The sequence below is a fragment of the Dama dama genome, chromosome 4 (assembly GCF_033118175.1).
Source record: "Dama dama isolate Ldn47 chromosome 4, ASM3311817v1, whole genome shotgun sequence".
NCBI lineage: Eukaryota > Metazoa > Chordata > Mammalia > Artiodactyla > Cervidae > Dama > Dama dama.
In genome coordinates this window covers 31,741,925-31,853,718 of record NC_083684.1, presented here as the reverse complement: position 1 = coordinate 31,853,718, position 111,794 = coordinate 31,741,925, and the positions used below count along the sequence as shown (strand labels likewise).

Genomic DNA, 111,794 nt, shown 5'->3' with positions numbered 1-111,794 from the left:
CTTTTATACCCTGAGTTAGTACATTTCTAACAGGAAGACAGTTTAACATTACATCAGCTTGTTCTTCATGAAACCAGGGTGTTTTCTGCGTACTTCTTTGTTTATGAGGGTCTTGTACATTATCTTCTGGCCTTGGGGCCTATTAACATTTTATGCAAGTCAGGTGAATATAAACCTATTTTCTGTTTCTATGGTGACCTTAACTGAAAGGCAGCAGTCTCATAGGGCAACAGTACAGAGTAGAAGTATAACTTTGTTTATACAAAAATTAATCCTTCTGCAGAAGTTGTCAGTTGAGTTTATCTAAGAAGTTTATCCCACATTGACTCTGCGACTTTAGCGAGGCAGCTTTTACCTAGCACTCCTGGCTGACAATTAACAACCATCTCATTGTTATCACACTAGGGCTAAGTTCTTATTTCTCTAGATCTTTAACTATATTAACAATGGTTTCTATAACACAACCTTAGCACATTAAAAGCAAAAACACAGCAAGCAAAACACAGCAAGCAAACGTCAACCCAATAACCACCTTTAGAATAATTTTTCTTATGTTTTCTAATAGGACTCCTTCACCCCTCAAAAATGCTCTATGTCTATTAGGGCTTTTATATAATCAGGTTCTTTATGCTATTTTATGATTAGGATATTATAAGCAATCACGCATATTAGTACCAAGGGCATAAATGTGTTTGGCTAACAAACTACCAGCAAAGGAGTTTAAATTAAAACACTCCTTTCACCCTGAATAATCTCATAAAATACCACCACCTGGGAAACTTATTGATTAAAGATCTAAATTGATTCTTATTTGGAAAGAGATCGGGGAAGGCCTTCTGCCTGTGTCACAGAAATTAGGGAGTAGTCTATTGAAGCAAGCATCAGAAAGACAGATATCATCTTTAAGGTGAGCGCCGGGGGCAGCTTTTCGGAATCTCTGAAAACCTGATCGACCTTGCCTGTCAGGTTTTCTCCCTCATGACCTTGTCATGGATGGGATCTCGTGTGCCGGCTCCCGGCAGAAGGCTAATATACAAAGGCTAATTGCTTTCCTATACACAAGCTATGAAAAAGCAGAATTAAAAATACAGTATCATTTACACTAGTACCTCTAAAAATTAAATACTTAGGTGTAAATGTAACAAAATATGTATAAGATCTATATGAGAAAAACTACAAAATTCTGATGAAAGGATTCAAGGAGATCTAAATAAGTAGATATTTCATGTTCATGGATAGGGAGTTCAATATTATCAAGATGTCAAGTTATTCCCAACCTGATCTATAGATTTAAGACAATATCAGTCAAAATGCCAGCAAGTTATTTTGTAGATATTAACTGATTCTAAAGTTTGTATAGAGAGACAAAAGACCCGTAATAGCAGACGAAATATTGAAGGAGAAGAATAAAGTAGAGGACTGACACTATCTGATTTCAAGACTTAATATAAAGTTACAGTAATTAAGACAGTATGGTATTGGCAAAAGAAGAGACAGAACAATGGAACAGAATAGCAAGTCCAGATATAAATCTACATAAAGACAATCAACTGGTCTTTGACAAAGGAACAAAGACAAGACAATGGCACAAAGACAGTCTTTTTAACAAGTGGTGCTGGAGTAACTGGACATCCACATTAGAAAAACCTGATGCTAGACACAGACCAGAGAAGGACTGGGAAGCCTGGCATGCTGCAGTCCACGGGGTCGCAAAAATCAGACACGACATAGAGACTGAACAACAACAGACAGAAATCTGACACCTTTCATAAAAATTAGTCCCCCCAAAAAAGATCACAGACCTAAATGCAAAATATGAAACTACCAAATTCTCAGAAGAGTGATCTGAGCAAGAGAATCAAGAGGGAGGAGTAAGTGATGCTGAGAGGAAGGAACACCCACAGCAGAGGGGAGGCAAAATCATCTGGTCCCCAGAGTTGGGCTGCATTCTGCCTACCATGAACTCCTTCAGTCTCCATCAGGCCGCCTGGTGATGGTTTCTGTGAGGCACGGCAGGGGGGCACTGCCTGATGAGAGTCTGACCTTCCCCACTGCCGATGCCTTCATGACATGCCCCAGTTACCAGCCCGAAACTGTGTTCTTGGATGGCATCACCGACTCAATGGACATGAATTTGAGTAAATGCCGGGAGTTGGCGATGGACAAGGAGACCTGGCGTGCTGCAGTCCATGGGGTTGCAGAGTCAGACACGACTGAGTGACTGAACTGAACTGAACTGATCTGTATTCTTCCAAAGCCTGACTGATATGGATACTCTACGTGGCTGCCTGATTTAATTTTCACAAGGACATGGAGGCTCCCATAGGTGAAGCAACTTCTATCCCTTTCAAGTGGTGAACTAAATTATAAACTCAGGTTTGGGTGGCTCAGATGGTAAAGAATCTGCCTGCAATACAGGAGACCCAGGTTCCATCCCTGGGTTGGGAAGATCCCCTGGAGAAATTAATGGCTATTCACTCTAGTGTTCTTGCCTGGGAAATCCCACGGACAGAAGAACCTGGCAGGCTATGGTCCATGGTGTTGCAAAGAGTCAGACATGACTGAGTGACCAACAGTTTCCCAGAGGGGGAAAATCTACATACAATGTGGACTTAAAGCTCCTGATGGTGCAGCTCTGTCCCAGGCATCTGTGTCTTCATGGATAAGGCAATGAGGAAAGCCAATTGTGTCAACCCCAGACTCTTCCTGGGCTACGCAATGCAGGCTTTTACTCAGCATAGGCGTAGTTTTTATCATGTTTCGCACTGCAGAAGTCTGAGGCTCTTCATTAATCTTTGTAATGACTGTACCAGATGGTATCCCAAGCCCTATGTGTATGTAACCAAGTTGGTGACAAGGATAATAGGAGGGACAGAAAGTACTAGATCATAATTATGGTGGCTGAATACTAGTATATTCAGTTATTGCTTTGTCTGCCTTGAACTTCCTTCCCCACCCTTTTCTGGAATTGCTTCTCTGCCCACTTAGCCATACAGTTTGGATAAAAGATTCCACACCCTGGCTAGAGCTAATTGGATCATAGATGCTCATAGACCATTCCTGCTCTTCTGCAGTCTGGGATAACATGGTACCCCCATCTTCTCATCCTTTGATTGGTCCACAAATGGGCATTTCCAAAGTCAGGCCAATCAAAGCCTTTCTGTGGGTTTATTAACCTGGGAAAACTAAGAGGGAAATTTAAAGTGTGGAGAATGTCCACTCTCTCTCCACTACAAATGTGGTGAACTCTGTAATTTTTTTAAAATTTATTTATTTTATTTTTTGTCTGCTCCAGGTCTTTGTTGCTGCATGCAGGCTTTCTCTAGTTGTGGCCAATGGGAAATGCTCTCCATTGCAGCTCATGGGCTTCTCATTGAGGTGGCTTCTCTTGTTGTAGAGCCTGAGCTCTAGGGTGCATGGGCTCAGTAGTTGTGGCACACATGCTTGGTTGCTCTGGGATATGCAGGATCTTCCCAGACTGTGGATTGAAGCTGTGTCCCCCGCATTGGCAGGTGGATTCTTAACCACTGGACTACCAGGGGAGTCCCTGTAATTTTTTTTTATTATGGTAAAATACACATAATAAACTTTACCACCTTAGCCTTTTTAAGTGCACAGTTCAGTAATGTTAAGTTCATTCACATGACTGTAAAACTCATCTCTAAAAATCTTTTCATCTTGAAAAATGGAAGCTCTTATACTCATTAAACAGTTACTCCCCGTTTCCCACTTCCCTCCACCCCTGACAACCACTCTTCTGCCTTCTGTCTCTATGAATTTGACTATTCTAGGTACCTCATATCGGTGTCATCACACAAACTCTGCAGTTCTGTAGTGGTTCAGTTCAGTTCAGTCGCTCATGCCCATGGGCTGCAGCATGCCAGGCTTCCCTGTCCATCACCAACCACCGGAGTTTACTCAAACTCATGTCCATTGAGTCAGTGATTCCATCCAACCATCTCATCCTCTATCACCCCCTTCTCCTCCCACCTTCAGTCTTTCCCAGCATCAGGGTCTTTTCCAGTGAGTCAGTTCTTCACATCAGGTGGCCAAAGTATTAGAGTTTCAGCTTTAGCATCAGTCCTTCCAATGAATATTCAGGACTGATTTCCTTTAGGATTAACTGGTTTGATCTTGCAACCCAAGAGACTCTCAAGAGTCTTCTCCAATACCACAGTTCAAAAGCATCGATTCTTCAGTACTCAGCTTTCTTTATGGTCCAACTCACATCCATACATGACTACTAAAAAAACTAGTGGTGGTTTATCCTCCAATAATGATTTAAAGGAATTTCGCTAGACTAAAATTGCTTACAGTTTATAAACACTCAAAGCATATTATATTCTGATTATTTAACCACTGTCAGACCATCAGCCCACATTTCACTTTTTGGAATTTCCCAAATGGGCCACAGTAGACAATGTCTTCGTTAATCTTCATAATGACTGTACCAGACGGTATCCCAAGCTTGAGTGTTTGTAACCAGCTCAGTTCCAACCTGGTGACAGTTCTGCTTCAGAGGCTGAATCTGTCCACCAGGGGCCTACACGGGGATAGTTTGCCCTCCCCTGAGAACATTTGGCCATGTCTGGAGACATTTCTGGTTGTCACACTGGGGCAGGGAAACCCTTGGTGGTGGTGAGTAGAGGCTAGGGGCACTGCTCACAGCCTGCAATGCAGGATGTGCACGTGTGTGAAGTCACTGCAGTCATGTCCGACTCTGTGCGACCCTATGGACTGTAGCCCGCCAGGCTTCTCTGTCCGTGGGGTTCTCCAGGCAAGATACTGGAGTGGGTTGCCATGCCCTCCTCCAGGGGGATCTTCCCAACCCAGGGACTGAACCTACATCTCTGACATCTCCTGCATTGACAGGCAGGTTCTTTACCACCTAGGAGGCCCAATGCATAGGACAGTCTTCCACATGTGCCCACAATTATCAGCCCCAAATGTCTATAGCCTTGGAATTGAGAAATCCTATTCTATACAGTGTTGGCATTTCCCTGCTCCACACTGACCACAATTTTCCAATCAAGGAATCATAGTAGACATTATGGGATTGATAAATGCCTCCTTTCCCTGAAAGGAATCCTAGGGAGGTCCCAACAGCTTCAGTGTATTACCAGCAAAATTATTTCTGAAAAGTTACATTAAAAAAGCTTCCCCTGGGGAAGAGGGGTGGGATGAATTGGGAGATTGAGATTAACATATATACACTACCATGTGTAAAATAGATGGCTAGTGGAAAGCCGCTGTATAGCACAGGGAACTCGGCTCTGTGCTCGGTGGAGACCTGGATGGGTGGGATTGGGAGGTGGGGTGGGAGGGAGAACCGAGAGGGAGGAGATATATGTATACATATAGCTGATTCACTTCATTATACGGCAGAGACTAACACAACGTCATAGAGCAACTACACCCTGTAAAAGATAACAATTGGAAAACTAAAAAAAGAAAAAGCTTACCCTGTCTAGTAATTCCTAAACTTACCTTATGTGATGCTTTTATGACCTCTCCCTATCTCTTACTTTACATTTTTGGCATTTTAAAGTGGAAACCAAAAATCGTACCAATATTCCAGCTTTTTGGAGAGGCGGTGGTCAGGACCCCTTTTAGTTATTGTGCAAGAGCAATTTCAAATGATCTCCACACTAATTCTATCATGCATTGATTAATCTGAAATATTTAGGATTTATGAAGCAGCCTCTCCATGAAGCAGCCAACAGCCTATGATAAGAAATTCTCAAAATCCCAGGTAATGGTATTGCTCTGATTTCTTGAGAGCATAAGTGGAAGTGAAACGAGGCACTTTAGACATTATTTATGAATTCTAATTTGGAAGTAATCAAGACTAGCCCCAGAATCCACAGGCTAGTCAACAACTAATGGAAGCTCTCTGTTTAAGTTTGTGACATAGTTCAGGAGTCCCCAACCTCTGGGATCTAATGCCTGATGACCCGAGGTGGAGCTGATGTAAAAATAACAGAAATAAAATGCACAATAAATGTACTGTGTTTGAATCATCCCAAAGTCAGCCTTCCCTGACCCCCCATGGAAAAATTGTCTTCAAAACACCAGTCCGTAGTACGAAAACGGCTGGGGACCGCTGATGTAGTTAACCTTCTCATGTGATGCAGTGAGGTACCAAGCTGTGTGTAAGTGTGTTGCTGTGTATTTCATCAATTAGGATTCTTGTTATTGTTTCAGAAGACCCAGCCCCATCTGGCTTAAACAAAGTAAATGCACAGCAACTCCCGGGGTAACTGGCTTTGGGACCTTAAAGTGAGACATTCGGGCCTCCATCACTTGGTCGATTGGCTCGGTTCTGCTCTGGGGTTGACTTCATTCTCGGGCTTCATGTCGCGGTGTGGTGGTCACAGCTCCCTACCCTGCCCCACCCTTCCTGCTTCAAGTCCAGCGAGAAAAGAGAAGAAAGGACACTCATCTCTGCCCTAGAGCCCACCCGCAGCCATCAGTGGGGGCACATGCCACCCCTGATGGGAGGGCAGGGCCTAGTACCCTCAAGCACAGGGCTAAGAGTCAGGAGGGGATGGCCCTTGGGCAAATTGCTGGTAAGAGCAGAAGGGGAAGTTGATGCTGGGCCACCAAAATAGGAAATGATCACCATTAGGGGAAAAAACACATAAGCAATAATGAAGTAAAGTAAAAGAAACCACTAGGCAAGTTAATCTTTTAGCATTTGTGCACTTAGCTGCTCAGTCATGTCCAATTCCTTGCGGGTCACAAAAATGGACTGTAGCCCACCAGGCTTTTCTGGGATTTTTCAGGCAAGAATACTGGAGTGTGTTACCATTTCCTTCTTCAGGGGATCTTCCCAACCCAGGGATCAAAACTGCCTCTCCTGTGTCTCCTGCATTGCAGGCAGATTGTTTACCCACTGAGCCATCAGGGAAGCCTTTGAACAATTTCCAAGTGTGTTTGTGATTGTTTCCTCAGTCATCCCTGGCAATATTCCTGTGACTTAGTTGAAGCAAGTACAGCCGTCCTTTCTCTTCTTAGGGGAGGAAATCAAAATTCCATGTGGTTTGCTTGATGTCCTTGGTCACCCTGGGACAACAGCCTGCCTATACACCTGGTCTTAGGCTCCTGAAATGACTTTCTGTTTATCCTGAGGACAGACATGCTTGGTTTAAGGTTATCATGTGAGGTTTTTAAATACGTTATTTACTTTTGACAGTGCTGGGTCTTTGTTGCTGGACTTGGCTTTCTCTAGTCATGGCAGGCGCAGAGGAGTACTCTCTAGTTGCGGTGTGAGGTCTACTCACTGCCGTGGCTTCTCTTGTTGCAGAGCACGTGTTCTAGTGCATAGGCTCAGTAGTTGTGATGTGCAGACTAAGTTTCCCTGTGGCATGAGGAATCCTCTCGGACTAGGAATTAAACCTGGGTCCCCTGCATTGGCAGGTGGGTTCCTATCCACTGTACCACCAGGGAAGTCCTATGAGATTTCTTTTAATTAAAAAAAATTTTAAAGCAGCATTGACTACGTTTCTACTTCAGGTAGGTGAAAGAATCGACCACTCAGAAACCTAGACGGATTCCTAGACGGGTTCATGGTCCTTGTGATGCAACTAGAGTGCTTCAGGGAATCATTTTATTCCCTGAGTCTGGGCTGGAAGAGCCCAAAGTGTTTGATGAAGATGTAAGTAACAGGGACTGGACTTTCAGGTTGTCTGTGAAATCATAAAAGTCTCAGCAAATCATAGAGAATAGAAAAGTCTGTAAAAAGATGGGCACTCTCTGCCCTTGGTTTTAATGTGAGCTGTTGTCCAAGGGCAGCCCTCTGCAAACAAATGGCCTTGGGCCACAGCATCGAGGTTTTGGGAAGTGACTAGCCACCAAGTCATCACCCTGGAAGTAGTTATTTTCCTCATATTCTCTAAGGGGTTAAAACCTTTCTGAAAGGTTCTGGATGGAGTGAGCCTTTGTGCTCCGAAAATTTCTTGTCTCTGTTCCTAATTTTAGAGCTAGCAGCTGTCACTGCTTTGTTCTAACAAGTCGGTAATTTTCCATGCCCCTTGCTTATTTGTATTCTCTTTATATATCTAATCACTCTCCCTGAAAAAACTTCTAACTTGGTCTTGTCACTTTTTTCACCCTCAGGGAAGATGAGTGTGTCATAGAATCTATCATTTAGCGTTTTGTCATTTCTGTAACTCAGTAACCACTTTTCAAAAACTTAAAGCTTTTTTCCTTCAGACAAGTGTCACCTTTTACTCCACCTGCATACATCCTATGCATAATAAAATAGAAATGGTCTTACATTGTTTGATAGAGTTTTCACACGCCATGTTTTATAGGATATGACATTCAATGCTTTTCATCTTCTTAACAAGAAGATTGCTTTTTGTTTGTTTCTTATCTGTCCACTTATTTTTTACGATTCCATGGGTGCTACTACAATTTCTTGGAAGTGTTTGACAGGGGATATTGTTATTTTATGTTTTTATTTTAATTTCATATGATCCAAGATTTGCTTCAAAATAACCCAGACAGTTAAGAAACGAATACGGGCTCATGAAACCAGACTGGCCATGGTAATGGTTGAAGGGGTTGATGGGAACATAATGGTCCATTATGCTACTCTCTCTGTCTTTATGTATGATTGAAATTTTCCATAATAAAAAGTTTAAAATTTTTTTGCACAACTATTTCTAGTAATTTCCCTTTAATAAAGATGACGCCAATAGCACAAATACTGCCACCCATAGGTGGAAAATATATTACACTTATTTTTCTCTGATGGACCAGTTGCAACACCACAAAGAAACATCTATTATAATCTTCATCTCCAACCTATTGAGCAGTAACTCTAAAATGTTATTGTCAATATTGTTTTCTAAGAACTTTCTATAAATGTGAATTGCCAGGTACAACACTCATAGATTTTGTTTTTTTACAATCTGTCTTAGTAAAACTAGTGTTTGAAAGAAGTCCAAAAAAAAGAAAAAAAAGAGAAAGAGGTCAACTTACACTTCAATATAAAGACACATGATTTTTTAAAATTTAACAATACCAAACCGGAATAAATAAAAATGTGTTTTTGATATTTCAAATGCTTTTGGTGGCTTGAGAAGTGTTTATATTTTAAGTTCTCATGCTCATGTGAACTCTATATTCTCAGGTGAGTCCACAAAAAAAAAAAAAGTGCTTGCTTTCAAATTTGAGGGAAATGGAAGAGAAACTTCTTTGAGTCTTTATTGAATTTGTTACAATATTGCTTTTGTTATGTTTTATTTTTTTGACCAGGAGGCATGTGGGAGCTTATCTCCCCAACCAGGGATCAATCTTGCACCCCTTGCATCGGAAGGTGAGGTTTTCACCCCTGGACCACCAGAGAAGTCCTGAGAAACTTCTTTAAATCATATATAGTTGACATAAGTAACTTTATGGATACTACAAATAAGAGACAAAAATAAACCCTTTTGGGATTAGGCAGGATGTTTTGTAAATTGTCCTTGAAGCGGTCCATAGTTCTGATACTGGGATAAGCACAAAGTTGCCATCAGTACTTATTTCAAGCCTCCCTCCCTCCCTTCTCTTGTGGTTAGAGTTACAAGTTCACTAATCCTCCTTTGTTTTCTGAGGCATAATTTTATTCTTGGTTGTCTTATGTATGCCTTTCAGATAATATTTATGACACCTTTTGGCCTATAAAAATTCCAAGAGTAACAATCTCTCCTGAGATGATCATGCCTAACATTTTCTTTTCATTAATTGTTTCTGTCAAACCATGTCTACATCCTTCCATTCTTTACAAGGTATTCTGAGAAGGACGGAATTTCACCCACTAATGAAAATATGTTTCACTGATCTTGTAGGCCAACATTTCCCTCAAGATTTCTATTTCTTATATAGTGCTGTATGTCAATTATATCTCAATGAAACTGGAAGGGAAAAATGAGGAAGGATTAAAAAATAAAAAATAAAGAACTTATACAATGCAACAATAAAAACAAATAACGCATTTTTTTTAAGGAGGGGGGGAGTCAAAGGATTTCAATAAACGTTTCTCCAAAGAAGATATAGAAGTGACTGGTTGATACACAAAAAGATGCTCAACATCACTATTCAGTAGGGAAATAAAAATCAAAAGCACAGTGAGATACAACTTCACACCCATTAAGATTGCCAACACACAAAGCAAATAACAATAGAAAATAACAAGCGTTGGTGAGGATGTGAACTAGATAGAAACTTGTGTGCTGCTGGTGGGAATGTAAAATGGTGCAGCTGCTATGGAATACAGTACAATGATTCTTCACAAAATCAAACATAGAATTACCATATTGTTCAGCAATTGCACTTCTGGGTATATAATCAAAATAATTAAAAGCAGGGGCTGGAACAGATATTTGTATACCCATGTTCACGGTAGCATTAATCACAATAGCCAAGAGGTAGAAGCAACCCAAGAGTCCGTCAACAGACAAATGGATAAACAAAATATGGTCTATACAGACAACAGAATATTATTCAGCTTTAAAAAGGAAGAAAATTCTGACATGTGTTACAACATGGATTAAACTTGAAGACATATGTTAAACAAAATATACCAGTCCCCAAAAGAAAACATCCTCTATGTTAACTCATATATGTGGAATCTAGAAAAATAGTACAGATGAACCTATTTGCAAAGCAGAAATAGACACAGATGTAGAGAAAAAATGTATAGATACAAAGTGGGGAAGGAGGATGAGATGAACTGGGAGATTGGGATTGATATATATACACTACTATGTGTAAAATAAATAACTAATGAGAGCCTGCTGTATAGCACGGGGTGGGGGCGGAAAGAAGTTGCAATCTGTTTGTAGGACATATTTTAAGTTGACCTTAAAAATGCATCCCAATATACAGTAGATGCAGACAAATACTGTTTGATCTCACTTATATGAAGTACCTAGAGTAGTCAAATTCATAGAGTCAGAAAGTACATTGGTAGATACCAGAGGCGGAGGTTGTTGGGAGGCAGAGAATGGGGACTTAGTGTTTAATGGGGACAGGGTTTCAGCTTTGCAAGATGAGAAAATTTCTGGAGATGGAAGGTGGTGATGGTTGTACAGCAGTGTGAACGTACTTCATGCCATTATACACTTAAAAGCGGTTTAAATGATAAATTTTATGTTATTTAAACTTTTACCACAATGAAAAATAAAAGCTAAAAAACTTAATTTGAACATAAGTTGCAAATTTTAAAAATTGTTAGGTTGTTGAAAAAGGAAGAATTTTTGAAAGAAAGAATGGGAAAAAATGCTATATTAAAGCATAAGGCTAATTCTTACCATTTCTGAAATTTTCCTTCAATCATATTTTCAGGATTTCTCTCTGAACCTGGCATTGTACAAGATACTGACTGGATATTGTAGGCACACAAAACATTAGCCTCACATTTGAGGAGAAAACACTGATGAGAAAATAAGACATGTGTGGGAAACAAGTAACAAGAAAAGGCTGTATGAGATTAAACTTACATGAGTGATATATGGAACAAGTTAAGGGGAGAAGAAAAAAATTTCAGGAAGTCTGGGTCTAGAGGGGGAAAAAGGCCTAAAAATGAGAGGTTTGAAAAATCTTGACGTTGCAGTGAATTTATGAAGTCAGTTCTTCAGTTTGGAGCCATCTCTACTTATTCAATCAAACAACAAATACTTATTAAACACCAACTTTGAGTACAACAGGGGATTGCAGAATTTATTTTTTAAAAGCTCTTTTCATAAACAATTTATGATCATTAAAAAAAAACACAACAACAAAAAAACGTATCTTCTGAAAACTCGCCATTCCTTTGTTTTTCACACTGAAGGAGCTAAGTTCTATCAATGACCAAAAGAGAACTCTCTTAAGGACTTGGTCAGGAGCCATTCCAAGGCAATTTCTGATGTGCGCAGTCCCACTGAGTTCATCTGAGTCATTGGGATGCAATGGAACAAACCTAATGCAATGTCCTAAACCAGACATAAAATCTGCCACCTCTAGCCCAGCTGTGCTACCCAAGGTGACCCAGGCAGTCACTGACGCCCACTTAGGTAAACTGAGGGAGTCGGCAATCAGATCTGCCCCTTCCAAATCCAACATTACCCATCATGGTCCTTTACCATTGTCCTCAGGGCTAGAACAAAGAATTTGACTGTTTCTGATTGATTGATTTAGCTGGGTCTTAGTTGCAGCACATGGGGTCTACTTTCCTGACCAGGGATCAAACCTGGCCCCCCTGAATTGGGAGCACAGAATCTTAGCCACTGGCCCACCAGGGAAGTCCCAACTGTGGTTTTTCTTGTGGTAACAACATGGAGCTCAATCAATGACTGAGGAAGACAGGATAGGAGAGAAGGAACCCCAGCAGAGGACAGTTTCCCACCCCCCCCCCACACTGCCAGGTAAGACAAACTCCCCCGAGACAGATCTGAGACAAGCAGATGCTCTATCCAAGTGTCTCCTCTTGTCCAATACTTCCCCCTAACCTAATGCATGGTATGCAAACCTATTCTCAGCTGTGCTCCTGGAAAATCTCCTCTGTGCTCTAAGCAAGGAGGCCTACCCCGTCTTCCCAAACAAAAGAGTTTGAAACACTTCTAACTTGTGCAAATCCAAAAGACTTATATATCCATCATCTTAAAAAAAATAAGTTTGATTATAGCTTTCTGAAGCTTGAGTTGGCATTTTTATGGACAATTCAAGCTTACAAACACTCGCTTTTGTGTGTGTGTGTTTTTTTAAACTTTTTATCTTGTACTGGGGTATAGCCGACTAACAACGTGATAGTTTCAGATGAACAGTGAAGGGACTCAGCCATACATATATATGTATCCATTCTCTCTCAAAGCTCCCTCCCATCCAGGCTGGCACATAACATTAAGCAGAGTTCATTTTAAATACCGCAGTGACAAACACTTCATTTTTGAGAATCTGTTCAAACTGACCTTCACACGGTTTCAACACCATTTCTGTTTGCTAACCGCATTCATTCACTGAGTCAAGAGACTCAAAATATAACCCCAGCTGCCTCCCCCATGGCACTTGACACCCCTGGGCCTTTGGGAAGCGGTGGGTTTTGAGGGTGTTCTGTTGGTTGGTTTGTTTTGACAGCAAGAGAACTCCCATCAAATGGAGCCTTATCTTTTATCTCCAACATGGGAACAGGTTCTCGGATAAAGAGGTCCCTTCTCAGCCTCCCAGTTCCATCCCTAAGATTCTGCAAGGGAAACTGAGGAGCAACTGGAACCCCAAGTTTCTATGAGGCAGAAATAACGTTCTAACAACTGCTGCCACCAAGGGCAGCATTTCCCTGCAGTCCCAGCCAGCCTGCTCAGCCTCTGCTTTAAGTTCATTCAAAAGAAAGTCCAGGTGCTAAACGGCCTTGGGAAATGAGGCAAATGAAAAAGCCACTTGACACAAACGAAGAAAAGGAAAACGCCAAAAGTTTACGTTTTTAACACTTTCAATAAGTTGACGAAAGTAGGCCCCTACCTTCCATCCTCCTTTTCCTCCTTCCCTCCCTCCCTCCCTTCCTCCTCTCCCACCTTTCCTATCCTTTCTGTTTAGAGCACTTCCTTCTAAAAACAGTGATTAGAAACCAGGGTTCCTTGATTTGCTTTTGAACACTTCTATCTTGCTATTTGCAAACAGCAGCTTCGCTGCCAAGGAACCCTCAGCAAAGACACCTTTTCACTCGTTAATTTTCTCGAGTGCCACGTCTGGCTGCCCTTTTGAGAAAGGTGACTGTAGAATGTTGCGAGCAAGACCGCCCCCTAACGATCATTGCCCGCAACTGCCGGTGTGGCATCTGGTTGGCGGCACGACTTGGGAGATGAACACGAGGTGGCTGGCAGGACTTTCTTAGACGTAGGATGGGTGATAATGTTCATCTGGAAAAAACGTGAGTCCCAAACTTACCCAGCTGAGGAAAAAAATGTTCCCATTTCTGTTGCAACTCTGCTGGAATCCTCTAAGTCTCTGGAACAACACTTACTGTCCAGAATGAGTGTTTTACAAACTCATCTTGTGAAATGGAAGCTCTAAAAATATGAAATTTTGTAGAATCAGGAATGATTATATTTTCAAGATCAGTCTAACCCATAAGTTCTTCTTTGGGGTCCACAGGAATAACTAACCCCTCAGTTTGGGAAGTGGGGCATCGGCAGTGACCAGTTTTTACCCAGCACTGCTTACACCCAGGTCCCGGCAAAGTGTTGTGAACAAGAATGCTCCCCAGGCCCCTTGCCTCAGACTGCTCAAAGACAGTCATTCCTTTCCTGAAATACACATTTCAAGCAAATATTTGTCATTTAGGGCACACACTTTGACGTCAAACAAGTCTGGGCTTACATCCCAGCTCCATTACTTACGCTGGCTGTGTGACCTTGGGTAAGTTGTGTAGCCTCTCTGGGCCTTGGTTTGCCTCATCTTGGAAATATGGACAAGAAATTCTACCTCCTATAGTTGTTGTGAGAATTCAGTGAGATAATATGTGCTAACATCTCGAGTAAACTGTTTGGCCTGTAGTAAAAAATTAATGTTATAAGTATTCCTATATGTAGATTTAATGTATTTATTGACTTTTCACCTTGACTTATAGGGATGAGTTATTTCCAAAAGTTTTGCTTTTTACTGATCAAGGTTTTTAGAGCCACTTCAACCCAGTGTATGGAGACAGACAAGCCTTATGCTTCCCTGGTTTTCCAATTTCAGATGAGCCCCACATCTGCAGCCCCACAAGAGGTCACACTACACTGTCCTTGAAATTGACACTGACACCAGAATCTATCCAACTTTGGTTTATCTAAATAATTAGTGCTAGGACTTCCCTGGTGGTCCAGTGGCTAAGACTCCAAGCTCCCAATACAGGGGGCCCAATTTCAATCCCTGGTCAGGGATCTAGATCCTGCCTGCCTGGTACAACTAAGAGTTCGAGTGCTGTAACTGAAGCATGCTGCAATGATCAACCAAGCAACAAAGACTGAAGATCCTGAGTGCTGCAACTAAGACCTGGCACAGCCAAATAAGTAATTAAATAAAATATTTCTAAAAATAACTAGTGTTCATTGAACTTTGTTTTGAAGCTGAAGAAGTGCTGTGTGAAAATTGTGGGTGGTTTTCTATCTCTGGGAATTGAGTGACCATTTTTAGAGCACTTGCCTTTGCTTGGGGAGAATCACCAGGATGACTTTTAGTCACACAGATATAAAAAGTTTGTGGTGGCAACTGCGTGGTTGATTGTAACTGAGATACCAGTGCTTCAGCAGACTGTCCTGTGGAGTCATGTGAATGGTGAAGGCAGCTACAGCTTGACTATGTCCTTACAGAGCAGGGTTAGATGGTGTTGGGCCTTAAAAATGGACTCAGCCTGCACCATCTCTCAACATGACGACTTGTTTTGGGGGAACGTGAGTGCCCCCAAGTTGCCCACAGGTTGGCCCAGGCAGGAAGGATCAGGAGCAGCTTGGCCTCAGCTGAGGGATATGAGGGCACTGGGGGACCCTGAGCTGGGATTCAGGGACCTCTCTCAGGAGAAAGGGATTGTTCCTGCATTTGATGAGGGGCCCATTGTCAGGCGCTCCTGAGGCTGACAGATAGGCTGGCTGGCCAACATGGAGGAAGAATGTACCAAGATGGAGAGAGGGACATAAAGAGAGAAAGATTCCTTGAGCCCCTGAATTAGACTGTCCAGAGCCAAGGTTTGGGAACTTATTAAACCAGAACCACAATTTGGGGACCACTGTTTCAATTCAGTGGTTGGCAACCTCGGCTGCATGTTAGAATCATTGGGAGAGCTTATGTATATATACACACATGTATGTATATCCAGGGTGTGTGTGTATACTTACTTGCTCAGTTGTGTCCGACTCTTTGTGACCCCATGGACTGTAACCCGCCAGGCTCCTCTGTCCATGGGGATTCTCGAGGCAAGAATATTGGAGTGGGTTGCCATGTCTTCCTCCAGGGAATCTTCCCAACCCAGGGATCAAACCCAGGTCTCCCACATTGCAGGCAGATTCTTTATCACCTGTGCCACTAGGGAAGCCCATGAATGCTGGAGTGGGTAGCCTATTCCTTCTCCAGGGGATCTTTCTGACCCAGGAATTGAACTGGGGTCTCTTGCAAAGCAGGCAGATTCTTTACCAGCTGAGCTACCAGGGAAACCCAGATATCCCGTCCATACCCAAAATGATTGAAAGCAGATGCTAAACAAAGACTTGTATACAAATGTTCATAGCAGCAACAACCAAGTTACTAGTGATTAGTTATTATTTGTGATAATAACCAAAGGTGGAAACTACCCACATGTTTATTAATGGATGATGAGTAAACAAATTGAGGTATATCCATGTCATGGAATATCATTCAGCCTTAAAAAGAAATGAAGTACTGATGCATGCTGGTGCAGTGGTTAAAAAGAAAAAAAAAAAAAACAACCTACCTTCCAAAGCAGCAGATGCACAGGAGACACAGACTTGACCCCTGGGTAGGGAGGAGCCCCTGGAGGAGGAAATGGCAACCCACTCCAGTATTCTTGCCTGGAAAATTCTGTGGACACAGGAGCCTCGGAGGCTACAGGCCATGGAGTCACAAAGAGTCGGACACGACTGAGCAGTTGAACACGCCCGCAGGTTCTTGCTAGAGCATGGATGAACCTTGAAGACATTAAGTGAAAGAAGGCTACAGAAAGTCTCATCTTGTGAGATTCCTTTTTATATAAAATATTCTTTTATGTGAAATACCAAGTTAAAACTATAGAGATAGAAAGCAAATTTGTGGTTGCCAGGGGGCTGGGTAAGTGGAGGATGAAGAATGTCTGTATCATGCATACCAGGTTTTGTTTTGAGGCAATGAAGGTGTTTTAGAACCAGAGATGGTGGCTGCACAAAATCGTGAATGTACCAAGTGCCACTTAATTGTTCTCTTTTGTTGTTGTTCAGTTGCTTGGTCGTGTCTGACTCTTTCTGACCCCATGGACTACAGCACGCCAGGCTGCCCTGTTCTTCACTATTTCCCGGAGTTTACTCAAACTCATGTTCTCTTTAGCATGGTTAATTTTTTGTGATGTGAATGCCACCACGATAAAAAATTATAATGATATTTTAAAAAGCATATAAATGCCCGAGGCCCCATTGCAGACCAATTAAACCTGAGCCTCTGGGGTGCGACCAGACACAGGTGCGCTGAGAAGCTCCCAGCTGACTCCAGGGTGCAGGTCCGTCTGAGAACCACATCCACAGGGGACTCGCTGCCCATTTCCCAACAGCATTTACCCCACACCTGACCTGCTCCAGATCTCAACCCGGTATCCTCTCCTTAGGAAGATGTCTTCAGGGGTGCTTCCTCCTCCTGCCCCTTCCCCCTCCTGCTCCTGGGGGCAGGACACACGGGACTCACTTCTTCCTGGAGCACTTCCTGCCCTCGCTGCCTGACTGTGAACTTCCTGGGGGTGGGCACCAGGCCTTCCTTTGACTCAGTTTCCCCAGGGCCCAGCACAAGGTCTGGCGCAGCAGGGAGCTGCAGAAATATAGAGTGAACATGTGTGAGGGAGTGAGCAAAGGGGTGTGAGTTCTGCAGGTGGGTGGGCGAGTGAATGAATGAACCACCTGGCCCTTGTGTGTCTTCCATCTGCTCAGCTTCCCCAGAGCTTTCGGAACAGAGTTTCTGAAAGTTCCTTTAGGAGCGGCACTTTCATTCCTCCTGCAGGTGCATCCCTGCAAAGTTGAGTAGCTTCATAACTAGCAGCTGAAAGGCAACTAAGTTTCAAACTTCTTAATTGTCAAACTTCTCACATCATTACATCTAGAGCCTCCTCTGTGTGCATGTTGGAATCAACTGGACTGCATGAACGCACTGGTCCCGCCCGAGTCCCACACCCAGCATCTGATTCAGTTGGTCTGGGGTGGGACCAAGGTATGGTGCAGTGGGGGCAGCTTTTAAAAGCCCCCAGGTGATTCTAATGTGCCAATATCACAAACTACTGTATGCCTGCTTGGTTGCAGTTTTCTTTTTTTAATTGTAGGAAAGTTACTTTACAATGTTGTGCTAATGCAGTAGTTCTAGTTTGGTGTTTAATCACGCTCAGAAATTCTGTTGCCATAGATACAGAGAGCCAGGATGATGTCACTGTTGCCATTTGCCTCATGAACTGGTTAAAACTGGCCTTTAAAACTTAAACTTAGTTATCTTTACTGCCAGAATAGGCCCCTAGGGAATATGCCTTAATAAAGTCGTATTTTGACAATCATTTCCTTCTTTCCTCATCATTAAAGCTTTCTGGGTCTGCCACTGAATCCACATGGGACCTCTTTGAATCACATGTTTTCTGAATCCACATTAAGATAAAAATCCTATGTATGCCCTGCCTTCTCCCTGGAGAGGAAGGAGTGAAAGGAGATCCTGGGAGGAAGGTGACCTAATTCCTTCTCTTGGTCCCTCCATTCTCTCTCCATCAATGGGATCACCCTTCAGGAGCAAAATCAGAGGGTGGGGTGGAGATTGCGATGGTCCAAGGCACACCCGCCCTTCTTCCTGTCTCTCTCACTCAACACAACACTATCTTGTTTTATAAATGCTCCGGAAAATAAATTCTCTAATGAAACTCACTGTGGTTTGATTTAAATAAAAATATCCTCACAAATCATGCAAAGTATCATCTATGCTTCCACGACACAGACCCATGTACACGGCTGCAAAGCCCACAGCCCATAGCTTCTGCTGGTCCCACACTGCTGAACACACATCTTCACTCATTCCTTCTTTGAACAAATGTCCTAGAAGCTGAGGAGCCAGCAGTGAATGAAAGCGACAAGGAAATAGCTTCGTGGAGCTACTTTAGGTGTTGAAGACTAAAGACAAAGTGAATACTCTCAGAGGTCACACTACACCCCCTCTGGTGTCAGGTGCTGGGAGCCTGCTGTGAGTACCTATTTCTGATCCGTGGCTTGGGGCAGGGAGGGAAGTTTTGACAAAATGTTCCCAGCTTTTGAATGGATCTCTTACCAATGAATGGATTTAAAAAAAAAAAAAAAATGGTTCATCGAGTTGTGTAGATTTTCCAAATGTTTTCATTATGTAAAATTTTAAAATCATGCTTTTTAATATCACCACCAATCCTACCAGAAAAGTGTTGGAAAGCTGCCAAGTTCACAGTGGTCAATGCAATTTTTCCAAATGGTAATTTTCACTTGCAAGCTCAAATTTCATCATTGCCAATAAATATTTCAGTTATTTTCATTGAAATGACAGTTTCACTTCATTTATTTTCAAGAAAATGTCTGTCAAACACTCAAGTTTGAATGACCATAGTTTGTAAGTCATACTTTCAAGTAAAAACAATGTTCCATAATGAAGGGGGCATGTTTGACTGGCAACTCAATCGCAAAGTGCTTTTCCTTAAGGTAACCACCATTCTTCAGTCTGGAAAAGAAGCATTTTATGCTTACTTCCTGTTTCATTACGCAGAGTATTTAAAAAGCATATACTCTAAAGTCATGGTTTAATATAATTACTGACTTGAATGACTTCTTCAAAGATGTTAAGTGAAAATGTTTTTCCCCCGTGAATGTATGATAGTGAGAAACCAGTCCAAGCTCATACCTAGGACTGTAGAGGCAAATGACACATACTTTGGAGATCTCATGTTTCCACATAGACGACACACATGTCCACAAACAATTCTCATGCCTCAGTGGATAAGAGCCAGGACTTGGAGTGACAGAGACCTGGGTTCAGAGCCTCAGTCTTAAGCTTTCTGAGTCTGTTTCCTCCCTGTAAGATGGCAATAATATTACTACCTACCCTCAAGTTTGTTATGAGCATTAAATAAGCAAATAATATAGTAAACACATCTCACATATTATTAATAGCAGCTGTTTTAAGTGGGGAAGGTGGACTTTGAGTCTTAAGGACTACATATATGTATGATGCAGAGTTTATCAGAGTCAGGGAGAGAGGCTGGGGGCAGGGGTAGGGAGATTTCCAGGAAGAGGGTAAAAAGTTGAAAGTCACTCAGTTATGTGTGACTCTTTGTGACCCCATGGACTGTAGCCCACCAGGCTCCTCTTCCATGGAATTCTCCAGGCAGGAATACTGGAGTGGGTTGCCATTTCTTTCTCCAGGGGATCTTCCCGACCCAGGGATTGGACCCAGATCTCCCTCATTGCAGGCAGACTCTTTACCAACTGAGCCACCAGGGAACCAGGGAGTCTTCCAGGAAGAGGGTAGGTGGGACCGTGCCTGGGCACTGCTAACTGATGTGGTGGGTTTGGTGAGCTGGGTGATCGAGAAGAGGTGGTGAAGGGATAAGGCTCAGGGGTTGGCAGGAATCAGGTGTGTCTGTGGCCGTGCTGGGGCTTCTTTTCTGTGGGAGAAGAGATCTAGGCAAGGCTGCCTGGAGGAAGGTGACTGGCAGCAGGGTGGAGGAGGCAGGGAGAGCAGTGAGGGGGCAGGACCCACAGGAGGTAGTGGAAGGGCTGGGGCAGCAGTGAGGAGCAGACAGGGACGCTGGGGAAAAGCCTATATTGGGGAGAACATCAAGAGCCATGGTGAGGACCTGGGGCACCATCATGACACTCTTCTTCCTTTTTCCCCCATCTCACGCAATGGTCAGTCGAGGTATTTTTTGCCCCAAATGTCTCCGTCTCGGTAAGCTGATGTGGATGAATCTAGGATGTCTATTTCTGCAGTGAGTCTAAGTTTCTTAACTTCCAGATAGATGGGTCACCAGTCTCTTCAAGTGTCCTGTTTTATAGTGAGGGACACCTGGAGTCCTTCCTTAATTAGCCGGCTGGTTTAGACACATCACATTTTATTCCAAAAAAAGATCTTCTCATTCTATCTCTTGCTCAGCAACTGTTTCTCGACTGATAAATGTTACAGATATGATGTATTTTTTGAAGTACGATAATCTTTGCTAATTATTTGTGAAAGTGAAAGTGTGAGTCACTCAGTGGTATCTGACTCTTTGCAACCTCATGGACAGTAGCCCACCAGGCTCCTCTGTCCATAGAATTCTCCAGGCAAGAAGACTGGAGTGGGTAGCCATTCCCTTCTCCAGGGGGTCTTCCTGACCAAACCCAGATCTCCTGCATTGCAGACAGATCCTTTACTGTCAGAGCCACCAGGGAAGCCCCAATAATGCTTAAAAAAAAAATCTTTTGGCCCAGCCACATAGCATGTGGGATCTTAGTTCCTTGACCAGGGATTGAACCCAAGCCCCCTGCATTGGAAGCATGGAGTCTTAACCATAGGGAAGTCCCTATAATGGAATATTCTTAAAATTAACTCTGTTCCTTTGATCTCCATAGAAGTAGCAGGATTTCAGCCTGCATCTGGTAAATATTCTTTCCTATGAAATAGTAGTGGGTACTTAATCAAGAGGAGGTACACGGAGACATGAAGGCCAAAAGATCCCTACCTCCCCCCACCAACCCCCACCACCCCCGCCACAGTCTTAATCGATTTCTCAGGGGTATGAATGTGGTCTGTCAGATGTTTTCAATGTCTATCTTTTCATTATACTCGAAAAAAAAAAAAAGCCAGAGATGAACTCACAGTCCATATCCTGTTTTACAGCTTGCTTTTCTCTTTCAATAACAGATGACCTAGGCCTTCTGGAGGTCCTAGCTTGGAGCGGCACCTCCTATGTACTCAAGAGCCCTGTCCGCGCAGGCTTTGTTCTTAAAGGCACTGGTAACCTCAAGCAAGGCCATCTTAACGAGGAAAAGATCTCAAGGACTCCGATGCAATCTGCAAGAGGATCCTTGGGAAATGAGCAGCTTTTGTCCTTTGAATAGTGGCAGCCTGTGGCTGGATGTCATGGCCTCAGAAACTCCAAACCTTCAGGACAGCAAGAAGCTCCCAGATGGAACCGGGCAATCATAAGCCCTACAGTGAGCAGAAGGAGGAGGCAAGATGCATGGGGTTTGCTGCTAGATCAGATTCTTGCCATAGGGGATCCAGAGCCCCAGCAAAACATACATAGGTCACATTTTCCATTTCCTTCAGGGCATTGGTCATTGACATTGAGAAATACAGTGACAAGTTGATGCATTTTATAATATGTCCAGGGAAAGTTCCTTCCAGGAAAACTAAATTTTACATTGACTCAGCACAGTCAAGCAATGATGTTTCTTTAGTGTAACAGGGTTACATACAAAATCCTGTATGCTTCCATATGGAGACCTGTACAAAAAAAATTTCTGCAGAATTGTTAATATTTTAAAAATTGGAAATGCCCGTCAGCATGAGAATGAATATATACACTGAACTATATTTATAGTTGGAATACTTGACAGACATTAAAATGAGTGGAGTAGATCTTAAAATAACGTGGAGTGAAACAGCGAGCGGCAGGGTATGTGGTGTGAGACTGTTTAAAACACACATAGAAGTTGCATTGTGTTTATAGATACCTGTGTGATTGGTAGTAATATGACAGTGATGACCTTGGAAAGGGAGTCATCCCAAGGTCAGTGATGGCCTTGGGAAGGAGGGGAGGAGACTACCCACTTGGGCCACATCCCTGGTCCCCGTAATGTTAATGTCTTCCTTTTTTATTGTAGAAAAAAAAAATGAAGTTTACCATCTTCACCATATCTAACTATACAGCTCAGTAGAGTTAGGTATATGCCCAACGGTGTAACACAGACCTCCAGAACTTTTTCCTTTTGCAAGACTGAGACTCCCCATCTGCAGCTCTTGGCAGTCACGACTCTACTTTCTGCTTAGAATAATGTGATTACTCTAGGTATCTCATATGAGTAGAATCACACAGTAATTTTGTGTTTGTGTGACTGGCTTATTTCACTTAATATGATGTACTCAAGTTTTATCCATGTGGTAGCATGTGACAGGATTTCTTTTTATGTCTGAAGAATATTCCATTGTGGATTCTGGATACATATCCTGGATATACACTGTATTTTCTTTTTCCATTTGTCTGTTAATGGGCATTTGGGTTGTTTCTACCTCTTGGATATTGTGAATCATGCTTCTGTGAACCTGGGTATGCAAATATCTCTCTGAGGCCTTGCTTTCAATTCTTTGGGATATTTACTCAGAAAAGGAACTGCTAGATCATAGTTCCTTTTTTTTTTTTTTTTTTTTTTTTGAGGAACATCCATACTGTTTTCCAAAACAGCTGTATCATTTTACCTTCCCAGCAAGAGTGCACAAGGGTTCCAATTTTTCCACATCTTCGCCAACATTTAGTTTCTGTTTTTTATAGTGACCATGACATGATACCTCATTGTGATTTTCATTTGCCTTTCCCTAATTATTAGTAATATTTAGCATCTTTTCATGTGCTTGTTGGTAATTTGTATATCATTTCTGCAGAAGTGTCTATGCAGTTTTTGTCCATTTTAAAATAAGGTTATTTGATTTTTTTGTTGTTGAGTTGTAGGAGCTCTTTGTATGCTTTGGACATTAACTCCTTATAAGGTATATGATTCGCTAACATTTTCTCCCCTTCCATAAGTTGCTTTTTCACTGTTGATTGTACATTAATTTTTTAAAAAGAAATATGAAAAAAAATGAACTTTTGCTCATGAGTGTTTGCTGTATTATCCTTTGTGCTTTTATTTTCAATATTTTTTTAAGTGAAAAAAGGTGGTGGGAAGTCTTGAAGGTCTGGGTTAAAGTTTGGGCTCAACATACTTATCTCCTGAGTCTGTTTCCTCATGTATCAAATGAAGATCATAAAATTCACCTGGCAGGAGTACTGCAAGAAGTAAAATAATATAGGTAACTCTCAGAAAATATGTATAGCCCTGCTGTCCAATAAATGGGGATCATGATTTCATCAGTCACGATGACGGCTGGCAGATGGAAGGAGTTTTAAGTCACTTTGTACCCTCCTGTAAGACTGAAGTATGCATCCTGTTTCACTCTTCTTCTCTCCTATTCCTCTCCTGCTTCCAGCCTCTGCCCCCCTCTTCTCTTCCTGTTCTCCGATTACTCCAAGCTCCAAGCTTGGCCCACAGGCGGGCTGGTGTAAGCTGATAGGGAATGGTGGGGTCTGTGGCAGTCTGAGAACACTGCTGGTATGCAGCTACCTCTGAGCTCCAAGTTGCCACACTGGAATGTGGGCCCAATGTTATCAGGTATTTTGGGTTGGTTTTCTTTCTTCCTTTTGAGAGAAGTCGGAAACCCATTATTTTATGGAAAATACTTAGATTTTTACAAAATAACTTTATTTTTGGCTGTGCCGGGTCTTTGTTGCTGCATGGGCTTTTCTCTCTCTAGTTGTGGCGAGAGGGGGGCTATTCTCTAGTTACAGTGTGTGGGCTTCTCATTGCGGTGGCTTTTCTTGTTGAGGAGCACCAGCTCTAGGGTGCTCAGGCTTCATAGCTGTGGCTCCCCAGCTCTAGAGCACAGACTCAGTAGGTGTGGTGCCCGGGCTTAATCCCTCCACGGCATGTGGGGTCTTTCCAGATCAGGGATGGAACCTGTGTCTCCTGCATTGGCAGGCAGATTCTTTACCACTGAGCCATCCGGGAAGCCCTGGATTTTTTTAATTGTTGGAAATCCAGTTTTATTCACTACTATGAGGTCCAAACTGAATTTTCAAATGGGCCAGTTCCAACCTACAGAATACCAGCTGGTCATCTCTGAGTGACAAAGGGGCCATGTGCATGTTGGGGTTGGGTGCACAGAAGGAATGGGAGCTCTTCATGTGTGTACAGATGTGCAGGCCTGCATGTGTACATGGACATGTGCACACATCTGTATGCATGTACATGTGCACTTTACAGGCATCTCCAGTCCTAAGCAATGAGAGAAGAGCTGGTTGCCCTGGAACATTCAGTTTTCATCCCTCCAGTCCTCAGCGGCTGCCAATGCATTCGCTGTATGGGACCTGGGTCAATACCTCTGCTCTTGGACCCTCAAAGCTGCATCTGAGACCCTGGTTTGGGAAGTCCATAGGTCCAAAATTCAAAGATGAAGTTCAAACCTCCTAGTTCCCTCTGCTCTACAAATCTGTAATGCCTCTGTGCACACAAACCCATGCCTGACTTGGACTTTTCTGTCCTTCTGTATAGAAGCTTGTTGGTGGGATCTGAGCTTGTTTATGGCAGATCCAAGTGTCAGAGAGAACCCCCAGCGAGGCAGCGGAGCTAGCAGGGTCTGCTGTTGGTCTGGCCCAGTGGCTCCAGCTATTTCGGTCTTTCTGCCCTTTGGCTCAAGACTCGAATTCCAGGGAGGGGAGGATCTAATGGGCCTGCCTCGGGTCACAGGTCCACTCCAGGGCCTGTGGGAATATCAGGCCTATGCCGTGTTATAGGCCCACTTCACAAAAATGAGGGGATGGCCAAAAGAGTTTCCGTGAAGTTTAAAAATAGTGATAAAAATAGAAGCATGGAAAAAAAAAAAAATAGAAGTGTGAATACTGTAATTCAGAAAAGGAGTGGCTGGAACCCAAGCTTGGACCCTCAAAGCTTCTGGGGTAAATGAATCTGAGAGCATGATGACTTTGAGAAAGCAGCCAAAAATCTAGGTGAGGGGAACCAAACAACAGCAACAAAGAAACCAAAAAGTGAAATAGGAAGTACCACAATGACTACCTGGAAATTACATTTTGCTCTACTGGGAGCCCGTGAGTCCAGGGTCTAACCTGTAGTCTGCAGAAAAGCTTAAGCCTTTTCAGTTTTGAGCATCACTGCAGACTGGGTGGTTTAAGGAGCCCTCTTGTTGCAAAACAGTGCAGAGGACACACCCTGGGATGATCTTTGTTCCCACAAGCTTTAGGAAAAGGTTTTAAGAAAAATGAGCTGAGACCTGAGCTGTTAACACAATGGCTTTAGAGGTAAGTGCTCTAATGGGCACAAATGTTAAAATACTTAAGACTCAGGGAGGATGGAAAGCCAAGCCCCTGGTAGTGATGCTCTCTGGTGACCAGGGTGTTAGTCGTTCAGTTGTCTCCGACTCGTTACGACCACATGGACTGTAGCCCACCAGACTCCTCTGTCCATGAAATTCTCCAGGCAAGAATACTGGAGTCGGTTGCCATTTCCTTCTCTAGGGGACCTTCCCAACCCAGGGATCGAACCCCGGTCTCCTGCATTGCGGGCAGGTACTTTACCATCTGAGTTACTAGGGAAGCCTAGTGACCAGAGGCAGAAGCAAACTCTCTGGAAAAACATGTTCCCAGTTTAGATCCAGAGGACTTCCTAGTTGAAGAAGAAACTCACTTGCAATCATTATTAGGAAGGGACTTGGGAAGGCAAGCCATTTTGTCTGAGAGTTAACAGATAATATAAAAACATATTTAAAGTTCCTCCACTTCTCAACTAGCAGATCTTGGAACTGTCAGATACCAAATACAAAACAGATATATATAAAATGTATATATATATATATATACCATTAAAGAAATAAGGGATGTTAAATGAATAAGTAAATAAAGGGTTAAAGAAATAAAGGAGGTAGTGACAAAGGTGAGGACCAAAAAGATACAATCAGACACAGAGAGACCTTGCAAATAGATATTCGGGAAATAAAAATGTTTCTTTGTTGAGTTGAAAACACTTCCAGAGGATGGTTGGATAGTAAATTAGTCAGAGACAGAGTTAAGTAAGAAAGAGAGAATTAAGTAAACTAAGATGTATATCCATAGTGATCACCTAGAATGCAGCCCAGTGACCAAAAGATACAAATATGAAAAGTATATGAAGAATAGAAAGCCTGAAGAGGAGGCAATATTTGAAAAGAGCTGAGATCATTCCAGAATCTATTAAAAAAAAACATAAAAACACAAATCCAGAAAGTACAGCATACCCCAAAAAACACGAATAAAAAGAAATTCATGCTTCAACTCCCCTTAATGAAAGCGTAGTACACCCAAAACAAGAAGATCGTAAAAAGGGCCAGAGAGAAAGGACAGATAATTTATACAGAAACAACAGTTAGGTTGACAGGATCCTTCTCAAAGCAATGGAATCCAGAAAACAAGGGGGAAAAACACCTTCTGAGGATTGAATGAAATATCTCTTAACCTAGAACTATGTACCACCAAAACTGTTTTTCAAGAGAAGGAGTACACAGAGACATTTAAAGACTAGCAAATCATGATACATTTTTATCGTTAAGAAATCTGCACTAAAAAAATAAAAATAAAAGAAACCTGTACTAAAGAAACTTCTAAAAGAGTTTCATTGGGGAAGAGATACAGATGTAGATATAAAGTCTAAGATACAAAATATAGTGAGCAAAAAACGTAGTAAGTACTGTTTATATGCAGACAATCACTGAATAAAATCACAATTGTAATCATAGTAATTTAAAAACTATAATGTATGGAGTTAAAGAAAGAGCTAAAATATAGAATGAGAATAGTGTATAAATCATGAGGGGAGATTAAAATGGAAGACTTCTAAGGTGGTAGTATTATCATGGGGGAGTTAATATAAAAATTAATATTAGAGGTGATGAAGTTAAATGTGCATGGGGAGATAAATTGAGTGGTACCCTCTACAAGGATAGAAATAGACTGTAAAAATTTTAAACCAGTAGCAAGAAAATGTGGACTAGGCAAAACAAAACATAAGCCAAAAAGGCAAGAAAGGAGAGAAGTTCAGAAAAAGCAGAACAAACAGAATTTTTTTAAAAAGGAAGATAGTAAAACAATTCCAAATATACCAATAATCCCAGTCAATATAAAAAGAGTATACATGCTAGTTAAAAAGACAGAAATTGCCAGACTGGAGTTCCTTTTTAAAAAAAATCCAACAACATACTATTCATAAGGGATACATCTGAAGCACAAAATTACAGAAAGGTTGACAGTAAAAAAGTAAAAGCATGGATGGACTTCCCTGGTGGTCCAGTGGTTAAAAATTCACCTGCCAATGCAGGGGACTCAGGTTCGATCTCTGGTCCAGGAAGGTCCCACATGCTGCAAGGCAACAAAGTCTGTGTGCCACAAATAATGAGGCCGGCTCTAAAGCCCATGAGCTGCAGCTACTGAGCCTGAGTGCTGCAACTACTGAAGCCTGTGCGTCCTAGGGCCAGTGCTCCACAACAAGAGAAGCCACTGCAAAAAGCCCACACGCTGCAACCAGATAGTAGCCCTGCTCCCACAACTAGAGAAAGCCTGTGTGCAGCGGCAAAGACCCAGTGCAGCCGAAAATAAATAAATAATACATAAAATTAAAAAAAAAAAAAAAGAGGCGGCATCTGCCTGAGCTGAAAAAAATAAAAGCATGGGAAAAGAAACATCAACAAATACAAAGTAGGCATAGTTATACTCATGTCAGACAAAGTAAACTTTTAAGATTAAGGATATTATTAGGGATAGAAATCATAAGTATAGTAAATGCACGTTATTCATTAATTCTCTATTTGCAAGTTTGCCTACTCATTGAACTTTAACCCTAAAATAAACACTTGCACTGCTTTGCAGTCATTCTCAAGCAGACACAGGGTGACGAAAGTTTGAGTCACTCAACAAGCATGCTCCCAGCTGAGGTTGAACAGCTTCCTGTTTTCGCTCATACTAGAAACAACCATCCTTTTGGCTGTCTATTTAGTGCTGTAGATTTTGTATTTCTGTGCTTTCCATTGGTGATTTTGCTGTATGGTCCCCAAGCGTAGCGCTGGTGTCTAGTGTCCCTATTCACAAGAAGGCTTACTGTTCATTCAGGCATGAGTTACAGTGCTGTTGGCCACATATTCAATGTTAACGAATAAACAGTATGTACTAAATAAGGTGCCTTGAGACAGAAACACACATAAAACAAGATTACATATTGATTAGTTGATGAAAACTTTATAATGAGAGGCTTGTGCGAACCTGGCCTAATATTTCCCCAAGGAGCAATGGTTCAGTATTTATTAATTCAGTGTTTATCACAACTTCACAGAATACAGCTGTAGAGACTAATGACAGAGAACTATAGTTCAATTCATCAGGAAAATACGACAATTTGAAATTTGTGTAACTAATAAAATAGCTTCAAAACACAAAGCAAAACTGGCTATGACATTAGGAAGAAATTGATAAAGTCACCATAATAGGAAGCACCTTTCTTAATTATTGATAGGCCAAACAGACAGAAAATCAGAGATGCAGAAGATTTGAAGAGAACAGTTGACAAACGGAAGGTGAACTGATGGGTAGAGACAGTGTAATAGAACTAGTCATACAGTTGGAAATTTAAAAACACACTTCTAAGTAGTTCAAGAGTCAAAAATAATCATAATGAAAACATTAAAATATTACAAATGAATGATAAGGAAAGCACAGTGTATCAAACCTAAAAGATGCCAGGAAAGTAGGACTTAAAGGGAAAGACAAAGTCTTAAATGCTTATTTTAGAAAAGGGCAAGAAAATCCATGAGCTGAATGTCCAACCTAAAATTTTAGGAAAAGAACACAAAATAAACCCAATGAAGGTAGAAGAAAACAGATAATACATCTAAATGCAGAGAATAATAAACCAGAAATAATAAGCCAGTACTATTACGTGAACCGTGAACTTCCAAATGTTCAAGCTGGTTTTAGAAAAGGCAGAGGAACCAGAGATCAAATTGCCAACATCTGCTGGATCATCGAAAAAGCAAGAGAGTTCCAGAAAAACATCTATTTATGCTTTATTGACTACGCCAAAGCCTTTGACTGTGTGAATCACAGTAAACTGTGGAAAATTCTGAAAGAGGTGGGAATACCAGACCACCTGACCTGCCTCTTGAGAAACCTATATGCAGGTCAGGAAGCAATAGCTAGAACTGGACATGGAACAACAGACTGGTTCCAAATAGGAAAAGGAGTACGTCAAGGCTATATGTTGTCACCCTGCTTATTTAACTTATATGCAGAGTACATCATGAGAAACGCTGGGCTGGAAGAAGCACAAGCTGGAATCAAGATTGCTGGGAGAAATATCAATAACCTCAGATATGCAGATGACACCACCCTTGTGGCAGAAAGTGAAGAGGAACTAAAAAACCTCTTGATGAAAGTGAAAGAGGAGAGTGAAAAAGTTGGCTTAAAACTCAACATTCAAAAAACTAAGATCATGGCATCTCGTGTCATCACTTTATGGGAAATAGATGGGGAAACAGTGGCAGACTTTATTTTTGGGGGCTCCAAAATCACTGCAGATGGTGACTGCAGCCATGAAATTAAATGACGCTTACTCCTTGGAAGGAAAGTTATGACCAACCTAGACAGCATATTAAAAAGCAGAGACATTACTTTGCCAACAAAGGTCCGTCTGGTCAAGGCTATGGTTTTTCCAGTGGTCATGTATAGATGTGAGAGTTGGACTGTGAAGAAAGCTGAGCACCGAAAAATTGATGCTTTTGAACTGTGGTGTTGGAGAAGACTCTTGAGAGTCCCTTGGACTGCAAGGAGATCCAACCAGTCCATCCTAAAGGAGATCAGTCCTGGCTGTTCATTGGAAGGACTGATGCTGAAGCTGAAACTCCAGTACTTTGGCCACCTCATGCAAAGAGTTGACTCATTGGAAAAGACCCTGATGCTGGGAGGGATTGGGGGCAGGAGAAGGAGACGACAGAGAATGAGATGGCTGGATGGCATCACCGACTCGATGGAGATGGGTTTGAGTAAACCCTGGGAGTTGGTGATGGACAGGGAGGCCTGGCGTGCTGCGATTCATGGGGTTGCAAAGAGTCGGACACAACTGAGCAACTGAACTGAACTGAGCTGACCTGACCTGAACTAGTACTTTTAAAAACAGATACTAGTAATAAGATAGAAAACAAATGTGCAAAGATACCCAAAAAATCCTTAAAAAAACAAACAAACCCCAAACCAAAAACATAAAGACCAACAAAGACAAAATTTTATTCTGAAAGCACAGGTAAACTGAAACTCTGGAGAAACTGGTAAAGAGTAGACAGAGGCATTAATAAACAATACTAGGAATGAAAAAGGATGTTAACTTTCATAATACAGATTTTAAATGATAGTGAGTGATAGTCTGTAACACCTTTAATTTAAAAGCAAACAAAATGAAAAAGTTCCTAGAAAAACATAACTAACCGAAGTGCCTCAAGATAAAGTCAGCGTAGTCCTAGAGGCACTAAAAAAATTAAACAGCCTTTAGAAATTTACCCACAAACAGCAGACCTAGACAGTTTTCAAGTGAATTCTGCAAAATTTCAGAGAACATATCATTTCTATCTCCCAACTAATTCCACAGGACCTTAAAACTGATAAAACAAGAGAGGAAAATTACAAGCCAATCTAACTCACAGATGCCAAAAATGCTATATAAAGCATTGGCAAATAGTGTATAAAAAGATAAAATATTAATCCCTGAAATTCGAGTGGCTTGAGAAATTCTGTACATTTTATTAATCACACTAACAATTTCAAGAATAACCATATGATTATCTTGTGTAGTTGTTCAGCCGTGTCTGACTCTTTGTGACCCTATGGACTGTACCCTGCCAGGCTCCTCTCTCCATGTTTCCTGGACAAGAATACTGGAGTGGGTTGCCATTTCCTCTTCCAATGATTATCTTCACTGATACAAAAAAAATTATTTGACAAAATTCAATCCTGTCTAATCAAACACCATAAAGAAATCAAAAGTGAAAACATAGGCCACAACTAGTTGAAGATATTCACAATATGTACAGTGGACCATATTCAGAATGTATCAAGAATTCTCACATAGCAATAAGAACTCAACTGGAAAAAAAGGGCAAAAGACCCAAGCATTAACTCTGGAGGGAATAAACATGTGGGGAAATAACCTTGACCTTATTAATAATTAAGAGAAATGAAAACTAGCAATGAGATATCATTTATCACTGTTGGATTGGCCAAAAATTAAGGCTGACAGTAGCAAGGGTTAGAAAGAGCATGGATCAGCAGGACCCATATATGCTGCTGGTATGAGTTCAAATTGTTACAACCTCCTTGGAAAACAATATAGCCTTATCTCCTAAAGAAAGATATATCCTGACAGATCGGGAAAGGAGTACATCAAGGCTGTATATTGTCATCTTACTTATTTAACTTATATGCAGGGTACATCATGTGAAATGCCGGACTGGATGAAGCACAAGCTGGAATCAAGACTGCTGGGAGAAGTATCAATAACCTCAGATATGCAGATGACACCACCCTTATGGCAGAAAGCGAAGAGGAACCAAAAGCCTCTTGATGAAAGTGAAAGAGGAGAGTGAAAAAGCTGGCTTAAAACTCAACATTCAAAAAACTAAGATCATGGCATCCAGTCCTATCACTTGATGGCCAATAAATGGTTCGGAAACAATGGAAACAGTGAGAGACTATTTTCTTGGACTCCAAAATCACTGCAGATGGTGACTGCAGCCATGAAATTAAAAGATGCTTGCTCCTTGGAAGAAAAACCATGACAAACCTAGGCAGCATATTAAAAAGCAGAGACATTACTTTGCCGACAAAGGTCCGTCTAGTCAAGGCTATGGTTTTCCACAGAGTGGGTGATGGACAGGGAAGCCTGGCGAGGTGTAGTCCATGGGGCCGCAAAGAGTCGGACACGACTGAGCGACTGAACTGAACTGATCGTTTTTCCAGTAGTCATGTATGGATGTGAGAGCTGGATCATAAAGAAAGCTGAAAGCCAAAAAACTGATCTTTTGAACTGTGGTGTTGGAGAAGACTCTTGAGAGTCCCTGGACTGCAAGGAGATCAAACCAGTCAATCCTAAAGGAAATTAGTCCTGAATATTCATTGGAAGGACTGATGCAAAGAACTGACTCATTGGAAAAAACCCTGATGCTGGAAAAGATTGAAGGCAGGAGAAGGGGACAGAGGATGAGATAGTTGGATGGCATCACTGACACGATGGACAGGAGTTTGAGCAAGCTCCGGGAGCTGGTAATGGACAGGGAAGCCTGGCGTGCTACAGTTCATGGGGTTGCAAAGAGTCAGACGCAACTGAACTGAACTGAACTGAGCTGAACAGATCCTCTGACCTAGGAACCCTACTTCTAGTATATACACCCTAGAGAAACGCTTGCCCATGTACTCAATATGTAGTTTGTAGTTAAAGCATGCATAATATGGATGCTTAATATTAAACAAATAGTAAGAGATTAAACATTAAATTATTAAACATATTAAAAATGTTAAACAAAGAGTAAGAGAAAAGATAGAGGGTGGAATACATAGACAGATACAAGATAATAGTGATGTCCTAGCTCTTGCATGGTAGGTCTGACTTAAATATATTTGTGAAATGTTCCTTTTTAATTAACTTAAAATTGAACATTTTCATTAGGGAAATTTACATTGACACAGCTACATGTGGTACAAATATTCACTATCAGCCAGCCTCAAAGATTGATTGGGTACTTTGACTTTCAGGTTTGTGTGTGTGTGTGTCTGTGTGTCTGTGAGCTCTCAGTCACTCAGTCGTGGCTGAGTCTTGGTGACCCCATGAACTGTAGCCCCCCAGGGTCCCCTGTCCATGGGATTTTCCAGGCAAGAGTACTGGAGTGGGCTGCCATTTCCTTCTCCAGGGGATCTTCTTGACCCAAGGATTCAACCCTCGTCTCCTGCATTGGCAGGTGGATTCTTTACCACTAAGCCCACTGGGAAGCTGGCTAGTGGTTAATAAAACCCACTTTATTTTGATAAAAATTGAAAAACTCTTGCATACAAGTTCCTTCTTTAAGGGTTAGGAACATAGGAATATTCTATGTTATGAACCTGATAGTCTACATTAAACCCTTCTAGGAAGATTTAAAACATTCTATGGATAATCTCGTTCATGAAAAACCTGCAAATCCAACATAGATATCTGAAAATAAAGTTTCCACATTATGGCATGACATCATTAAAACATTTTGTCATTTTCAAACAAGCACGATGACCTCTTTGATACATAAGTTTTTTTTCCAGAATGTGGGCATTATAATGCTTTCTTGAATTTAAAACTCTTGCTTTTTTTTTCCTAAGCAGGGAAACAGGTGGTACATAAATAAGGAGTCATGTACGGATGTGAGAGCTGGACCATAAAGAAGGCTGAACACTGAAGAATTGATGCTTTTGAATTGTGGTGCTGGAGAAGACTCTTGAGAGTCCTTTAGACTGCAAGGAGATCAAAGCAGTCAATCCTAAAGGAAATCAACCCTGAATATTCAGTAGAAGGACTGATGCTGAAGCTGAAGCACCTATACTTTGGCCACCAGATGGAAAGAGTTGACTCATTGGGGAAGACCCTTATGCTGGGAAAGAATGAGTGCAAAAGGAGAAGGGGACCACAGAGTTTGAGAATGGTTAGATAGCATCACGGACTCAATGAACAGGAATTTCAGCAAACTCCTGGAAATGGTGGAGGACAGAGGAGCCTGGCTTGCTGCAGTCGATGGGTCACAAAGAGTCGGACATGACTTAGCAACTGAACAACAACAAGACGAAGAAGTGCTTGATTTTTTAATTCTGTTAATTCCACAAGAGATTTTTGAAGTATAGTAAAGCTCTTATTGGCATGTTTAAAAAACATTTTTAACAAAGCGTCAATGGGACATGAAGAAATATTTTCCAGAGGGAAAAGCAACCAAGTGGACTAGTAATCCAACCATCACTATCTCCCAGGATGAAACTTGCAGTTTCCCAGAAGAAAATTTCAGCCCAGGTTTTGAGCTTGATGGGCTGACCCCTGAGCATGCGAGAACAGCCATCACTGAAAAAACTCTCTGTAGTTTTGGAGTCCATGTTTAATCTGAATACACTGAACTGAATATCTGATGGAAACTCTAGAACACACTGTGATTTCGGATGTCCTTTAGTTGAGAGGTAAGATTTTCTAACTTAATGAAAATAAAGAAAACAAGTAAAAAATGACAGGTTGAAAAATTGAATGTTTCATGCTGTCACTGTCCTGAACATGAAGCCCTTGGTATAAGATTGCAAATGAATTTCCTCTCAAAAATATAAAATAAAAATTTTATTATTAACCTTATGGAATCAAGTAATTATTTTAAATGTTGTGATGAATTTTTTTAAAATGTATCTAAAGTTGACAGTCTGTATTAAGTGGCCCAGAGAGGATGGAAATTTGAGGCCCACTGTCTATAAGGTTGGGCTTCCCTGGAGGCTCAGTGGTAAAGAATCCACCTGCCAATGCAGGAGACGTAGGTTTGATCCCTGAGTCAGGAAGGTCCCCTGGAGAAGGAAATGGCAACCTGCTCCAGTATTCTTGCCTGAGAAATCCCATGGACAGAGGAGCCTGGCAGGCTACAGTCCGTGGGGTTGCAAAAGAGTAGGGCACGACTTAGGGCATGCATGTACACATGTCTCTGAGGCCTGCTGGACACCTGTAGGTTTCTAAGTCTTTCTTACTGTGGGTTATGCTAGCTCCCTCCTGTGAGGAGACAGAGTGTTTCTGGCAGCTTGCACATGGCTTCTTTTCTGCAGAAATTTAAGAAGGAATCTGGAGAGAGTCAACATCTTGGGTACTAACGTCAGCATCCCCATTCAAGAGCAGCCTCCGACTTTGCCCCAATCACTGATTCTACTTCCATCCCCTATCAAGCATGTGGTCCAGGCTGAGAAATGCCGACTTGGAGCTGGTTGACCACCCTGGAGTTGAAAGGTTGGAATCCTGCCCCTGTTTCCCAGGTGTTCGGCTCTAGGAAGTGACTTTCCCACCCTGAGGCATGGTGTTTCCACCTGGAAAGCTTGGGTAATTCCCTCATCCTGGCAAGGGTGATTGTGAGTCCTGAATGAGAAATTGTGAAAACTCTTTGAGACCTGCAATATGCAGAGCATATTGAAGGATCAGCAACTCCGGTTTCTCCCACTGCCAAAAATCTTTCCCATTCCATTCTCCCTCCTTGGGGTTGGAGGTGATGCAGGCTGGCGAGGCACACAGCATGGATGTTAAGGAAACCAAGAAGGGAAGGAGGCCTTGGTTTCTCTCTCGTCAGGCTTTGCTTTCTATCCAGCCATCCTTTACCTATCAGTCATTCATCTGTCCAGTCAATGCCAGCAGCCCTCTGGGTCTGGGGAATTACATCTGACCACAACGTTGTCAACACTTTTCTGAAGTCCTGGCCCTTGTGCTGAAGCCTGGGCTGCTTGTAGCTGCTGGATGCAGATCCACCTAGCAATTGTGGTCTGGCAAGGCACTTCTGGTAGCTCCACGTGGACCCACAAGCTGGGGGGCTAAAGAAAACTGGGCTGAGCCTCCAGGAAACCACACTGGGAGTATAAGAATGCTGTCGGGGTTGGAAAAACCAAACCCTTCCAAGTCGTGGGCTTCCTCCCTCCAGTCGGACAGACTCATGTAGACACAGGGCGGGTGCCGAGCAGGCAGACAGACCACGGCCGTGACTGGACAGGGTGCTGTGACCTGGCGAAAGGGAAGTTGTCTCAGCCAGACTTGGGGAGAGGCAGGCTTCCAGAATAGCCCTGCCAAGTTTATGAAACAGGCCAGCTTTTCATCCCCGCTCCTCCCGTGTCCCCATGTCCAGACGTTTGCTTTGTGGCTCCATGGTAACCATGATGCCACAATGGAATATTCTTCCCAAGGTGCTAGAAGGAATCCCTAGGTTGAGCTCTGTGGTATAAGGTCAGAGTGAGTTCACTTCTCCTTTTGCAGGAGCAGTTCACGGAAGAACTCTGAGAACCATCCTGACGGCAAGAAACGTCTGGCATCATGAGCGGAACATGGTGACTGAGAACAGCCCGCGCGGGTTCCCAGGGCCCTTGTGCATTGTCTGAGGCGAGGGTAGGCCTGGTGATGCAGAGGATGGAGGAGCACGCCTGGGCTTTGAACTCCAGCTCCATGACCGGGCAGCCTTGGCTGACCTTGGGTGGGATTCTTATGGTCTCTGAGTATCAGTTTCTGAATCTGTAAAATGGGGATGAGGGCTTCAATCCCTGGGTCGGGAAGATCCCCCGGAGAAAGAAATGGCAACCCATTGAAGTATTCTTGCCTGGAAAAAATCCCACAGACAGAGGAAACTGGCGGGCCACAGTCCATGGGATTGCAAAGAGTCAGACACAACTCAGCGACTTTACACACACACACATACACACACACACACAATGGGGATGATGACGGTGTCCACTTCACAGGGTTACTGTGTGAATGAACTGAGCAAAATGCTGGGGCGGTTACCGTGTAAAAATCTGAGCTGTCATCAGTGAAAAGAAACCCAGCATTACTTAAGCCAGCAGAGTTTAGTGTGTTCAGTTGCTCAGTTGTGTCCGACTCTTTGAGGCCCCATGGTCTGTAACCCACCAGGCTCCTCTGTCCATGGAATTCTCCAGGCAGGAATACTGGAGTGGGTAGCCTTTCCCTTCTTCAGGGGATCTTCCCAACCCAGGGATCGAACTCAGGTCTCCTGCGTTGCAGGCGGATTCTTTACCATCTGAGCCACCAGGGAAACCCATAAGAGGGGCAAAACCAGGGTGGGCTTTTACAGATCCCCCGCATTGTGCTTTTCAGCGGCATCCTATGGCTACAGAGTTAAGGCAAGAGTTGAATTCCACGAGTCAAAAAATAACCTTTCTCTGAGACCTGACGCTGTGGGGAAACCCAGGGACCCTGGCGGGGTTGTGCAGAAGACCAACCAGCGTGGCTACCTCCTCTCCTTGGGCCGTCTTACGAGTCACTGGCTGAACATCAGGGCTGGGCAGCTGGTCCTGGCCTCCTTACTGCTCAGAACCAAAGAACAGGGACCTAACAGGTCTGATTCCCGTGTCGTGGAAGTTTTGTGGGTGGAAAGGCAAGGGACAGGGATTCTGATACGGGGGTGGGGGTGAGGGATGTCACCAGCTCGGGGAGGAGAGGAGAAGGCCAGGTGCCCGGCACTTCTGTGTTCACAGCTGCCCATGGTGTCTGCTGCGGCCGTCTCTGGGGATGGCAGCGATGAGAGGGGCACTCCTGCTGCTGCTCTGCGTCTCCCACACGTCTGCCAGTGAGTGAGCTTCCTTCTTTGCTCTCCCGTCACGACTTCAGCTGACCGTGTGACGTGGCAGGGGGAATCATCCCAGAAAAGGAAACTGTCCTTTTAATGTCCAGAGATGGACTCGGGGGCGGGTGACTCACGACGCCTTGCTCCGGGCAGCATGAGTTGGTGGAGGGAACCAGGGGAAGAAGTGGAACGTCGGGGGTGGATGTAGGACACTGGGCTTGAGCAGTCTGGTGTCAGGACTAGTCCTCGGAGAGAGTCTGGTTAGGAAAATAAAGCTTAGGCTACAGAGAGGGCCCCCCTGGGGCGAGGGGGGCAGGGGGGGTTGGCATGAGCCCCTGCCATGCTCTCCACTCCCAGCCCCCGCCCCTGCTCTCCCCAGGACATATCCTCCAGGCTCCATCCTTCCTGAGCTGGAGTGCAGGGGTGAGGAAGCGGAGGGCAAGATGTGTCTTATGCATTTGGGAACCAGGCCTTCCAAGTATTTCTATTTCAGCTTCGGATGAAGGCCTTTATCCTTAAACTTTTAACATTACCTCTGAACTGATCCCCAGCTGCAGGGCTGGGCCCAGGGGCAGGGAGAGGTGCCTTAGAGGCTGCCTGGCCTCAGTCGGCAGAAGTGGCAGCTGCAGTCACCTCCCCGATCCCCAGGTTATAGATTCCAGCCTGGAACGGGGCAGATGGTGGGGCACCTGATGAAAGCAGCCTCTGTGCCAGCTCCTGCCACCCCAACTGGCTCCCTCCTGTCTTCCTGGAGTTAAACAGGAGACACAAGAGAGCTCCCCACACATGCGCACACACACCAAGGGGACCAACCCACCTTCCTGGCCTCCTCCACCTCCTTGCAGGCCAAGGAGACAAAACACAGGAAAGGCCTCTCCTCCCCTCTTAAAAAGCCTCAGGCAAGTGACCGGGGGCCAACATTTCATCTCTGGGACAGATTTCCTCATTATATCCTGGCCTTTCAAGGATTTTGAAAGGTCATGAATGAATGAATCAGCCAACGAGAACTTTGAAAAGGTAAAAGTCATCACACACTTATAGATTCTTGCTGCATGAGGAAGGGTTGGTTAGTGCCTTGTTCACCACAGATGGCCAATATCCTGTGGAAAAAAACAAACAAATCAGAATTCCCATCTCTGGTGACCCTGAAGCACTTGACGGCCTTGCAGCCATCATCCTGCTAACAACCAGCTCTGTCACTGTTCCAGCAAAGTCTCCAAGTGTCAATTCACAGAGATGTGAATCTGATCACATGGTACCCTGGCACGGAGTGGTCCTTTGATGACTGCACTGAATATTCAGTCAACTCCAGCATCACGGTTTGGAAACGCTCTGCCACTGGTGCTCACCTCAGAGGTCACCTCCTGGGGGAAGCCCTCCCAGACTTCATGTTCTGGGCAAAACCCATGTCCCCTCTTCTGGGTACTCTGGGGACATTCTCTTGTGTCACAGGTCTCTCTGTACACTGTCACTCTTCAGCGTGTCTGTCTCCCCCATGCACTGGGACCTCCCCTGGGGTGGGGACAGGACCCTGAAATGTGTCCCGTTAGCCCAGCCCCTAACTCGGCAGGGCTGTGTGTGTAGTTAGATGAATGGATGAAAAAGAAGCCACCGATGACCTGACCTTGTCAGCCGGGGCTACCCACCACGTGACACACAGCACCCAGGAACACACACGCTGGGTACTCAGGCAGTGGCTGCCAGAGCAGCGGGGGTGGGTAATGCCATCATCCACTGGGCTCAGCATTATCAGTCATGGGGACACACCTCTCCTCCTGTGAGAGGTGTGCATTACCCCACCTCTCATAAAAGGAAACCGAAGCCCAGAAAGGTGAGTGGCTCTCCCCAAGTCCCAACGCATAAGGGGCCAACTGGACTTGGGACCCGGTGTCCAGATAATAGTTTTAATCTGGCAGACCCAGAAAGGGTCTTGAGGACTCCCGAAGGTCCCGGACTACACTTTAAGAACTGCTGATATATATGAAAGATTTCAGATAAACAGCTTAGTATAAGCTAAGTGGGACTTCCCTGGTCTCCTTCATTGGCAGGGAATTCTTTTTCACTGAGCCACCTGGAAGCCCCTAGCGGTAAAGAATCCGCCTGCTAATGCAGGAGATGTGGGTTCAATCCGTGGGTCAGGAAGATCCTTTGGAGAAGGACATGGCAACCCATTCTAGTATTCTTGCCTGGAAAAATCCCCTGGATAGAGGAGCCTGGCAGGCTACAGTCCATGCGGTCACAAAGAGTTGGACCCGACTTAGTGACTAAACAAACAACAAATCTGCTAAGAGTTAAGCGTGCAATAGACGAGAGTGATCATCGCTAGCCTAACATTTTCAGATTCAAAGATGTCACCAAGGGTCTTTGATGGGGAAGAAGACCTCCTAGGAAAATAAACAAGGGTGGTTTGGTTATGGAGAGCCAGAAGAAGTGGGGGAAACGGCAGGAGAGCGAGCGGGTCCTGAGGTCTGATGTGGCGGTGGTGGTTGCGGCCACAGGCCTCCAGCTGCTTGCCCGGCAGTCAGGCGCCTGCACACCCCCTCCAGGTTGCGGCATCCAGAAAAGCAACATTGCGGTCACTTCCGAGGAGGGTTTGGTGGAAGAGAAGGAGTTCCCGTGGGTGGTGTCGCTGCAGGATTCTCAGTACACCCACCTGACTTTCGGCACCATCCTCAGTGACTTCTGGATCCTCAGCATCGCGTCCACCTTTCAGAACAGGCCAGTACCCCCGCTTTGGAGCCGACACAGCCCACTGAGGCGGGTGGGCTCCGGGGGACTCTGCTTCCTGCTCGGCTTGGGGAAGCCTGGAAGGTGGATTCGTGGTGTCAGGGCAACACGGCTTTTTTTTTTTTTTTTTTTTTACCAGCTCAGGGCTTGCCGTGAGCTTGAGGGTCCTAAAATCACCAGCTGCCAAGGTCGGCACAGTCTGTGTCTTCTCTGCAGTAAAGACTAAGAGCTGCACCACTGTGGAGTGAAAGGATGCGCTCGCCATCCTCTGTAGGAAGGATATTGGCTCCCATTTTATGTACTACAATCACAAAGGCACGGACTCTTGACACTTAGAGGTCCTTACTGTTTATCTTGTTAAGGGAACTGATAAGACTCCTAACAAGGAGTCTTGTTAAGGGAATTGAGAACAGCATGTATACTATCTATGGTGAAACAGATCACCAGCCCAGGTGGGATGCATGAGACAAGTGCTCCGGCCTGGTGCACTGGGAAGACCCAGAGGAATCGGGTGGAGAGGGAGGTGGGAGGGGGGATCGGGATGGGGAATACGTGTAAATCCATGGCTGATTCATATCAATGTATGACAAAACCCACTGAAATGTTGTGAAGTAATAAGCCTCCAACTAATAAAATAAATAAATAAATAAAACACTTAAACCTCAGACCTTAACCATGAGACTGCCACAAATATACGCACATAGAGAAAAGGGTTGAAGGAAATACACGAACACTTGAAGAGAGCCCATTTCTGGATGCTCAGAGCACCCATGATTCCTGTTTTCTTCTTTGAACTTCTCTGTATTCTCCAAATGGTTTACAGTAAAGGGACATTCTTTTAAACCAGATTTAAGAAAAAAAAACACCATATGTGCTACATATATTGCCCACCAGCCCGCCAGAGAGGTTGTTTTCTTCTTAGCGATTTCATTTCTGCTATTTTCTATCTGATCTGCTGGTTTGGTTGATTTCCTTTTTGACTCCGGGTTTTATTAAAGACCATTTAAAAATATCCAGGCGATAGGATGCTTTGTTTCCTAGCATGATTTAATTTTGAGTTAGACGGCAAGGTGATCTATTAAGGAATTCGTTCATGTTGTCTACATGGTCCGTGTGACTATTTTCATAGGTAAATTAAAAAGTTCACCTCTGTCCTTGGAATATAATTTAATATATAAAATTGGAGCATGGAGTCTACTTGATCTTTCCTGGGCTGACCAAGGCAAATTACAAACTCCTGGCTTTTCTTTCATTTCCTGGAATTTAATTCATGAACATTGTGTCACTTGTTGCAATGAATTCTTCATTGTAGATCAAATTCCTTATCACCATGAGAAGCCTTTCTTTGTCTTGTTGCATGCTTTTCTGCTCTGATATTCAGAATAAAACTCCTGCTTTTTGTTTTTAGATTATGTCTTCTGTTTTTCTTGCTTCCAGTTTTCCTTTTCATTATATGGCTTTGTTTCATAGGTCTCTTCTAACAGATATGGGAAGCTTGAATTTGTTTTCTTACAAATGTGTTCATCTTAGAGTTATAATTTCATGGAAAATACCCAAGTCTTCTGTTTCTCTCTGGATCATCCTCTCAAGACTCTCCCATGGCTGATGCCAGAATTCCTATCGTTTCACTCTTTCCTTCTCTCCTCATGACCACTCAGTGTTAATAGGTTACTTATGTACTTTAATGTCTGCACACTCTTGTTATTTCATATATTAGCTGTAAATAAATAACAGTTTAGACTCCCATGAAAGATGAGAAAATTGGTGTATGCAACCTACCTCTGCTTTCTTTTCAGTTTTTGTTACACCATTTGATTATTGCCAGGGTTTACATTATTACTCCAATCTATGGCTTTAAAAGTTTTTCTTTCATTTTAACTTTAGACCCACAAATAAATAAGCATAGAAGAAAGATAATCAGCCATAACATACCAGATTATCTTTAGGTGGTAGGCTATATGCTTGTAAGATAGAAGAATCTTTAAAGGATGATGACACAAGTGTAGGGGTTCAGAAAAGATTTCCTGACAAAGTACTATAAAATCTAAAAATGACAAAGTCTTACTATAGCATAGGGAACTATATTCAATATCTTGTGATAAGTCATAATGGAAAAGAATGTGAAAAATAAAATATATTATTGTAATATAGTGTATATAATATATGGAATACATTTATATGTATGAAATATATTTCATATACAATATATGAATGTTTCATGTATTTCATATATAATATATATGAACTGAATATATAAACTGAATCACTTTTCTGTATACCAGAAACTAATACAACATTGTAAATCAACTACACTTCAATAAAATGAAAAAAAAAAAAAATTTCCTGGGGACAGGGTTCAAAAAGGTGAGTAAAAAGTAGCCCCAGGAAGATGAGTTGGATAGAGCAGAAAAATCAATACACACGAAAACAGGGACGTGTGAAGCTTCCTCGGTGCCTCGGCTTCTCGAGACCTCCCTCTTCTCTCTCTCCAGGAAGGATGCTGTGGCTATAATTGGTATAGCTAAGATGGATGCAAAACTGATCGCTCATGAAGAGTATCCTATCAACACCATCATCATCCATGAGGACTTCGACAATAAGACGATGAGAAATAACATAGCCCTCCTGAAGACAGACACGGCGATGCAGTTCAACAGCCTGGTCCAGCCCATCTGCTTCCTCGGCCGAAAGCTGAACAGGCCGCCACTCCTGCTGAATTGCTGGGTGGCAGGATGGAACCCCACATCTGCAGTTAATGGCTTCCTTCTCCTAGAGGAGGCTGTGTGTGTGCCAGTGGTGGGGGTGACCAGGGTGAACCATTCCAGGGCTTAGCTCAATAATTCAGGTGGCCTGAGGTTCTGGAGTTGGGCTGGAACCCCCACTGAACCGGTCAGGATTCCCAGCACTTGCCCTCTTTGAGGTCACTTTTACATTTGGTCCTTTTTCTTTTAACCTTACACCAAAATTGGACATACATGGGTAGCGAATGCCTGAAATGACTGCAAGGTTACTGAGGGGCGAGGGGACATCATTCCCTGAACCAGAGCTTTCAGTCCTCTTCTCTGACCCATCCTTATTTTCTCTGATTCTTGGGAAGCAAACAAGAAAAAGAAAAGAAAGGGTAAACATTCTCTGCCTGCTTTCACATTCAGCTTCTTGGCTTTCACAAAGGTAGTCTTCAGTAAAAAAGCCAGACACAAGTTGTGATTTCTATGAGGAAAAGGGGGTTTATTAAACATTTCTTACTGACTCCCATCTGATATATGAGTTGTAGTTGAGTTGACTTGGGGGAATGTCTTCCTGTTAATAATTCTTGGGCTCTCTGTTGCATGGTCCAGACAGGAAATCACATGACAATGAGTATCCTGAGGAAAATCTCCGTGAAAGACATTGACTCGTGTCCCTTAGACAGAGTGCAGAAAACAGGATGTGGCAACCACCTAGAGATGGAGACCAACGCTGTCTGCTTGGTAAGAACACGGTGGAACAGAAGCTGAGAGTAAGCAGAGGTTACTTCACGGGGGGCTTGGGGACTCCCCCTGGCTGGATGGTGAGCTGCGTGTGGTCAGGGACTGTCACTTGGGACTCATAGATATCTCTAGGATGAGCAGCACTTGGCAAATAAGCTCAATAACTCAATAATAATAATAAAAAATAAAATAATAATAATAAAAAGCTCAATAACCATCTGCTGAATGGACTAACCAGTCACCGTTGTCAGTGTGACATAACTAAGCATGGCTAAGTAACATGTTTTTTCATGAGCTAAAAGTCTGAAAGAATGAGTCCCAGCCCCACATGGGGATATCTGTTGAGTGTGCTTACAGCACAGACTCACTATAATTGGCTTCTTTGGAACCTAGACTGATGCTATTGCTCATCAGTTACTGGGTTTCTTTTTTCCGATAAGAAACCCTGCCCTCTACCTGGATGTGGGCTGTCCTACTGCCTCAGGAAGATACACAGAATTCACAAACACCTGTCCATGGCCCTTGTATTTATACCTGGAAAAAGCGTGGCTTACCAGGGCCACACAGTTAATAAACATTAAAGACGAGAACCCAGGTCTGCCAGACTTCCAAAGTTTCCCTCCTCTACTCCATCAACCACTTTTCTCAGAATAGTCTTCAGGATTCCCCAGTGGGAAAATTTTTTCAGAGGGCTAAGGGAAAGTTTTTTTAAGAGAAAGGGAAAAAATACTTAGATGTGGACAATTCTTTCTCAAAGTCATTTCACTGCAAAAGCATGAAGGATTGCCTTTCATCAGACAATAAGTTTGCTCTCCCAGAGCCGGTTTAACATTTACTGAGTGTTCTACATTGTACTGCAATGTAGTCCATGGGGTCACAAAGAGTTGGACCCGACTGAGCGACTGAACCGACATTGTACTGAGCTCTGTCAGATGCGGGATTGTAGCAACTTCTTAGAGAATGTGTTAAAATACAGAAGAAGATGTAGCTACTTAGCAAAATCCTGTCATCAGCCACTACGTCAATCTAGAGCACGCTTCATCAGATCCAGATACTATCAGCTGTAGAGCACACCATTATTTTATGTAATATTGAGAAGGAAAAAATGCTGGAAGAAAAGTGCATGGAAATTCTGGAATCAACTGATTAAAAGACACATCCCATTTCAAAGATAGAAAGTTTTAAGAGAATCTTAGATGCATAGGAATATGGTAAACTCCTTGCAGGCTTCCCCAGTGGTTCAGGGGTAAAGAATCTGCTGTAATGCAGGAAACTCCAGTTTGATCCCTGGGTTGAGAAGACCCCCTAGAGGAGGACATGGCAACCCACTCCAGTATTCTTGCCTGGAGAATCCCCAAGGGCAGAGAAACCTGGCGGGCTACAGTCCATGGGGTCGCAAAGAGTCAGACACAACTGAAACGACTTGGCACACAGCACACACAAACTGCTTACAGTCTAAATGATCACTTCTTTAAACCACCCACAAAATTCAGATGGGTTTTTAACTGCAGCACACCTGTAGACAGTCCTTTGCTTTTTAAGAGAATTATGCTTTCAAACTGTCTCAGACCATTAAAAGAAACAGTGCCTTGTCTAGCTAGAGTCCCAGGAATTGTGTTCTAGTGTCCAGGAGTCCTCAAAGCCACACTTCTCACATGTAGAATAATTCACCTGGGTTCAGTGTATGCTCTGGGTTTCCCAGATAGCTCAGTTGGTAAAGAATCCACCTGCAATGCAGGAGACCCTGCTTCGATTCCTGGGTCGGGAAGATCTGCTGGAGAAGGGAAAAGCTACCCACTCCAGTTATTCTGGCCTGGAGAACTCCATGGACTGTACAGTCCATGGGGTCTCAAAGAGTCGGACACGACTGAGCGACTTTCACTTTCACGTGTCTGCTCTAATGAGTCCCCAGAGACCCAACAGAAGCCGAATCACTCTGAATTCACTCCTCCTTCTTCCCAAACTGTTAAGGCTTTTGCTGAATGTTGAGGTTGAGGATTGCCCAATGAAAGGGTCGCTCCCCCGGGAGATGAACTGAGACTGCTCCAGAGGAGCAGCTGGTACTTTTTGCCTCCATTGCTTGTGCTGTAGAGGTCTCAGCCTTACAGGTTATGGAGAAGAGAAAAAGCAGCGTATTCTACATCTGAGTGGAACAGCAGCTTGCAAAACCACCCGAGAGCCAGGGATGGCAACCACACAATCATTTGTCAAACCATTTATCCTGAACTGCATTCCTTTTCTCCCTCAAGCTGTAAAAACACAGTTAAAACAAACTGGGAGTGGGTCTGGTGAACACAGTGGAGATTACTCCATGCATGGCCAGAAACCCTCTGTGCCCCAGGCAGACACAACAGGGTGCAGAAGAAAGAGCCTGTTCACCAGTCCCAGGAGGACTGGCCAGGGCTCTGGGATGAAGTTTCTACCTTCTGCTGTTTGGCAGAAAGGGATGAAAACAGTAGAGTGTGAAAAGCTGAAAAATTAAGAGTTCCATACTCAAGCATCCCCTTCCATCTGATGAGAGGCACAGAACGAAATCCAGAATGTTATCCTCATGTGTGTGTGTGGCCGTGAGACAACCAGGGAATTACGGCAGCCTTGCCGAGCACGCCTCCCCTGGCCCTGCTTGCGGAGTGGCTCTTGTCTTCTCCTGTTCATTTCTGTTCTGGCACGGCTTCCTCAGAAAAAGGAGGGTTCAGTGAAAGAGGCTGCAAGTGCATAGACACCCAAGAAGGCTCGGGCACCGAGGCCTGGCAACCGGCAGGGACTGATGTGACCACTTTTGCGCCTCTCTGATTCTCATGGTTGAATCTGTTCAGACTGTTTGCTATTGTCAACTGTTAGCCCCCTCCCCCATGCCTCAGTCCAGACAGTGAGAGTGAAGTGTAATCGCCCAGCCTTTGATGATAAACCCACCCCCACATGGACCAAGAGGACCATGGGCCAGGGCTGGGGAGCAGGTATTCCTTTAAGACGAGGCCTGGGGGATGGGGGCGGGAGAGGACAGTTAAGATAAATTATTCCTAGTTGCTGCCTTATTTCTTCTTCCAGATTTCTCAGTTTTTCATGTAAAAACGATGGCCTTTTCTCAACACCAGGGCAATAGCAGCTAATTGTTTACTGAGTGTATCCTGTAGGTCAGGCACTGTGCTAGGACCTCGGCCGGTGTCACAGAGGTGAACTGAGTCCCAGTTTAGCTCAGAGAATTAGGTAACCCGCCAGGTACATGTCCAGCCAGTTGTGTCAGGCTCCTGCCCACTCACCTGAAGGGAGATCAAGTCTGTATGGCAGAGCTCCAGAGGCCCGGAGGACAGCTCTCTAGTCTTGGACGGGGATTGCGGGGGCAGGGTGCCTGGCTGACAGCTGCCAGGCTGATTCATCTGTGAGTCCAGCCTGGTGGCATATGCTCCCCCAGGAGCCCGACTCTGACCCTAGCTGGACTGTGGGTGGGTGTGAGCAGCTTAAATCGAAACAAAACAGAGAAGAGAAGGGAAAAACCGGCCCATTCCAGGCCAGAAAGGAACAAAATAACATTTGAGAAGTGAGAAACCAGAAGAGAGGTAGGGTTTATTCAAAGGCCTGGAAAGGGGCAAGAAAATGAAATGGGAACCAGGAAGCTACAGGCAAACTGCAGGAGCCTTCAAATAATTTGTATGATAAAAGAAAAGGGCATCTTGTTGGAATTTGTGGGGACAGTGGCCTAGATTAGAAACAGTATCTTATAATTTACCTCATTTCTAGTGAGAACCAGCGAGAACAGGCCAGAATAGTGTAAAACTTTTCTAGAACAGAGAGTAAATAGCACTAGGACATATTTTTTAAAAAGAGAGAGCGCGTTTTTTTCCTAAGACCTGAAGCCTTCTGTCCTTTATCACAGGGGGACCCGGGAAACCCAATGATGTGCCAGCTGAAGGAAATGAGTCTGTGGGTGCTGAGAGGAATCCTGTCCCAAGGAGGGGAGAAATGCCCGGGCCTGTTTCTGTACATCAGGGTGGAAGACTACAGCGACTGGATCACGTCCAAAACCAGGAGGACCAGCTCCCCCCTGTCTTCCTTCCATCACTGGGAGAACCCCAGTCCTTTACCCAGCTACTCATCACGGGATCTCATCACACACAGAAAACAGGCTGGGCTGAGCCAGCTTGCGTGGCCCCGACTATCCTTGCAAGGACAAGAAAGGTCCACAGTGCATTCCACGCGTTCACTGCCAGACAATGGCACTCAAATGAGTCTAGACTTCCGGGGAAAGGGGCGGAGGGAGCCAGGCGGGTCTGAGATGGCCATCCAGCCCACGTACTATGACTACTACGGTGGGGAGTCCATGGCGCCTGCGCCCCCTTCAGGCCAGACCAGGTTACATCAGCCCCAAGAAATTACCTTATTTTTCCTTTGCGCTCGTTTTCTTTGGTAATGGGATCTTCGTCTAGGAGCTAGCCCTCCAAACCGAGGAGGAAGCTCAGAACGCTGAGTGCCAGGCATTCACCATGCTGTGTTTCGGTGTCTCTTTCTCAGAGTCGCGCAGCTGGGCTGCCGCGGATAGGCCCGTGGCTCAGACTTGGGCCGGCTCCCTCTCCTCTAGCCCCACTCCCGCGAGCAGGAAGGTCGCTTTCGTGTGTGCTTGTGAACTAAACGTGGGCTAACAAGTGTCAAACCATTAGAGTGCCCTGTGTTTCTTTCAGTGTTCCCGGGTTCCCGGGGCCAGGCTGTGAAAACACTTCCCCAGGGGGCTGAGGTGGCCTGGGAGGTGACCGGCATCCTGGCTGGAGAGTTGGGGACCCTAGCCAGCACAGAGAACTGTGAGCAAACTCCATGACTTAGACAGGAGCTGATGACTTTAATGGATCACTTTTTGGTTGGCAGCCGTAGCTTCCTTCTGGCTATTTCCCAGGGCCGGAAGTTGCCTGCAACTGCTCATTGGTGGTTTTCATCTTATTCCAAGCTTTGCGGTAGCCTTTCAAGGACATCTACAAAAGGAGAAAGGGGGTGGGGGGAGATAGTCATTTGAGACAAACGGATTGTGCTAATCGCACCCGCATCCAGCCCTGTGATGGCGCGGATGACCTTGTGTTAGGCGCAGTGTCTGCGTGCAGGCGGTGGCCCCCGGCCACCTTGGGGCATCGGAAGATTCTCCTAAAGAGCTTGTTTCTGTTCTGTGAAATGAGAAGTTGCAGGCTCCTGGTGTGATTCTCTGCTACTTCTTGGCCCCAAATATGATGGGCCCATGTTTGGACCCTAGTTTATTATCCTGCTGCCAAGTGACCACGGGAAAGGCAGAAGAAAGCACCCTGGAAAATGGACCTGGGGTTTACATGCCAGAACGCTAAGCTTCCCAAGTGACCTGACTGGGTTTTTGCGCTGCTCTAAGGCTGTCTCTAGTGTCCTGTGTGTGCAACCTGGCCTTGGCAGTCTCAGTGCTTCCCTTTTATCTTTTTTTAGACCGCAGCGTTTCATTTGCACTTTTCCTTTTTCTTCTCCACAGCTCACAATGGGCAAGGGGGCTTCCGGGCACACTGTACCGTATGAAAAGGCTGCGGACTTAGCGGAAAGACCCATGTCAACTGTGTAAATGCATGGAATCAGGCTCTGAGTGGTATTAAAATCCATTATTATCTCATTTTTTAAAAACCTGGCTTATCCATGTATTAAATAGCAATCACTTAATTATCCACGGTGGGGAGAGGGGCTCAGAAGCTTCCAGAATTCAGTAAGAAAATAAGCAACTAAAAACACACAATTGCTACAGAGTGTCTTCCTGATAACCTGAAAAGGCCCTGTCTCTAACAAGAAAAAGGAGCTTTAAGGGAAAAACTTTTTCAAAAAGCCATCTTTTATTTTGGTGTAAGCCTTGAAGCAATGACTGAGACTTCTCATAGACATTACACATCCAAACGCCTGCATTCTTAGCTCAGAAAACAAAATCCTAAACAAAAGATGGGGATGGGGGCAGTGCATAAGACACTGGGGGTCTTGGGACTCACCTCTGCGATCTCCACTTTCCTCTCCCACATCCTGATGGTCTTCTCCAGGTCCCCGTTGCGGATCTTCTCCCAGATATACATCATCACCTGTGGAGCTCGGAACTCAGACAGCTGCTTCCGGAGCTGCCTGTTCAGAGCCAGGGCCTTGGCCCGGTCCTGGGTGGGGGAAGGGGCCAATTAGACCGTGGGGCTCCCAAGGCAGTTCCAGCCTCCTGGGACTTACTGGCCCTGGTAACTTTCAATGTCGTTCTAAAAACAACATTTACATTTTCAAAGGAGTGGGTGAAATCACAAGATTCTGACTCTTTACAGATCCTGACATGTTTGTCCAGTTCAGAAACACTAAGGGCAGTCTACAGTCTTTCTTCCTCCCTTCCTTTTTTCCTTCTTCCTTTCCTTCCTTTATTAAGGAATGTGCTTTACTTTTGATTGCTTAGGGTTTTTGTGTGTGTGTGTGTATGCAAAATATACATAACATGAAATTGCCCATTTTAACCGTTTTTAAATGTACAGCTCTGTGGCATTCAGTATACTTGAATTGTTTTGCAGCCTTCATCACCATCTGTCTGCAGAAATTTTTCATTTTCCCCAACTGAATCTCGGTATCTATTAAACACTTAACTTCCCATACCCTTCCCCAACAGGCCCTGCAACTACCATTCTATTTTATGTCTCTATGAATTAAAAAAAAATTTTTTTTGGTCTCACTGTGTGGCTTAAATGAGCTTAGTTCCTTGGACTGCTAGGCGATTCATTCCTCCACTCTCTATGAATCTGACTACTCTAGATATGAGTGGAATCATATAATAGTTGCTCTTGCATGACTAATATTCACTTAGTAAATGTCTTCAGAGTTCATCCATTTAGTAGCATGTCAAAATTTTTTCCTTTCTAAGGATGAATAAAATTCTGTTACATGTATGTACAGCTCATTTTGGTTATTCATCCATCTGTCAATGGACACTTGAATTGCTTCTACATTTCAGCTATTGTAAATAATGCTACTACAAACCTGGGTGTACAAATATCTGTTGTTCAAGTTCCTGCTTCCAAATTATTTGGGGTATATACCTGGAAGACAACTTGCTGGATCATATGGTTATTCAGTTTTTTTGAGGAATCTGTCTTTTAAATTTTTATTTTTTAAAATTATTATACAGTAAAATTAACTAGTCTTTTTCTTGAGTGGATTTGGAATTAGCATTGTCCTTTTAACAATTGTTTTGAATAGGTAACACATTCCATCCAAACGGTATAAAAGTGCACATGACAAGCTCCCATCCCACCCCCATCTCCAGGCACACGGGTCCCCTTCCGAGAAGCGTATACTGCTCTTAGGTTTCCTGCATCCTTCTAGAAATCTCTCAGTTCTGTTCAGTCGCTCAGTCGTGCCCGAATCTCTGTGACCCCGTGGACTGCAGTACACCAGGCTTCCCCGTCCATCACCAACTCCCAGAGCTTGCTCAAACTCATGCCCATTGAGTCAATGATGCCATCCAACCATCTCATTCTCTGTCATCCCCTTCTCCTCCCGCCTTCAATCTTTCCCAGCATCAGGGTCTTTTCCAATGAATCAGTTCTTTGCATTGGATGGCCAAGGTATTGGAGTTTCAGCTTCAAAATCAGTCCTTCCAATGAACACCCAGGACTGATCTCCTTTAGGATGGACTGGTTGGATCTCCTTGCAGTCCAAGGGACTTTCAAGAGCCTTCTCCAACACCACAGTTCAAAAGCATCAATTCTTCGGCGCTCAGCTTTCTTTTTAGTCCAACTCTCACATCCATACATGACCACTGGAAAAACCATAGCCTTGACTAGACAGATCTTTATCGGCAAAGTAATGTCTCTGGTTTTTAATATGCTGTCTAGGTTGGTCATAACTTTTCTTCCAAGGAGCGTCTTTTAATTTCATGGCTACAGTCACCATCTACTGTGATTTTGGAGCCCCCCCCCAAAAAGAGTCTGTCACTGTTTCCATTGTTTCCCCATCTATTTGCCATGAAGTGATGGGACCAGATGCCATGATCTTAGTTTTCTGAACGTTGAGTTTTAAGCCAACTTTTTCACTCTCCTCTTTCACTTTCATCAAGAGGCTCTCTAGTTTTTCTTCGCTTTCTGCCATAAGGGTGGTGTCACCTGCATATCTGAGGTTGTTGATATTTCTCCCGACAATCTTGATATGTTTGAATGGATAGAAATCTCTATATTTACCTTTTTTGACCCAAAGAGTAGCCAATTTTATTCACTTTTTTAAACTACAATAACAGGAAGATCATTAATGAAGGGATATAAATCATTGTTTAGAACTATAATAAAGCCTACAGTTTATCAAGCACCTTACATACACAACTCCTTTCAGCTCTCAATGATCCCAGGAGGTAGGAAGGAATCACTATCTGAGACTCAGAAACATTAAGTGATTTGCACAGAAATTTCACAAATTTTATCACTCTCAAACACCTGCTACCAAATTCCAGACTTTCTCAATGTTAAAGTAGATGGTTGTGAATATCTGCTTTGAGCCTCAGTTTCCTCATCTAGAAAGCAAGACTAATCAGATAGCCTACATAGTGGTTATGCAAATCCAATGAAACTCTTAAGTGGCTGTCAGCTCTTAGCACAAGGTAGGGTACACAGTAGCACTCAGTAAATTTTAAGAATGATCATACAAAGTTGTATCAATTTGATACACCTTTAGCAATATAAACATGTCTGCAAGCTGATGAGGACCAGAAAGAGGAAGGAATAATGAAAATGTATGCTGCATGGGTAAGGCAAGAGCCAAAGAACCCCTTCCCTTTGTGGAATTAATTTGGCTTTAGTACAATAAGTAGAAATCTGGGGGAAAACAAAATTAGAATATACAAAATTCTCCTAAAAGGAATTGGCATCTCTGGGCGAGCCTCATATTAAATCTGGGATCACTGCCTCTGGGATACTTTGAAATAATAAACTCAGCAAATGTGCCCACTGGAGACATCTCGTGGTGTGGGGAAGCGGCCAGTGGATGGCGCGGTTTCACCTGCCCTAGGGACCAAGGAGGCATTTATTGGCCTCAATAATATACTGGGCTTCCCCAGTAGTTCAACTGGTAAAAGAACCCACCTGCAATGCAGGAGATTCTGGTTCGATTCCTGTGTCGGGAAGTTCTCCGGGAGAAGGGATAGGCTACGCACTCCAGTATCCATGGGCTTCCCTGATGGCTCAGATGGTAAAGAATCCGCCTGCAATGAGGGAGACCTGGGTTCGACCCCTGGGATGGAAAAATCCCCTGGAGGAGGGCATGACAACCCACTCCAGTATTCTTGCCTGGAGAATCACATGGACAGAGGAGGCTTGCAAAGAGTCAGACACAACTGAGCGACTAAGCACAGCACAGCAATGATATACTAGGGCTTGTTGATCAGACTCCCTTAAAGATCGCTCCTTTTCTTTTCCCCTCCATCTTAAAACTGAGACTCAGAAGCTTCTCAAGCAAATGTCCAGGTAGTTGGTAAATAGATTCAAGTTTGCTCCCCATGAACAGCAACATTCCAGGGGAGACACTCTGCAGTGAAGAAGTTCATCTAGCATGAAGATGGTCTCCAGCTGGGTATACAGTCTCAACTCTGCCGGCTTCTATCTCTGAGAGTTTTCTCCAGAAGCATCAGCTTAGTTCTGTTCTAGATTCTAGAAGAGGCACTTCTGCTGCTCCATTTCCACACCTGTTTCTCTCCAAGTAGGGAAGCTGGGAGGTACAATCTCTGTACAACATTGTCTCTGACACCGACACACTTGAGAAGCTGCAAGAAGCTGCGAAGTCACCATCACCCATTCCAAAATCCCAAACCTTTGTGGTGGTTTTGTAAGACAGGAAGAAAGAGGACTGAATCTTCCAGTTCTGAGAGCTCCTTATCTTAGACACCTTTGCTGAGCTTTTCGAGTGGGGCAGGGCCCCAAGGGTCCTCCTGCCTGGGGTTGTTGGAGCCAATAGAACGAGAACGCATTCACTTCAAAAGCAAAGGAAGGTTTTCTTCTTTGATTAAACAAGTGAGATCTAGGAGTACCTACTCCAGAGCACACTGCTCCCGACAGGCTGCTTTATGGGGATCTCTATTCACTTTTATTTATCCAACGTTTTTCTCCCCCTCAATACATCTTGAAGAATCTTCTGTATCAGCACATGAAGAATTTACTCTTTTTAAACAGCTGCATAATTTTCCATTGTATGGATATACCATAATTTAACAAGTCCCTACCCACAGTCACTTAGCTTCTCCATCTCTTGTTACAACAAACAGTGCTGTGATTACAAATCTTCTGGGTATACATCATTTTGTAAAAATGCAAATATATCAGTAGAATAAGCTACTGAAAGTGAAATTGCTTATTGTAAGGCAGTGGTTCTCAACCAGAAGCTATTTGCCTGCAGGAGACATTTGGCAATGCCGGGAGACATTTTTGTTTGTCACAGTTAGGGGAGTGCTACTGACATCTAATAAGTAGGCTGAGGTCAGGGATGCTACTGAATACCCTACCAGGCACAGGACAGACCCCACAACAAAGCATGATCTGATCCAAAACTTCAGTAGTGTCTAGGTTGAGAAACTCTGCCCTAAGCATGTGAGTGTACACAATTTATGGTGCTAACTTGCCTTCTATTATAATGATCAAGCCAATATACTTCTGCAGCAATGTTTGAGACTGCCTGTTTTCCCTATTCTCTCAACACAATCGTACTATTTCATCTTTGTTAGTTTAATGGAGGAAAACGGTACCTCATTATAGTTTTACTTTTTTCTGACCTTTATGGGTGAAGAGGAACATTTTTCATGTTTGAGATTTTTTAGCTTTTTTATAAACTGTTTAAGTCTTTGGCCTACTTTTCTGACTTTTTGTTAGATTTTTCCTATTAATTTCTAAAATGCATTTATGTTATAAGAAAATTAACTCCTTGTGATGTTAGGTACAACATTTTCCCAGTAACTTATCTGTTGGCCTTACTTATGATGGTTTTTGTCATGCAGAAAAATTTTTATTTTTATATAGTTGACTTCATTGATTTCATGGTTTATGGGCTTTCCATTTTAAATGTCTTCCCCCTTCCAAGATCATAATAAAAATGTTCCCACTATATAAATTTAGGACTTTAATGGCTTTATTATTTACATTTAAATTTATGATGCGACTGGATTAATTTCACCATTACATATAAGTTCCAAGTTAATTGTTACTAACTGAATAATCTGTTGTCTTTTATTACAATGTCACTTTTATCATAAACTAAGTGTATCAATATTAATGGATACTTATATCAATTGGCTTATAGTTTTTCTTTGATCTTCTAGTCTATTCATGGTCTTTTTTTTTATGGTCCTGTTTTAAATACTGTAACCTCATGACATGTTTCAGTTTCTAGTAGGGCTAGTCTCCTCCTTATTAAAAATTTTAATTTTCTTATTTTTCCAAAAAAATTTTGAGTCAGTTTATTTAAGCCTTTTAAAAACTTTTGCTATTTTAATTGGAATACTGTTATTTCACAGATCAACTTAAATAGAACTAACATTCTTAAGATGTTGACTCTTCCTAACCTAGTATGTTATTTTGATTCCTTGCTTCACAAAAGAATCACCATCTTGTGACACTGGCATCACCTGGGAACTGGGTGAAAATGCAGAGTCTCAGGCCATCTATCCAATCAGAAGCTGCTTGTAACAAGATCCCCAGTCATTGATTGTCTCCTTCTGGTTTGAAAAGTGCTATTTTAATTCAGTTTGAGGCAACCTAATAAAATTAATTTTCTATGAACTTGTTTTCAGAATACAGAAAAAATTTGTTGGGAGGTGTACAGTGCATACCTACTATCTGTCCAGCATGTCACACAACTGTAGGGAGACCTAAAAATATATTCAGAACCATCAGTGGACACTCCTGTGAGAATGATGATTAGAGAACACCTGAGATGAAATATAATGAAGTAAGAACTAAAGCATTAAGTACTAGCTATGAGGGAAATGTTCAGAAGAGCAGGGACTGCAATCTCACCCAGCACCCCGCTTGAAGAGCAGAGTAAAAATGAAGAGCAGAGTAAAACCACAGGAAAGGCAGGCCACCGTTCCCACGCCCAGCTCCAGAGCAATGGTGCAGGGGCGAGGCTGTGAAACAAAAAGCTCGGGAACGCGGCCTAAGAAATGAACTTGACTTGGAACAGTGGGGACATCATGCCTAAGGACTTGGTGGGAAACAGTGGAGATCTTTGGGGTGAGCGGTTAAGATCAATCTGATAGTTTCATAGTAGTAGCAACAAGCAAAAAGTAGATCAGTTAGATCTTTAATTTACCAGAGAAAGAGACAATTAAGAAGAGCCTTCCTGAGAGTCTCTTGGACTCAAGGAGATCAAGTCTGTCATTCCTAGAGGAATTAACCCTGAATATTCATTGGAAGGACTGATGCTGAAGCTCCAATAGTTTGGCCACCTGATACAAAGAGCTGACTCATTGGAAAAGACCCTGATGCTGGGAAAGATTGAGAGCAGGAGGAGAAGGGGGTGACAGAGGATGAGATGGTTGGATGGCATCACTGACTCAATGAACATGAGTTTGAGCAAACTCCAGGAGATAGTAAAGGACAGGGAAGCTTGGCGTGCTGCAGCCCATGCGGTTGCAAAGAGTCGAAACAACAAATATGGGGTTAGAACAAGCCTTAGTGACTGACAATGCTTTGCCCCTGTGATCCAGTCTGATTTTAATTAGATCAAGAATGTGGAGCAATTAATGTCTCAGGGTGTTAAGGCAGTAGCGCCATCAGCTAGTAATGAATGGAGACTAACAGCTAGGTGTGGTACCAATAGAGGCAGACAGGCGAGAGGTTTAGCTGGAAGATGGAGGAGTCAAAGAGAACTCAGCTGAAACCGACCTGGTTGTCAGGGAGATAGAATCCATGAGCAAGGCTGTACCCTCTGAGGAGCCACATCAGAGGCGACTAACAGCAGGAGAGGGAGACTTTACTGAATAGTGCAGCCAAATCAGTAAACAACAAGCAAAACCAATAACAAGACCAAGATACTGTTGCTAAAATATATTATCTAAAATGTCCAGTTTGCAAGAAAAATTATGAGATAGGAAAGAAACAAGGAAGTGTGATCCACACGGGGATAAAAAGAGGCAACATAAACTGCTTTTCAGAGAATCCAGAAGAAGGGCTTGGCAAAGTCTTCAAAGCAGCTATCATGAAGATGATAAAGAAACTCAAGGAGGGAACTTCTCTGGTGGTACAGTGGATAAGAATCCGCCTGACAATGCAGCAGACAGGGGGTTGATCCCTGGTCTGGGAAGATTCCATCTGCTAAGGGACACCTAAGCTCATGCACCACAACTACTGAGCCTGTGCTCTAGAGTCTGTAAGCAGCAACTGCTGAGCCCACACGCTGAAGCAGCTGAAGCCCGTGCACCTAGAGCCTGTGATCTGTAACAAGAGAAGCCATTGCAATTAGAAATCCTTGAAGAGTAACCCACGCTCACCACAACCAGAGAAAGCCCATGCAGCAACAAAGATCCAGTGCAGCCAAAAACAAATTAAATAAATAAATCTAAAAAAAAAAAAAAAAAAAAAAAACTGGGCAAAGGGCTTGAATAGACATTTTTCCAAGACAGACAGACATGTAGCCAGAAAGCGTATGAAAAGATGCTCAATGTCGTTAGTCATAAAGAAATTCAAATCAATACCACTTACCACCTATTGCAAAGCATTGAAGAAAGCACCTGAAAATAACAAGTGTTGGTGAAGATGTACAGAAATTGGAACCTTCACACATACCTTTTTGATGGGAATGTAAAATGGTGCAGCCAGTTTGCAAAACAGCTTGGCAGCTTCTGTAAATGTTAAACAGAGGTACTATATATACAGGGCTTCCCTGGTGGCTCAGGGGTAAAGAACATGTCTGCAATGCAGCATGCGGGTATGCTGCTGCTGCTGAGTCACTTCAGTCGTGTCCGACTCTGTGCGACCCCAGAGACTGCGTGCTAAGTCTCTTCAATTGTGACATAGCCCACCAGGCTCCTCTGTCCATGTCCAGGCAAGAAGACTGGAGTGCGTTGCCATGCCCTCCACCAAGGGACCTTCCCAACCCAAGGACCAAATCCACGTCTCTTCCGTCTCCTGTATTGGCAAGCAGGTTGTTTACCACTAGAGCTGCCTGGGAAGACCCTATGAGAAAAGGCCGATTCACAGAGACACGAAGCTGATTAGTAGTCACCTGTGGTTACCTAACAGAGGCAGAAGATATTGAGAAGAGGTGGCAAGAATACACAGAACTGAACAAAAAAGATCTTCACAACCCAGATAATCATGATGGTGTGATCACTCACCTAGAGCAAGACATCCTGGAATGTGAAGTCAAGTGGGCCTTAGGAAGCATCACTACAAAAAAAGCTAGTGGAGGTGATGGAATTCCAGTTGAGCTATTTCAAACCCTAAAAGATGAAGCTGTGAAAGTGCTGCACTCAATATGCCAGGAAATCTGAAAACTCAACAGTGGCCATGGGACTGGAAAAGGTCAGTTTTCATTCCAATCCCAAAGAAAGGCAATGACAAAGAATGCTCAAACTATCACACAATTGCAATCATCTCACACGCTAGCTGGAGAAGGAAATGGCAACCCACTCCAGTATTCTCACCTGGAGAATCCCGGGGATGGACGAGCCTGGTGGGCTGCCGTCTATGGGGTCGCACAGAGTCGGACACGACTGAAGCGACTTAGCAGCAGCAGCAGCAGCACCCACTAGCAAAGTAATGCTCAAAATTCTCCAAGCCAGGCTTCAGCAATACATGAACCGTGAACTTCCAGATGTTCAAGCTGGTTTTAGAAAAGGCAGAGGAACCAGAGATCAAATTGCCAACATCCGCTGGATCATCGAAAAAGCAAGAGAGTTCCAGAAAAACATCTATTTCTGCTTTATTGACTATGCCAAAGCCTTTGACTGTGTGGATCAGAATAAACTGTGGAAAATTCTGAAAGAGATGGGAATACCAGACCAGTTGACCCACCTCTTGAGAAATCTATATGCAGGTCAGGAAGCAACAGTTAGAACTGGACATGGAACAACAGACTAGTTCCAAATCAAGAAAGGAGTATGTCAGGCTGTATATTGTCACCCTGATTATTTAACTTATATGCAGAGTACATCATGAGAAATGTTGGACTGGATGAAGCACAAGCTGGAATCAAGATTGCCAGGGGAAATATCAATAACCTCAGATGTGCAGATGACACCACCCTTATGGCAGAAAGTGAAGAGGAACTAAAAAGCCTCTTGATGAAAGTGACAGAGGAGAGTGAAAAAGTTGACTTAAAGCTCAACATTCAGAAAACTAAGATCATGGCATCCAGTCCCATCAATTCATGGCAAATAGATGGGGAAACAGTGGCTGACTTTATTTTGGGGGCCTCCAAAATCATTGCAGATGGTGACTGCAGCCATGAAATTAAAAGACGCTTACTCCTTGGAAGGAAAGTTATGACCAACCTAGACAGCATATTAAAAAGCAGAGACATTACTTTGCCAACAGAGGTCCGTCTAGTCAAGGCTATGGTTTTTCCAATAGTCATGTATGGATGTGAGAGTTGGACTGTAAATAAAGCTGAGCATCAAAGAATTGATGCTTCTGAACTGTGGTGTTGGAGAAGACTCTTGAGATTCCCTTGGACTGCAAGGAGATCCAACCAGTCCATCCTAAAGGAGATCAGTCCTGGGTGTTCATTGGAAGGACTGATGTTGAAGCTGAAGCTCTATTCAAATACTTTGGCCACCTGATGCAAAGAGCTGACTCATTTGAAAAAACCCCGATGCTGGGAAAGATTGAGGGCAGGAAGAGAAGGGGATGACAGAAGATGAGATGGTTGGATGGTACCACTGACTCAATGGACATGAGTTTGGATAGACTCTGGGAGTTGGTGATGGACAGGGAGGCCTAGCGTGCTGCAGTCCATGGAGTCACAAAGAGTCGGACATGACTGGCGACTAAAGTGAGTGAGTGAGCACTTGGCGGGTGGGAATGAGGTGAGGCAAAATGAAGGACTTCTAGTGGATCCAGGGTTTCTTTCTGAGGTGATGAAAATGTTCTAAAATACTCAAGCTGATGGTTACACAACTCTGGAAGTATACTATAAACCACTTGAAGCTATACTTTAAATTGATACATTATTTGATAAATGAATTATATCCCAATTGAGCTGTTTTTTTAAAAGTTAAGAAAATGAAAATATACTAAGTAGTTAATGCCAGGCTTTTAAAGGTTGATCTCACATTTTACTTGTCATCTAAGAAGTATCAACCCAAATAAAGAAGGACCACAGGAATTCCACATAGAGAGAACACACAGATCTTTGCTTTGACTTTGTTACAGGCCTCTGTACTGAGAGTGGCTTTTTTTTTTTGTAAAGGATTCGGGCTCTCCACCAAGAATACGATGCGGACACCATGGCAAAACTGAGTCACATGTAGTAATCCCGTGGCTTCAGGACTGTTGTAGGCAGAGTCGGGGACACTTCAGACTCATTTGAGACAATGACAATAATAACTGAACAGGTGGATGGTTTTAAGAGGTTGACAAAGCACCCTGTCTGATCACCGCAACAAAGGCTGTGACGTCTTTTGCCTGGGTGAGGAAACTGAGTTCTGTCTACTTCAAAGGCTTACTCAAGGCTAAAGACTGGCAACATCAAACCTGATGCCAGGCCTTCTGAATACAAGTCCAGGGCTCATTGTTCCCCGTCTTCCCCTCAAAGTCCCTTTTGAGGATCCCAGGTGCATTTAGGTTGCTGGAATTGAACTCTAGGTGCTCAGCAAAATACTGAGACACTCAACCCCCATGCAGACGGAGGGAGCTCAGATGTTCGCATGGTGACCACGGGCCCTGGAGCGCACTGGGACAGAGGTCACAAGTCTACCATCCGAGCAACGATCATACCAAGGGAGAGCTCCATGTTTAAAAAGGTTCCTCTCCTTTGCAGAGAACATTATAATTTGCTGTGTGTTCTTTTTCTCATATTGGTTACATTATTATATGCATCATACATTTTTTTGCCAGGTTGAATACACTATACTTTGAATTTGGTACCTTATGAATCACTTAAGGAATTCTCAAGGGTGATTTGGACTCTGTGGTTTCTTGATGATTTCTGACTCTAGATTCTAACCCAGCAGTAATTAAAACGCCAACACCATGGACTGGGAGCCTTCTCCTCTGATGGCCCAGAACTATTTTGATTTTTCTGATCTAGGCTTTTCTAGACAAAAACCAAGGTGGCTGACTCAGAGTCCTTGTCGACAGAAGGAGAAAAACACCAGAAAGAGCGTGTTTTATCCTCGCCTACCTCCTCTGCTTGTAGGGTTTCTTTTTCAATTTTTTCAAGTAACTCTTTTCTCAGCAAGAACTCCTTGGTCAGATTGAGGGACATTTCCATGGCGTGGTGTAGCTTGCTCTGCAATATAACAACACGGGAAATCTTGAGCAAAGATGATCGCTATAGGAAAAAGAGACAGACAACTCTTTATTCAGCAGAATAGCAGGACCATCCAGGAACTTGGGTCTGTCCTTCTTATGACTCCAGATTTTCTGAATCCTGGTGCCTAAGAGTCAGGGGAGGAGAGGTCCTCAGGAGGCTGCTCACCTGCAAAGTACCTAGACGCACCTGGACCCAAACCCCACCCCACCGTTTACTAAGAGAACCTCTCTAGACTTGGCTAACTGCTTTGTAGGGCTGTGGTTCTGAGTCACTCAGTCGTATCTGACTCTTTGTGATCCCATGGACTATAGCCCTCCAGGCTCCTCTGTCCATGGAATTCTCCAGGCAAGAAAACTGGAGTGTGTTCCCATTTCCTTCTCTAGGGGATCTTCTCAACCCAGGGATCAAACCTGGGGCTCCTGCATTGCAGACGAATCCTTTACTGTTTGAGCCACCAGCAAAGGCTTAACAGAGACAAATCCTGGTAAACTGTTGAGCACAGCGCCTGACACACGGAGATCACATGGCATGTGACCACCATCATTTGGACAAAGAGGTAGATGCTACTGTGAGCATGTGAGACCGCATATGTGAGATCTTCCCAGACCAGGGATCGAGCCCATGTCTCCTGCAATGGCAGGCAGACTCTCTACCATGGGGCCACCAGGGATGCCCCAAGGGGCTCCCTTGACTGAGACTCACTCATACAACTCACAGAAGAGAAGACACTGTTTCTGTCTCCTTCATGGCTAACCCCCCAGCACTTAGACCTGTGCCTAGTATGCCATAGGTTCTCATATATTTAGTAATAGAGGCAAATTACTCTGCATATTTTTTTTATTATTTTAAAAATATGCATTTGTTTGGTTGTGCTGAGTCTTAGATGTGGCGTGCAGGATCTTTCATCTTTAGCTGCGGCGGCATGTGGAATCTAGTTCTCTGACCAGGGCTTGATCCCAGGTCCCTGCATTGGGAGCGAGGAGTCTTAGCTACTAGACCAGCAGGGAAGTTCCATTCTACATATTTTTAATGACATCTCCCACTTGGGTGCTTGACATTAAAATGAAAATGATCCAACCTGCTGCCCATCCATCCGTAAACATACACCTGAATTTTTAGCAGTTTTTTGACAATTCTGACTGAGCACCTGCTTTGGTACTGTCTTCAATGCTAGGAACACATCACAGACCAGTCAAGCTCTGTCCTGGTGGGTAGTCACAAAAACCTGCTTCTGAGAGGGGAAGCATCGGCCCATGGTTCCCAGTGGAGTCACCATTCAAACCCAGGTGAGGCCTGACTCTACAGCTCACCAGTGCTGGGCCCTGCTTTCCGCAGGAGACCTGAGAACTGAGATACAGAAAAGTGAAACCGTGTTTCTCTCAGCTTCTCGCTGTGTCACCTTAGGTCTCCTGTAGGCGTCTACTCCAAGCTTCGCCATCTGTTTGCTGTTATTCTCAACAGGCCGACAGGTACCCTAGCCCCTGGGATTCTGACCAGAATGGCTCCCATCCTGCCCACCACGGCCTGTGTTCCAGATGCTTGGGTACCACCATCAATCTGCACTGTGCGTTCTGGAGCTCGAGACCTGGGCCTGGCTGTCGTATTAATATTTTATAGCCAGTAGCTCCACTCCAAAGCCCTGGCTTTTCCCCACAAGACCAGACTGGCCCTGGGCCCCTTAGTTGATTCCTCAGGATCAGATCAAGGTCCAGTGTGATGTAACCACATACCTTGCAGCTCTCCAGCTGGACACAAGAATTTCAGAATGTGAGCATGACCTGTCTACACACATTTTGCCAGAGGAAGGCAGTGGGTAAGGTGGGATAACACCGGACTAGGAGCCCTAGCTCCGTCACAGCATGTGGCTTGAGTCCAGCAATTACTCTCCCTCTTTAAGCCTCAGGTTTTTTATTTGTAAAAGGAAAACATTGAACAAACATAAGCCTAATATAAACACATTCAAATTCACAGTTTTAAATGACACCATGTGGGCCAAATGAAGTTTACTTGTGAGCTACCTAAGTCCATCGTTGCTGTTGCCACCAAGACACTAGGCCAAGGGTCAGCAACCTTGTTCTGTAAAAGGTTAGATGGGAACTATTTCAGGTTTTGCAGGCCGAGAGCCAAAATTGAGGGTATTGTATATTAACAAGAGTGCTCGCTTCGGCAGCACATATACTAAAATTGGAACGATACAGAGAAGATTAGCATGGCCCCTGTGCAAGGATGACACGCAAATTCGTGAAGTGTTCCATATTTTTCTTTAAAAAACTGGAAATAGAGCTGCCATATGACCCAGAAGTCCCACTCCTGGGCATACACACCGAGGAAACCAGATCTGAAAGAGACACGTGCACCCCAATGTTCATCGCAGCACTGTTTATAATAGCCAGGACATGGAAGCAACCTAGATGCCCATCAGCAGACGAATGGATAAGGAAGCTATGGTACATATACACAATGGAATATTACTCAGCCATTGAAAAGAATTCATTTGAATCAGTTCTAATGAGATGGATGAAACTGGAGCTCATTATACAGAGTGAAGTAAGCCAGAAAGATAAAGACCAATACAGTATACTAACACATATATATGGAATTTAAAAAGATGGTAACAATAACCCTATATGCAAAACAGAAAAAGAGACACAGATGTAGAGAACAGACTTTTGAACTCAGTGGGAGAAGGCCAGGGTGGGATGTTCTGAGAGAATAGCATTGAAAACAAGTATACTATCAAGGGTGAAACATATCACCAGCCCAGGTTGGATGCATGAGAGAAGTGCTCAGGGCTGGTGCACTGGGAAGACCCAGAGGGATGGGATGGAGAGGGAGGCGGGAGTGGGGATCGGGATGGGGAACACATGTAAATCCATGGCTGATTCATGTCAATGTATGGCAAAAACCACTACAATATTGTAAAGTAATTAGCCTCCAACTAATAAAAATAAATGAAAAAAAATTTACATATAAACTATATTAACAAGAGAAAAAAACAAACTGCCACAATTGTTTTATTGATAAATTCAAAATTAAATAATTAAGTATAATATTTTGGGATACTGGTCTACAAATGAGAAGAATGAAATTTCTAGGGGAGAAATCAATTTTACTTAACTGGGTGTCAAAGGGAATGTTCTCTATCAAAATCAGTTGCAAATATTCCTCTGTAAAAACCATCCTTGTCTCCTAGGCCAGTGGGTAGGGTAGATGGGCCACTGCATCAGACAGTTGCCAGCAGAGTGACCAGACCGCCTGGTCTGCCGGGGACAGGCCATGCTCATGCCCATAATCCCCGCTTAATTATCAATATTGCCTCTTTCTCACCAAAAACAGTTCTGTGTAGGTAAGGAATTATTTAGTAGTTTTTTTTTTTATTTATAGCTAAGATGATTTCCTCTGCAGAGTGTCAAGCAGGGGAGTGCTTACTGTTGTTCAGTTGCTTGGTTGTGTCTGGTCTGACTCTCTTACAATTCCACGGACTGTAGCCCACCAGGCTCCTCTGTCCATGGGATTTCCCAGGCAAGAATACTGGAGTGGTTTGCCTTTTCCTTCCCCAGGGCATCTTCCCTGTTAAGACAGGGATCGAGCCCAAGTCTCCTGCATTGGCAGGCAGGTTCTTTACTACTGAGCCACCAGGGAAGCCCCAGGGAAGTGCTTATTACAGACTAAATTAAATAGAGCCCTAATTGTGGCTGGTTCTTAAAACTCACAGTGCATAAAAATCATCTGGGGAGTTAAAAAAATGTATGGCTCTCACCTCCTAATTCAATTGGTCAGGGTTGAACTAGAGTGTCTATCTTTTAAAAAAAAATAAAGGCTCCTCAACTGGTTTTAACACATAGTCAGGGTTATAGAGACATTTGGGGGATTTTAGGAGATATGGCTTTGTTGGGAGAAATCAGAGAGCAATGGGGGATGTCTAGGCTCTCAGTGAAGCCACAGTGATGTCCCAGAACCTCGCTGTGGCATGGGAAACCCCAGGCACTGGGGCATGAGCTTGGACCTTACTTTGTACGCGTTAAGGATCTGCAGGGTGTTTCCAGATGCCAGCTTCATCTGGATCAGCTCTTGATTCCTTGCTTCAATTGTCTCTAAAAACTGAGCATTCTCAATCTTCAGCTGCTGGAAGTCAACGTCGTGGAGGGCCTCGCTTACCTCTTCCTTCTACAGCTCAGAAAGAAGAGTGACACAAGTCAGAAAGACAAAAACAAATATATATTAACGTGTAAGTGTGAAATCTTAAAAAACTGACACAGAGGAACCTATTTGCAGGGCAGGAATAGAGATGCAGATGTAGAGAATGGACTTGGGGACACAGTGGGGGAAGGGATGAGCTGGGAGACTGGGAGCAACAATGTGTACGCTACCATGTGTAAAAGAGAAAGCCAGTGGGAAACTCCAGTACAGCTCAGGGGGCTCAGCTCGGCGCTCCGTGATGACCCAGAGGGGTGGGACGGGGTGAGGGGGGCTGAGGGATGTATGCGTATGTATAGCTCATTCACTTCATTGTACAGCAGAAATGAACACAGCCATGTAAAGCAATTATAAGCCAGTAAAAAAAGAATAATAAAGAATAGAACATGGCCAAAAACGAAAAAGAAATGATGTGAGGTTGTGACTTCTGTATAGCCATACATTCAATTTCAGGTGAGCTTTTGGAAGTCAGTCATCATTCAGTCATTCTACAAACTTGGACTGGGGAATCTGCTTGGTGCCAGGCATGGTGTTAGGCCCTTGGGATAGAGATCTGAGTAAATACAATACTCCCATGCTCAGTGACAGTTCACAGGCAGGTCACAGCGTGGTGTCGTGGGACACACAGGGGCAGCAGGCAAACAGAAGCCCCTCAGTCAGGCCAGGAGAGTATGGAAGGCGAGGTCAGGGGAGGCTTCCCTGAGGAGGTGGTGCCTAAACAGGACTGTGAAGGAAGAGGCCATTATAAGTTGTTTCTAACCTGGAAAACTCAGAATAAGCAGCTCATAAATGCCTTTCCTTTGCTCACATGACGTTTCTGCACTCAGGCTGCATCAGCGCGTTGGGTTGCCTCCCTAGACTTCACCCCACTTACCTGTCCCACCAGCTCTACGGCATCTCACGTCTGTGGTCACAAAAGCCAAACTTGGGACTGCTCCCCACACCCACTTGCTGTTTAAGCTGTATACCTCCTAAAAGACAACTTCTTCCCTTCCCCCAGAATAACACAACAATTTCCTTAAGCCCTGACTTAACCCATCCTCCAGCTCAAGCTGTTTCCATCTTCCACACCAGAAGGCAACCCCTCCCTCCACTCCGTCTCTGGATTCTGTGGCTCCTGGTCGTGGCTTCTGTGGTCTCCGTCTAGCAGTTACGCATCTACGCCTTTTCTCACCATCACCTCTCCCTGTGAGCCTGTGAGGACAGGACCCTGGCAGTGTCATCTCTGGGTAGCAATGGCTTTCAGGTTCAAGGTCAGCCAACTGCGTCCCCTCTCATGCTTCTGGATGCCTGAGCTTGCAGGAAGCCCAGAGAACCAAGAACTCGGTATCAGGAGGCACGTTCTTGAAAACGTGCTGGGGCCACGTTCTTTCTTCCGCTGAGCTCAACTCGCCTTCACTGACATCTCCACCCTGGCTCCACCCTGGGGAGCCCCCCAAGCGGTGTGTTCCTTTCCCACAGCAGCCAGAGCACTTGGAGGCAGCAGCCACAGGCCTCGTGGGTGCCTGCTCCTTGGCCCCATGAGCCCCAGGTCCCCTGATGTGTCCTCGGTTACCTCTCCTATGTGACTCTACTTTGCAGATTCCCTCAATTGTGGAGCTCTCCGTGAGACACGATGCTGCAGGTGAGGTTACTCAGAACATCAGAACAGAGGGCAGAGAGACCACCCCTTTGGGGGTGGGCATTGTGGAGTTCACCGTAGGCCACAGCATGGCCCCCAGCTGAGCTGAATGTATCAGCTGCTCCATGACTAAGCCACCCAGGACCTGTGCAGGTATTTGGGGGGAATCAAAGTGAAGGATTTCTCATTTGTCCTTAGTTACCTCATGTGTTAAAGTTGCCCCCAACCTGTTGAGCCTTTGGGATCCCAAGTCAATCAACCCACAGGCCCCAGACATTAATTCTCCTGCCTGACTCTGTCACTGTCAGCAGCCACCTCTCATGCACACGCCATCAGTGCCTGCATTGGAGTTAATGACAGAAATACTGAGCCCAGAGAGGAGGGAACCATGTAACCACATTCGAGAGGCCCTGTGCCGTGTCTGCCTTTAATCAGGAGCCTTTTGGATCAGCCGTTCAAAGACTCAGCAAAGCGACACTCCCCAAAAGGGTCAACAAGTATGTCATGAGGGGTTTTTTCAATATATAATTTTCTTTACTTATTTTTGGCTGTGCTGGGTCTTTGTTGTGGGGGCTTTTCTCTAGTTGAGGTGAGCGGGGGCTACTCTCTAGTCGCAGTTTGCGGGCTTCTCATTGCAGAAGCTTCTCTTATTGTGGAGTGTGGGCTCGCACACGGGCTTCAGTAGTTATGGCACCAGGGCTCAGCAGCTGTGGTTCCCGGGCTCTAGAGCACAGGCTTAATAGTTGTGACGTAGTTGTTTTGCGGCATATGGAAGCTTAGTTACAGGACCAGGGATCGAACCTGTGTCTCTTGCATTGGCAGATGGATTCTTTACCACCGAGCCACCAGGGAAGCCCCATGAAGGTTTTTTAAATTCAAGCCAGCTCCATTACAGATTTATCAGCATGGAAACTGTATTAGTTTCCTATTGCTACCGTAACAAATGACCACAATTGCAGGGGTTTAAAACAACAGAAGTGTATTACACTTATGAGCTCATTACACTTACAGCTCATGAGGTCAGAAGTCCGAAACAGTTCTTTGGATTAAAACCAAGGAGTTGGCAGGGCGGCATTCCTTCTGGAGGCTCTAGAGGTGAATCTGTTTCCTTGCCATTACCAGCTTCTACAGGCAGTCTGCATCCTTCATTCATGATCCCTTCCTTCACTCTGATCTCTGCTTCTATTTCCACATCTTCTCTCTCACTCTCCTGCCTCCCTCTCCTAAGGACTCTTGTGATTACATTGGACCCACTCAGATACTCCAAGATATTATCCCCATCTCAACATCCTTGATTTCATCACACCTGCATAATCTTTATGCCACGTAAAGTAACATAGTCACGGACTCCAGGAATTAGGACATGGACATCTTTGGAATTTGGGGTCATGGACATTTTTGGGAGGATGTTGTTCTACCCACTACAGTAACCTTAAAAAAAAAAAAAGAAAGAAAAACAAATCCACATACCTGCCTCAACTGTAAAAGCAACTTTTTCCTTTGGACTTTGAGTGAAACATTTTTCAAACGTAATTTATCCTTCATATTATCCTAAAAAATAAAAGCAAAGTTTAATCCATTGTCCTTCTTCTTCCCTATCGGCAGTCTGCAACTGCAAAACTAAACTTTGAGCCCTAACATACAGTCACTTATTTTTAACTCTTTGATGTCTACTCAAGCTAGTGTTGCTATGTTATCCTTGCTCGTGAGCAAGCAGCAGGGGAAACTGGGTCTGCTCTATACAAAATTTATATTAGTTTTAAATTCAAGATAACTTGAGTATATTGTTGGATATAGGGGCCTTTCCTGACAAAATGATCTTATGATTCCTTGATCTATTATCCTCTTGGTAATTTACATAATTTTTTATTACATATAACATGTTAGGGTTAGTACCACTACCTATCTGCAGGATCCAAAGCTTGATACGCTACAAAATCTTTGAAAGTAAAGGAATATTTTGTCTCATTCTTACACTAATGGAACTCAAAGAAATTAAGGTTTGCTTGTCCTATACTATGTAGTCACCTGACTAAACAGGTTCACACTTTTCTCAAGAAAACTGCCAATCTTGAAACAAACAAGAAAATTAAAAGGGAGAAGCTGATCTGAGATAACTATGAATATCCATTCTGCCTGTTTGATTTTGGCTTTGATAAACTTGCATTTTAAGACCCACAAGCTTTGAGGGACACAAAAAAATGTTCATATGTGGGCAACAGTTATGGTGGAAAAAATGGAGTGGGGCAGCCTCATGTGGACCACTTCTGTGTCATCGTTCTATGAAAGTATTCCCCTCTCTAAGCTCTAACCACCTGCCAACTCACCCTCCGGCGATTCATGTCCTCAATGTACTTCATCACTTTCTGAGTGGCCAAAATACTCCCTTTCTTCTTGGATATGGGCTTTAGAATATCTTTTTCAAACTCATGTACTTCTCTCTGGACTTCTGTCCATCGAATTTCAGCTTCCTCGATGATGGCCTGGGGGAGTCAGTGCAAAGAGAAGACAGTTTTCAAAACTTTTCAAGAAGATTTCCATCTAAGGAAACCTAAGGTCTCAGGCCTATTTGGGTCCCAATGCCTAATGTTTCTTCTTAGTCTTAGAAAGATATCCTGAAGATACAAATGGGACCATATGAATATTGTTATTAAAAAGCATGCCTCAAAAAAGTTACAGTGTCTATTATATATAAAGGGGAAGAACAAACAAAAAAGGGCCTCAAGTATCTCCAGAAATATGTATTTCCATATCTGAAATATTATTTATCATTAAAATTATAACACTAATATCTATCATATATCATCATATCATATATATATGTATATGTCACACATATATGTATATATCATATATATACCATATCATATATATGTGTGGGTGTGTGTGTGTGTGTGTGTGTGTGTGTATATATATATATATAAAATATCTGGAAGGTTATATGCCAAAACAATAACCACAGCTATATCTGGAAAGATGGACTAGGAGGGAGGAAGAGAAGTACGCTTACTATATACTTTTATAATTTGAAAAAAAATGTTATAACAAATCTATAAATTGATACAGAAAGACATTAAGTGAAAAATTCAATTCACAAAATAATATGATATCTTTTTATAAAGACATTCATACATACATAGGAAATCTAAACTCTAGGAGATAAATATAGGAACCAACAGTAATTACCTCTAGGTGGATGTTTTCAAATGTTTCTCTTTTAGCTTACCTGCATTTTAAATTTTGCTACAACAGAGATTATCTTTAAATTAAAAAATGCAAACACACATACATTATTTTAAAGAATAAAATGAGTAGCCACAGAACAAATCATCTTTGTTCAGGCTCTTTCACTGGGCTCCAAGGAACAAAAGCATCTTCCTTCGCTGGCCAGCATCTAGCCATAGCCTCCTCCCTCTGTGTCAACTTCACAGGACAGGACATCCATTCACCTTAAACACTACTTTCTATACATTACTGGAATGCAAAAGTAGGAAGTCAAGAGATATCTGGAGTGACAGGCAAATTTGGCCTTGGAGTATAGAATGAAGCAGGACAAAGGCTAACAGAGTTTTGCCAAGAGAATTCACCGGTCATGGTAAACACCCTCTTCCAACAACACAAGAGAAGACTCAACACATGGACATCACCAGATGGTCAATTCTGAAATCGGATTGATCATATTCTTTGCAGCCAAAGATGGAGAAGCTCTATACAGTCAGCAAAAACAAGACCAGGAACCGACTGCGGCTCAGATCACAAACTCCTTATTGCCAAATTCAGACTTAAATTGAAGAAAGTAGGGAAAACCATTAAACTATTCAGATATGACCTAAATCAAATCCCTTATGACTATACAGTAAAAGTGACTAGATTCAAGGGATTAGATCTGATAGACAGAGTGCCTGAAGAACTATGGATGGGGTTTGTGATATTGTATAGGAGGCAGTGATCAAGACCATCCCCAAGAAAAAGAAATGCAAAAAGGCAAAATGGTTGTCTGAGGAGGCCTTACAAATAGCTGAGAAAAGAACAGAGGCAAAAGGCAAAGCAGAAAAGGAAAGATATACCCATTTGAATGCAGAGTTCCAAAGAATAGCAAGAAGAGATAAGAAAGCCTTCTTCAGTAATCAATGCAAAGAAATAGAGGAAAACAATAGAATGGTAAAAAATAGAGATCTCTTCAAGAGAATCAGAGATACCAAGGGAATATTTCATGCAAAGATGGGCACAATAAAGGACAGAAATGGTACGCCTAACAGAAGCAGAAGATATTAAGAATACACAGAAGAACTGTACAAAAAAGATCTTCATGATCCAGATAACCACGATGGTGTGATCACTCACCTAGAGACAGACATCCTGGAATGCGAAATCAAGTGGGCCTTAGGAAGCATTACTACAAACAAAGCTAATGGAGGTGACGGAATTCCAGTTGAGCTATTTCAAATCCTATAAGATGATGCTGTGAAAGTGCTGCACTCAATATGCCAGCAAATTTGGAAAACTCAGCAGTCATCACAAGATTGGAAAAGGTCAGTTTTCATTCCAATCCCAAAGAAAGGCAATGCCAAAGAATGCTCAAACTACTGCATAATTGCACTCATCTCACATGCTAGTAAAGTAATGCTCAAAATTCTCCAAGGCAGGCTTCAACAGGACATGAACCACGAACTTCCAGATGTTCAAGCTGGATTTAGAAAAGGCAGGGGAACCAGAGATCAAATTGCCAACATCCACTGGATCACTGAAAAAGCAAGAGAGTTCCAATAAAGTTTTTGCTTTATTGACTATGCCAAAGCCTTTGACTGTGTGGATCAGAATAAACTGTGGAAAATTCTGAAAGAGATGGGAATACCAGACCACCTGACCTGCCTCCTGAGAAATCTGTATGTTGGTCAGGAAGCAACACTTAGAACTGGACATGGAACAACGACTTGTTCCAAATCAGGAAAGGAGTACGTCAAGGCTGTATATTGTCACCCTGCTTATTTAACTTATATGCAGAGTACATCATGAGAAATGTTGGGCTAGATGAAGCACAGGCTGGAATCAAGATTGCTAGGAGAAATATCAATAACCTCAGATATGTAGATGACACCTTCCTTAGGCAGAAAGCAAAGAAGAACTAAAGAGCCTCTTGATGAAAGTGAAAGACGAGAGTGAAAAAAGTTGGCTTAAAGCTCAACATTCAGAAAACAAAGATCATGGCATCCAGTCCCATCACTTCATGGCAAATAGATGGGGAAACAGTGGAAACAGTGGCAGACTTTATTTTGGGGGGCTCCAAAATCACTGCAGATGGTGACTGCAGCCATGAAATTAAAAGATGCTTACTCCTTGGAAGAAAAGTTATGACCACCCTAGACAGCATAAAAAGCAGAGACATTACTTTGCCAACAAAGGTCTGTCTAGTCAAAGGTATGGTTTTTCCAATAGTCATGTATGGATGTGAGAGTTGGACTATAAAGAAAGCTGAGGACTGAATAATTGATGCTTTTGAACTGTGGTGTTGGAGAAGACTCTTGAGAGTTCTTTGGAGTGCAAGGAGATCCAACCAGTCAATCCTAAAGGAAATCAATCCTGAATATTCACTGGAAGGACTGATGTTGAAGCTGAAACTCCAATACTTTGGCCACCTGATGTGAAGAACTGACTTAGTGGAAAAGACCCTGATGCTGGGAAAGATTGAAGGCGAGAGGAGAAGGGGACGACAGAGGATGAGATGGCTGGATGGTGTCACCCATGTGATGGATGTGAGTTTGAGTAAGCTCTGGTAGCTGTTGATGGACAGGAAACCTGGCTTGTTGCAGTCCATGGGGTCACAAAGAGTCAGACATGACTGAGCACCTGAAATGAACTGATACATCACTCTCCTGCTCAGTTATCCTCACTGGGGTCCTGCTTTCTAAGACATCAGAGAGAAACCCCTCTGCCTACTTAACCTGATTTCCTAATACAGCCCCCAAAGCATCTTCTTCTCTAACCACACCAATCTCCTCAGGGTTATGAACTTACTGTGAACATTCCCACCTCCACTTCCTTGTTCATGTCATTCACCTTACTCAGGGTGCCCTTGTTTTCCTATTCCTTAAACAAGTGCCGTCATTCTTCACATGTCAGGTCCTATGTCCAGGCCTACCTCCTCAACATGTCTTCTCTGACCACTCTAACCCACACCGTGATGTTTAATCACACAGTCCAGCATGTGAGGACAGTGATACCACATCCTGAGCTCTTTTAACATGTTAGAATTCAATGCAGCATGTTGGGAAAGAGAAAGGAGGAGAGAAGGGGAAGGGCAGGAGAGGTTTATGCCATTGAGATGGTTCTATCAATGGAGACATGAGTTTACTATCTGTCCCTTTCGAGGAAATGAATATCATGCCTCTATTAGAAATGGAAAAAATTTAGAAATAGAATAGAAACATCTATTTTTTTCATACAAGATGGCTATCAAATGCAAGCCAGCAACTTCATCCTATTGGCAACCAAATGAACAGTGATGTTTCTTCCCTGTTGGAAAACTGACCACCTTGGTCTCCCATATGGAGTGAACTATGATCATGGATGTAGCCCATGGAGGGTGACAAGGGATTTTTCACCCAACTCACTGACTTAAACCTCAAGCCCCATATGTCATTAAGGAATTATTTTGAATTTTTAAGAGCATTTATGGTTGGATGGCATCACTGATTCAATGGACATGAGTTTGGGTAGACTCTGGGAGTTGGTTATGGACAGGGAGGCCTGGAGTGCTGCGGTTCATGGGGTCACAAAGAGTCAGACACGACTGAGCAACTGAACTGAATTGAACTGATGGTTATTGATTATGGGTTTTTTTTTTTAAAGAATCCATATCTTAGAGACATATATTGAAATATTTACAGATAAACAGTACCTGTAAGATTCCCTTCATAATAGCCCACTGGCCAATTACGAGTGGGAAGTTGGTAGGGATATGGAGGGAATAAGAGCAGCCACATGTTGATGACTGCTATGTGTGGGTATTGAATGAATAAGGGCTCACTGTGCTAGCTTCTCTACATTTGTGTATTTTGAAATTTTTCACTTAAAGAGTTTAAAAAATTTTTTGATTTTATTTATTTATTTATTTTTAGTTGTGCTGGGTCTTTGTTGCTACATGAAGGCTCTCCCTAGTTGCAGTGAGCAAATTCTTCTCTCTGGCTTCTCTTGTTGTGGAGCACAGGTTCTGGGGCCCTAGGACTTCAGTAGTTGTGACACAGGGGCTTAGCTGCCCTGTGGCCCATGGAATCTTCCCAGACTAGGGATCAAACCTGTGTCCCCTGCATTGGAAAGCAGATTCTTAACCACTGGAATACCAGGGAAGACCAGAAAGTTTAAAATTTGATATCCCCTCAAGCAAGTGGTAAGTTCCTTAAAGGTAGGTCCTCAGTTTATTTTATCCGAGTCGTGTTTCTCTCAAAGCACCAACAATCATATGAACATACTAAAAATACTTCTCGCCGAGGCAGAAGCAGGGAGCCCAGGGAGGATGGCCCACTGGAAGGCCTACCTCGTGATGCTGTAGGTCGCGCTCAGCGTTCGCTCTCATGTGCCTGATCTCATCCTTTGCATCTTCCAGCTCCTTTTGCACAAGTTCGAATTTTTGGTCCACACTGAGGCCCATCACACGCTCCATGCCCATGCGGGACTTGGATTTACGCCTGCTTCGTAACTGTAACACAAGCAGTACAAAACCATTGTCAAGTAGGAACTGGTAAGAAAGCAACCCAAGGTGGGTATCAAAACAACCACTCGAACATGCTAGAAATCACTCTGAATGATGGCCAGAGTGAACCAGCTCCATGATAAATGATGCTGGACACTGGGCCCGAGGTGATGTTCATTTTACAAGTCAACCTAAGGCACTGTGCCAAATACTTCAAAGGTCTATGCTTGACAATGAACTGAAAATAAGTAAGGGAAAGTGTCTTGAGCATGGGGAAACCCTGAACTATAGTAAATTGCTATAGACTAGCAATCAAATCAGTGTCAGGGAAAGCCTGGAGCTCAGTGCTTCCCGAGCCGAACGTAAAAGAGAAAATGCACTGGGGGCCATTGTTTTCAGCAAAAAACAGACAAAAATGTTGGATTTCCTAGGCACTGACATGGTTGGATGGCATCATCAACTCAACGGACATGATTTTGAGCAAACTCTGGGAGACAGTGAAGGACAGGGAAGTCTGGCGTGCTGTATTCCATTGGGGTTACAGAGAGTCAGACATGACTAATTGACTGAACAGCGACAACGGGACATTGAAGCCTAAGGTCAGAAGCAGGTGACCCAGGAAACGTGTGGACCTGAAGACGGCATTGTTTGATCCTCAAAAGGTAGACCCCCCCATACTATTTTTTTGAGTCAGCTTCCCCCTTTTTTTTTTTTTAATGGAGTATAATTGTTTATAATGTTGTGTTAATTTCTGCTGTACAATGAAGTGAATCAGCTATGTGTATACATATATCCCCTCCCTCTCGGGCTTCCCTCTCACCCTTTCCACCCCACCCCTCCAGTTCACCACAGGGCACTGGGCTGAGTCCCTGTGCTATAAGCAGATTCCTGCTGGCAACCTATTTCACACACGGTAGTATATATATGTCACTCCTAATCTAAAGAGAAACCTTGGAGGGGAAAGAGCCAAACTTAGAACAGGGGGAAAGTCATATGCCAGTTGGCCAAGAAGGGCACAGCAAAGGCAGATAACAAACGTTAACATGCATCTAAAGGGGCAAAGAGCTTTAAAGAATTCTTAGATCTCCCTTGCATACCTGTGCAATTTCTGCTCCTGTTATTTTGACTTCTGATAATCGTGGAGGTCGCTGGTCCCTGGGCTCCAGTTTATTGTAATATTTTTCAAACATCTCTGTCTCAGTTTTGAGAGCAGAGTTTCCATAGCTGCAAAACAGAGGGTGCCCTTGAGCAAGTTCCACCAAAAGGAGTTTAAATCCCAAGTACCTAGTATTTAACACTTACTAGCTTTGTATGACCTTGTAAGATACTTAACCTTTTGGTGCCTCGCTTTCCTCTGTAAAATGGGAATAATAATAGCACCTATCTTTGAGGGTTGTGATAAGGAAAGCAAAGACTTTGGGACAGTGCCTGGCACACAGTAAATGCTATTTACGTATTCTATATATATTTTTAATATACATCTAATGAGCCATAAAGTTCAGAGCACTAGGATTACAGGCACACATTGGGGATATAATGGATTCAGTTCCAAACAACTTCAATCAAGCAAATAGTGCAATAAAGTGAGTCACATGAATTTTTTGGTTTTTTGGTGCATTAGAATTATGTTTACATTATTATGCAGTCTACTAAGTGTGCATGCCATTATGTCTAAAAAAGTACATACTTTAATTAACAATGCTTCATTGCTAAAAAACGCTAACCATCATCTGAGCCTTCAGCAGGTCATAATCTTTGCAATAGTAGCATCAAAAACCAGTGACCACAAATCACCATAACAAATATAATAATATAAAGAAAAAGCTTGAAATAGTTCAAAAATCACGGAAATGTGACAGAGACACAAAATGAGCAAATGTTGTTGGAAAAAAATGGCATCAATATGCTTGCTCAATGCAGAGTTGCCACAAACCTTTGTTTTGTAAAAACCACAATGTCTGCAAGGTACAATAAAGCAAAATGCAATAAAATGAGATATGCCTATATACTGAAAATTGGTACAAGTTTCATCTTCAAATATCTTCTAACCCATCTGTGAAATTCCTTCTGAATTAATACCGGATTTTTTATCTTAAAATTTTATTTATTCTTGGCTGCACTGGGTCTTTGTTGCTGCAAACAGGCTTTCCCTAGTTGCAGCAAGGGGTTTCTCTCCAGTTGTGCCTGGACTTCTCACTGCGGTGGCTTCTCCTGTTGCAAAGCACAGGCTCTAGGCACACAGACTTTAGTAGTTGTGGTTCTCGGGCTCTTGAGCACAGACTCAGTAGTTGTGGCGCACAGCTTAATTGCTCTGTGGCATGCAGAATCTTCCCAGACCAGGGATCAAAACTGTGTCCCCTGCATTGGCAGGCATATTCTTAACCACTGGACCGCCAGGGAAGTCCACTACAGAATTCTTGAAGTTACACACATCCACAATCTTTAGAGGTTTACTTTGGTTTATATTTCTCAGTTCTTTTATTTCCAGCCACTCAATGGATGAAGTATTCACTAGATGTCTACTATAAAAGGTGGGAAAGCTTTGAACAGATGGTTTTTAAACATTAGAGATGACAAACCTAGTTTATCCTGTATATGCCAAGATTGTGACCCTTTCAACTTATATAACATACCCATATGTTACATATGAGTGTATAGGGTTTCCCTGATGGCTCAGCTGGTAAAGAATTTGCCTGCAATGTGGGAGACCTGGGTTCGATCCCTGGGTTGGGAAGGTGCCCTGGAGAAGGAAAAGGCTACCCACTCCAGTATTCTGGCCTGGAGAATATAGCCCATGGGGTCTATATAGTCCATGGGGTCGCAAGGAGTTGGACATGACTGAGTGACTTTCACTTTCATGTAATACATCAATGGTAGAGAACCCATATGCCAGTGTAGGAAATGTGAGCTCAGTTCCTGGGTGGAGAAGATTCTCTGGGGAAGGGAACGGCAACTCTCTCTAGTAGTCTTGCCTGGGAAATTCCTTATGGACTGTAGGGTCACAAAGAGTCGGACACCACTGAAGCGACTTAGTATGCACTCATGGACTATACCCCCCAGGCTCCTGTTCCACGGGGTCACAAAAGAAGTCGGACACAACTTATCGACTGAACAGCAACAATATAATGCACATGTATGTATGTACGTGTATATATAAGAGACAGAACAGCTTTGATATTTTCTTATGTTATTGAGCTGAACATCTGTTTACTGCGCTGAAAATCCTGTTTGGCTGAATTTTAATATTAGTGGGAAAGATTCAACAGAAAAGCCTGATACATCAAAGCATCTTTCTTTTTCAGCAGATGTCATGTTCCCAGTGTAGGCTGTGGAGTTGCACCAGAGTCTTTGTTTTAATTAATTTTTTATTGGAATATAGTTGATTTACAAAGTTGTGTTAGCTTCTGCTTACAGCAAAGTCAGTTTCACATATACATATATCCATTCTTTTTTATTCTGTTCTCATATAGGTCATTACAGAGCATTGAATAGATTTCTCTGTGCTATACAGTAGCTTCTTATTAGTTATGAAATTTATATATAATAGTGTGATCTGAGTCTTAATCTTGGCTCTACACTGACTAGCTGTGTGACTGTACAAAAGTGACTTAACTTCTGTGTCTGTTTCCTCACCAACTTACTAGGGTTATTTTGTCATTATATTAGGTCATATGTGCAAAACACTTGGCACATAATAAGCACTCAAGATTGTAGCTATTTTAGTAATAATACCTCAATTCTGACCTAACTATTTATAAACATTGTGCAGTAAAAGCTATTTAGCTGCCAGGCCAGGATGTTCTATGTGAAACCAGTCAGTTGTACAACTAACCTCAATTACCTCACAGAATCTTGATATCCAATTTACTTGCTATAGTAGATACTAAAACAGACTGCTAAAAATATAGAAAATTGGGCTAGCCCTTCTTTGCTGTCCACTTCTATGCTTATACTCTGGCTTAGGTATCTTGCTTCACACTAAAAGTATCTCAATAGCCTCCCTTCTATCTGCTTCCACCTTAATTTTATTATAGAATCTTAGCATTGGAAAGGGACTTAGAGTTTACCTGGTCCAAGCTGTCATCGCCCAATAGAGAAGCGGCCAAGCACACAGCGTGGCACCAGACAGACCCACCAGGCTGAAGCTCTAGCTTCACCAATTACCCTCTAGGCTTCGCATCTCTGTCTCCATCAGTGGCTTGTTAGTGCCCTGAAGGTGGAGACACGGGAATAAAAAGCAAAGGTAGGCGCCTTTCCCACCTTTTTTGCGGGGTGGGGGTGGGGAGGGGGCGGGTCTCAGTTTGCTCAGCGTTCAGCGTGGACTTGGAGTATCTCCGTGCTGGACCAACCTCGGAGCCCACACGCTGAGTAGGGAGCACCCTCAGAATCCGGCGGGCGGGTACCTGAGCTCTTCCACCAGCCCGCACAGCTGGAAAACAGGCAGATCGCTCTCGTCCTGGGCCTGTGTCTCCGAGGCAGAAGTCTCAGAGTCGTCGTCCGTCATCACTGCCGAAGCTACCCTGGTCAATACCGAGTGTGGCCAAGAGCGCCGGGGACCGGCGACCGCGTCACTCGGGCTGCGACCAAGCAGTGCGTTGCCAGGGCGACCTGACGCGGTAGTGGAGGGGCGGGGCTTCCGGAGGCCCAGTCCAGCGCTCTGGCCAGCCCAGCGCCGACCAATGGGAGATCGCTGGCCTTGGACTAGATACCTAGGCGCATTCGCTGTTTACTTTTTCAACAGTGTTCTTAAAACGATGATAATAACAGCTGTTTGCTCAGCAGTTACTAATGCCCTTGGCACCATGTTGAGCATAGTTTATGAAAATCCTTGCAACAACCTTGTAATAGTATCTATTCTTGATTTCCAAATGGAGAAATCGAGACCCAGAAAGTTCATTGAATTGGCAGGAGTGTCTTCCTTCTTCCACCTCACTGTGAGGCCTCTCCTCTGTTCACCATCTGGAGCTTCATACATACTGCAGTTTCTCTTGGATACCAATAATCTGCATTCCTGGAAGGGAAAAACTTGGCTGGTTATTAAATGGGTATAAACTCAAGACATTTCTAAATAGGCATTGATCATACTAGTATATGATCTTGAGTATCCTGGGGGGAATGTACGGAGCAGACCATTCAGTCCATCAAGGAGCTCCTGGTTAAATGAGGAGATAGCTCCTAAACTAACTGTTGCAACCTGGAGTGACGGTGGTGACAGTCTTGTGGTTCACACCACTTTATAGTCATTAACTCATTTCATCCTCAAAACAGTCTTATGAAGTTGGTATTGTTCTCTTCCTCTTACAGATCCGGAAACTGAGAAATATAGTAGCTTAGATGAGTTGCCTGGGCTTCCCTGATAGCTCAGTTGGTAAAGAATCCACCCGCAATGTGGGAGACCTGGGTTCCATCCCTGGGTTAGGAAGATCCCCTGGAGAAGGGAAAGGCTACCCACTCCAGTATTCTGGCCTGGAAAATTCCATGGACTGTATAGTCCATGGGGTCACAAAGACTTGGCCACGACTGAATGACTTTCACCATTCACCATTAGACTTTCACCAGGACCACTCTGCTTGGTCCTTTTACCATTTTTGCCCCATTAGCTTAGCAGTTCTTAACGAGGGGCTGAGGGGGGACTATTTTGCATCGCCCGCACCCACTAGGAGACATTTTGCAGTATCTGGAGAAATTTTTGTTTGTTACAACTGAAAAGGGTACCTTTGACTTCCAAAGTTTAGAAGTCAGAGATATTGCTTGTATTTAATTTCCCAAGGCTGCCATAACAAATTGCCACAAACAGAAATTTATTGTCGCACAATACTGGAGGCTAGGAGTCCAAACTCAAGGAGTTGTCAAGGCCAGGCTCCCTCAGAATGCTCTAGGGAAGAATTTTATCTAGCTTTTGATGTTTCCCAGCAATCCCTGGCATTCCTTGCCCTGTAACTCTGTCACTCCAATCTCTTCCTACATCTTCACATGGCCTTCTTCCTTGTGTGTTGTGTGGCCTGTCCTCTTTGTATAAGGACATGCAAGGATCATTATTTCAAAATCTGAGATTCCAGATGGACATAAATTTTTAGGGATGCTTTTCCACCCACTACAGTAATTCCCCTACATATGAACGAGTTCCATTCTGAGAGGGCATTCATAAGTCCAACAAAGTTAGCCTAGGTACTCAACTAACACAATCGGCTATACAGTACTGTAATGGATTTATAATATTAATACTTTATACACAAGTAATACATAAAAAGGGGCTTCACAGGTGGCGTTAGTGGTGAAGAAACTACCTGCCAATGCAGGAGATGAGAGTTTGATTCCTGGGTCGGGAAGATCCCCTGGAGGAGGAAATAACACCCCACTCCAGGATTCTTGCCAGGAGAATCTCAGGGATAAAGTGGAGGGCTACAGTCCGAGGGGTCACCAAAGAGTCGGACATGACTGAGCATCTGAGCAATGTGTAAAAAACAGACAAGCACAGGACAGTCAAGTATGCCAAAGCACAACCACACTTGTAGAGGCCGCATGTACGTGACGGTGTATGTCAGACACGTGAACTAACTTACATGATTGGACGTGAAATTTCGCAACTTGAAGGTTGTACGTGGGGGACTTGCTGAACTCTGTTCAACTACTCTTCAAGGCACAGGACAAGCTCCCCTAACAAATATTTATATCAAAATATCAATAGTGTTGAGGTTGGGAAACCTGATTCAGAGAGAGGCATTTCTTCTTGGGGAAGAAAGGAGAATGTGTCTGCTAATCTAGGTAGCTACAAACAGAAAAGGTCTCAGAGAGGCTCAAAGTCACCCTCACCTTTCGTTTTCCAGGGACCACTTCTTTCTACACACTTCAGCATTTCCATGTGGATGCTGCCCCCTGCCTGGCATTTTTGTAGCCTCTGCATTTTGACTTCAGAATCATAGGATCAGATCCATCCGAAGGATTAAGCTTCAACCAGGACTCTGACTTCAGAAGCAGACATTAGTGTTGCCTGTTTTTCTATTTATACAAATGCAATTGTGTAGCACATATGCCTCTGTGTCTGGCTTCTTTCCCTTGCCATCCTGTTGATGAGACCCAACAGCATCGATGTGGGTAGTTATAGATCACTCATTAGCGCAGCTGCACGGTGTTCCGTTGTGTTTATCCACACCACTGTCCATGAGTTTTGGAGGGGTTCCCAGTACGAGGCTATTGTCATAAGCACCGCTAGGAATATTTGCCACTAGTAAAAGTCTTCTGGGAATGTGTGTACACATTTATGTTAAGTACACACTTAGGAGTGCAGTTGCTGGGTTGTAGTCTGTTAAGCATTAGTCGATATTAGTTGATAACTTCCAGTTTTCCAAGTTGATTATACCAGTTGTTCACTTTCTAGAACATTCAGTGACATAGGGCACTGTGCCTTCCTCCCACAACGGTCAGTCACTTGTTCACATGTTTGTGAAGCCTGGGTGTGTGCCAGGCACTGGATGAACTGTTGGAATGCCAAGGTGGAAAAGCCACGTGCTAGTCTTGGCCCCTGTGCCCTGAGATCTATTCCTTCCCCTTCATCTTCCATGTGGGGGGTGGGGTGGGGCAGGGGGTGACAATGAGCCATTCACTCTGCATTTCCTAGGCTCCCAGGGCAGCTGGAGGGCCCTGTCTGGAGCCCAGTGGACAGGTGAAAGGAAGAAGCTTGGGGCACAGGGGTGAGGGGTGGAGGTGGGGGGATGGAGTTCTCCTTTCTCTGCATTTGTTGTTCAGTCACTAAGTTGTGTCTGACTCTTTGCGACCTCGTGGACTGCAGCACACCAGGCTTCCGTGCCCTTCTCTATCTCCCGGAGCTTGCTCAAACTCAGGTCTACTGAGTCAGGGATGCCATCCAATCATCTCATCCTCTGTCACCCCCTTCTCCTCATGCCCTCAATCTTCCCCAGCACCAGGGTTTTTTCCAAGTTGTGGCCACATCTCTTCCGCAGCCCCCAGGGGACCGGCCAGTTGTGGTTGCAGCTTCTGTGGGTGACCGTGGCCCTGGTCTCCAGTGACATCACCTGCCCCTTGCCCCTCCAGCTGTGAGGAGGCCGTAACTTCCTACTCTCAGCGGCTCTTTGGCTCCCCTCTGCTCTTTCAACTTGAGTGTATCTAAGTCCCTGCAGTCATGTGCTTTTCAGATGCTAGAAGTGGTTTCTCTTCTGGTTGGATCCTGACTGATCCTGGCAGGGGCCTGCGAGGCCAGTGGGGAGATCTCCAGGCAGAAGGACAAGTCTCATTCACCCAGGCCATGGCACTGATGGTGACAGATGAGACCTGTTGTGGGTTAGGACAAGGGTTCTGTTAGACATATGCCTGCGGAGTCAGTCACCGTGAGGACTACTGCAAACAAAGGCAGTTTCTTCCTCCAGACTGAGGAGTGATATTCGCAGGCCTATCTCAGTGTCCTGCTGGTAGAGGCCACTCCCTCCAAGGTGTCCCTCTATCTGGTTCCCTGGACCAGATATCCACAGGCTGGTCCTCAATGTGAGATGCTTCCAGTGGCTGTTTACTTTTGTGGGGAGTAGCCTGGGAGTGGAGATTAGCATCTTAGATCTCATGGTGATCCCAGTGCCTTAGGCACAGTACGTACTAATAATTATTCACACATGAGTGTACAGGAACTATTCTGAGCATCTGAAGTGTCTTAATAAAAGTGTTACTATGATCCCATTTTACAGATGAGGAAACTGAGGCATGAGGAGCTAAAGTAGCTGGTACTCAACTGATGTCTGTTGATGACAATAGCCTCAATAATTTGCATAGCAGAATGTTTGTTTATTTATTTATTTTTAGCAGAATGTTTAAAAACACTGGCTTTGGAATTCAAAAGACAGTGCTTTGAATCTGGATCCTGCCCCTTGCTAGTGTGTGACCTTCCTCAGATTCCTTCTCTGTAAAATTAAGATAATCATGCCCACGTGGTCAGGGTCCTTAGAGGATTAAATAGTGGGTGAATATCAGTGGTGGTCGAGCTTGCAACATTTACATATGTATAATATAAAAATGTGGGCTTCCCAGGTGGCACCAGTGGCAGAGAACCTGCCTGCTTAAGCAAGAGACAAGAGATGTGAGTTCAGTCCCTGGGTCAGGAAGATCCCCTGGAGGAGGGCATAGCAACCCACTCCAGTCTTCTTCGCCTGGAGAATCCTGTGGACAGAGGAGCCTCACGGGCTATGGGTCCACAGGGTCACAGAGTCAGACACAACTGAAGTGACTTAGCACACACACAGTACAGTGTAAAATTGTACTTTATTGCATGTACACTACCTTTCAAGTTTTTTCAATTATGTACTTTTAAATTTATGATGAGTAATGGACTGAAAACAAATTAAAACCTTCAGAAATAACAAACCAACAATGAACTTATTTTATCTAATAAAATAGTATTTTTGATGAATTTGACTATTTTATCCCAGACGCTAGCCTCAGATCATAAGTTACCCATCTGGGGATCACAATAATAATCCCACTCTAAGCTATATTTTTAATACAGCACTATTGTTATTATATTTGGTCACACTTCAAGGCATTTGGGACCTTAGTTCCCCCACCAGGGATCAAACTTGTGCCCCCTACAGTGGAAGCACAGAGTTTTAACCACTGGATTACCAGGGAAATCCTAATATTGCACTATTTTTAAATTGTGATTTTGAAATAAATTCAGCTGCAAAACATAATAAAAAATTATCATACACCTTTTGCCCAGATTTTCTACCTTCTCCAAATATTAACATTTCACTACATTTTCTTCATCATTCACATCTCTCTCCATGTGAAAGTGAAAGTCTCTCAGTTGTGTCCAACTCTTTGTGACCCCATGGACTATACAGTCCATGGAATTCTCCAGGACAGAATACTGGAGTGGGCAGCCTTTCCCTTCTCCAGGGGATCTTCCCATCCCAGGGATCGAACCCAAGTGACCTGAATTGCAGGCGGATTCTTTACCATCCGAGCCACAAGGGAAACCCAAGAATACTGGAGTGGGTAGCCTATCCCTTCTCCAGGGAAATCTTCCCAACCCAGGAATCGAACTAGGGTCTCCTGCATTGCAGGAGGATTCTTTACCAACTGAGCTATCAGGGAAGCCCTTCTCTCCATATAAATATATATATAAAACAAAGTAGACGTTCATCTATATTTTCCTTACCGAAACATTTTTCTTGAAATGTTTGAGAGTAGTTACAGACCCCATATGCTTCTTTATCCCTAAATAGTTCAGGGTGTGTTTCCTGAAAGCAAGGATATTATCTTATAGGATAATGTTAATCAAAACATTGACATTGATTTCATACTGTTATCTAATACAGAGATCTTATTTAAATTTTTGTCAGTTGCCTCACTGATGTCTTTTTAGTAAAATGGACACGTGAATTCTTCCAGTCCAGAACTGCATTTAGTGGTCATGTGTCTTCAGTTTCCTCTGATCAGGAACAGCGGCTTAGTCTTTGTCCTTTGTGACCTTGACATTTATAAAGAGTCAAGGCCAGTTATTTTGATCTGTGCTCCTCGATTTGGGCTTGTCTGGTGTCTCGCCATGATTAGATTCAGGTTCTATGTCTTGGGCAGGAAAACCACAGCAACGATATGCCGTTCTCAGTACACTGTGTCAGGAGGCATCTGATAGTGTGTGATTTCAACTTTGATCACTTGACTAAGGAGGTGCCTGCCAGGTTTCTCTGCTTTAAGGTTACTGGATTTCTCTGTCCTTTATAAGCGTTTTGTGGAGAGACACTTTATGTCTGTAAATACTCTATTTCTCATCAGGCTCTCACCCACCATCATCGGTAATTCTCGCCTGAATAAATTGTTACAGTGACAGATGCCAAATGGAGATTTTTCTAATCTTAGGAATCTTTTACATTTACTAGTCAAGATTGTACTTTATTTATTTATATCTGTATGGACCTATGAATTCTTATTTTATTTTATTCTATGGTTTATAATCCCTTACTATCATTATTTAATTTAATGCTCAAATTACCCCAAATTTGGCCAGTGGGAGCCCCTTCAAGCTGGTTCCTTCATCCTTTTGACATATCTGCATTATTTTCTGTGTGGTTGCTTAGTTTCAGGCAAACTAGATGTTCATCTACATTTCCTTTACCCAAATCTAGAATCAGCCATTTCTCCAAACAGTCCTAGTTTCTTTTAGAAGACAATTCATCCTTCATTTTTTAAAGGGAGGAGGAAGAAGAACAAGGAAAAGGAGGAGAAAAATGTCCAAAAAGTGGGGGATGGGGGTTGTACACATTGCAGTGGGTATTTAAGTGTTTACACCTAACAAATCAATAGTTTTTTAAAAAAAAGGATATGATGCAAATATAATTGTACTCCACACTAGACCATTACACCAAAAGTCTACAGCTGAGGTTTTTCCTGAATGGGGATCTAAATTACTTCTCTACCTCCCGTGAACCCCCTGGTAGCCCTCTACTATGGTGCTCAAATGAAGAGGAAAAGAGAATTCCACAGTGATGGTGAGTCTCAGAGAGTGCAGCTCTGTCTTCTCTGAACCCAGATCTTGACCCCCACTCTCAGAGAAACTCTGCTAATATCTGTCTTATATCTTGATATATTGGGATTTTACTCTGTTTTATCTGGGGAAGTTTTAGGACAGTGGGGTGGGGAAGGTGGCTAAGAAGAGCCAGGCTGGTCCAGTGGTTAGCACTCCACACTTCCACTGCAGGTGGCATGGGTTCCATCCCTGGTCAGGAAACTAATATCCCACAAGCCACACGGTGTGGCTACAAAAAAAAAAAAAAAAAAAAGGAAAAGTCAGATATCCTGGTTTCAAATCCTGGCTCTGCAAGTGACTTAATATCTCTATGCCTCAGTTTTCTCATCTGCAAAATGGGCATGTACCACCCCCAGAGGATTTTGGAGAGGGTGGCACCATTTGATGTCTGTCAAGCACAGAGAAAGATGGTGGTGGTTGTCATGACTTCACACAGAGGCTGCTGCCCTTAGAGACAACTTCTCAATCTTTTATTCCCTGTCCCCAGTGAGTGTTGCTCACAAACTATCCCTCATGGCCCAGGAAGATCTCCACTCTGAGCTGCCTTCATCCCTGAGTGCCTTCAGGCAGCTGTGTATCAGTCAGAACCCTTTTGGTACAAGTGAAAGAATCCCAACTCCAACCTGCTCACATAAAACAAAATCCATTGGCCCTAAGGGTGCCTCCCACCTTCAGGCATGGCTGGATCCAGGGACACAATTATGCCATCAAGATACCAACCTCCTCCATTTCTTCTGGCCTTACTTTTCCTCTGTGTTGGCTTTGTTCTGAATCTTCATTCTTCTTATGTGGCCGCAAGATCATCAGTAGCACCAGGTTTAAATCCTACCAGCTGAGCAACTCCAGCAAAGAGAGAGAGTGAACTTTTACCCAGTAACTCCAACAAAGGCCCTGGGGCTGATGACTATTGATCTGCTTGCATCACATGCTGTGCTAAATCTCTTCTATTTGCTCCCTGCCCTGCTCCCCCCCACCCGTACCCCCCCACAACCCCGCCACCATAGCCACTCCCCACCCTTTCCACCCCTCTCTGTGCCCTGGGGGACTGACCCATGTAGCCTATAGGATCAGGCTCTCCTGCCTTCTGGGTTGGGGTTGGGCTCAGCAAATCGAAGGCACAGGCAGGAGACTGCAGGGCACAGAGTGGGTAGAGTCAGGATGTGTATCTTCCAGCTCCTTCCCTTCCAGGTCAGCGTGGGCTGTCTGTGTGTCTGCACTGAAGGTTCCCTGTCCCTTCTTCATATAGCACCATTCTCCTGGGTCTAGTCATCACTCCCTCTCCTCGCCCCTCAGGCTACGGGAGACAACAGCTCCCTGCCAGGTCCAGCACCAGTTCTTGCTGGTTTCCCTACATCCTGCCTTCACCTTAATAAAGAGAACTTTGATTACCCTCTCCTCAGTGACCCAGTTGAATGTGTCACCTGTATCCTGCCGATGCATGCGTGAAGTCTGTCCTAATCAACCACAAAAGAAGGGACAGATGGTGTGATAAAGATGTGAGTGTCATCATGCTTCGTAAACCTCAAAGCCTCGGAGTAACTTGGGGGGTGTCAGTCTGTAAGTCAGGATTTCTCTCAGCCTTGGTTTCAGCCTCTATCCTCTGAGTTCCACTGAATGACAGGATGAGGAGGGGGACTGGATTTGGAGTCCAAAGCCAACCACCTCCCTCCCTCTTCTAGCTCCCACTAGCCGTGTGACCTGAACAAGTTACTCAGTCTTGCTGAGCCTCCCTTGAAGTGAAGAGACCTTGCCTGCCTCCCCCAAAGGTTGCTAGCAGAACTGATGGCTGTAGGGAGGGACTGCTGATGTCCGGAGTTCTCTACGCTGTGTATTGGGAACCCACACATCCAGGCTACCCACAGGCACCTCCTTCCTTCTTCCATGCGGTTCTGTTTGTTTCCCTTTTGCCCACAAATGACCTCAGTCCTCTGCCAGCCACTCTCTGCATGACCTCAGAGGTAACCTCCTGCACCAGGAGGCAAGGGGAGGTGATGGACCGGGCTGAAAGGACACTGCCCTCAGCTACTAACCTGCCTCTCAGATAAATGGTCTGATCTCGCCAGACCTCGGTTTCCTCATCTGAGAAATGAACATATTTGTACCAGTTCCTCAGAGAAGGCAATGGCACCCCACTCCAGTACTCTTGCCTGGAGAATCCCAGGGACGGGGGAGCCTGGTGGGCTGCCGTCTATGGGGTCGCGCAGAGTCGGACACGACTGAAGTGACTTAGCAGCAGCAATAGCATACCAGTTCCTTCTACCTCACAGGTGACCCTGAAGCCAAATAAGAAAATAACTATACTTACAAGCTCTTTTATATAAAAGGTCACTAGGGATCTCCCCCGTGGTCCAGTGATTAACTCTGTGCTTTCAATGCAGGGGACATGGGTTCAATCCCTGGTCAGGAAACTAAGATTCCACATGTCACATGGTCAAAAAAAATTTTTTTTTAGTCACTAATGAAGCTCAATGGATGACAAAATCCTTTCATTAGCCCAAACTCGCCCCCCACCAGAGGTCCAAGGGGGTCCCCAGATCCCTATTTTAAGGCTTTTTCCCAGCACCCCTCTAATCCTCCTCTACATCCTTTGCTTTAATCAATGAACCTTGCCCAACCCCTACCCCCCACCCCATCCCCGGCTGACTCAAGAGAGCTTTGTGCAAAGGCCCAGATTGAAATGGTCCCTTGTTTCTATTGATTTGTAAAGGACTCCGCCTTTAGGATGGCTGAAACAGGGCGCTCTGTAGGCTGCAGCCCCAGGGGCGGCTCACAGAGAGGGAGCCACCTCCACCCGTCCCGAACAGTGAGTCAGTCACTCTGTCAACATGCCCATCTGAAGTCGCAGCTGGTTCTACCAGATCCCCCTGGAGCCCGCCCCACCCCGGCCAAGCTGGAACCCTCACCGCCCTTCAGTATCAAAAGCCAGAGACACAGGCCAGCCAGGACTGCCAGGACCCCAGAACCCCACTCTACTTAGAAGTCCTTCAGACGATCACAAACTATTATTACTGAATGACACAGAGGAAAAAGAGGAAGTTTTCCCTCCTTCCCTGCACGCCTTCTCAAGCCAGGCTCCAAAGGAAACCATCATTAACAGCTTGGTGTGGGACATTCCAGATGCTATATAATACATATGCAATTTTATTCATTACAACATTTAAAAAAATTTACAATGTTGGGGACTTCCTTGCTGGTCTAGCAGCTAAGATTCCACACTCCCAATGCAGGAGGCTGGAGCTGGATCCCTGGTCAGGGAACTAGATCCCACATGCCACAAGTAAAGTTCCTGCAGGCTGCAATGAAGATCAAAGATACCTGCCTGCCTTGCCTGGGAACAGACCCAGTCAATGGATAAATAAATATTTAAAAATAAATAATAAAAATTTAAAAGTCCTCTGTACTCTGCCTATTCACCCTTCTCTCCAACCCCTGGCAACCACTCCCTTTACGGTCTGCATAGTTTTGCCTCTTCCAAAATGTCTTATAGGTAGAATCCTATAGTATATTGCCCTTTCAGATTGGTTTCTTTCACTTAGTAATATTCATTTAAAGTTCTTTCATATATTTTCATGCCTAGATTGCTCAAGGTTTTTTTTTTTTAAGCTATTAATTTATTTATTTTACTTTACCATATTGTAGTGGTTTTTGCCATACACTGACTTGAATCCTCCACGGGTGTACATGTGTTCTCCATCCTGAACCCCCCTCCCACCTCCCTCCCCATCCCATCCCTCTGGGTCATCCCAGTGCACCAGCCCTGAGCACCCTGTCTCATGTATTGAACCTGGACTGGCGATTCGTTTCCCATATGACAATTTACATGTTTCAATGCCATTCTCCCATGTCATCCTGCCCTCACCCTCTCCCACAGAGTCCAAAAGACTGTTCAATACATCAGTGTCTCTATTGCTGTCTTGCATACAGGGTTATCATTACCATCTTTCTAAATTCCATATATATGCGTTAGTATACTGTATTGGTCTTTATCTTTCTGGCTTACTTCACTCTGTATAATAGGCTCCAGCTTCATCCATCTCATTAGAACTGATTCAAATGCATTCTTTTTAATGGCTGAGTAATATTCCATGGTGTATATGTACCACAGCTTTCTTATCCATTCGTCTGCTGATGGGCATCTAGGTTGCTTCCATGTCCTGGCTATTATAAACAGTGCTGTGATGAACATTGGGGTGCACGTGTCTCTTTCAGTTCTGGTTTCCTCCGTGTGTATGCCCAGGAGTGGGATTGCTGGGTCATATGGCAGTTCTAGTCCCAGTTTTTTAAGGAATCTCCACACTGTTCTCCATAGCAGCTGTACTAGTTTGCATTCCCACCAACAGTGTAAGAGGGTTCCCTTTTCTCCACACCCTCTCCAGCATTTATTGCTTGTAGACTTTTGGATAGCAGTCATTCTGACTGGCGTGAAGTGGTACCTCATTGTGGTTTTGATTTGCATTTCTCTGATAATGAGTGATGTTGAGCACTAGATTGCTCAAGGTTTTTAACACAGAATAACATTCCATCGTTTGGACGTACCACAGTTTGTTTCACCATTCACCCACTGAAGGACATCTTGGTCGCTTCCATGTTTCGGCAATGATGAATAAGGCTGCTATAAACATCTGTGTGCAGGTTTTGGAGTGTGCTTGCTGAATCATATGACAAGAGTATATTTAGTTTTGTAAGAGACCACTAAATTCTTTTCCAAAGTAGTTGTACCATTTTGCAATCCCATTAGCAGTGAATGAGAGTTTCCTGTTACCCCACATTGTCTCCAGCTCTTGATGCTATCAGTGTTCCAGATGTGGGCCATTCCAATAGGTGTGTAATGATATCTCAGAGTTTTCATTTGCATTGCCCTGATGACATACGTGTAGAGTATCTTTTCATATGTTTGTTTGTCATCTGTATATCTTCTTTGGTGAGATGGCTGTTAAGGTCTTTGGCCCATTTTTCTTTTTATAATTTTATCTATTTACTTATTTTTGGCTATGCTGGGTTTTTGTTGCTGTACAGGCTTTTCTCTAGTTGTGACAAGTGGGGGCTACTCTCTGGTTGCAGCTCGCATGCTTTTCATTAGGGTGGCTTCTCCCGTTGGACAGCACGGGTTCTAGGGCACATGGGCTTCAGTAGTTCAGGCTCTAGAACATAGGCTCAATAGTTGTGGCGAATGTCCTTAGTTGCCCCACAGCATGTGGGATCCTCTCGGAGCAGAAGTTGAACCCATGTATCCTGCATTGGCAGGCAGATTCTTTACCACTGAGCCACCAGGGAAGTCCTAGCCCATTTTTAAAATTACATTGTTTGATTTCTTATTGAGAGTGTTAAGAATTCTTTGTATATCTTGTTTTTTTTTTTTTTTGAACAAGAGTAAAACAGTATTCATCTGTATATATATACATGTATGTGGAGAGGAAAATGGCAACCCTCTCCAGTATTCTTGCCTGGAGAATCCCATGGACAGAGGAGCCTGGTGGGCTACAGTCCAAGGGGTCACAAAGAGTTGGACACGACTGAGTGACTAATACACACACATACATATATGTATCACATTTTCTTTATCCATCAGTCTGTTGATGGATACTTAGATTGTTTCTGTGTCTTGGCTGTTGTAAATAATGCTGCAGTAGATAGGAATCTCTATAAATTTTGGATAACATTGCTTTATCAGATGTGTCTTTTGTAAATAGTTTCTCCCAACCTGTGGTTTATTTTCTCATTCTCTTAATGTACATTCAACTTTTAAAATTTAATGTTACAAGTAACATAAAATTTTACCTTTGAGAAAAAAAGAAGAAACAGAACAAAATCTGCCTTAACCCCATCTGAGTCCACTCCACATGGCCCATGTGTTATGCCTGTTACCTCTTCCAAGTGTATTTTTCCCTACTTTTCTCTTTGCTCTTTTATTTGTACCTATTTCTATTCTTATGGGAAATACATAGTTCTATTTTGTGTGCATGTGTTTTACATAAATGCTGGCATATCATACTTAGTCTTTGCTAGTCACAGTCATGCTGAGTCTTGAAGATCCAGCCATGTCAGGACCTACCCAGCTATCTCGTTCTTGTAGTCCATTCAATGATAAATCACAATCCATTCAGCCTCTTCTTATACATGGATACTTGGGTGGCTCCCAGTTTTTTCTTCTGTCCCTTTATAAAAGTTATTTTTAAAAATTTTGATTAAAAAAAAATTTGATCATTCATGCATGTTAATGTTATCAAAAATTAAATAACAAAGGATGAGATGGTTGGGTGGCATTATCAACTCAACGCACGTGAGTGAGCAAACTCCGGGAGATAGTGAAGGACACGGACGCCTGGGATTTGCAGGCCATGGGATTGCCCAGTCAGTCACGACTTAGCGACTGAGCCACGAAACAATGTTTATCTGTGCTGTGATCAGTCATGTCCAACTCTTTGCGACTCCATGGACTGTAGCCCACCAGGCTCCGCTGTCCGTGGAATTTTTCAGTCAAGAATACTGAAGTGGGCGGCAGTTTCCTCCTCCAGAGGATCTTCTCAACCTGGAGATCAAACCCATGTCCCTTGCGTCTGCCCCTGCATTGGCAGGTGGATTCTTTACCAGAAGTGCCACCTTTTAGCAAAAGTCAGTAAGCATTCCCTACCCCACTGTGCCCCTACCTCCACATATATACACAAACCCGCTGTTCCGGAGTCCTGCGCTTCTGAGAAAATGACAGACTCCTTCAGCTGTTTCTCTGGTGTTTACCTGCATATTCCTAAACAAGATGCTTGTGTTTCCTGATTTATCAACATGATCTGGTGCTTTCCTGTGGCAGTAGTTGCAGATTTCTTGCTTTATATGCACCCGACCTAACTACTTACCTCCCCTCTCCTTGTCCTTCCCATATAGTTAGTTACATGGCAACTTTCTGGTTAAATCAGTACTCTCTGTTTACTGTGACTGTGGAAGTATTTTTTCTTGCCAAGCAATGGTTCTCAATGCTCACTGCACCCAAGGAGGGTTTTTTTGGGCGGTGGAGGGGCTGGGCGTGGGGGCGCTGTGCTGGGTCTTTGCTGCTGAACGTGGGCTTTCTCTAGTTACGGAGAGCGCGGGGACTACTCCCCAGTTTCGGTGTGAAGGCTTCTCATCGCAGTGGCTTCTCTCGTTGCGGAGCATGGACTCTGGAGTGCGTGGGCTCAGCATTGTGGCACTCAGGCTTAGTTGCTCCGTGGCATGTGGGATCCTCCTGGATCAGGGTTTAAACCTGCATCCCCTGAATTGGCAGGCAGATTCTTAACCACGCGACCACCAGAGAAGTCAGCAGATCCTGTTTTGTTTGGTTTTTTTCCTTCCCCCGGGTTTTTTGTTAAAAACCAGGATTTCTCAACTTTGGCACAATTCCAGTTGTAATCAGAGAATTCTTAGTTGTGGGCAGGTCTGGGAGTTGGAGGATATTTCACAGCATCCTTGGCCCCTGCCCACTGTGCCGGTAGCATTTCTCCACCCCCACTCCACCCCACCCCCCCAGTTATGACAAACAGAAATGTCTTCACACTTTGCCTAATGTTCCCTGGGGCAAAATCACCCTCAGCTCAAAACCGATCTGAAGTTCTCTTAGCAACAAGTGACCCATTTAGCTGTTTCTGCTTCCTTTGTTTCTGGTAAAACCAGTTATTTATGATTTTTGAGGTGGTTGTTCAGTTGCTCAGTCATGTCCAACTGTTTGCGACCCCATGGACTGCAGCACGCCAGGCTTCCCTGTCCTTCACCATCTCCTGGAGTTTGCTCAAACTCATGACCACTGAGTCGGTGATGCCATCCAACCATCTTGTCCATGTTGCCCCCTTCTCCTCCTGCCTTCAATCTTTCCCAGCATCAGGCTCTTCACATCAGGTGGCCAAAGTATTGGAGTTTTCTCAAGGAGAGGATGTATATTCTCAGCCTGCCATTCTCCTGGGTGCCCAGATAAAGGGTGAATTTCTCTTCATTTATTTCCAGATTTTTTTCTACCAAGTTTATTTGCGGGTTTTCTTTTAAATAACTTTGAGAAACTTTCAAATGTAATACATATTTATGACTGAAATTTGAAAGATACAGAAAAACCCAGGAAAGAAAATTAAAATTTTCCCTTTAGGTTCCCTCAGATACTCTGATAACATAATTTTGGTGGTTATCCTTACACCCTTCTCCTGATCAAGGAACTAGATCTCATGTGCTGCAATTAAGACCCAGAACAGCCAAATATTGATAAATAATTTTTTCAAAGTGCTTTGCAATCACTCTCTGCTCCTACATCCAGAGAGGTACTCCTTACTATTCAAGTTCTGATGGGTTTTTACTGATTAAGGTGACCACTTGTCCATATCATTTTTTAAATACGGAAAATGACCTCTGTTCCCTGTTAAAGTATAACTTTAAGAACATTCAAAACCTGACTCATACAAATGAGCTGCACGCAAGATATGTTGAATTTGTTAGTGAGGGAAACAGCAGCATGGGGAAAGATGGTTCAAAGAGGAATCAGAGTAAAAGGGGTTATCTAGTCCATCAGAAAAGACATGCTAAAATCAGTTTACTGGTTAAAGACAACATTAATCACTATTCTACAGGGCAATAAAACTGTGACCTTTGGGGTTATCTTTTCTACCAGGCAAAAATTATTTGCATCTTTACTAAATTCTACAAGTTAACAAACAACTTTATAGAACGTGGGCTCCAAGCAACTTAAACTTAAGCAAAGTTTAAGTCCAACAAAGATACATCTCCCAGACAGAGAAATAATTCAGAGATGGTCAGTTAGATAATGCTCCAGCATGAGTTGAAAGGAGATGTAGTCTTCCTTTTGCTTGATTTCCGAGTTTGGGGCAATTTTTCTTTTCTTTTTTTCCCAATTTTTCTTAGTATCCCTGTTCTTTACCTGGTTCCCCAAGCAAATCCTGCACAGTATTTCCCTAAGGGAAAGTGGCGGTGGATTCTTTGGTCCCCTTGGAATCTCTTATCTTTCTTCTATTCATTCAGAAGCTAGAAAGGTAAGACCAGTCCCCAGGGACCTGAGTATTTCCAATGAGCTGCTGTATATGGCAAGATTTCCTAGTCAATATGGCTCACTCCTTCCTTTCTTTCCCTCTCTCTCTGTTTCTTCTTCCTTTCTTTTTCTTTAACATGTCATCCTATACTTTGATTTAATATGCTGCTTTTTCTTCTTTTTTTTTTAGACCACCCTGTGGGACTTGTGGGATCTTAGTTTTCTCTGATCAAGGATGGAACCTGGACCCTGCTAGTGAAAAGCACAGAATCCTAACCACTGAATTGCCACGGAATTCCTTCTTCTTCCTTTCTTACTTTCATTAAAAAAATATATAGAGAGATGCTATTTTCAAATATCTTTTGATACTGATTTCTAACATAATTCCACAGTTGTATGAGAACAGACTCTGTATGTATGTATCTAAACACGTTTAGACCATGAAATTTTTGCCCCTTGTTTTATGTCCCTGGATATGTTTCAGTGTCTCCTAGTCTACGGTCTACAGGAGCTTGAATAGAATTTGTAGCCTATTGTGTGAAAATTGTATAGATCTTAATTATGTCGAATTGGTTCATAGTGCTTTTAAGGTCTACTATATCCTTCTATGATTCTGTATATTCATTCCACTAATTGTTGAGAGTTTGATATTGAAACTCCAACTAAAACTCCTAATTTATCTACTTTAAAAAATAATTGTAATGTACAGTGGAACTAAACTTTGCTCTGTATTTTCCAAGTCTTCTGTAAATGTGTTTTACTTTCATAATATAAAAAATAAAAAAGGAAGAGATAAATATACATATATAAAACTGCTTTACTGAGATATAACTTACTTACTATACACACATTTAAAGTGTACAATTCCAGGGACTTCCCTCCTGGTCCATGGTTAAGACTTCATGTTTCCACTGAAGAGGGCACAGTTTTGATCTCCAGTCAGGGAACTAAGATTCTACCACCCAAAAAAATGGTGTGGCAAAAAATATTTTTTTTAAGTGTACAATTCTATGCTTTTTGGTTTATTCACAGAATTGTGCATTGTTTCAAAACATTTTTGTCACCCCACAAAGAAACCCTATACCTATTAGCAATCACTCCCCATGACCTCTCGGCTCCTGGCACACGGTAGTCTACATTCTGTATCTATGTAGTTGCCTATTTTGGACATTTTCTATAAATGGAATCATACAACCTGAGTTTTTTGTGTCTGGTTTCTTTCATTCGGCGTTGTATTTCCAAGGTCCATCCATGTCACACCCTGTGTCAGAGCTTCATTCCTTTTCATTGCCAAATTGTATTCCATTGGAGAGGTAGATCACATTTTAATCAGTTGATGAACAAAAATTTTTTCCATTTTTTGGGTCTTATGAAAAATGCTGCCATAAAATTTAGTTACAAGTTTTTTTGTGGACATGTGTTTCCATTTCCCTTGGGCATATGACAGGAGGTATGATTTCTGGAGCATACAGTAACTTTATACCTGACATTTTTAGGAGCTTCCAAGCTGTTTTCCCGAGTGGCTGCACCAGTTTATATTCCCACCAGCAGTGTAGGAGTGTTCTGATTTCTCCACATCCTTGTCAACACTTGTTATTATCAGCCTTTTTTATTAAAGCCATCCTAGTATTACCTAGCCAGGTTCATTTGCCCAGCATGCAATAAGCCAAACACTGAGATACCGAGTTTTACCACAAAGAAAGGGTTTATTTATGAGGTAGCCAAGCAAGGAGATGGGAGAACAAGTGTCAAATCTGCCTCCTCTCCGGCGATGGGCTTGGGATATTTATGGGATAAAGAAGCAGGTCGGTCTTAGGAACAGGGAAAAGAGGAAGGGAAAAGGTGAGGTAATCGGTGTTCCGTGCAGATCTATCTGAGCTATATGCTTCTTTGTGGGATGCATGTTCAAAGATAGAGGTGTTTAGAGGGTACGAGGAGGATTGGATTGGGAGTTTGGGATGAGCAGATGCAAACTATTATATTTAGAATGCATAAACAACAAGATCCTATTGTATAGCCCAGGAAACTATATCCAATATCCTGTAATAAACCATAATGGAAAAGAAAAGATAAATAAAAAGGAAAAAAAAATGGAGGCACTTAACATGATCTAAGGGTGGAGTTTTCGGCCATACGACATCAAAAGGTCACTGAGAGGACACTTGTGCATGCTCATTTGGAGAATCAGTGGTCCTGTTGCCGGAAGGGGGACCCCTTCCAGGGCCAAAACTGGGCTCTTGTCTAATACTCAGAAATGAACTGTCTGAGGAGACACATGTGCTGACAAAGCAAGAGATTTTATTGGGAAAGGGCACCTGGGTGGAGAGCAGGAGGGTAAGGGAACCCAGGAGAACTGCTCTGCTACATGGCTCGCAGTCTGGGTTTTATGGTGATGGGATTAGTTTCCGGGTTGTCCTTAGTCAATCATTCTGACTCAGAGTCCTTCCTGGTGGTGCATGCCTTGTTCAGCCAAGATGGATGCCAGAGAGAAGGAGTCTGGGAGGTGGTCGGACACGTGGTGTCTCCTTTTGACCTTTCCTGAACTCTTCCAGTTGGCGGAGGCTTATTAGTTCCGTTTTCCTTACCAGGACCTCCTGTTGTAAAACAACTCATGCAAATGATTACTTTGGTGCCTGGCCAGGGTGGGTGGTTTCAACCAGTGTGCTTCCCCAAACAGTCCCATCCAGTCTTAACGTGCTCAGCTCTAACTAGATACAGCTGACTCCAAGTTCCAGGGAAACAACTCCAGCAAACATCTTATTGTTTGGGCTACCTGCAACTTGAATGACATGCAAGGGATTCTGTAGCAATAAATTACCTTGATTGGTGAAGGCAAGTTACAATGTAATGGATTGAACTCTGATTATTCATAGTTCCACCAATGGGTCTGAAATGGTACCTCCTTGTGCTTTTGTGGTTTGGCCTCTTAAACCAGTGTTGCTCAAAAACCAATTTTGCAAACAATCAGGACTTCAGCCCAGTGGCCTCAAGGTTTAAGTCTCTCTTGGGGAGAGGAGCCTGATGGATGAGTGAAGACTGCCCTCCTGAACCATCCCACAGTTGGGGGCTCCTGAAGGGCCAGGGCAGCTAAACCAAGCCCTGACCATCTTGGGGAAAGCACCTAGAACTCGTGGTCTTCTAGCCAAGTGTGGATGGTGTTCTTGTTGTAAATGGAGGCGGGAAATACCCAGGTTGTTGTGGGAGGCAAAAGAGGGGAGGAATGCAGTCTGGCCCTGGGCTGGACCCCTTCAAAGAAATCCCAGATTTCTATAAGCTCTCCTTTGAGTACTGGCCAGAACAAAATGACCTCCTTCAACACCCTGCCACACTGTCAGAGACTCCACCCTTACCCAGTGCTAAGTAAATAAATTGTCACCTTTTAGAAAATATGAATGCTTCTGGGAGGAGTACGCATCTCACTAGATGTCAATACCTTATTGTGAATTAGTTTATCAGATGCTCACCCACATCCTGCAGAGACAGGGCTCAGAGGAAGTGGGAGTTTTGACTCACTGGGAAGGGTGGGGGAGGGACAGGTTTAAAGGGGTAGCTCTGTTCAAGGGGTAAGGTTGCCGGAGGCTAGGACGGGGCCAGAGTTGGAATAAGAAGCCTCCTGGCTAAGTTTTCACCTCCATTCATCAACTGATAAACAGTGATCATGATTAGTTTATTAGGTGTTCCACATTGTGCTAAGCGCTTTGCATACAAATGTTCTACTTTATTCTTTTTTTTGTTTGTTTGTTTTATGCTTTACGGGATCTCAATTCCCCTGACCAGGAATCCAACCCATGCCCCCTGCAGTGGAGGTGGGAGTCCTAACCACTGGACCACTAAAAGAGGTTCCTACTGACTCATTTACTAACAAGCACTTACGGAGCACCATTTGCCACCACCGATCTCTCACACCCCACACGCTACATCTAATTTATTACAGAGTCCATTGGCTCCCCCTGAAAAATGATTCTGGAATCTGACCCTTCCTTACCACCTTCCTAGCCCCATAGCTCACCCACTGGTTTATTGTAGGAGTCTCCCACTGGTCTCCCGGCTTCCATATTTTCAGTCACAGCAACCCTTTTAAAAAGATTCCTCTCCTGCATTCAAAATGCTCCAATGGCTTCCTATCTCAGTTACTATAAAAATCGAAGTCTTTACCATGCAGGGTGCTGCTACCTGAACTAGCCCCTCTTAACTGGCGGATGTCATCTGCTTACTGACTTACCTACAGGACCCCAGCTGCTCCTCAGACACACCCGTGGGCTTCTGCTCACAACAAGGACTGCAGCCTTCTGCCTACAACACCCCCAGCATCTTCATGTCTCAGCGTAAATGTTGCCTCCTCAGAGAGACCTTTCTTACCACTCCCTCCTCCATCTAAAATAGCCTGCATGTACCAGGTTGCCCGCTGTCAGAAAAGAGGGTTGTGAATGGAGAGAGGGAGAAAACTATGATGAATTCCATGGTGTTAGACTGGAATTGGAGATATGGAGAAATCCACATTGTGCTAAGTGCTTTGCACTTAGCTTTGCACTTAGCACATTTGTAAATGTTCTACTTTATTCTTTTTGTTTGTTTGTTTTATGCTTTCCAGATCTCAATTCCCCTGATCAGAAATCCAACCCATGCCCCCTGCAGTGGAGGAGGGGAGTCCTAACTCATGGTTTCCAATATACACAGATATAGAGAGAAATAAATATAGAAGGAAATGAGGTCTGTGGATGTGAGTGCACTCATGTACGTACACACACACATACCTACACTCACATACACACATGTATTCTACATAAATATAGCATCTATACATTCTATAGCCCAGTCCACCTGAGAAGGCTCATTCCAAAAAGAATGAGCATACATTGCACCCAGATCTTGGTTTCTAAATGTTCTTCTCCACTAAAAGGAATCAGGACACCTTGGAGAAATTCCAGGTGTCCTGGCCTGGGATGGGGAAAGTACAAGATGCACTTGGAACATTTTTTTTGGTGCCAAAAAATAAGAAAGTGCTCAAAGGATGATGGGACATCGAAAGGATACAGGCACCAGCTTGAAGGAACTCCCACTAGCCAGAAAAGGGACAGTCTGAACACCAAAATAACTAATGACAAGAATTGATTATAACTCATAGAATAAAACAGGGATCTATGGGTTATGCATTCTTACCAACGGTGGTGGTTTAGTCACTAAGTCATGTCCAACTCTTGCGACCCCGTGGACAGAGGAGCCTGACAGGCTACAGTCCATGGGATTCTCCAGGTAAGAATACGGGTGTGGGTTGCCATTTCCTTATATCAAAATAAAGAAACAAATGGAAAGTCTGATGAGGACCAGGATAATTACAGTTTTCAAAACACTTCCCTATAGAATACGTATCCCTTAAAAAGGTAATAAGAGTGACTTTACAGTGGAGAAATTTGGCAAACACTACCATGATAATCGCTTCCCAGTTGGCGCACTGGTAAAGAATCCACTTTCCAATTCAGAAGACTCAGGAGACTCTGTTTCGATCTCTGGGTTGGGAAGATCTTCTGGAGAAGGAAACGACAACCCACTCTAGTGTTCTGGCCTGGAAAATTCCATGGACAGAGGAGTCTGGCAGGCTACAGTCCATGGGATTGCAGAGTCTGACACAACTTAGCAACTGAGCATACACACCATGATAAACAAGTGATTGAAGTTAGAACCTCAGGTTAAGGGGACGATAGGCTTCTCTGGTGGCTCAGTGCTAAGGAACCCGCCTGACAATGCAGAGATTCAGGTTTGATCCTTGGGTCAGGAATATCCCCTGGAGAAGTAAATGGCAACCCACTCCAGTATTCTTGCTTGGGAAATCCCATGGTCAGAGGAGCCTGGTGGGCTATAGTTCATGGGGCAGCAAAAGAGTTAGCCGTGATTTAACGACTAAACAGCAACAGCAAACAGGACAATAGAAATGATACATCACCTGACTGGATGCTACAAGAATATGGCATTATTTCTATAATATTTCTGTCAAGGCTATACAATCTGAGTCAAATCATGAAGAAATATCAGATAACCCCCAAATGAGGATCAAGCTACAAAAGTACTGGCCTATAATTTCCTAGCAGAAATTGAGGACCTGTCCTCAACTGAGAGAGACTGAAGAACCGTGACAATGGTTACTGTATGGCAATGGATGTCATCAAGGCTCGGTAAATGTCCTTTGTCTCAACTTGGAAAAACGAGCCAACTCATTGGAAAAGACCCTGATGCTGGGAAAGACTGAAGGCGGGAGGAGAAGGGGACGACACAGGATGAGATGGTTGGATGGCATCACCAACTCAATGGATGTGAGTTTGAGTAAACTCTGGGAGTTGGTGATGGACAGGGAGGCCTGGCGTGCTGCGGTCCATGGGGTCGCAAAGAGTCAGACATGACTGAGTGACTGAACTGAACAGAAATGCCACATGGGTTCCTGGTTCAGTTCAGTTCAGTCTTTTCCAATGAGTCAAGTCTTCACAGGAGGTAGCTAAAGTATTGGAGTTTCAGCTTCAGCATCAGTCCTTCCAATGATCTCTGTTAGGATGGACTGGTTGGATCTCCTTGCAGTCCAAGGCACTCTCAAGAGTCTTCTCCAACACCACATCTCAAAAGCATCAATTCTTTGGCACTCAGCTTTCTTCACAGTCCAACTCTCACATCCATACATGACTACTGGAGAAACCACAGCCTTGAATAGACAGACCTTTGTTGGCAAAGTAATGTCTCTGCTTTTTAATATGCTATCTAGGTTGGTCATAACTTTCCTTCCAAGGAGTAAGCGTCTTTTAATTTCATGGCTGCAGTCACCATCTGCAGTGATTTTGGAGCCCCCCAAAATAAAATCTGCCACTGTTTCCACTGTTTCCCCATCTATTTCCAATAAAGTGATGGGACCAGATGCCATGATCTTAGTTTTCTGAATGTTGAGCTTGAAGCCAACTTTTTCACTCTCCTCTTTCACTTTCATCAAGAGGCTTTTTAGTTCCTCTTTACTTTCTGCCATAAGGGTGGTGTCATCTGCATATCTGAGGTTATTGATACTTCTCCCAGCAATCTTGATTCCAGCTTGTGCTTCTTCCAGCCCAGCGTTTCTCATGATGTACTCTGCATATAACTTAAATAAGCGGGGTGACAATATACAGCCTTGATGTACTCCTTTTCCTATTTGGAACCAGTCTGTTGTTCCATGTCCAGTTCTAACTGTTGCTTCCTGACCTGCATATAGGTTTCTCAAGAGGCAGGTCAGGTGGTCTGGTATTCCTATCTCTTTCAGAATTTCCCACAGTTTATTGTGATCCACACAGTCAAAGGCTTTGGTGTAGTCAATAAAGCAGAAGTAGATGTTTTTCTGGAAATCTCTTGCTTTTTCGATGATTCAGTAGATGTTGGCAATTTGATCTCTGGTTCCTCTGCCTTTTCTAAAACCAGCTTGAAAATCTGGAAGTTCACGGTTCACGTATTGCTGAAGCCTGGCTTGGAGAATTTTGAGCATTACTTTACTAGCATGTGAGATGAGTACAATTGTGCAGTAATTTGAGCATTCTTTGGCATTGTCTTTCTTTGGGATTGAAATGAAAACTGACCTTTTCCAGTCCTGTGGCCACTGCTGAGTTTTCCAAATTTGTTGGCATATTGAGTGCAGCACTTTCACAGCATCATCTTTCAGGGTTTGAAATAACTCAACTGGAATTCCATCACCTCCACTAGCTTTGTTTGTAGTGATGCTTTCTAAGGCCCACTTGACTTCACATTCCAGCATGTCTGGCTCTAGGTGAGTGATCACACCATCGTGATTATCTGGATCATGAAGATCTTTTTTGTACAGTTCTTCTGTGTATTCTTGCCACCTCTTCTTAATATCTTCTGCTTCTGTTAGGTCCATACCGTTTCTGTCCTTTATCGAGCCCATCTTTGCATGAAATGTTCCCTTGGTATCTCTAATTTTCTTGAAGAGATCTCTAGTCTTTCCCATTCTGTTATTTTCCTCTATTTGTTGGCATTGATCACTGAGGAAGGCTTTCTTATCTCTCTTTGCTATTCTTTGGAACTCTGCATTCAAATGGGAATATCTTTCCTTTTCTCCTTTACTTTTCGCTTCTTTTCTTTTCACAGCTATTTGTAGGGCCATTTTGCTTTTTTTGCATTTCTTTTCCATGGGGATGGTCTTGATCCCCGTCTCCTGTACAATGTCACGAACCTCCGTCCATAGTTCATCAGGCACTCTGTCTATCAGATCTAGTCCCTTAAATTTATTTCTCACTTCCACTGTATAGTCATAAGGGATTTGATTTAGGTCATACCTGAATGGTCTAGTGGTTTTCCCTACTTTCTTCAATTTAAGTCTGAATTTGGCAATAAGGAGTTCATGGTCTGAGCCACAGTCAGCTCCCGGTCTTGTTTTAGCTGACTGTATAGAGCTTCTCCATCACTGGCTGCAAAGAATATAATCAAACTGATTTCAGTGTTGACCATCTGGTGATGTCCATGTGTAGAGTCTTGTCTTGTGTTGTTGGAAGAGGGGTCCTGGAGGGGATCCTTTTGGCCCACAGGGTATTAGTGGGGCAAATGGAAAATTAGGACGAGGGTCTAAGGATTTTGGTGTCGGCAGAAAGAACCAATTCTTGAGCTAATTAGGGTGAGTGCCTGCCTGACTCCTCGATGGTTCCAGCAATGCCACTGGCATCTACTGCGCTTGCCACCAGGGCCATCTTCTCCCTTCCGTCTCTCTCACTGTGATCTGGGTCCCCTCTTCCACTTTTGCGGTGAACAGACTGGTCCCCAGTTAGGGGTGTGGAGTTGTGATTTTCCTCTTGGGCTTGGATTGCGCTTTTGGGGGCTGGAGGTTCATCCTCAGGAGCCTCTGTTGTACGTTGTGCTCTTGTGAGCAGCAGAGGTGGCAGCCCCTCCATTCACAGGGTCGGCCCAATACTAGCATTTGGGCTTTCTGTGTCATCTTCCAGTCAAACAGAGGAAGGCTTCCTCAAGCATCCAGAAAATGATGTCCTTTCTAAAACAAAAAGTAAAGCTTGCAAGTACATCTTTTCGTTTAGTTGCTTCTTTATTGGTTTATGTGCATGTGTGTTTTTCTTATTTCTCAGGGTATATCCCCTAGAATCTATTGGGGGAAATAAAAAGTATCAAATCTCAGGTTCAGAATCTTCTAAACAGAGGCCTCAGGGTGGCAGAGTAGGGACTGGAATCCAAGGGGAAAAGCCCCAAATCAGGAGGATTCCATCAGATCCTTTTGCCTCCAACACTCAGAGCAGCTGGTCCTTCTGGAGCGCAAACTTTTCTCATTTGAAATAATACCAACTGTAAAGTGACAGACACATATCTGGGATTTCCACAGGTGACAAACTTGCAGGGACTGCTAATACTACTGTGCTGTGTTTGTTTTTACTTTTGTTTTTCTTACTATATCCATAATGGAAGGAAATGCTAAATTTTATTTAGATGTTAGTGAATAAAGATGTAATTATTTTTTACCCAGGGTTATGAAGCCACTGAATTCTAGCACACTGACCCAGGTTAAGGACCCTCCTCCACACACACACACAGACACAAACACACACACACACAGACACACACACACACATACACACTGGTTAGTACATGGTAAGCCTGACAACCAAGAAATGGCCGCAGAAAAGGACCCACAGAAAAGCTAAGAAGGAAATGATTCAGGCTTAAATCAAGACAGGATGGTGGAAGTGAGCTGCCAGTTGGACTTGGTGAAGGATGAGAGGTAGGAGTTGAGATGGTTAATTCTGGACAGTTTGGAAGAGCAGTTGGTTTGTCTAGATGAGGATAAATGTTTGTGAAGTACAGTGGTCTTGCCAGGGGGTGTGGTGGCTATTACCACAGTTCAGCCCGTGCATGCATGTTAAGTTAGTCAGTCAGGGTCTCACTGTCTGCGACCCTATGAGCCGCAACCTGCCAGGCTACTTTGTCCATGGGATTTCCTAGACAAGAATACTGGAGTGGGTTGCCATTTCTTTCTCCAGGGGATCTTCCCGACCCAGGGATGGAACCCTCGTCTCTTGCATCTCCTGCATCACAGGCAGATTCTTTACTGTCTAAGCCACCAGGAAGCCTCCCCACCTCTTTACAACCTCCCAACTGGTGAAAAGCTCCCATTAACCCATAGGTGTTGGGAGAAAGGCCAAGATAAGTCAACAGCCACTAAACATTAGTTATTTCTTCAATTATATAAATAAATGATTACAAGACTCAAAGGCACTTAATGTATCTCCTTGCAGTCCCTTTTCTATGCAGTTGTTACAAGACTGGGAATTTACCTGCAAAATATGTACATACACTTTGGTGCAAAGCAAAGCAAAAAAGTATATGCTGTATTCCATGTTCTTACTGAAGATAAAAAGGCCCGGAAGGAAACACATCAAACTGTGGGAGTGTGGAAGAGAAAGAAGACACTGTTCACTTTTGACTTTGCTGAGTGAGTTTCTTGAGGAATATTTAGTAACTATATTCTACTGTTTCTTGTAGAGTTTCTTGTTGAAGTTATGAGCTTCTTGTTGCTGTTACAACAAATTACCACAAACCTGGTGGTTTAAAACAACACAGGTCTATTATAGTTCAAGAGGTCAGAAGTTCAAAATGGGAGTCATTGGACTAAAATCAAGGCTGCCTTTCTTCTGGAGGTGCTAGGTGAGCATCCGTTTCCTTGCCTTTTCCAGTCTGTAGGCTGACTGCAATCATTGCCTCGTGGACCCCTCCACCTTTCAAGCCAGGAACTGCATCATCCTGACCTCTGCCTCCATCTTCGCATCTACCTGACTGACTCGCCTGCTTCTCTTTTTCATTTATCAGGACCCTTGTGATTACATTAAGCCCACCTGGCTAATCCTGGATAATCTCCCCATCTCAGAGTCCTTTATTTAATTGCATCTGCAAAGACTTTTTCCATGTAAAGTAACATAGTCATACGTTCACAGGTCACAGAGATTAGAAAGTAGATATCTTTGGGGAACAAGGCGGGGATGGTGGTATTATTCTGCTATCACAATTACTTGTGTAATTTTTAAAAAACCTTATATAATAAAATTTTTCTCATCACTAAAAATCCCTGACAATCATTAATTTCTAATGATGCCTATATTTTACTGTAGGGATACACCACTGTTTGTTTAATTGGTGGCCCCAATTGGGGATCTTTAGGCTGTTCTACATTTTCATGATTTTAAATATGATAATTCTCTTTAAGATTTTTTTTTTAATGTGGGCCATTTTTTAAATGGTACTTCCCTGAAGTTCAAACGGTAAAGAATCTGCTTGCAATGCAGGAGACCTGAGTTTGATCCCTGGGTCGGGAAGATCCTCTGGAGAAGGGAATGGCAATCTACTCCGGTATTCTTGATTGGAGAATCCCATAGACAGAGAAGCCTGGAGAGCTACAGTTCATGGGGTCAAGTATCACAAGGGTCCTGATAAATGAAAAAGAGAAGCAGGCGAGTCAGTCAGGTAGATGCGAAGATGGAAGCAGAGGTCAGGATGATGCAGTTGCTGGCTTGAAAGGTGGAGGGGTCCACGAGGCAATGATTGCAGTCAGCCTACAGCCTAGAGTCGGATACGACTAAGCGAGTAACACTATACTTACCTTCACTCGAGTTTAGTACTTTACTGTAGCTTAAACGGTAAAGAATCGGCCTGAAATGCAGGAGACCACGTTTTGATCCCTGGGTGGGGAAGTTCCTCTGGAGAAGGGAATGGCAATCCACTCCAGTATTCTTGCCTGGAGAAGTCCATGTACAGAGAAGCCTGGTGGGCTACAGTCCGTAGGGTCCCAAAGTGTCGGACACAGCTGAGTGACTAACACACACATAACATTTTTTTTTTTTACATAACATTTTTTAAAGTGTCTATTGGATTTGTTACAATATTGCTCCTGTTTCATGTTTTGTTTTTTTGGACCCAATGCATGTGAGATTTTAGCTCCCCAACCAGGGATCAAACCTGTACCCACTCCTTTGGAAATACAGAGTCTTAACCCCTGGACCACCAGGAAAGTCCGTAAAGATGATGATTTTCATGATAAACATTTTTAGGTCTTTGGGGAGATATACTGAATCTGAAATGAGTTAAGGAAATGGACTTGGTGGTTAGAAAGACCAGAGTTCAAATCCAGGCTCTGCTTCAGTTATCCATGTCATTGGAGTTGCGGTTTCCACAATTGCAAAAAAGGAGATCCTTACTATAGCCCTGATCTCACTGGAGTTTTAAACAGCTTTCTTGAGATATCATTCACATACCATACAATCCTGTCAGTTAAGGGGTAAATTCAATGGTTTTTAGCCTCGAGATTTTTGCAGGATTCAATGATATTGAACACACAAATTTTCAATACTAATTCTCTGCTCATAATTTTCATCATTTTCTTGGGCTAGGTTCTTAGAACCAGCAATATAGCATAAATGCCTGTAAACCTCTCAAATATTTTGGAAATAAGCTTTATGAAGACAGAAAGTGTTCTTATGACAGTTTTTTAATTTGGGGGGTTGGGGGTTATTTTTTCGTATTGGATAGAATTTAGGGGCACAGATGCTGGTACAAAATTCTTGGGCTCGTTGATTCAAGATGCTATCTTTCATTCTCCCTTGTGTTACCCTGAATCAGGCTCATCCCCAAGCCTCCACACACAGAGTAATTAGGAGAAGTCAATTTAGGTTCACGGAATGTCCCTTCCCTGTTGGCCACCCTCACAAAGCCACTAGCCTATCCTTCTCCATACCCAAGCGAGTCTTATTCCTTCAGTAAGAGCTGCACTGGTACCATCTCCAGTTGCCCATCTTAACTGACACCAAGCATGCTGCATGGCAAACCAGCAGGAAAGAGAGGAGATGGGTCTCTCTACCAAGTCCACTGGGTTCCCAAACTACCTACAAGAAACCACAAATGCATATTCCATTGGCCGTGGGAGGGCTGACTGCAGGTTTCAGGGCTGAGTTAGTGAAGTGTCAGCCAAATCCAAGGGCATGTTGCACCAGACTGTTGTGTGGGTGAGTCTTCAGGCATCCCGCAGGTGTGGGAGCAGGTTACGTGAGATGGGTGTGCGTTAGGCGGTGAGGGTTGAAAGGAAGGTGCAGAGACAGTGGGTGGGGTCAGAGGTGGGCGAGGGTGGAGGTGAGGAATCGGGCCGCAGCTGGGGTTGGACCTAGTAGTTAGACCTGTAGCTTAGAACCATTTTTGGGTCATAGCTTCCTTTGAGAATTCTACGGATGCTAAGGAAAGAATGCACACACACCCAAATGCATACACACACACACACACACACACACACACACACACATTGTTCCACAAATTTGCATACAGCGTCAGGTTTCCGAAAGCCTAGGAACTTCAGCCAAAGACTCAGGATTAAAAACCTCTGTCTAGCTCATAGGGACTTGTCAGAAAGAAACCCTAGGGCTACACTAAAAATCTGAGACCGTTTGTGTCTTCTGTAACAGAGGCTTGCAGGTTTGGGAATTAAATTCCAAAGCCCACTTAATCCATAAATCATTTTCTTCCAGTTTTTATTTTGAAAATTTTCAAAGTACCAAAAAATCACAAGCTCATGCAATCTTCAATCACACTCTTTAATTGTCAACATGTGGTCAACATGTTCCCCTATTCACTCTCCTCGCCCTATGTATGCGTGTGCACTCAGGAACCTATGTTTTTTCTGGAGAATCATCTGAGAGTAAATTGCAGAAGTTACGTTACCACATCTCTAAACACTTGGCTTGTAACTCCTAAGATCAGGAGAGTAACCCTACCAAAACACAAGGCAATCCTCACACTCATAAAACTTAACATGGATACAATACTTTATGTAATTTACATCCTATATTCAAATTTCCCCAGTAGTCCCAGTAAGTACTGACCTTTTAGCTGTATTCTTTTTCCTTCCCTTCCTCCTTCCCCTCATCTTTCCTTTCTTTTTTAATTCAGGATTTAATCCAGGATGATACACTTCATTTAGTTATCTCTCTCAGGCGCCTTTGATTGAGAGCCCACAATTCCGGAGTTTTGTTTTCTTGTTTTCTCTTGTGACAGTGACCTTCTTGAACAGTGCAGGTGCTGTTTTGCAGAATGCTCCCCAGTTTGTATTCAAGTTAAAGTTTTGGGGCAAATGTTGTATCCCTTCTCGGTGCATCGTATCAGAGGGTCAGCTGGTCCCTTATTGGTGATTTAAGTTTGATTCATGATTAGAGTGATGATCTTCACGTTCTCCTTTGTAATTAATGTGTGCTTTGTTTTCAATGAATCCAGTAGGGTAACACTGTACTCAATGAAAACCCTGAGCTTTGGCAAATGCTGGGTGAGCCAGTGGTAAGTATCTACTCAGTCTTTGTTCTCAAGCTGTTTTTAAAGAGGACAATGTCCTAGGAAACTAGCTACAAAATATACAGTTTTCGGAAGAATGTGGGTGGATGCTGAGAAGAGCAGTATCAACTCCAACATTTAAAATGAACTGAAACGTGAGACTTGAAGAGGAAAAAGGGAGTCAAGCTTGGAGGCTAGAAAGAACTGAAAGATGGGTATGTGGTGATCTCAAGGAGGGAAAAGTCATAGGAGAAAGTCCTGATCTGATCCTAATAATATTGAGCATGTAGCTTGTGCTAGACACTCAGATTATAAGAGTTTTACGTGGTTTGTTGTTGTTGAGTCGCTAAGTCATATCCAATTCTTTCGTGACCCCACAGACTGTAGCCCGCCAGGGTCCTCTGTCCATGGGATTTCCCAGGCAAGAATACTGGAGTGGGTCACCATTTCCTTCTCCAGGGGAATCTTCCCGACTCAGGGATCGAACCCATGTCTCTCACATTGGCAGGAGTATTCTTTACCACTGGGCCACCAGGGAAGCCCCTTTAACACAGTTTAACTTGTCTAATTTTCCCCACAGCCCTATGAAGTAGGCGCCATGACTGTTTTTATGCTATAAAATCTACAGCACAGAGAGATTAAGTGGTTGGCCCAAAGTCACAGAGCTTGTAAGTAGCAGGGCTGGGATTCAAACCTGGGATGGATCTGACTCCACAGTCTGTGCTCTTAACTATATCAAAAAAAGAGGAAACAGAGTCTCATCTAGAGAATAGAATATGAAAAAAAGATTAGAACCAGAGCAAACTGGGCTGTGCGAGGACGTTGTGTTGATTTAAAAAAAAAAAAAAATGTGGGATTGGAAAGCGAGACAAAAGAAAGGCCCAGAAGATCAAAGAGAGAAGAATGTTCAGGGCTAGAAAGCAACATAATAAAATAGGCCAAGGTTGGTTGGCCACCCCACCCTCAGTCCATGCCCAACTCTACAGGCAGGCCTCTCACAAATCCCCTGCTGCTGCGGTCCCAAACAAAACCAGAGTACTTATATGATCTCAAAGTATCGCTTATTATGGAGGGAAAAATAGGAGATTTACAGCGAGCAACTTGGCTGACTCCAGCTTACCCAAGTGTCCGATGTGAACTATACAGAGGGATCTTTTTTTTTTTTTTTTTTCCAGAGGGGTCTTGAGGGAAGGTTCTGGAAGGAAATTTTGGGGACAGTGTATGAGAAGGGTTTTATGAGGAAGGCGCTGGATGAGAGAGAAGGGCAAGTCTTGAGGTTCAAGGATCTATGGGTGACAGGTCAGGGTCCATTGGGGGAAAGACGGCGTCTCTCTGGGAAGGAAGGGGAAATCTTATGACGGAGCGGTTCTGAGAGCTAAGAGCAAGTCATTAGGAAGGGACTTGATGGGAAAAGTTTGGGTGACAAAAAGGTCACAACAGGGTCCGTCCGGGAGGTTGGGGTGGGTAAACTCTGGATGACCAGAGGGCCGAGCGTTTGGGGCAGGGGTCTCTAGGGGAGTCCTAAAACGGTATACGAGGCATAAGCCTCTAGGGCCGCAGCCTGCAGGAGGGGTTGACCTCGTGGTGAGCGCTGCGGGCCAGACCCAGGATGGGGAGATTTGGAAGCGGGCCTTGAGGGGCGGGGCAGGGGCGGGGCCGGGGCGGGGCCGGGACCGGGCGGGTCCCCCCGCGCTGCAGGGGGCGCTGTGAGTCTGGGCGGACCCGAGCCGGGCGGCGGCCGCTCCTAGTGAGCGCGGCCCCTTTTCCGGGTTTCCTCCTCCTCCTCCTCCTTCTTCGCCGCCGCCGCCGTCGCTGCCCCTTTCCCGGCCGGCGGCTGCCGCTGCTGGTGCCGCCGACAGCGCCGCCGCCTCGGAGCCGCGAGCCGAGCGGAGGCC

At 43.7% G+C, this 111,794-nt stretch overlaps 2 protein-coding genes and 1 non-coding gene across 3 annotated transcripts; 2 read left to right on the top strand and 1 right to left on the bottom strand.

Moving 5' to 3' along the window:
• Window positions 1-37,829: 37,829 nt before the first annotated feature.
• On the top strand, window positions 37,830-49,618 carry PRSS54 (serine protease 54). Its single transcript, XM_061134689.1, has 6 exons — window positions 37,830-37,887; window positions 40,431-40,602; window positions 43,104-43,362; window positions 43,950-44,081; window positions 47,956-48,257; window positions 49,558-49,618. The coding sequence occupies exons 1-6, from the start codon at window positions 37,830-37,832 to the stop codon at window positions 49,616-49,618; spliced, it is 984 nt and encodes a 327-aa protein (XP_060990672.1).
• CCDC113 (coiled-coil domain containing 113) lies at window positions 48,703-79,564 on the bottom strand. Its single transcript, XM_061134679.1, has 9 exons — window positions 79,453-79,564; window positions 76,147-76,273; window positions 74,894-75,055; window positions 69,687-69,842; window positions 68,830-68,910; window positions 65,553-65,708; window positions 61,410-61,517; window positions 50,057-50,212; window positions 48,703-49,042 (listed from the first exon to the last, which is right to left on the bottom strand). The coding sequence occupies exons 1-9, from the start codon at window positions 79,551-79,553 to the stop codon at window positions 48,956-48,958; spliced, it is 1,134 nt and encodes a 377-aa protein (XP_060990662.1). The 5' UTR covers window positions 79,554-79,564; the 3' UTR covers window positions 48,703-48,955.
• On the top strand, window positions 63,696-63,802 carry LOC133055386 (U6 spliceosomal RNA). The gene has a single exon (XR_009692662.1). It is a non-coding gene; the product is annotated as a U6 spliceosomal RNA (small nuclear RNA).
• Window positions 79,565-111,794: the final 32,230 nt, after the last annotated feature.

Bases quoted from the DNA above. Each gene is read 5' to 3' on its own strand.
- PRSS54 (XM_061134689.1), top strand. From the start codon at position 37,830: ATGGCAGCGATGAGAGGGGCACTCCTGCTGCTGCTCTGCGTCTCCCAC. The intron at 44,082-47,955 runs GTAAGAACACGG...CCTTTATCACAG, and splicing joins AGACCAACGCTGTCTGCTTG to GGGGACCCGGGAAACCCAAT. The intron at 48,258-49,557 runs GTCCACAGTGCA...TCTTCTCCACAG, and splicing joins TCCTTGCAAGGACAAGAAAG to CTCACAATGGGCAAGGGGGC.
- CCDC113 (XM_061134679.1), bottom strand. From the start codon at position 79,553: ATGACGGACGACGACTCTGAGACTTCTGCCTCGGAGACACAGGCCCAG. The intron at 75,056-76,146 runs GTATGCAAGGGA...CTTGTGTTACAG, and splicing joins CAGGAGCAGAAATTGCACAG to TTACGAAGCAGGCGTAAATC. The intron at 69,843-74,893 runs GTAGGCCTTCCA...TGACTCCCCCAG, and splicing joins GCGACCTACAGCATCACGAG to GCCATCATCGAGGAAGCTGA.